We start from the raw sequence: 144,179 nt of genomic DNA on the forward strand, positions 1-144,179 counted from the left end.
TTATACCGGAGTCAGGATCTCAGTGTACTTTCCACACAGCACCAAACGTCTGATGGCTGCAACCACGTTTTCTGTATCGGCCTCGGATAGTTATTCCACCTCGTGTAAGGTTTCGTGCGGGAAGTAAGTTGTTTACACTTGGCGCTTGGCCAAGATCATTGCGACGAGTCTCTCATGTCAGCCCGCCGACTATGGAAATCTAGCTTGCTACTGTGTGCCTTTGTATCTCCATATTAAAGCCTTTTAATTACTGGATAGCGATAATCGTTTTGCTAACTTAGCATACTAACTGCAATAGGCGGCAAGCTGAGCGAACAGTTATGTCTGTCCTGTCAGGCGCTAGTCGCACGTGGCTATTGTGACCCTGCGTGGCATTGCGTATGGCCCTCATTATCCCATTGGTCCCATGTTTACATGACAGTCGTGAGACACTGACGAACGAGAAGAGCAATGCCGCAGAATGATACCACATAGCTGATAGGCCACGACCTAACCAGTGTCTGTAACTTGGTAGAAGTTTATCTTTCTTGCGTGAGACATAACATGATCTTCTCAGAGACAAACGACATTGAAATGCGATTTCTGAACGAGAAACCCACTGCTTAATCTTTCCTTACATACACGATGTAGGCATAGATGGTGTACTCATATCTGTACTTTGTATGATTGTGCTGAAATGCTAGGCGTTTGCATATCCAAGCACGTAGCTACTCCTCATGTTAAGTTGACTTATTTTGCATTCCCTCTTCATGGTACTGCAATTTTAGTGGACACTGGTGAATTAACGTCATATTGGTTAACATCAGCAATTATTTTCATTTGAAACACACTAATGACCTAATTGTTGGTGGCATGTATGTAGCGATAAAGTGACATTATTGGTAATATTAATGCCGTTTAGTTTTTGCCAATATACTGCTGCTTATTCAAATAAGGACATAACTGTGTGTGATAGCCTTAGCGGTAGTGTCTTATTGGGCCTGTTGGGGAAAGGAGTAACTCTAGGATGGTGAGGTGTGCAATATCCATGCCGGCCGGAGTGGCCGAGCGGTTAAAGGCGCTACAGTCTGGAACCTCACGACCGCTACGGTAGCAGGTTCGAATCCTGCCTCGGGCATGGATGTGTGTGATGTCCTTAGGTTAGTTAGGTTTAAGTAGTTATAAGTTCTAGGGGACTTATGACCACAGCAGTTGAGTCCCATAGTCCTCAGAGCCATTTGAACCATTTTTTTGCAATATCCAGGTGGACTTATGACCACAGCAGTTGAGGCTGATGTCGAGTACCATTGGGAACAAGTCTGACAACGATAATGTAGTAATGAGTACTTTCAGTAATACTTAAGAACTGTAATTTTAAAGGAAACGTCGCATTATTGGACATTTTCTTGATATCCTTGATTAAAAAGAACATTATAAAAACATGGCCTTGTATGCCAGCTTTTTAGGGCCATTCGCTGCCTAGATTCCACACAATGTTTTCATCTGTGAAAAGTGCCTGTCGTTTCGTTGCATATAATTTGACTGAATTTATCGTTTTTGCAATATATTTGCTGCTCTGGATCGAGTCTTTCAAAGTAAGTTCTTACACTGGTAAGACTGCACTTAAACCTCTGGGTAGGAGATGGACCAAGCTGGGTGTCGTTTTATTATTAATATGAACGCTGTTTTGATACCCTGTGCTCCTTATTCCACTTATGGTTGTCGCTGCAGGACTGTGTGGGTATTTGAAAATTAGCATAGCATACAGGCAGGGAAGGTAACAGGCCTTAACCGCCGGGAAAGTTAGTTGAAAGTTCTTCAAACCTAACAAATGTTGTCACCCAATACTTCAGAAAGAGAGGCAGTATCTCGAATCAGCGTCATTTTCGACGTGACAGAAGTAGCCAGGGGCTGAGAGAGACAGAAACAAAACTCCAAGCGACAGTCTGAGTGGACATTTCAAAATCAATCGAATCTATCCACTCTGCCATTTGAAAAGGGGAACCGTTCTCTGGTCAGCGTGAGGGTGGCGACGACAGAGAAAGAGATGGAATCAGATAAGAATGAAAAAGTTTCAACTGCAACGAGAGTTTTGGTTGGTCTTTTCAAATTTAACGAATCTCGCTTCTGACAACTGGAACCCTTCCTGTGTTGTGTCTTCGACTCACTTCTGGCTGAACCAAGTAAGTGATCGGGGGTGTTCTTCAGAAACTTCTGCCTACCGCTGCTAGAAGGTATTGGACTATTTTAGTTTTTTCGATTTTCTGGTGCTTCGTTCATATTCATTTTGTAGGTCAAACTAGTGGTTTTTGGCGTTGTTGTTACGTTTTATAGTAATCTGTGGACTTAATAAGAGCCTAGTAGGCTCTCAGCTTCGCATTAATTAACTCCTCTTAAGGAATAAAGATTCGTATCATAAGCTACGGTATCATCCCACCTCTCATGGCACTTCCCTCCTAAAACAGCTTGCATAATTATAATGAACAGTCGAGATCATATAGTGTCACCACGTTTCAATGTTGAGTCACTTCAGACTAAACTACGTGCAACACATTAGAAAGTTACGTGCGCGTCCCAAGCTCACTTTCCGACACCTGGTTGCCAACAAGTCGCTATTCGGTTGCGAGACCTTAGGTTATTGTTTATTGGCCCATAATTTAATCTTTTCATACTAGCCGCTAAAGCAACACGTAAGGAAGCTGGCATGGGGGATAATGCAGATGTACTGAGACAGTTCTCAAATTAACTCCAATGTTTTGTTAGACTCCTCCTGCCTCAACAACAAGATCAATTTAAAACGAATGTTAACAACTACTTTTTATTTAGCGACCTCCTACCAGGATAAAGTTCTGTTAGCTCCAGACAAACAGAAACGTTTCAAAACTTAAACTTATTTAATCTTAATCTGGAATGGTTTATAGAATAAATTTCTTGTCTGTGTATCAGACGTGGCCGCTGAAATGTTTTCGAGGGGGGCTAGATTACATAAATGCCATTTTTGACATGAATGAGTTGTTCAGTTTCGATCATACTAACTCAGTGTTATAGGTGATACTAAAAACTTTCTAAATCCCAGTAAATTGATAGTTTTCCAATCAATATATGAATAAGAACTCTGTACTCCGGATCCCATGGGGAGGGAGTAGGGGGAGGCTGTAAAATAATCCCTCTTGCGGACGGCTATGCTCTGTTTCTTTGCGTGCCATTTTGTTTCCTCTTGCATTCGTATCGCCGTCGTTGCGCAGCATTACAAGATTTCATCACTACCTGTGTGTCACCAGAGTTCAAACTTGTGGAGTTATGCCACCAAGCTGTGGTAGTGTGGTGTTGTCCTGTGGTTCACTAAGAACGCTTACAGTGGTTTCCTAGTCTTCTAATACTGGCGACGATTAAGTTCTGGAATAGGCGTGGCCAGTGTATGTTGTTCAGCCTCTGCAGACACTTGCCAAGTGCATACACTTTCGGGATGGTTGACTGCACTGTCTTCCTGCACAAGAGGCGCACAGTCTGGTGGTACCTCTCGTGAAGGGGACGTACCTCACTGATCCCAAGAAGGTCGTTAGTTGGGAAGCACTGCAGCAGGAAGAGGACCAAGTAAACGACACCATTCTGTGGTATCTGCAGTCGATCGCTATGCGTGTCCACCATGTTGCCCCAGACCATCACCACATTCTTGCAGATCAGGCAGTTGTGAGTGGTGGCGCCCAGCTGAAGTGTAAGTGTGGTCTGCGGGTTCAATAATGAGCAAAGAACCCTCATACTAATGCAACGTGGAAGAGATTTTCGATGTGTTGCTTCCATGTCAGTCGGTGACACATGCTACCACCCACGTATTTAATTGAGCTACCCAATGTCACACTCATTCCCCATTCAGTAATCAGTTGCTGGCATTGGTCGCCTGCCAACCACTATGGCTTGAGACTTCTCACCAATGAATTTTAGACGGCATTTGGTGGCTGTAGAGCATCTAATTATCAGCGTGAGGGGGAGTCCAAGAAGTGTCCGCAGTGTACAAGGACAGACTCCTGGGCCTGCAGGAATGCGGCGTTCTGATGACGTTCCTTCTGCCCACACATGGAAGCTGTGGCCAGATGGGTAGGAATGTGGGAAGGGACAGCTTGTATAGAATTCCCAGCGCCAGATGGAGTCGAATGCTCTTGATATGTCGAGGAGGACAGCTCCAAAGTACTCCCTGCGTTCAGTTACATCAAAAGCCTCCTCCACAAGTTTGAACAGTCGGTTTGGTGTCGCATACTTTTTCTGGAAGCCGCACTGTTCCCTCTGCAGCAGCTGTTCAACTTCAACGTGACATAGGGGTAGGTACCGTTGCTATTCACAATAGATATAAATGACCGTGTGGATAACATCGGAAGTTCACTGAGGTTTTTTGCGGATGATGCTGCAGTTATCGAGAGGTTGTAACAATGGAAAATTGTACTGAAATGCAGGAGGATCTGCAACGAATTGACGCATGGTGTAGGTAATGGCAATTGAATCACAATGTGGACAAGTGTAATGTGCTGCGAATACATAGAAAGAAAGATCCTTTATCATTTAGCTACAGTATAGCAGGTCACCAACTGGAAGCAGTTAATTCCATAAATTATCTGGGAGTAGGCATTAGGAGTGATCTAAATTGGAATGACCATATAAAATTAATCGTCGGTAAGGCAGATGCCAGACTGAGATTCATTGGAAGAATCCGAAGGAAATGCAGTCCGAAAACAAAGGAAGTAGGTTACAGTACACTTGTTCACCCACTGCTTGAATACTGGTCACCAGTGTGGGATCCGTACCAGATAGGGTTGATAGAAGAGAGAAGATCCAACGGAAAGCAGCGCGCTTCGTTACACGATCATTTAGTGAGCGCGAAAGCCTTACGGAGATGATAGATAGACTCCAGTGGAAGACTCTGCAAGAGAGACGCTCAGTAGCTCGGTACGGCCTTTTGTTGAAGTTTCGAGAACATACCTTCACCGAGGAGTCAAGCAGTATATTGCTCCCTCCTACGTATATCTCGCGAAGAGATTATGAGGATAAAATCAGAGAGATTAGAGCCCACACAGAGGCATACCGACAATGTTTCTTTCCACGAACAATACGAGACTGGAATAGAAGGGAGAACCGATAGAGGTACTCAAGGTACCCTCCGCCACACACCGTCAGGTGGCTTGCGGAGTATAGATGTAGATACCGGAGCAGAGGATCTGGTCGAAAAATGCTGTGAAATGACCAGCAGCAACATGCGGCAGGTGACGTAAAAGGGCATTAGCAAACAGGTCGGGGTCTGCTGCTTTTCTAATGTTGAGCTGTTGGAGCGGTTACACTACCTCAGAGTTATCTCGTTGATGGAATCCTCTTCTACATGGAGTTGTGCTGCTAGGAAAACAGTCAACTAGTCTCCGATCGATACAATGTGATCCTGGTCCATGGTATCGTTGAGCGGCGTGAAATTGGCCTCAAAGTCGTTAACCAGGGCATTGGCATTAACAACAGGATCACTGACGGCCAGCCTGGAGAGGTGCCTGCGCCGAAGAAATGTCTTTGCTTGCCACACAGATCCATGAAGGCCATAGGGTAGGCCCATTATCGGTGGCAATGTTCTGCTACTTCAACCTGACATAATCAGTTCAACAGTTGCTTGGTCTGTCATTGTTGTGTTAACTGCCACTGACGTAAAACCTGTTTTCCCTTTTATGGGCTTCAGCAGGTGGTGATCATCTGTCAAGAATGATCTGGGATAACCATCCTGGGAAGCAGAGTGGCAAGATGTGCAGCATCCAGTCATTGTTCAGTGAAGAGTTGGGAGCACACGATAACATTGATGTCTTCTGATGGAGAGACTGCGGACCACATGGCCGCCAATTTTGTCCTGTATCAGTTCCAGTTCGTGCACCTCGAGTCAAAGTGTCTCTGCTGTGGCAGTGTGCCACCAATATCGAAGTCCTAAATGACTGGCATTTGGCTCAAGGAGACCGCATTCTGGGTAGATGCCATGATGAGGAGAAGGAGATCCTGGAAGAGTGTATGTCTAGAACACCAGGATGACATCCTGCAGATGAGTACATCGTTGGCTCATTTGAGGTAATGATGCTCAAACCTCTTTGTTCTACAGAGAAGCTGCACCCTAACGTTGCTGTTGAGATGCAAGTGCCTGTCGGTTTTCTTCATGTTGAAGTCACCTACTATGAAGACTTTTTCATCAGCTTCAGCTGGTTGGAGGACTCCTCTAGACAGATATGATGCGCCCAAATGATGTCTCCAAGGCGACGGCAGTTGCTTCTATGGCCTGAAGACATGGAAGTTGTGCTTGATGATGTGCCAATGACAAGTGTACACAAAATGATGTGACAGAACCAGCAATGGGCCTGTCGGATCAGTAACAGTCGTTGTTGGCAGAGCAGTTCTGTGGTGAAGTGATGATGATGGCCTGTATGGCCTAGTCGATGGCAGTTAATACCTCAGTGATGATCAGACTGGTTGCAATACCTCCGGGAATGAGCATGGGTCACTCAGATGGCTGTGTGGCTCTCCTGCGAGATTTTTTCCAGGGGCAAGAAAACTGTTCACACTGTGAAGAGTCCACCTCAGCGCTGGAGGTGGAATATTCCGTTGTACCTGGTCCAGTGGCATCTTCTGTGGGACGTGGACTGGACTGAGCATCAGCTGGTGACATCTCAGCCTCTTGTGTGGGATGGCTCCCATTCCTTGTCATCCTAGGTGGAGACTGTATGGGCAGAACCCCACTAGGCTGGTCGCCGGTATATTTTGTATATCAGTGTGGCTTTGTCCAGAACCGGATGATGTGGCTGATGACCTGGCAGATGTAGCATTGCAGATCTCTCTTCTTAGAACGCAGTTCCTCCATCTTCAGTGGTATGGCGTGAACCCGCATGATGTTCCATAATCCATAGTTGTGTGGGATGTCGTTGATATTGACAAGCAGCAAGGCGATTCCTGACACGGCCTGGATGACGGTTGCCATGATACAGACTGAAGTCTATAGCCAAAGCAGAGGTCTTCCAGCTCCTTCCTGAGATTGTATAAATTGTATTTTCGCTGCAGGTCGTGAACGACGTTCTAAGGATCTAGTCTGCCAAAGACGGCTATGTGTAAAATGGCATGTCCCGTTCTCCAAATGCTGCTGTCGTTATTCCGTTGTTGGCAGAAAATTGTAGGATGACCTTGTACAACTCAGTTCTATTAGGATGGATGGTAAACTTGTCATGACCCTAATGTAATCGCTCTCGTAGTTGACGATGGATGGAGACTTCAGTTCTTTGCGTGCTTCATTAGCATCCATATCGAGCAATTGAAAAGCGTTAGCAACGTCTACTGGCGACGCGGTGGAAAAGTTCTGCCTGTCACATTGTCCTGGTGGCCTGTACAAAACCCTCAGCGTTGGGTACAGGCGTCCATTTCTGCTTCTTCGACTTCGGTGACGTGCAGTCGGTTGCAGTAGTGGCAGGAGCTCTCCTCTTGTTACTCATACAAGCGTGCGAATTCGGCAGTTATTTGTCATCTGAAACTGGAAGAGGCACAGCATCCTTTAAGACGTCCGCAGTCACGTCCAAGTCGTAGCTTGGCTCGTCATAAGTGGAGGGCAAGATGCGGCCGCCGATGGAGAAAGCTCTGCCGGACGGTAATCTGCCACACCCTACGCAGTACTGATCTCCGTGCGCGACGACATCTCGGCTCGCACTACATCAACGAGCGTTGTGCTGTGTCATTGGTACGCTGTGTATTTCATATTTTGTGTATGTTTCTTGTGACAATGTTCTAGATTCACGGTTCGTTGGAGGCCAGAAGGAGATTAATGCACGAAGTGGCAGAGAGGCAGTCACTGGTCGTAGCAAAAACGACACTACGGAATAGCTGGCCACTGCTTGAACTCGCCGAAGGCTGACGATAATAATGAAATCTTTGTCAAAAGTCCAGGTGGCGATACGTGTTTGTTTGCAGTGGTGGTTCCAAGTGACTTTTACTTGAGAAGGATAGGCAGTGCCAGTATGAACTTCGTGGGAGTCAGTTCGTCAAAAGAGAACAGATCATAGCCTGTCCTGATTGAGATCTGATTTGTGATCTGCTGGGGCCAGACTTTCTGACAAGCAGTGTTACAGGTGCGGTAAGTTGTATGTTGTGCAGACACTACCGCTAGCTGGCTTGGCTGCGAGATTTTTTTCTCCTAAGACCAATTTATGACTGACTTGTTCGAGTAGTATTTGTACTACCAATTGTTTATTACTGGAAAGAGAGATATTCATTGATTATAGTATTTTTTGGGTGGAAGTAATGGTTAATGGTTTACATGTAAGGAACTGAGTAGCGAAGTCTTCATTTGATGGTAATTATTGATGTAATAGATTGTATCGGAAGTTATCAGAATTTTGTCCGTGTCGTCCTGCTAGTTCGCTAAAGCACGGTAATTTCCAAGAATGATTGCCTATCGAAGTCGCTGGGTCCAAACGAAACATATCGAACGTGCGATCGTAAATCGATTATGCGACTCCGGTGGCGGGCGTTGTGATCAATTATTTGTGGTCGTCATTTTTATCCGTTTTCCGTCGTTCCCGTACTTGCTCCAAATTACATACATCCGCGAATTATTTGTGAGTTCCTAGGGTAACCCAGACGATTTATGTCGTTACTGAGTGGGATGTCTGGTGTTCTTGACGTTTCTTCGGTGGATTTTCTTACATGGAAGAATCTAATTCCATGTTAATGCAGCGTAGAAAATTGTTCGACTTTTTTCAGCAAATATGGAGTACTACCAGACAAGGAAAGAAGGGACTGTGTGGATTGTGGTGGTGCGAAGTGTGTAAAACTCCGTAAGAACAGTTTCGATGCTGAAATACCGTTACAATCTCATTGCGAACAGTGCGGAAAACGAACGAATATCAGGAAGAATACATGCTTCGACTCTTCCAAATTATTTATCCATCCAGATCACCGTAATGAACTTTCACATGACGACAACACCGACGTCGAGTAAGGTAAGTCGTCTCCTTTGCAATTAAAGGTATTTTTTGTAACGCTCTTCTTTTGTCGTTGCTGCAGTGACCAACGTAAACATACTCACAACGCCCGCCAGTCGCATGATCGAGTTACGATCGCACGTTCGATATGTTCGTTTGGACCCAGCGACTTCGATAGGCAATCATTCTTGGAAATTACCGAAAGCACTCCCAAAGGTAATTGGGTTGTTGCTCTTATTTTGTAATGACTAGAGTGCGTATTGTTGGACGTGTAGGCGCTAGCAGATTACGACCGGAATTACTTGCCTTTTTTATAATGATTTTGACCCCAATAATTTGAATTGATCTTGCCCCTTGACAGTTGTTTAAAGTAAAACCCTGTAAAGAGGAACCTTCGAACAAATAGCATGTAGCAAAACTGTGAGATGGCTTACTATTAAAGAAGAATGGCCAAATTTCATTTTATGAATTGTAGTGAGTCGCTAATCGGCAACGCCTGACGAGACATAGCTTTGTTGAATTGTATAAGTTTCAGGGATCAAAGAGGCGGTGGCACGTAGGATTTTTGTTTCTTTTCTTTTGTGTTTCCTTACGGTTTGTGGGTAGGGGAAGGGAATTACTAGTTTTGTTGCTGGCACTCGCACACAGGCTACGTTTAACTGTACTGAAATATCTAAAGTTCAAACAAAGAAAGCTACGTGTGTTGCAGAAAAGTAACTAAAATTAATAATTTGTATTACTTGTTCATTTCAGTAGATAGTAACATTTTGGTCTCTAATCGAAATATTTGGTGCTATTTTAATATATTATTATTGGTTTTAGTTAATTAAAAATATTCTTTTTTATTTATTACCATAATTAAATATTCTTTAAGTGCGCTTTTACTTTAATTTTGGTTTAGTTATTGGTTTTAGTTGGTTCACCTTAGTTCCTTATTTCCTTTTATGTTTACGTTCCTGAAGACCTGGAAAATATAATTACTTCGTTTTAAATACCACAAGAGAGCAAGACATGTATTCCGCAGCGCCGATTCCACCTGAAATCTCTTAACACTTTTACTCGCTACACAGATCGTTCGGCACAACTTTGTGCTATGTTGTTTGATGAGTCTGGATGATGGGTCCAACAATTTAGCAAGTTAATTCGGAGATAATCTCTCGACGAATTCTGAGCGTGGAAAATGCAGGTTCGTACTACGTTCCAAACTTCACCTCCGAGCTATATACGTCTTGTAATATCTGTACCGTGGTAATTAACTAATGTCGGTATGGAGATATACACGCCTTGAATACTTGATGTTAGTTATTGGATTTTTTGCGCAAAAAACTATTTGAACATTTACTGTATACCGTAATTGCATCTCACAACGATACAAGCTTTCTCTCCTCTCACATATCCGATCTCTCCATTTCCTTCCCAAAGAGTCCCTAAAACAAAATCTTTGTTTCAGTAAGACACACAGATGCGTTCGTAGCACGGAACGTCCGATTCTTGTAGTCGGTATATGCCTCTCAACACAATATCAATTCGTTGCACCAAAATTAGAGTTTTCATTCATTAATACACCACACTATGTACTAGGTAAACACAAGTTTACTACAGAAAATGACATTTACAAATTTCGCTTTTGCGTAGGAAAGGTGAAGTTACCATTACTGACGAACTAACTTCGTTAACGGTGAAGAAAACCGATAACGAAAGTAAGTAACTGGAACTGGTTAAAGCTAAGTTTATAATGTGCAATATACCGTTTCAAAGTAACGGAGCACTGCAAATCACGAGGGAGTTAGACATCACCTGGTTAAGCGCTGCCCGAACGACCGCTCAGCGTGTTCAGGCAGTGTTAACCGCACTTTGTACTAAAAAACACTAGGGGAATGGATCAATGATGAACTTGAACGAGTGTAATGGGACGTCAGCCCCGAACAAGTGCAACGAACAAAATGGGATAAAAAAGTGCTAGAGTAAGAAATAACGTCTTGGCTTCTGAAGTTGTTGATTCGCATTTTGTTACATGCAATTTTTTTTCATGTTGGTGTTGTTAACATGTTCTGTTACTTTCTTACGAAAGTGTGTACTGGAATACTGAATGTTATTTACATTCAGTTCAAATGGCTCTGAGCACTATGGGACTCAACATCTGAGGTCAGCAGTCCCCTAGAACTTAGAAATACTTAAACCTAACTAACCTAAGGACATCACACACATCCATGCCCGAGGCAGGATTCGAACCTGCGACTGTAGCGGTCGCGCGGTTCCAGGCTGAAGCGTCTAGAACCGCTCGGCCACACCGGCCGGCTTTTACATTCAGTCTGAGCTGAGAACGAAGGATGAAATAAATATTTGGCAATTTCTGGGTGTGTGGTTAGGCAGGAACCCAAGAGGACAGCTTAAATTGTTGTGACTGCAACGAGCAACACTAAAATTCATATTCTTCCTTTCGAGTGGTTAGGGAGGAACCTATGAGGACAGTCTAAGATGCTGGAAGTGAAACGGCGCGATCCGTCTCTGTTTTCTCGCCGGGTGGCACATTGGTCGCTTGTTAATAGTCATTGATTGTAGTATCTTGGAGCGGGCTGTTGACCACATGGGCAGATAGCCTATCGCCGTCAGGAAGAGTGTCACACATATGACGTACGGTGAGCTGTTCAAGGACCTTGCGAGCGCACGATTATCTAAGCGGCCGGTGGTCGATAGGGTTGTGTTAGTCGGCCTTACTAGGGCCTAATGTCGACCACAGCCGGTTTACCCTGGATTAAGGAGGCATAGTTGCTGATGTGGGTGTTGGAGTGCTGTTCATTTTCTGGTGCCGTCTGTTCTGTCCTTTGGGGGTAAGGTACTCGTTACTTGATTGACACATGTGCTTGTGCGTTAAAGTTCCTCCCTCTACGCTGGATTGCATGTGGTTCCACATCGCGGTCTCTGGTGTTAAATTTAATTTTTGTTGCCTCTGTTTAAAATCATTTGAGTGCCATACTTGATGTTTTAAAATTTCTTTTAACTGCAACTTGTTCAGTGTCTGCTTATCTTGTCATTTTGGCCTGAAATTTTGCCGTATGTTGTAGGCCGCCACGTGTATTAGTGACCCGTGAGGTCCAAATTGAGTCTGGTTTGTATTGGAAGTTGTTACTTCCCTGACTGAGGTAACTGCTATGAAATTGCCGTGGTAAGCAAACGCTAGCGGTCCAGTCAATCTTGGCTCATTTGGGTAATTAAATTTCATAACTGTTGAGATATTATTCCTTTCAAAAAAAATTAGTATTTATTCTCCTAAATACAAATACTATTGTGGTTGTTTGAGTGTTATCCCTCAAGATTTGCTCGTTAACTTTTAAGTCACTTAAGTTAATATGTTTGCGTACCCTGTGATTTCTTGGTTATCACATTAATTTGTTTTATTGTAAGATTAACCGGTCAATCCTTTTGGTAATTCTTGTTGTAATACGTAAGGTTTGGTTGGGGTTGGGGTCGTGGCCACATAGTTTCTTGTCTTGGTCTGAGCATTTTTGTATGTTCTAGGATTATTATGTCTCCTTGTTTGCTCTCAGCTTTCCGAGCTGTTTGAAGCGTTTGGAGGCGCTACACCGGGGTATTGCGTGTTAACCACAGGTTCATCGGGCGTGGCCTGTCCGCATCGGCTGTGTATTTGCGCTGCTTCGATTCACCGTAGCCTCTGAGACGTTGGGGCCTCCTGGCTTGCTACGGCATTCCTCATCAGTTTCTACACACATCAAAAAAAGTTTTGCATCACCTCGGTTCCGAGAGTTTCGGAACCTGTACAGAAAATCGGAATAGAGATCAACATAAACATCATTTCCGCTCTTTTTATTGATCGTGAAAACGACACATGGCATGTTGTACCACCATACAGCGAAACCTTAAGAGGTGTCCTAGATTGCTGTAAACACCGGTACCTCTAATACCTGGTGACACGTCCTCTTGCACTGATGCATGCCTGTATTCGTCGTGGCTTACTATCCACAAGTTCATCAAGGCACTGTTGGTCCAGATTGTCCCACTCCTCAACGGCGATTCGGCATAAGTCTCTCAGTGGTTATTGGGTCACGTCGTCCATAAACAGGTCTTTTCAATCTATCCCATGCATGTTCGATAGGCTTCATAGGGCCCATCTGTACCGCGCTGCAGGCTGTCATGGTTGCAAAGATGGTCCTCGCCATGGACGTCGGGAGTGAAGTTGCGCATCATGCAGCCTATTGCGCACAGTTTGAGTCGCAACACGACGTCCTGTGGCTGGACGAAAACTATTATTACTCAACATGATGGCGTTGCTGTCAGGGTTCCTCCGGGCCATTATCCGTAGGTAGTGGTCATCCACTGCTGTAGGGGGTGGCCTGAGCATGTCATCGACGGTTCCTGTCTCTCTGCATCTCCTCTATGCACATGGAACATCGCTTTGGTTCCCTCTGAGACGCCTGGACTTCCCTTGTTGAGAGCCCTTCCTGGCACAAAGTAACAATGCGGACGCAATCGAACCGCGGTATTGACAGTCTAGGCATGGCTGAACTACGGACAACACGAGCCGTGTACCTCCCTCCTGGTGGAATGACTGGCACTGATCGGCAGTCGGACCCCCTCTGTCTAATAGGCGCTGCTCGTGCATGGTTGTTCACATCTTTGGGCAGGTTTAGTGGCACCTCTGAACAAAGGGACTATGTCTATGACACAATCCACAGTCAACGTCTATCTTCAGTTCTTGGAACCGGGGTGGTGCAAACCTTTTTTTGATGTGTGTATCTCATAGCAATCGGGCGTTAATTTAACCAGAAGTGCCTGTTATTGTAAACCATCTTACTCAGACCTGGCCGACCATACGTGCGCGTTCCATGTTTTCCGTTGAAGTTTGGTTTGAAAGCAATAGTTTTAATGTTGGTGTAATGTTCAATTTGTTAAACGATATTTTATTATTTTTCCACGAAAGTATCTTGATTATGCGCAAGGGCCTTCTCTCATTGATCAGATATTCGATGTTTGTTTTAAGAATTGTACCTGTGCTCGTTGCATAAAATATTTGTACTTAACGGGCCGCAGCTCGTCAGAAACCACACTTGTGTAATTTCACGTAGCTACACTTCTTGTAAGTTATATTCATTAATGTCGAGCACCTACTTTCGCCAACCAAATGTTACAATTGTAATCTTTAGCATCATTGCCGTCATTGTTTGCCCAGCGCGAATCGTGTGTATGAGTTACTACTACTTGCTTGTTAGTCCTTTCTAAATTGGTACATTCTATTCGTTTAAATTAACTAATCATTAATTGGTTTAATTGAAGAAATATTGGAGTAAATGCCTGATTCATTTGTATTTTTAGTGTTTTGGGTGTCTGTAGAGTAATAATTGACTTGTGACAAATAGACTGCGCTTTTACGGTGCTCATTTTGTTGTTTTCTCATCCTGGGGCGCCCATTGATATTTCATTTGGGGAGGTACCTATGCGAACAGTCTCAATTGCTGCGAGTAAAACGAGGAGCATTAACATTTATTGTTTTCCTTGTTACAAACATTTCGCAGTTTATTTATGAATTTGTTGCGTTTCCCGAGGATGTGGTTAGGCAGGCACTTAAGTGTACAGCCTTAATTGCTGTGATTGAAACGAGCAGCAATAAAATTCATATTCTGCCTCTTCACTAATGTTTGGCTCTTTATTTCCAAAATGTGGTGATTTCAGAGCGTGGTCAGACAGGAGCTTTAGAGTATGCGACTATAACGAGCTGCAATGAAATTGGATTTTTTTTTTCTTCTCACAAGTATGTCTCCTTATTTCCAGATGTGTAGCGACTTAGTGTGTGGTTAGGCAGGAACCTAGGACAGCTTAAATTCCTAAGAGTGAATCGAGGAGCAATAATATTCATATTCTTCCTTATCACGAAGTCGATAGCCGAGCACACGGTCGTCGATATTGCGCGTGACGTCAAAATGACGTCAGGTTTGCCTGAATTGTTGTGAAGAGCGTTATCCTCTTTTTCAGTAGTTACAAAAGTGAATGCAGGTATGAGAGGTTGCATTATCACTACAATACATTACGACCAGCTAAGAAATTCAGATATTCTGAATTAAGGAGACATTTTCATAATAAAAGAAAATATTTCCATGCGATCGTAGTGACATCGTATTATAAGGAAAGAGATCAGTTGTATTTTTACCAGAAAGAGGAAAATATTCTGCACTAAATTAAATTGCTAATACTCAGAAGCAGTTGATTATTATCTCAATGTAGCTCAGCCAACATTTATTTGCAGCGATCGAAGTTAATGCTGGGAATAAGATAGCAATTCTCATATACCTCGTTATGAAGAGTCACGTTTTTGCTCGTAAGTAAACGTTCGCCGGTAGAATTTTTAAGTATCGGTATCGAACTTTCAGGCACTGAAGCACAACAAACTGGAAAAATGACGTTCCTAGGATAAATTTATAATGCGCTGGGGCATTAAACTGTATATTTGCCCTATAAGCAAGTATAAATACGAAATCACCAAATTCGTCACGATCGCTTCAAAAACTATGAAATTGCGATTGTGCTGTACGGTGTGCTTTTGTCACACAATCTGGGCAAAGGATACATGATCTCCACAGCCAATCAGATCACAAAATAAGAGCACATTACACATTATGTAACCAATCGCATTTTCAGTGAGCGAACACAAAAAAGACGAAAAAATGTGAAGCGTGAAACAGGAATGAAGTAGATACTCCAAAGTAAAGTACAGTGCCAAGCAGAGCGATGCTGCAACATCTGTAATTTTGAGGAAACCTAAGGTGCCGGTTTCGTAAAAAGAAGGGAACTGTAGTCGCTAAATGTGCTTGTAACATTTTTCGAAAAAATTATTACATCACAGTTCCGCTGGGCGGGTAAAGTTTGCCCGCTTCAACAAAGTGGTGTAATATTAACAAAAAGTGATGTAACATCAGCTATCTGGCGATATTCTCGACGGAACATACACTCAACTAGGTAAATCGCGAGATGTTTGGTCTTTTTCATATCGTAGGATGGTACCTCTAACGTCCCGACAGATTATCTCCAGGTTCCCTGTATGATGAGAAGGATTTTTCGGATTTACGAAGTTCAAAGTATGGTTCACTCTAAGGTGCTGAAAACCTTCAATACCTAGAATGTTACGTTACCTTCAACAGTCACTAACGATCGACTCCCAGGGACGACCATTTCTTATATTATACTGAGCAACAATTCCTTGGTCCGAAATTCAGCGGGCTCAAGCAAGCATTTTTCGATCCTCGCTGAATTCCATCGAACATCCAGTTTCCTACGATTTCACGGCCTTTGTTGTTTCCATTCCCCAAATTTCGCTTCGCCGTCTCACAACCATACTGTTGTAATCCAGTCGAACCTAAACCTCTGTCTGCGCTACAGATCAGTCATCACAACAGTGTGCTTTCACATTTTTTGGCTTTGCCAACTCGCAACCAAACTGTTGTATTCCAACCTAACATAGACCTCTGGCTACACAACAGATCAGTCTACCACCAAAACTTGGTTTATTCTGCCAATTCAAGCTATTCTCTTATGCCGCAGTCAAACCACACCACAGGCAATCGCGGGATATTCGGAAAATGCAACCAACTATCAAACTCCTGGAATTTTGACCCATCCGTAGAACAGCCGAGTATTTCTAACAACGAAGAATATAAAAGTCACTGCGCACTTCCAGCAATTTAACTCTAGATTTTTAAACCCTTCTAAAATTGACGATTGCAGTAAGTACCAATTCATGGTTCCCGACGACATTTTGGGCAATACACTTCTCAGTATAGTGTAAGACGGGCATTTAGTACTTATTTTGTACCTGATATACCACTGAAGACCTTATAATAGTAATTAACTAGTGCATAAACTAAAAATAATGTCTTCCTTTGACTAAATTATGGTAACAACGTCGCAGTGTCCCTTCCTTTAATGTTGTAGGATTAAGAGGGGAAGAAAACCAATGTGCACTCCGTGTGCATACCGGGGGGAGTTATTCCAGATGTGGAAAGGGTCCTTCCGGACGCCATGAAGGGTACAGGGTGCACCCATTTGCAGGTGGTCGCTCATGTCGGCACCAATGATGCGTGTCGCTATGGATCGGAGGAAATCCTCTCTGGCTTCCGGCGGCTATCTGATTTGGTGAAGACTGCCAGTCTCGCTAGCGGGATGAAAGCAGAGCTCACCATCTGCAGCATCGTCGACAGGACTGACTGCGGACCTCTGGTACAGAGCCGAGTGGAGGGTCTGAATCAGAGGCTGAGACGGTTCTGCGACAGTGTCGTCTGCAGATTCCTCGACTTGCGCCGTAGGGTGGTGGGGTTTCGGGTTCCGCTGGATAGGTCAGGAGTCCACTACACGCAACAAGCGGCTACACGGGTAGCAGGGGTTGTGTGGCGTGGGCTGGGCGGTTTTTTAGGTTAGATGGCCTTGGGCGAGTACAGAAAGGGCAACAGCCTCAACGGGTGCGGAGCAAAGTCAGGACATGCGGGGACCAAGCAGCAATCGGTATTGTAATTATAAACCGTCGAAGCTGCGTTGGTAAAGTACCGGAACTTCAAGCGCTGATAGAAAGCACCGAAGCTGAAATCGTTATAGGTACGGAAAGCTGGCTGAAGCCAGAGATAAATTCTGCCTAAATTTTTACAAAGGTACAGACCGTGTTTAGAAAGGATAGATTGCATGCAACCGGTGGTGGAGTGTTCGTCGCTGTTAGTAGTAGTTTATCCTGTAGTGAAGTAGAAGTGGATAGTTCCTGTGAATTAATATGGGTGGAGGTCACACTCAACAACCGAGCTAGGTTAATAATTGGCTCCTTTTACCGACCTCCCGACTCAGCAGCATTAGTGGCAGAACAACTGAGAGAAAATTTGGAATACATTTCACATAAATTTTCTCAGCATGTTATAGTCTTAGGTGGAGATTTCAATTTACCAGATGTAGACTGGGACACTCAGATGTTTAGGACGGGTGGTAGGGACATTATACTGAGTGCACTATCCGAAAATTACCTCGAGCAATTAAACAGAGAACCGACTCGTGGAGATAAAATCTTGGACCTACTGATAACAAACAGACCCGAACTTTTCGACTCTGTATGTGCAGAACAGGGAATCAGTGATCATACGGCCGTTGCAGCATCCCTGAATATGGAAGTTAACAGGAATATAAAAAAAGGGAGGAAGGTTTATCTGTTTAGCAAGAGTAATAGAAGGCAGATTTCAGACTACCTAACAGATCAAAACGAAAATTTCTGTTCCGACACTGACAATGTTGAGTGTTTATGGAAAAAGTTCAAGGCAATCGTAAAATGCGTTTTAGACAGGTACGTGCCGAGTAAAACTGTGAGGGACGGGAAAAACCCACCGTGGTACAACAACAAAGTTAGGAAACTACTGCGAAAGCAAAGAGAGCTTCACTCCAAGTTTAAACGCAGCCAAAACCTCTCAGACAAACAGAAGCTAAACGATCTCAAAGTTAGCGTAAGGAGGGCTATGCGTGAAGCGTTCAGTGAATTCGAAAGTAAAATTCTATGTACCGACTTGACAGAAAATCCTCGGAAGTTCTGGTCTTACGTTAAATCAGTAAGTGGCTCGCAACAGCATATCCAGACACTCCGGGATGATGATGGCATTGAAACAGAGGATGACACGCGTAAAGCTGAAATACTAAACACCTTTTTCCAAAGCTGTTTCACAGAGGAACACCGCACTGCAGTTCCTTCTCTAAATCCTCGCACAAACGAAAAAATGGCTGAGATCGAAATAAGTGTCTAAGGAATAGAAAAGCAACTGGAATCACTCAACAGATGAAAGTCCATTGGACCTGACGGGATACCAATTCGATTCTACACAGAGTACGCGAAATAACTTGCCCCCTTCTAACAGCCGTGTACCGCAAGTCTCTAGAGGAACGGAAGGTTCCAAATGATTGGAAAAGAGCACAGGTAGTCCCAGTCTTCAAGAAGGGTCGTCGAGCAGATGCGCAAAACTATAGACCTATATCTCTGACGTCGATCTGTTGTAGAATTTTAGAACATGTTTTTTGCTTGAGTATCATGTCGCTTTTGGAAACCCGGAATCTACTATGTAGGAATCAACATGGATTCCGGAAACAGCGATCGTGTGAGATCCAACTCGCTTTATTTGTTCATGAGACCCAGAAAATATTAGATACAGCTCCCAGGCAGATGCTATTTTTCTTGACTTCCGGAAGGCGTTCGATACAGTTCCGCACTGTCGCCTGATAAACAAAGTAAGAGCCTACGGAATATCAGACCAGCTGTGTGGCTGGATTGAAGAGTTTTTAGCAAACAGAACACAGCATGTTGTTATCAATGGAGAGACGTCTACAGACGTTAAAGTAACCTCTGGCGTGCCACAGGGGCAAACACAACACAGCATGTTGTTATCAATGGAGAGACGTGTACAGACGTTGAAGTAACCTCTGGCGTGCCACAGGGGAGTGTTATGGGACCATTGCTTTTCACAATATATATAAATGACCTAGTAGATAGTGTCGGAAGTTCCATGCGGCTTTTCGCGGATGATGCTGTAGTATACAGAGAAGTTGTAGCTTTAGAAAATTGTAGCGAAATGCAGCAAGATCTGCAGCGGATAGGCACTTGGTGCAGGGAGTGGCAACTGACCCTTAACATAGACAAATGTAATGTATTGCGAATACATAGAAAGAAGGATCCTTTATTGTATGATTATATGATATCGGAACAAACACTGGTAGCAGTTACTTCTGTGAAATATCTGGGAGTATGCGTGCGGAACGATTTGAAGTGGAATGATCATATAAAATTAATTGTTGGTAAGGCAGGTACCAGGTTGAGATTCATTGGGAGAGTCCTTAGAAAATGTAGTCCATCAACAAAGGAAGTGGCTTACAAAACACTCGTTCGACCTATACTTGAGTATTGCTCATCAGTGTGGGATCCGTACCAGATCGGGTTGACGGAGGAGATAGAGAAGATCCAAAGAAGAGCGGCGCGTTTCGTCACAGGGTTCTTTGGTAACCGTGATAGCGTTACGGAGATGTTTAGCAAACTCAAGTGGCAGACTCTGCAAGAGAGGCGCTCTGCATCGCGATGTAGCTTGCTGTCCAGGTTTCGAGAAGGTGCGTTTCTGGATGAGGTATCGAATATAATGCTTCCCCCTACTTATCCCTCCCGAGGAGATCACGAATGTAAAATTAGAGAGATTCGAGCGCGCACGGAGGCTTTCAGACAGTCGTTCTTCCCGCGAACCATACGCGACTGGAACAGGAAAGGGAGGTAATGACAGTGTCACGTAAAGTGCCCTCCGCCACACACCGTTAGGTGGCTTGCGGAGTATAAATGTAGATATAGAAGTTCTTTTGTTACGCCCAAGCCGTACCACACCCTCGGAAATCGCGATATGGAAATCTTGATATAGTCGGAATAAGAGAGCCATACATTTCTCGGAAACAAGAGTAGAAATGTCATTGCTTCATTCCCATCAGTCTAAGATGTCTTACATCCCAACCTGTCCACATCTCTGACGAAAAAAGTAGAACCAAAATTATATCTGAAGCCATACTCTACTTATTTCTTTACCATAAGTATATTAATTTGTGAGTGCGCGAGATGAAATAGTCACATTGCCATTGGCTAAATACACTCCTGGAAATTGAAATAAGAACACCGTGAATTCAATGTCCCAGGAAGGGGAAACTTTATTGACACATTCCTGGGGTCAGATACATCACATGATTACACTGACAGAACCACAGGCACATAGACACAGGCAACAGAGCATGCACAATGTCGGCACTAGTACAGTGTATATCCACCTTTCGCAGCAATGCAGGCTGCTATACTCCCATGGAGACGATCGTAGAGATGCTGGATGTAGTCCTGTGGAACGGCTTGCCATGCCATTTCCACCTGGCGCTTCAGTTGGACCAGCGTTCGTGCTGGACGTGCAGACCGCGTGAGACGACGCTTCATCCAGTCCCAAACATGCTCAATGGGGGACAGATCCGGAGATCTTGCTGGCCAGGTTAGTTGACTTACACCTTCTAGAGCACGTTGGGTGGCACGGGATACACGCGGACGTGCATTGTCCTGTTGGAACAGCAAGTTCCCTTGCCGGTCTAGGAATGGTAGAACGATGGGTTCGATGACGGTTTGGATGTACCGTGCACTATTCAGTGTCCCCTCGACGATCACCAGTGGTGTACGGCCAGTGTAGGAGATCGCTCCCCACACCATGATGCCGGGTGTTGGCCCTGTGTGCCTCGGTCGTATGCAGTCCTGATTGTGGCGCTCACCTGCACGGCGTCAAACACGCATACGACCATCATTGGCACCAAGGCAGAAGCGACTCTCATCGCTGAAGACGACACGTCTCCATTCGTCCCTCCATTCACGCCTGTCGCGACACCACTGGAGGCGGGCTGCACGATGTTGGGGCGTGAGCGGAAGACGGCCTAACGGTGTGCAGGACCGTAGCCCAGCTTCATGGAGACGGTTGCGAATGGTCCTCGCCGATACCCCAGGAGCAACAGTGTCCCTAATTTGCTGGGAAGTGGCGGTGCGGTCCCCTACGGCACTGCGTAGGATCCTACGGTCTTGGCGTGCATCCGTGCGTCGCTGCGGTCCGGTCCCAGGTCGACGGGCACGTGCACCTTCCGCCGACCACTGGCGACAACATCGATGTACTGTGGAGACCTCACGCCCCACGTGTTGGGTTCAATCCCGCGTCCGGCCATCCTGATTTAGGTTTTCCGTGATTTCCCTATATCACTTCAGGCAAATGCCGGGATGGTTCCTTTGAAAGGGCACGGCCGATTTCCTTCCCCATCCTTCCCTCACCCGAGCTTGTGCTCCGTCTCTAATGACCTCGTTGTCGACGGGACGTTAAACACTGATCTCCTCCTCCTCCACGTGTTGAGCAATTCGGCGGTACGTCCACCCGGCCTCCCGCATGCCCACTATACGCCCTCGCTCAAAGTCCGTCAACTGCACATACGGTTCACGTCCACGCTGTCGCGGCATGCTACCAGTGTTAAAGACTGCGATGGAGCTCCGTATGCCACGGCAAAACTGGCTGACACTGACGGCGGCGGTACACAAATGCTGCGCAGCTAGCGCCATTCGACGGCCAACACCGTGGTTCCTGGTGTGTCCGCTGTGCCGTGCGTGTGATCATTGCTTGTACAGCCCTCTCGCAGTGTCCGGAGCAAGTATGGTGGGTCTGACACACTGGTGTCAATGTGTTCTTTTTTCCATTTCCAGGAGTGTAGATTGTCTGTTACGCTAGCTGCAAGTGACTAACTAGATCCCATGTCCTTGCGCAGATTGAGTAACAAAAGAACATCGTACAGTGAAATCTCGATTTCACAGTTTCCGAAGCTGTCGCGCTGTATTTGGTGGATTTCGTATTAATACTTACTAATTGTGTAAATATGTAGTGTCTGTACTACAGTGCATTAGAGATCTAACCAAGAGACGTTCTATTCTTCTTGGTTTGTTGTGCTACAGTGCCTGAAAGTCTGATACCTATATATAAATTTTACCTGTTCACCCATAATGGAGTTGCCCCTTCATATTAGAGCTGAACCGATTTGTTAATTGTTCATTCGTCTCGAGTAATGATCTGTGATAACTGAGTTGACGTAAGTCTTTAAAGCCAGCGTTGTGTGTTGTAAAGTACAGCGTGTTTATACTTTTTGTTTGGCCTATGTTTTCCTTCCTTGCAAGAAACAGTGTATTGTCATTAAGAGAGTAGGATTCTGTAGCAGGGTTTTACTTTTCCAACTTTCATTAAGAAACTATTAGGACTCCCAACAATCCTGGACTCCAATGTAAAAACTGAGGTGTAACGATTTACGAAACCGACCATTTTAATCACTGTACATACGTCTGGTATGCTAGAGGGTAGATATAGGGAGTAGTAGCGCGAGAGGAGCTAGTCTGTGTGACATCTTGTACAGTCGTTCACTGTGTTGGAACATCTTAAACGTAGATATGACTCTGGTTTACATGCAGACACAGTACACCATCTGCAATCGCATCACACGCGGCTTGTCGCTTATCTGATGAGCGTTCCTTACCTGGCATGTAAGTGAAACATTAAAATGTTATTCCTAGTGAACTTTTTGATATGGTCTTATGATTACCTGACTTGATCTCAGGTGATGTGGAGAAACTTCTGCTCTCGATCTGCCGTGAAGAAAAAGCAGCATTATTGGCCTCAGGGGATGTGAATGTGAGCTGCCCTCAGGCTGCTGTGGAGAAAATTATCCTAGCAGCAAATCCGGCTAATATGTTGTCGGCCTGTGGTGTTGTTGATGACCAGTTCCAGGATGGGCCGATTGCGGGATTGAACCGCCTTCCCATCTAATGGAATCTGTCCCTTAACAGTGGGATGTGTGTCCCTTCGTGAAGCAGCCGAACTGAATATAGCTCGAGGAGGCGCAGAACGAACTTAAGGTCCGATTCTTCACACTCGGTAGCGGCACGATGTGAGTTTCGGCAGCTTTTTTGTTTTATACCCTGCATTAAGTAACGCAGCGGTGAATGTTTCTCTGGCAATCATTTGATAGACTTAGCTGACACTGTCCTAATTACAAGTGTTTAATACTGAAATTCATGTTTCTTGGCTGCATATTTGTAGCCTCTGGTTAGCTGTTTTCCATGCTTTGAAAATACAGGGTGTGCATTTTGAAGAGAAACTCTGAAAGTTTTTTTTTCTTTTTTTTTTTTACGAACATTTGATATGCGAACCATGAGTGACCTGGTAGACGTCAATACGGTAATCGAATTCTTGCCATACCCGTCCCAGCATGGCATCGTCAACTGTGGCAGTCGCTTCCCATATTCTCTCCCGGAGCTGTGCTACATCACGTGGTAGAGGCGTTACATACACCAGATCTTTAATGTGTCCCCACAGAAAAAGTCACAAGGAGTGAGATCTGGTGATCGGGGAGGCCAGTGTTGAACTCCAACATACAGAAAGTGCGTTCCGCATCTGAACTCGCTATGTTTGCGACTAGCGCTGGCTGTAGGCAAGTTACCAAACTAGACTGTAGCAGTATACAAGAAAAAAAAACTTTCAGGATTTCTATTCAAAATGACATGTATGATATCTGTGCAGTGTTTGGTTTTTGTGCAATAAATAATAGAGTGTTCCCAGACTTTATGTACACCCTGTATATTGCCACAACTTTATCTGTGCATTGAAAGATTGCCACTTCAGTATAATTCTATGAAAATCTAGAACGCATGTGACTGCATGTTATCATATAAAAAACAATTTCCATCACTATAGCTTGTGAATATGACTGTATTTGTGTTCTACGTGCATGAATAGACAGCTCGCAGCTCCCCATCATTGCACATGAAGTAATCTTCGATATTTCAGATACAAACTTGTGGCTTTTGTGACAAATCGTTTCTTATTCCTTTCTTTAAGTTAAGTGTTTCATCATTTTATTATTTAGTAGCATTATTATTGTAAGGTACCACATAAAGCACTCCTGAAATGTATGTTCATCTTGTAGTTATTAAACTACAGTGTTTATCTATCTCCCAGTTTCTCAATATGGGTCAGAGATAAGTCTCATCTTAGCTTCGCACATTATGAAATCATTTGCAGAAAGTTGTCGGTCATGGAAAGTGCTGCCTCCAGAGGAAGTTCCATATCTTTCCATTATCATACGTATTTCACATTTAATAATATTCATTAGGAAAAATCTAGGAACACGCCGATGATCTTGTATCTACAAACCATAATATTCATTCTTATGAAACATGTAGAATATAGGAAGTACATCATTAGTATGCACACACAGTACTAAAACAAAAGAACCATTGCATACAGTAAAACTGTAAAGTAAACTGATAACATCAAAATTATCAAAGATCCTTCAGCATATGAAACAGCTGTCCATGATTACTTGCTACAAAATCTTTGTAGTATATTATCATGTAACATAAAAAAATGAAAACTACTTTGTAATAATGAGAATGAAATGCAGAATTGTTTTCGGTATAAGGACTGATTAAATATATTGTTAAGTTGTGACACTGGCATTTTATGTCGTTTATATTTTTCAATTATTTATACATATTTCCTGTATTTTGTGGATATTTTGTTACTATTTGCATTTATTTCTGATTTTGTACTGACTATACATGAAATGTAATTGTGAAAATACTGCAGAGTTTACTGATCCATGTTATGGTCAATAGAATTGTTACAATTAGATAAGAACAGCTGAAGGGAAGGCCATCTATGTTAAGGAGGCAAAAATGCACCAATCAAATAGTCGGAAGGACAAATGGAACCACACCAATTGAAGACAGTCTGTAGTCAGACATGTAACGAATATATTTCGGATCAGGTGGAAGGCTAAAGTCTATACATGGATTTATCGCCTCAGACAGTCATCAGCTCCATTGATAAAGATATGGAATGTTTAGACAGTATCGAAGAAGAGGCATATGTGAACCATGTACATGTTGAAGCTAAAACCACATAATACTAGATGACACTGACGCAGCACTTCCAATTAGCACCTTCAGGCGGTATACTGTTTTCTGTAGTACTGTAAATCACATGATCCATTGTTTGTGAGTACTATCAAAATAGTTCCATCTGCATACACATACAGACTGTTATTCACACACACTACCTGTGATAGATTCCTGGCACAAAGCCTAAAATTTACTTTAGTGGAGTAATTATAAAGCAAAAACTGTTTTTCTTTTCACAACAGTCTGTCAGAAATTTATATTATGTTCAAAAACAGTTACAACTTGTAATCACAGTTTTGTGTGAACCCTCAAAAGCAATTTGGAATCCACATTGTTTTGCATAGTGATTATGGTATGTTTCAGAGAAGAATAAACTTTTAGTCCAATTGCCAAAACTAACCACTAGTAGAATTATAAGCCAAAAAATTTAATAAATTAACAGCATACAAAATATACTGAATATTTTTAGGGGTGATGCTTTAAATTTTTAGATATTAGGAGCAGATTCTATTAAGACTTTCAGTTTCTATGATTGTGCATTTTATACATACAGTGTGTGGCTCAGATGTATGTATAGAATTTAATATTATTCAGGAAAATTTTATCTTTAAATGTATGTATATTTTATCAAAGTATCCTATAACAAGTCTCTCCATCAGTTTACAATACTCATCTTGTAACTGTATATAATAATGCAGACTGGTTTTCCCAGAATCACACTACACATTTTATACAACATATAATGAATGTGGTGAAAAATACAACACAAGAGATGAACTCTCCCATTAGAGATAACATGTGGCTCCCCACCCTGGCACAAGTTCCCATTTATCTGTACTGCTTGTGTGTATAGTGTGCTTTTTGAACTTTTCTGTATTAACAGAACCTGTCATTGAAATAACATGCATGATATTTTAACACTTCCAGACCCTCTGGCTACGACTGTGTGCATTGACTTTTACTGTGTCTTAGCTGCAACGTAAATATTTTTTCCTGGTGGAAACCTGAGGTACACATTTGTGAATGTTCAGCTTTTCATCAAGCAAAATTGCTGCCAACTGTTGGGCATCACTTTGAAAATATCAGCAAGTCAATGTAGCAGTGTGCAGTAGTTCGTGACAACCAGAATACACAGATGTGGTTGGTTTGCTATATACCACTGTATAATTGAATATTGTTATTATTTTGCATGGTAAATGTTGAATGTTCATTTTACTATTTATTATGATAAAGAATATTTCATGATTAGTTATTTTAATCCACAAAATAAAGTCAAGTGTACAAAGTATATTTTGAAAATGGGTACATATTTTTGTACAAAACTTTTATCTAAAATCATTAGTCACCTAAGAGCATTACCACAGGAAGAAAAAAATTTCCGTCCTGCAAAAAAGATTCAGGTATGAAGGGGTTAATGTGATGCAGAGTGATCGATTTGTTATATTGGTACCAGCCAATATCCTGGTGGTTTCCAGTTACCCAGTCTTCTATCACACAGAAAAATGAACAAATCATCTAGAGCGCAATTCCAAAAAGATGTTATTCATATTTTGGAAAGTATTTGAAAACCACAAAATAATAAAGTAAAATCTTTACTAGATTCAAAATCATAATTTAACACAAATTCAGGAAAATGTTCACTAGTAAGTGTAGTAACACCAAATACGTGATTTGGCCCTATGTGAATCTTTCCAATTATTTTTTGTATAACCCCCTTTCCTACTTCATATTCACCTCTAGGAAGCAAGAATTTTCCTCCACATAGAAAGCAATATGTGGAACAAGTTTTGTTAAAATTGATACAGATGTTAGTTATGCTGTGTTAGTAACTATCTAAACTACGATTGTCCAGACACAGTCAAGCACATTATAAGTTTTCAAAAATATTTGTACATATATCTCCAAAACGTCTAGTGATTAACAAGTAATAAGATTTGTTTTAGCCACGCTTTCTGTGTCAGTTTTAAAATTGTTATTGTTATTTACTCAATTTGCATGCTGCCAGATGAGCATCTCAAAAATTAATAAATCTCAATTTACTTTGAATGATGTATGGATGAAAAGTTACGTGTTGTTTCATAGTAAAACAATGGCCAATCCATTTCATATTACTCTTGCCCTTAATATACATAAATAATCTGATAACAATTGTAAAGGGTAGTGAGAAACTTATGTTTGCTGATGACACAAATGCGCTGATTTTGGAAAGTATTTGAAAACCACAAAATAATAAAATAAAATCTTTACTAGATTCAAAATCATAATTTAACACAAATTCAGGAAAATGTTCACTAGTAACTAGTAACTCAATCTTAGTAGACACAGCTGATACAAGTAAACAAGTCTACAAATGGTTAACAGCTAACAGTTTAAGCCTTAATCTCACAAAGAATTGTATTACACAGTTTTAAACATCAAAAATCATGTTACCACTGGAATCAATGGCCATACACTAAATGAACTCCTTGGGTTATAGTTGGAGAATGAATTAAAATGGAATCAACATATAGAAAAACTAATAAAGATCTTGTTCAGTGTGTTATGCTCTTAGAAGCAACTCCCAAAGAGCTGACATAAGGACAAGATAGGTGACTTGTTTAACATATTTTCATTCCTTGTTGTCTTATGGAATTATATGGGGTAGTGGAACTAAAGCAGATAGGGTTTATTCAGTAGAAATTACATTTAAAACAGGTAACTGACATCTCGCAGAAGCCTTTTTATGAGTCTCAGATTTCTTACGTCCCTATACATTTATTTCTTCATGGTTTTTGTTGCTTATTGTAAAAATCAGTTTCAACTGAACTACGGTTAGTCCTAATATAATGTACAAGAATAATTTTCATCTACATCTACATTGATACTCCGCAAGCCACCCAACGGTGTGTGGCGGAGGGCATTTGGACATCGCCTCCTTCTGGTTGCAGAGGGGAGCTACACATTATAGCGGTAGTATATTCAGTAAGCTCCCTTCTAACATAAAGAATTTGGGAATCCTAACCAGTTCAGATGAAAATTATAAACACTCTTCATTAGACACTCTGTGTACAAATTATTGAAATATATAGATTCTTAAATTGAAAATTTCTGTTAACTATGACAGAAGTAGCAGTGTTCATTGTAAACCTGCATGAAAAAGTAACATGTTGTAAATAAAATACCATTGTAATGAAGTAAATATTAAGGTGTAGTATTAATGGCAGATAAGCACCAACTATATAATGTAACTGAGGCAGGAGCTGTCTTCAAGGTGGCAGATCTCCTAATTTCCTTGATTAAATTTAGCTGACATAAATATGAATAGCATTAAGCAGTATAGTGATGGTTTGTCACCATAGTAAACAAATTAAGTTTCTAATTTCTTTGTCTTTTATGTATACCCTGACTAGTTCCACGTCCAGAAAGTTGGATGGAGTCTATGGAAAGGTGGAGTCCATGGAACATGGTCAATGGATCAATGAATGGATGATTGACTGAGACAAGTCATACCGCTAAGTAGCAAATGGACCATGTAATGAAAACGAAAGAAAACTGGAGTTCATCTTACAAGTGTGTGTTACAGAAGGCAGCACTTCATTAGAGGTCACAACTGTATTCATGTAATTTTAATCTTCCAATTGGAGTTAAACAACTATTTAATTTAATATACCTGAGGAAATAGCCCTTTTTCTCACAGTAGTGGCATTCTGCAAATTTAGTAGGTTAAATTTAGTTGGCATAAACAAAAACGGTAGTAAGTAATGCAGTAACAGTCTTGTTTATGCAGTGTACAGGTAAGTCTAAAACTGGTCGTCTAATATTAAATTATTTGTGGATCAGCAAAGTACTATAACACGACTCATCCCAACCCAGAAATGATCTCCTTTATAGGATCTATTGTACATGGTGAATAACGGATCAACTGAGTTATTGGATCACACAGTACAGAAAACTTGCTGTCTGGCCAGCTGATTCATGGTAGGTGTTGTTTACACTTAATAGCTGTAGTGTCACATAAGACTACAACATTTTTAGCTGTCTGGGCTGTTTTTTAACACTGTAGTGCAGTAGACACTTTCTCATAGGGTTGATGGATCTGTTTATTATTATTTCACACATTTATCGATGATGACTCGAATGAAAATGAACATGGAATAATTTGCACATCTTTAACCCTTTCGCTACGGTGAACTTCTGCAGAAATCGGGAGCGAATGTGCCGCTCAGCCGGTAGACTGCTGCAGCAGTGGAGTGCCGCCCTTGCCGCCCAGCTGGTGGACTGCTGTAGCAGTTCCGCCTCGCAGCATATTTCTGCCCTTCACTACGCTCGACTTGTGTGGAAGTCTGACCTATGCACCATCTAGCGGCTTTGTCCAAAGTCTGTAGTTAACAAAAGTCACTGAAGTGACGTGTTGTCCACCTCAGTTTCTACCTGAAGTGATATACTGTAGAGGAAGCTCTTTCTCTCGTACTGGGTAGTGACTTTGAAGATGAAAGCAACTCATCGTCCCAATTCGACGATGAACATGAAACACCTATTGTAGCTGCTCCTGCATCAGGTAATCGTGCTACTCCAGGTGTTACATTGACATCCCCAGACTTGGATTTCTGCACAGATACGATACACAATATCAAAAACATGTGTGATTTGTATAAATATTTTCCAGAATAAATATATAGTATAAAGTCCAATAATTGCGATAACACTAAGAGTGTGAAAGCAGGACAGTAGCACCACAGGGAGCGCGAAAAAAAAAAATAATTCACTGTACAACGGGCATGCCAGGGTGGGACTGGCGATCGTCCACAGCACAAGACGCAACAGTCACGGCGCCGACGTGAAAGGTTAATCTCTCTGTTATTGTTATTGTTTCCCCCTGGTCAACTGTCTTTCCCTATAGCTGACTTCTATTTCTCTCAGAATTTCGAATATCTTGAACCATTTTACATCATCAATCACTTTTCCACGTTCGACAAGTCCTTAGACAGTGTTACCAAACACAGGGCTATTATCCCCAGAAGGATAAAACGAAAATTTCTGAGGGGGTAAATACAAAGTGCATTCGATGAAAATTTAGTTATCACTCTAAATTAATTTTTTAAAAATAATTATTACTATCAAAATTTCACTAGGCTTTCATACACAGGGTGAATCACCTTAAACTTGCACTGCAAACATTGCAGAAATGGAAAGTGCTATTGATGTCCAGTTTTCACAGAAAGGATTGGTAGTCAGGGGCTCATATTGTTAGCCAATAAACAGAGTGTAATAATACTTAGAAAGTGATTTTTTGTGCAAACAACACTTTTTAAATGGAATGATACATACTGACATTAAAAAAAAACTAAAAGAGGGCAAATTAGAATTTTCGTGGTGGCTGCTGCAGGATCGTCAGCAGACCAATGTGCATGTTATGGTGGTTTATCTGGGCATGATTGGTAGATGTGGCATCATCACTAACACAAGATTCATAATACATCTTGAGTATCCTATCATAATGCCAATATAGAGAAGTTAACATGATTCTCATAACCATTTCCATGAAGCTATTGATGTAGAGAATTGTGGTGGGATGGAATCAATGTCGATGAAGAATGTGTAGGACACTTGCCTGACTCATGCCACTTACTCCTGTGATTGTGGGAAGCTGCGATCAACTGCAACTGCAACAGCAACAAGAACATTAACTTCCTCCTCTTCTGGTGTCACTTGTTTCCTTCGGCTGCATTTTCTATGTGTCACACAACCACTTTCGCATAACTGCTTGAAAAGGTTGATAAATAATTGCCGAGATGGTTGACATCTGATGGGATATCTTGCAATATAGACCATACAAGAATGAACTGCATTCTTCCTACGCTCTGCATACACCTTGAGCATGTCGGCTTTTTCTGCATTGGTAAATCCCATTGTCCACCCACGACCTACCCCTTGGATTGTCATATATTAACTGACTAGAAAGTCGCAATGCACTCAAGAAACACACAAGCACACTGTAAGCAAGTATAACATCTTACCTAGCAATTACACAAGTCGAATGGCACAAACACATGTCGGTGTGCAACTTTTCAAAATAAAATATCTCGTAAATGTCTCGCTCTGGGATCGTGCAACAAACACCACTGATATTCTAATTTACCCTAATTTTAGTTTCTTAATGTCAATAGGTATTGTTCTATTTAAAAAGTGTATATTGGCTGTTTATTGGCTGAAAATACGAGCCCCTGACTATAAATCCATTCTGCGAAAACCGCATGTCATTAGTGCTTTTCATTTATGCAGTATCTGCGATGCAAGTTTTAGGTGAATCACCCTCTATAACACAGCATCATCATCATCATCACCATCACCACTACCACTACCACCACCACCAGCAGCAACAGCAGCAGCCATTCAATATCAACTGCTGGATAAAAGACTCCTCTAGATAATTACATGATATACATTCTTCGGTAATAGAAATCAGTGTTGCTGTCACACATCTTCTGCCTACCCTCTGTAAGTTTGTGTTCCCAGTCTCTTCTTATTTCTTGGAATCCACGAAAGAGATTCCTTTAGCCATCTACCATCCATTTTCCCTGACATGGTTCAGCCCACTTCCAGTTTCATGTCATCAGTCTCATAGTTTTCTCCCATCCTAATATGTTCCCTAACCCATTCATTCGATTTCTTGTCTTTCCTAGTAATTTAAAACACGCATGTCTTTTCTGTGATTGCCTTGTCTCTTGGTGCAAGACTTTTTAGTTGATGCCATTTAGGTGACTAGTGTGTCAATGAAAAAGAAATGCTAGGAATAACACAGTACCCATTCCCCTAGCAGAGAAAATCCCTGACACCACCTGGAATCGAACCCAGGCATTTCAGTTGGCATCTAGCCATGATGACACACAGCTACCGAAGCGAACATTACCCTTGTTACTGTGGTATTCATTACTGCAGTATCTACAGCCTTAGAGAATTTCAGACACATCTCATCATCCCTCACTTTCCACACTGTTTCTTCTGGATGTTTATCTTAAACTTAATTTTATTCTTCCTCACTGCTAAATTGTGGTCTGTGTGTGTTTGTTCCCAGGTACACCTTAAATCCAATACCAGTATCTGATTTCAGAACCTCTCTCACTATGATGTAATCCACCTGGAATCTTCGTGTTTCTCCAGACTGTTCCAAAATATACTTCCTCCTCTTGAGATTCTTAGAAAGTATAGTCGCTATTACCATCTGAAATTTATTGCGCAGTGCAGTTGGTGTCTCTCACCTCTCATTCCTATTACCAAGCCTGTATTATCCCATAACTCTTTCCTCTATTCCTTCCCATATAACTGTGTTCTAGTCGTCCATGATTATTAGATTTACATCTTCATTTACATACTGAACTGCCTGTTCAGTATCCTCATATACTTTCTCTACATTATCTTCTGCTTGTGATGTCAGCACATATCCCTGAAGTATAGTAGTAGCAATGGTTTGCTGTCGATTCTCATGATTATATTGCTATCACTGAATTTTCACAGTAACTCGCTCTCTGCGCTACCTTCCTTTTCATAACGAATCCTACTCCTGTTTCACCATTTTTGCTGCTGTTGATCCCTACATTCGTCTGACCAGAAATCATTATCTTCTCCCCTACATTTGCATCTGCAGCAATACATTGCAAGCCACCAGACAGTGTGTGGCGTAAGGTTCTGATGATACCATTTACACACCCTTGATGTAGACCATGTTCCATTCACAAATGGCATATGGGAAGAATGATTGTTGGTAAGCCACTCTACTTTCTCGTTGTGGTCATTTCCTGAGACATATGTGGAAGAACGTAACGTGTTGTCAGACTCTGCCCAGAAAATACCCTCTCTAAATTTCAATAGTAATTCCTCTGCCACATACGATACCTCTCTTGTAATGGCTGCCTCTGGAGTTAGTTGAGCACCACTGTAATGCTCTCACATCAGCTAAATGATCCCGTGACAAAACGTGCCACTCTTCATTTGATCTTCTTTTCTGTAAGTCCTACTGGTTAAGGGTCCCAGACTGATTAACAATACTCAAGAATTGGTCAAACAAGTGCCTTCTATAATGGATGAATTACATTTTCTTAAGATTCTTCATCTTACTCTCAATCTCACATCTGATTTTCCTACTACTTGTGTTATGTGGTCATTCCATCTAAGATCGCTCTGGATGGTTACTCTATGTATTTTACAGTGGTTACTGTTTCCAGTACTTCGTCATCAATAGGGCAATTGTACAGCGGTGGATTATTTTTCCTACATATGCACAATAGGTTACGTTTATTTACGTTCAGGGTCAATTGCCAGTACCTGCACTATTCGCTTCACTTCACTTCACTGATTTCCACTACATCTAGCCTTTGCATTTCTATTTTCAGATTTTCTAGCTTCCCTTCAAATTCAAACTTCTGAAATTCCACACTCTGACTTGTTAAAAGCTATCTTTTCGTTGGTTACTCAATATTTTTATCATGATTACCTCACCCCTTGGAAGTTGTCTCTTGGATATTCGAAAGGGGGACTAATCCAGAATCTTTTGACAAAGGAGAAAATTTAATGACTTTTTTTAAATTCTAGGCCACATATCCTGAGGATACACATTAGGTGTCTTTAATGTAGTAGTTTAATTGCCTTCTGCATCCCCGTGTCATTGATAATTATAAGGGTAATTCCTCACCCCAAGAGAAAGAGGTTGCCCTGAAATTCTGTCTACTCCTCTGCCCTCTTTGATAAGGCTGTTGGTAGAATGAGGATGACTCCTTGTAGTGAAAGTCTTTGGTTGCCACCGCTGTTTCACTGCTGACATTTTGCTAAATTTTTTGATAAGTTGATGCATTCTAGAATAGTATCTCATCTTAGCAGTAATAATATCCTCAGCAAATCACAGTTCGCACTTCAGAAGCATTGCTCTACTGCGAATATCATTTGCATATTCACTCACCAAATTTTACAACCATTAAATAACAAAATAGTGCTGGTTGGTATTTACACTGATCTTTCTAAAGCATCTGACTGTGGAATTACAGTATCCTCCTAGATAAACCGAAGCTTTATGGGATTGATGGTATAGTCAACAAGTGGGTAATGTCACATCTAACCAAAAGAATGCAGAAATTGTACTTAGTAATTTAACCAATGTAGTCCAGGGACATAAGTTTGACTGGGGAGATAGCATGTATGGGGTTTCCCAAGCTTCAGTCTTAAGTTACTGTTGTTCCTCAGATATGTAAATGATCTTCTGTGTAATGTACAACAAGCATAATTACTGTTTTTTGCAGCTGACACTATTACTGTAATCAATCCAAGTGTACATACAGTCACAGAAGAAAAGGTAAACAGTGCTCTTGAAACTATCATTGACTGGTTTTCTTTAAATGGTCCCACCCTCAGTTTTTTTTTAAAAAAACGTAACATATTCAGCTCTGCATGTCTAGGTACCACACCTAGTGCAACACATGCAGAGGAAACGATAAAGAGGTGCAAACTTCAAATTCTTAGGTGTCTGTAGAAATGAGAATTTAAATTGAAAAAAAGCATATTTTGGAACTGCTGAAACACCTTAGATCAGCCACATTTGCACTTAGAATCATTTCAAACCTTAGGGAGAGACAAATCAGTATTTTGATATATATTTCATATTTTCATTCAATAATGTCATATGGAATAATTTTATTGGGTAACTCATCTTTAAGAAAGAAAGTCTTTGTTGCTCAAAAACGTGCTGCAATAATAATATGTGGTGTTCACCTGCGATCATCTTGCAGATATCTCTTTAAAGAGCTAGGCATTATGACTGCTACTTCACAGCATCTTTATTCCCTCATGAAGTTAATTGCAAATAATCCTCTACAGTTCAAAAGAAACAATGACGTACTTAATTATAATACCAGAAGGAAAAATGGCATTCTCTACTTCACATTAAGGTTGTCTTTAGCACAAAAAGGGGTGCACAATATTGCAGCAAAAAAATTTCGATCACTTTCCCAGTGATATAAAATGTCTGACAAAGACCAAAGTAAAATTTGAAAACAAACTGAAAAAGTTTCTCCTAGGTAATTCCTTCTATTCTATAGAGGAATTTCCATTATTGTGATGTGTTAAAGGTGGTGGGTAGAAATCACTAACTCACTTCTGCATATTTAAAAAAAAAGCTTGAAAATGTTCAGCATGTAGGTATATTTGCACATTTATTAAGAACATTTTCTGTACAACATGAGCTGCACTAGAAATATTTTATTCACTAAATTGGTTTTTAGGTTTATAACCCATCATCAGTGGCATATTATGCACCTTTATCGCAATGAGATGCTTGTCAGTCAACACAACAGAATCTGAAATGTGTCCTATAACACAGTATACAGTTTTTCATGTATGTTATTCCTGTCAAATTCCATAAAATTACAATTTATCATGCAAAATGATCCATGAAACCAACTATTCAAAATTTAAGTTCTGGATGAGATTGAATATGAGACAGAAGACGTTCTGATTACTAGTTAAAGATGATACAGCTAGATCCATGAACCCCTTTTAATGTAATTTATTAATCTAAAAGTAATGTAATGTAAACAATAAGAAACAGTACACTGATGTTTACTGAATAATATACTATTGTATCATACTATGTAGTTTGATGTAAAGCAATCACTGTTGTAAGTTAAATATTATAAAATGGCTTCATGAGATAGCAGAAAACAGTGAAACATTGACATCTTGGGTTGTCGGGTGTTCTGCCGGATATCAGCGTCGTACTTGCACGATATTTCGGTCACGTCGCTCGTAACCTTCATCAGGTGCGACCTGAGACTGCTCCTCGAGTGGACCTGGTCAAGTATTTATGCCTATGGCCTTCCCCCTCCACCAACGGCTGCAGGCGCTTCCTCTGTGGTCCGCGCCCATTCCCTGCGACCTGCTGGAGCGTTGCTGCTCCGTTTTCCGTCCGCTGCGGTTCTAGGTGTTCCCTCTGCGGTCCGCGCCCACCAAACCCGCTCCTGGGGGTTTCATCTACGGTCTGGGGTACCAAGCGTTCCCCCTGCGGTCCGCGCCCGCTCACCACGACCTGTTGGAGCGTTGCCGCTCTGTTTTTCGTCCGCTGCGACTCTGGATGTTCCCTCTGCGGTCCGCGCCCACCAGTTCCACTTATGTGTGTTCCATTTTCGGTCTGGTGCGCCTGGCAGTCCGTCAGGGGCTCGTTTTCCATCTCCATGTCTCTGGTTCTTCTGTTTGTGTAGTGTTGCAGCTGGCCCCATTGCTCCTTTAACAATTCCAGAGCCGGATCCCAGGCTCTGCTTAGCTGATACCCTGTGTCACGGTTCATAAGATCGTCAGCCATTTTAATTTCTATCGATTCTCTTATAACACTGTCCCAAAATCTGGGTGTTTGTGCTAGAATCTTGGTATCCTCATACTTCATGGCATGATCTAGTTCTAGACAGTGTTCAGCAATGGCTGACTTAGTCACCTGTCTTAATCTAGTGTGTCTCTGATGTTCTTTGCACCTGATCTCCACAGTTCTTGTCGTCTGGCCAATGTAGGACATGCCACATTGACAAGGTATATTGTAAATCCCTGGTTTTCGTAGCCCCAGATCGTCTTTGACACTCCCCAACAGTCTCCCCCCCCCCCCCCCCAGAGCCGCAGCGGACGAAAAACGGAGCGGCAACGCTCCAACAGGTCGTGGTGAGCGGGCGCGGACCGCAGGGGGAACGCTTGGTACCCCAGACCGTAGATGAAACCCCCAGGAGCCGGTTTGGTGGGCGTGGACCGCAGAGGGAACACCTAGAACCGCAGCGGACGGAAAACGGAGAAGCAACGCTCCAGCAGGTCGCAGGGAATGGGCGCGGACCACAGAGGAAGCGCCTGCAGCCGTTGGTGGAGGGGGAAGGCCATAGGCATAAATACTGGACCAAGTCCACTGAAGGAGCAGTCTCAGGTCGCACCTGATGCAGGTTACGAGCTACGTGACCGAAATATCGTGCAAGTACGACGCTGATATCTGGTAGAACACCCGATAACCAAGATGTCATTAGATCGCCGGGAAAGCCTGAAGAGTTACAGTGAAACACTGTTATTATAAGTTTCTTTGTTTCAGCACATTGCTGCGTTTTGTTGAGTGGGAAAGTGTGACTATCACGATATCTGTTTCATGCATTCTGTAGTGTGAATGCATTTCTGCTCATAATTCTACATCATATGAATGAAGAGTCAAATTGAAACCTCTTTGTTTAGTAGTTGGTCTAGATTTTTGACGTATCCCATGGATCCCATAGTGATTGGTATCTGAGATTTGGAAACAAGTCAAGGATGCATATTTAATTTAATTTATGTGCAAACAATGAAGTTTCATTAATTAGAGTATTACAGTACTAATTCTAAGTATATATTAACATAAAATACAAAATTTAAGAGTTTATGTGAAGATGTTCTCCAATGAGTAGAAAGAATTGCCAAATTAGAAGTTCTTTAATGTATTCTTACATTCCACTACATTACTTGCATGACTTTTAAGGTACTCTGCTGGGTTACAGTAAAAATCTGTACCCATATAACTTACTCCTTTTTGTACTAATGTTTACCCCTTGAGATGTTTGTAGAGGTTTTTTTGGTTCTAGTGTTATATTCATCTTTTCACAATAAGGAGTGAAGAGATAAATACTGATAATGATAAAGGACATTAATATGTATATAAACTATAGTATTTGTCAAAATACTCATTCTTTTGAAGAGGTCTGCATGGGATGTTCTTGAATTAGCACCAACTAAAATACTTAATCAGCAACCTGTTGCATTATTTATGTATCCAGTCTATGAAAAATGGGGTATTTCCTAATAGATTAAAATATGCTGCAGTGATGCCAATACACAAAGGTGGTGAGAGCCATATAATAGCTATCAACCTATTTCTTTGCTGCTAGTTCTTTCAAAAATATTTGAAAATGTAGTGCATAACCTCACTAACACTAGTTTGGCTTTCATAAAAGAGCCATCCACAGGAAGGACAATATTCAGTCTCATGAAAGAAGTTCTAGATGAACTGTATTACATGAAGTGTAGAAGGAACCCTGTAGGGATTTTCTACGATCTAACTAAAGCTTTTGACTGTGTAAAACATAACATATTAGTACAAAAATACTCAAACTATGGCATCAAAGACCAATCACTAGCTTGGCTAGAATCCTACATGACAGGCGCAGGGGAAACAATAAAATCAGAGTGAGGAACTAGTAACTATGGTGTTCCCCAAGCCTCAATTCTTGGACCACTGATCTTCTTAGTGTATATTAGTGCCCTACAAGCGTTAGTAAATAACAGTGCAAATATGGTAATGTTTGCTAATGATACTAGTATCTTGATGGACATGAAATCTTAAATGTAGAGTACAGCTGAAACAATAACACAACAAGTACACGAATGCCAGAATGAAATTTTCTCTCGACAGTGTAGTGCGCACTGATATGATACTTCCCAATAGTTTAAAACTGTGTGCCGGACCAAGACTCGAACTGAAGACCTGTGCCTTTCATGGGCAAGTGCTCTACTGACTAAGCTACCCAAGCACAACTCACAACCTATCCTCACACCTTTACTTCCGCTCATTTGATAGCACATTTGCCCATGAAAGTCAAATTTCTCGAGTTTTAGTCCCAGTCTGGCACACAGTTTTAATCTGCTAGGAAGTTTTAAGTGTACAAATGGCTTGCAGCAAATAGTCTATCATTAAATCCGGAAAACAAATTTAATGCATTTTCAGGCAGCAAATAACAAGCTTCAAGTCCCTGAAACAGATATCAATGGACAGAAAATAAATGAAAGTTCACATATAAGATTTCTGGTAATACAAATGGATAATAAATTGGGATGGAATGAACGTATTGATTAGCTGCTCAAGAAACTAAGCTCAGCATGTTTTGCATTAAGAACTATTTTGCCCTATGTTGACAGGGAACCAGTAATTTTATCATGTTTCACATATTTCGAACTTCTGATCTCATATGTTATAATATTGTTGGGAGATGCTGCATTAGTACGAAAAGTTTTCAACATACAGAAACAAGTTGTGCTCTCAGTGGCCCTTTTAACAATATTCCAGATTATTTTAATATTATTATCAGAGATGTTAATCTCAGACATAATGCACATACTTCTGGACTTCTTAACAACTTTTCTTAATACAGTATGTGGTATTTCCAATCGGACATCCTGGGGACACCTATTCAACACATCTGAGATATTGACACCCACAAGTCAATACATCTACTTTTTGATGATATTTGTATTCAACAAAAAACATCTTTTCCAAACCAACTATGATATTCACAATCATAACACAAGACAGAGGAAAAGCCTTCACAAAGATGCAGCTAATCTCAATATAGCACGAAAAGAAGTTATCCAGGCTGGAATAAGAATTTACAATAAGCTTCCAAACAAGGACATTGACAACCTTCTTGTATTCAAGAGGAAACCGAAACAGCTCCTCATAAAACAGACTACATATGTTTTGAATGAATTTCTAGAGCTATAAGATTTGTATAAGATGTATTTATGTTATAAATGATGTAATGTGTATGGCAATGTATGTAATATTACACAAGACATTATAAAAGCTACGACACTGTATTAAGAAAAGTTATTAAAAAGTCCATAAGCATATGCATTATGTCTGAGTTTAGCACCTTTGATAATACCGGGTGATCAAAAAGTCAGTATAAATTTGAAAACTGAATAAATCACGGAATAATGTAGATAGAGAGGTGTAAATTGACACACATGCTTGGAATGACATGGGGTTTTATTAGAACCAAAATAATACAAAAGTTCAAAAAATGTCCGACAGATGGCGCTTCATGTCATCAGAATAGCAATAATTAGCATAACAAACTAAGACAAATCAAAGATGATTTTCTTTGCAGGAAATGCTCAATATGTTCACCATCATTAGTCAACAATGGCTGTAGTCAAGGAATAAGGTTGTGAACAGCACTGTAAAGCATGTCTGGAGTTATGGTGAGGCATTGGCGTCGGATATTGTCTTGTCCCTGGAGATGACGGTCGATCACGATACACTTGCGACTTCAGGTAACCCCATAGCCAATAATCGAACGGACTGAGGACAGGGCACCTGGGAGGCCAAGCATGACGAAAGTGGCGGCTGAGCACACAATCACCACCAAACGATGCGCACAAGAGATCTTTCACGCGTCTAGCAATGTGGGGTGAAGCGCCACCCTGCATAAACATTGTACGTTACAACAGGTGTTTATCAGCCAGGCTGGGGATGATGCGATTCTGTAACATATCGGCGTACCTCTCACCCACGGTAGCAGTTACAAAACCAGAATCACGCATTTCCTCGAAGAAAAAAGGCCCGATAATGGTAGATGTGGTAAATCCAACCCATACCGTGACTTTCTCGTCGTGCAATGGAGTTTCCACAACAGTTCTAGGATTTTCGGTAGCCCAAATTCTGCAGTTGTGAGCGTTGACAGACACTCTGAGCGTGAAATGAGCTTCGTCGATCCGCAACACGTTACTCAACCAATCGTCATCTTCCGCCATCTTTTGAAACGCCCACACCACAAATGCCCTCCACTTCACTAAATCGCCAGGTAACAGTTCATGATGCCGATGGATTTTGTACGGATAGCATCGGAGGGTATGACTCAGTGCCAACCAAACAGTAGTGTGTGGAATGCTGAAACGACGTGCGACTGCATGAGCGCTGACTTCCCCGTGCATAGACGAACCCGCTACAGTCTCCATTTCTTCCTGAACTGTCTCAGCAGCATTGCGCCTTGTGCTAGGTCAGCCACTACAGGGTCTATCGTCTAAACAAACTGTGGCTTCGAACTTTGAAATCATTCTCGCCACAGCTGCATTTGTCAACGGACCTTTACCTGTTCGACCCCCCTTCCTATGGCGATAGGATCGTAACGCTGAACTAGCACATTCCCCATTCTGATAATACAGCTTCACTAAAAGGGCCTTTTCAGGTAACGTCAACCTGCTGCGACTGCTGGCGCATCTGATTCTCTCTCTCATTAGAGCTCCTTTTATACACAATTGTCATGTGCAGTCACCGACGTTTTGCTGTCCTGTGCCATCTGTCGGACGTTTTGTGACCTCTGTTTTTTTTCTAATAAAACCCCATGTCATTCCAAGCATGTGTGTCAATTTGTACCTCTCTGTCTACATTATTCCGCGATTTATTCAGTTTTCAAATTTATGCTGACTTTTTGATCACCCAGTAATATTAAAATAATTTGAAATATTGTTGAAACAGCAACTGAGAGCACAGGAAGACTGTATTTCCATCAAATTCTATGTAAGGTTCGTTAACAAAAATTTAGAAGTAGAAAACATTTTTAATAATCATGTTTAAGTGTTGTAGAGGAAATATAATACAGCTGTTCATTATAATATGCAAGGTAGTATATGGAAAGGCAATACCTATCCAAATTGATAAAATTGAAATCCAACCCACCTTCTCTACCGAAATTAGGAAAATAATAAATTCACTCAAAAGTATAAGCTCACATGGAATTGATGGCACTTCCAACAGAGTACTAATAGCTTGTTCCTAACAGATAAGTAGAATTCTGCTATTGTTAAACCATTACATAAAAAAAAGGATAGGTCTGATGCTAACAATTACTGCTCAATCTCACTTTTGACAACTTTATCCAAAATTCTTGAAAAAGTAATATATTCAAGAGTGGCATCGCATTATTTTGTAAAAATGAAGTACTAACAAAACGTCAAGTTGGTTTTCAGAATGGCTTTTCAACAGAAAATGCTATATATGCTTTCACTGTTCAAATATTAAACGCTATGAACAATTAGAGATCATCCATTGGAATATTTTGTGATCTCTCAAAGGCTTTTGACTGTGTGAATCATGAAATTCTTCTAGATGAGCTTAAGTGTTATGGTGTGAGTGGAACAGTGTACAAATTGTTTGACTCATATTTGACTCACAGAATGCAAAAGGTTGAAATAAACAGTAAAGACAGCGTACATAAATCAGCAGAGTCCTCTAACTGGGGAGGCATAAAGAATGGTGTTCCACAGGGTTCAGTCTTGGGTCCCTTATAATTCTTAATATATACTAATGACTTGCCACTTTATATTCATGAAGAGGCAAACCTAATTCTCCTTTCTGACGATACAAGTATAGGAATCACACCTAACAAACACGAATCAGTTGAGGAAATTGCAAATAATGACTTTCAGAAAATTATGAAGCGGTTCTCTGCAATTGGAGTGTTGAGATATCGACAGTCACAAGTCAGTATATCTACTCATTGATGATATTTGTAATCTAAAAATTCACTAAATTTTGAGAAAACACAGTACATACAATTCTGTACAGTAAATGGTATAACACCATTGATAACTATAGATCTTGAACAGAAGTCTGTTGCTAAGGCAGTATCTTCAGAGTTTTTGGGCATGTGCATTGAAGAGAAATTGAAATGGAAGAAACATTTGATGATATGCTGAAGTGGTCAGATTCAGCTACTTATGCTATTTTTGCAAATTTTGATGATAAATGTATCAGTAAATTAGACTACTATGCCTGTTTTCATTCGCTGTTTTCTTATGGCATTATATTTTGGGGTAATTCATTACTGAGAGAAAAAGTATTTATTGTACAAAAGCATGTATTCAGAATAATTGCTAGAGCCCACCCAAGATGGCCTTGCAGACATTTATTTAAGGAACTCAGAACATTCACAGTACCTTCGAAATATGTATACTCACTTAACGAAATTTGTTATTAATAACCCATCCCAATTAACAAATAATAACAAAGTGCATAGTTACAATTCTAGAAGAAGGAGTGACCTTCGCTACTGACAACGCCCGAGATTTAAAAACAAATTAAAAGAATTTCTGAATGACATTTCTACTCAATAGATGAATTTTTAGATATGAAGAGGTAACTGTAAAAAAAATTATATGTGTAAAGAAAACATGTTAAATTGACATGTACCACATCTTTACAAAATGTCGTATCCTGATGTGTGAACAAGTGTTAAGGTAATGTACTGTATTGTTAACTCTTTTCTTTTTTTAAACCTTGAATGTAATAACATATACCTTGCATTTTCATTGTTTGTGCTATTGTTTGTTTTTCTTCTATTTTTACCCACTTAATACTGTTTTCACTGATTTGTCCTATATTACAGTACAATCTTTGTACAAAATGTAATATTATGGGACCAAATACAAATCAGTCAATTAGACTTATGACATGCTTCTAGATTCTGAAAATACTATCCTTGTAACTTGAATTTTCCCAGGAAATGGTTCCATAACCATTAATGACTGGAAATATTCAGAATAAATTAGTTTCATTTTAAAATCTCCTACAGAAGGAATCATGGACACTGAAGGCAAAGTTGAATCAGGATACTTCATAATTCTAGGTAGTGATTTTTTCCAATTTTTCAGTCTATAGTTCAAAAAACTTAACTCTTTCTACTTCTTGTATTTCAGTGCTCAAGAAACTAATTTTGAAGGTAATGTAGTTCTGTTAGAAGTACTAAACCGTTTACCCAGAGTCTTCTCAAAATTAAATGATTATCAATTAACCTTCAACCATCTGTTGATGGTCTCAAATACTTCAGTAGCTGCCATTTCAGGGAGGGTAATGGTACTATTTTTCATTCCTACTATTGCACCATCTACAAAATGAACAGAATTTGTGTCATCTGAAGCTGTAACTGGGAGATCATTTATGTATATCAGAAAAAACACAGTACCCAAAATTAGATCTTGTGGTACTTATTTCTGATTGCTTCAAATCCTAAGTACCGTACCTATAGTTATGTGATTGACATGGAACTGAAGCACATTGCTTTCTGTCTTTATGGTAAGATAAAAACAATGAATCTTCTGTCCCTGACATGGAACCAAAATACATTGCTTTCTGTCAATATGATAAGATAAAAGCAATGAGTCCTCTGTGACTAATATTCTGTATAATATTTTTGTTAATATTTGCACTAAATGAAATTTGTAATATAATACATCTTATGCAAATCCTATAGCTCTATAAGCTCTTTTAAATTACATGCAATATGATTTATGAGGAACTGCTTTAGTTTCCTCTTAAATACATAATGGTTTCCCTTGTTTTGCATTTGGATATCGTGCTTCACATAGTCAAATTCTTTACCCAAGTCACAAAATATTCCCAGTGGTAGTAATTTCTGATTTATTGATTAGAGTATATCATCTGCCAAGGTAAATGTAGCCTGTCCAATTGAGAATCATTTTTTAAATCCAAACAGTTTGCTACTGAGAATATTTTTCTGTGCTAAGTGTGTTTAAAGACAAGATTACATTATCTGCTCCAAAAGTTTTGAAAATACCTGTAGTAATGAAGCTGGTAAGTAATCCTTTACTAAAATTTTAAATCAATTTTTGTTAAGTTGCTTGATAACAGCATGTTTTAGCATCTGTTAAGCGCTGTTGTGAAAAGTTTCATTGCACAAGTAATTCAACAATTTATTAGGTTCATTATTTTACTGGTAGTCACTTGATAGTCACTTGAACATTTATTTTCAAGAGAGTTGATAACGTCAAAAATTTCTTTTATAGTTGTACAATGAAGCTGAAATTTGTCAGACTAGCATTGAAAGATTTTATTAGGAAGTGTAAACTCTCTGCTAAGGAAGGTTTCAAACCTGAATTATCTCCTACTGATAGAAGAAAGGTTCTGCCATTTTAGGGCCATCTCTGATCAGTTCATTATCTACCTCTACGAAACTTTCTTAATTTTCATTAATAAAGGATCTGTCGAGAAGTAGCATTAGTCTAATATTGTCAGACATGAAGTAAATATGCATTACATGTTCATCATAGCATCCAATGAAGGTGACAAAGGCCTTTGTAAATGGCTTATTCGGTCGCGCACCTAGCCGAGTTTTTCGATGCTACGATAAATCTCCTCCTCATAGAGATGTCTGCTGTTTCTAGTTTCTCCTGTTTGGAGTCAATAAATGCATGACCGAAGTGATGGGGTATTGGATCATGCTAAGCATTGTAGTTCCACATGGAAAAAAAAATTGTCTCTGTGAAATATCTATCCAGACTTCTGTATCGAACTGGCAACTGCACCATTCCTGAGCATTAGTGGCTTTGTCATTCGTTTTTTGATGCGGAATTTGAAATCAAATGAGACCTGCCTATCAAGTGATTTTGTAGGCTGTCTAAGGCAAGATGAAAGTAGTTAACATTTGCACTAAATCAAGTATCCTGTTGTTTCATGCATGGCGTTCCGTAAATACAGCTTATGAAATACACAATATTTCCGTTTTCTGTCCACCACGACTGACTACCGGCGATTGAATAGTCGCTAGTATAATGTATTTTGTACACGTCACAGTACAGTTGCTTTAAAATCACTTATTGCCGACCAAAACACTTACCAACTTAATGCAGGTTCATTTTAAGTAATGCAGCTGGCCTTTTCATGGTCTTATTTGCGTGTGGTTTGTGTTTGCGCATTTGGTCAGAAGACAGGCAGTCACCCGCAAGACGAGAAAAGGTTGGTGTCACTGCTTACTCTTAGCGTGGGTCAGCTAGAGGCGGGTGCAAGGCGGGCGTGGGTACTGGGTAGTGAGTGTAGAATGTGAATAGTGCTTTGGCGCAGGTGACGTTTTAAGGACTGTTGTGCGTGTGTTTGTGTTTATAGTAAATTCCAGTTAGAACCATGGCGAATATTCGCTATACAAGAAATCTTTTTCTGCGTGGAATGAGTGTCGTGTATTTATTCGCATTCGCTTCATTGTATGTTCAGATTCCAGGTAAGAATCAGCATATTATGTTTCATGTTTTGGCAGTATTTGATATCAACAGTGTATTAGCTTTTAACTTATATAACATGGATATTACATTCGTGTCTGATACAGTTGGAAGTTGTCACGTCTACCTTAGGCAAAATATTTTGAGTGAATAAATTATGTTATTCGTGTTAATTTCCGTTGCATTTATTACCCTAAAAAGTTTAAAGCCGCTTGAGTTGATAGAGGTTCGTTGTAGCATATTTATGAAAAATCTGAATCGTTGTTATTGCGGAGCGGTGTTTGTAGTGGGGGGTTACATTTTTTTTTTTTTTTTTTTTTTTTTTTTGTCTGGGCAGACTGTAAACTGTACCGAAGTCTATGAAAACTTCACGGATTCCGATACGTCTTCCTCGCTAACTACTTAACCAAGAAACATCTTCGTTGTGCAGATTAACATCGTGTAATTGCAGTGACATGTTTCTTCGACGCTTATTTAATTTGGAAGATAGACACGCTAAAATGAGTGAGCAAAGGCAGCGTTTGTTTAGAAATGGGTATGCTTATTACGTATAGCCTAGTCATGGGTGGGTTTTTAAGGAAAATTGAGCTGCAGCTTGCCCATTTACCTTCATAAGGCACTTGTGCCATTGAACGACAGCCGACTTGGATTGAATATGTTATATTCCATTGCAACCGCTTCAGTCGGAATATCTGTTTAGTACTGTGACGGAGTATCGACATTAGGTAATGATATGGGCCTTTTGTACTATATTCCTATCGATGCCTCTTGTAGGCACTTGTTAAATCTACAGGCTCACACTTTTCTGCTAAACTGTCAAGAAACTGGAAGATGTGAGGGAAATAAAATTGGAAACGTTTGTCTACTAATGAGGTCTTGACAACTTTACGTCCCCCCCCCCCCCCCCCCCCCCCCCCGTCCTCTCGCTCTGTCATTAAAAACCAAAAAACTGGTGATGTAATTCATTAGTGTGACTTGGTATTTTGTCTTGATAATAGCAGCCCCATTTGGTTTATAAAGTGCTGAATACTGAAATAATTAAAATATGCGTTTCGGGGGGTGGGGGGGGGGGTGGTAATAGTGCCAAACTTATAGCGATAGCTGTTAACTAAGAATTTAGAGATCATATTTCAACACTCTCTTAGTTGTCTTTCCATGTGAAGTCTTCATTGCACAGTATGTCAGTCTATAGCGTACTCTCATTGTCATATTTTCTATTTACAGCTGTTTAGATACATAACATTAAGGTGTGAAAGCTGTTGTGTGTTTAAAATATTCTTCTGCCTGATAGCTGGTAGCGGGGATGAGTTATTTTGACACTCAGTATGTTGACATTCTCTCTTGTTGCTTTTCCTTGTCAATAAAAAAGAAAGTTCAGTGAGTAGCTGAAAAGTTCTTGTAATTGAACAATATATGGCAACAGTATTGTGATTCTTCCTTATGTTTTGGTTTTCAGCTTGGTTTAAACTGACACGTTTAATCTGTTAAATATGAATTTACTCAAGTTAGATTGAAGCTGGTACTCCCTGATTACGAAAGCAATATATAATAGTTGATTGATCTGAAGGCATAAAATGTGGTTTCATTTGCCCATATCGTTGCCAGCCACTTGTCTGAAAAGTCCAGCTCTACTTAAGTTAGGTCATTTGCTCACAGAGAATGAAGTGTAGTTCCATGGCAGAGTAACTCTTTCTTTTATACATGTTTTATTATGTTTTTTAGTTTTTATGCAACAATTAGATGACATAACATTTACAATTTTAGAGACTTGCAGCATTGTGATTTTATATTGATCCAGAGTCTCTTATTTGTAAACAAGTTTTTCATGTGACAGGATAAAGGCATCTGGTTAATGGCTGTTTAGTAAGTTTAGGATTAAATAAATTGTTGAATACTTTGCAAATACAAGGGTTGGAACTGAAATAGTGGCAACTGTTCATTCACAACTGTTACAAAAGAATTACATGTTTGCACCTGTTACTGTAAGCTAATTCAAAGTAGTCACCAGCGTTGTATAGAACCTGTTGCCAGCTATGTGGAAGGTGTAGTATACCGTTAGCAGAGCCTGTTCTGTTGATGGCGCGAATGGAGTGGTCTACTGCGTGTCGAATCTCCGGAACAGTTCTGAAGCGAATACCACGGAGTGGCTCCTTTTTCTTCAGAATCAAATCAAAGTCACAAGGACTTAAGACTGGGGAGTATGGTGAATGGTACAGTACTTCCCAGTCCCATTGACCGAACAGAACCCCAGCTTGCTCTGTATGCGCCCGTGCATTGTCATGCAAAATATGGGTGGGTTGCGCAGAAACTGTCGCTGCTTCTTTCGCAAAGCTAGTAGCAGGTGATGCTCCAAAAATGAGCAGTAATGCTGTGCATTGACGGTCTGCTGTGCCCAACGTGCCACTGTTCAGTATGGCAATGCCAATTCCCCAAATGCCTCTTGAAGACCTTGAGGACACTGTCGTGCTGTACAACCTCTGGCACATTCAATCTCGATCCAACTCCATTGTTCCTGTTTCGAAAACAGTGACACCGTTACATTAGACCGCTCGCTCACAAGTGACTCTGTTTCCCTCGATTGTGATCACGCTGGTGACATGGGACGGGGGAGTCCATTTGCTCTGAGCTATAAGGTAGGTATGTCAGCAACGTGTGCTATCAGTGACAGTAGTTGATTCAAATGCATAGTGTCTCCACAGCAGTGTTGCTACTATTTAAGTTCCAACCTACATAGGCCTATCTGATTTCTGAAAGAAGCTTGAATTTAACCAGTAGTTGGCCTAGGAATAGTGCTGTGCAGAAATTTAGTGCCAAAATCATCCGAGCAGCCTGCCAACACTCACCTGTTGAAAAAGATATTGTGTATCCTTAATGTACCTATTAAGCAGAAATACTGATTGCATGTTTCAAAACAGTTTCCCTTTTGGGGAAAAAATACATATAATCAGTGTATGACAACTATGGAAATAGAAATTGACAATCGAAACATGAAATTGTAAAAAAATTACTTTGTGCTGTAGAAGTTTCTATTCTTACTGTGTGTGTGTTGAATATCTATTGTGTCCTCTGCAATAACATAGCTATTCTTGGTAATCATTTAATAGCAAAGTCTTTTCAGCTGTTTTATTTTAGAATTTTATTGCCTGTATACTCAGATCATCTTGCTGTCTTTTCCTGAAGTATGGCCTTCAGTAATACAACAACTATTTGGTATAATGTTTTCTGTGTCTAAGCCTTGATGTTAGCATTGGAAACAAAATAATAAATTTTCAGAACCCAGTAGGAATAATGCTAGAGTAATTGGATCATAGAACTTGTCCTGTACCAGCTGAAAGCAGCGCATACACAGTGGACCAATTCCAATGTAGTTATCCATTTGTTATTAAGGCATTGACGTTAATACATTTTTTTTTTTTTTTGGTCCACATTCAGAACACCGCACATGCCTCTCCCCGACCCACCCCCATCTCCCGCTACCCCAGATGCCCCCACCACCACCACCCCCAATCTAAGTAGGGGCTGTAATGTTGATAATTTAAGGCGTGCTTCATGACCCTAAGTGACTTTTCCCCCATCACTACAGTGTATCTGGCAAATCCATGGAACATATAACTAAGTAATCGTGAATAATGTATGAGGAATACTAAAGGGTCCCAATTCTGAGTTTCATAATACATAGGCCTAGTCTTTTTTTTATTATCTTTAATTGGTTAGCTATCACTTGTCCCTTGGCTGTCCAGAAGAAATGCTGTACCAACCAATGTTTTGTACAGATAAAGTGCCCAGCATGACAGTGCACCCCTTATAGACTCTAACCCTTTTGCAGTGCACATGCTTAAGAAGAGCTCTGCAAGAGACTTATTTCAGTTACACAGTCAGATGTAAGAAATGCCTATCAAGAGAGAGACTCCAGAACATTCTAATCTTATGTAAAATTACCTGATTAATTGAAAACTTCCATTTGATCACCTATTGGTCAGTATCATGATAAAAATGAGAAACAAAAGCTGGTCCAGAATTCTGAATTACGCTTTTAAAAATACATTTACACTGGATGATTATGCTGTGCTTTGATGTTTCACTGCTGAACTTTCAGGATGTGATTTTGAATTAACAGCAGGGAGGTAACAACAATAATAATAGTAATAACAACAATGTTCACCCTAATATGGAATGACTTGTAAAATTAACCCCTTTCCTAATAAGTGCGAGTCAAGGATTTCTAATTAATCTACTAGTTCAGTGTAAAGGTGCCTTACCAGAGCCCAAGAGGTCGGACAACCAGCTAGCCGACCCATTTGACAGTTTGTGGACGCTGGTGACTGCTTGATGAACCCTAACTGCCTGCACTGAAGGAGTGTAGGCAGGTATCAGTCGTGGCAAGCAGGTAGAAGTTCCCTGGTTGAACTGAAAGGTCTGGACCATGGACCTGAAAGTGAGTAAACTGCCCATACACAAGCAAGCAGGTCAGGGCGGATGCACTCCGTGAGCAGCCCAGCAGATCAGTCTGGCTGTGTTTGGGACTCGTAGGTCAATGACCACAAGTACTTTCCCTTGCAGGCAAGGTCAAAGGGCAGTCATACAAAATAATAGATAAATGTGCCAAATGTATGCCTGTAGGCTAATGAATATATTCTGAACTTGCGTGTGATATTTGCAAAAAAAAAAAGAGAGAGGGGGGGGGGGAGCGAGAGCGCATTTCCTCAAAACTTAGTATTTGAGGATGAACTGTTGATGGTACAGATATTACTGCAAGATTAATTCTCATAACCGCTATCTTTATTGTAATGGGTGTGGGTATTGATCTGTATTAGGACCTGATTTTGTGTAACACCATTTGAGTATTAGTAAAGATATTCTTGATTCAAAAAAGTTAGGTAGTTTCATGTTTCACAGATCATATGTATGATAAATTGTAATGATGTGGAATGAGTCATTTTATATTTAATTTTAAAAATACTTTTTAAATATGGCCACATGCTGATCACTTACTAGTGTGTTGATTATTTACAACAATCCTCTTGAGGGAATAAATACACGATGAAGCAGTAGTCGGAATGCCCAACGTCTTAAACAAGTTTCTACAAGGTGATCTTGGGTGAGCACACACACACTTTTTTATTTTTTTTTATTTTTTTATATATAAAGCAATGAAGACTTTATTTCTTGGAGATGAGTTACCACAGAACAGTATGCCGTATGATAGTACTTTACGGATACCTGAGAATTGTGAAGTTTCCACCCTGTTTACTCTTCGTCACTATGTGTTAACCATATCATTAGTGTAGTGTGTAGATGTACAGAACTGAATATGTTGTGTGGTTTTTATTATTATTTTAACTTGATGAGACCATCCATAGAAAGCCAGTCAATGGCACTCTAAGAACATTGTTTGCCATTGCTTTATTTATGCTTGGATTGATTACAATACTAGGTTCACTTGCAAAAAGCTTGTTGTATGCGGACCATAAATTGAGACGTTGGGTAATGCGTATGTGATTTTTTTCCCATGGCAGAAAAATCTCCTCTGATTATGCTTGTTGAATTACTAAGTATAATTTTATAAATACTTTTGGTTAGATATGATATTATAATTTTGTTGGCTATGACATCAGTTCCACGAAACCTCAGTTTATCTAGGTGAATATTGTGATTCGCTAAGTACAGTGCCTTAGTTAGGTGACAGAAAACACCAACCAGTGCTACTCAGTTTGTTTCTACACCATGAGTAACTTAAAGTGCATATTCTGCTATGTGTCTTAAACCGAAGCATGTGGTGATACTATAATGAATCTAGGTCTGTTAATTGCCTTTGTAATATCCTCTTTTAGTCAGTCCCAAATATCTTAATCCCAATTCCCCCCCCCCCCCCCCCAAAATCAGAATCCAGAAACTATCATGTTACTTTATGTCAGCAGTGAATTACAAACTTTCAAGCATCAGCCATCCATGCTAGTGACAAAGTATCATCAAATTGGGTACAGACATCGCAACAGCTCAATAGCTGTACCAACTCACTCGCTTTTGGTTTCCCTGGAAAAATGCGTTTCATACTCGCTAACATTACAAATGTCAGCAATGCAAACTTTCTCACAAATAAGCATAACCAACTTGGTTGTAGATGTACATGGTCTCTCTACATTTAGTCTGTCAGAAAGTGCACAGAAACCAGCATGCAGAGCATCATCTGGGTTAAAACTACTAGCCCCAGACAGCATTCATTTGTAACTCTGCTCGATTATTCAAACACGTGTTATGAAAACATCATGGAACCTCTGACTTCTTGTAGGTGAAGCAGTATCCATTATGACGTACTGTTTTTTTTAAATGGAAATATACTGTCAGATCTTGTTAAGATTTCAAAGTGGTACATAAATTAGCAACTTTTCTAATTGTTTAGAAGTGTAAATTTGTGCCCTTCTCAGAATAAAAAATGGTGGTATTATGTGACTACAATTGATGACTGTCAGTGATTACATTTACTCAATCACTATACATAGGTAAAGCAGGTTGCAGACCTAGGTTCATTGTAAGAAAATGGGAAAAGGCAACCAGTGGAGGCAGTTCACAAAACACTTGCGTGACACATCTTAGAATATAGCTCGGGCGTGTGGGAGAGACATACCTAATAACTCTTAGCAGAGGATTTTGAACTTACACAGCAATATGTTCACAAGGTGTTTCACCCCCCCCCGCCCCCCCCCCCCCATGGAGGAGAGTCATTGAGATCCTGAAAAATAAGAACTGGCACATGCTTGATGAATATCTAAAACTATTCCTGAAAAGCCAAGTTTCAAGAATCAGTATAAAGTGAGAAACTGAAGGATATATGACAATTCCCTAAGTATCGCTCCTGTGGGTACTGCAAGACAATGTACTCTGCAATTCACAATTAAGTGCCTGGGGGGGGGGAGGGGTCATCAAACTGCCTTTAATCTGCTTCTCGACCATTCCTCTCTCAAACTGTATGGGGGGGGGGGGGGGGGGCGACTTAAATATTTCCATTTGAGCTCTGATTTGTCTTATTTTATTATGATGATTATTTCTTCTTGTGTTCCAGAAGAGGACAGACAAGTGTAATGTAGGCGGTCTATTATATTTTCTTGTAAGTGTTCTGTCAATAAATCAGTCTTTGGTTTGCTTTCCCCACAACAATATCTAAATGATCGTTGGAATTTAAGTTATTCGTAGTTGTAATCCCTAAGTATGTGGGTGAGTTTACAGCCTTTAGATTAGTGTGATTTATCGTGTAACTGAAATTTAGCAGATTCGTCTTGGTGCTCATGTGGATGACTTGACACTTTTCATAATTTAGAGTCAGTTGCCACTTTTTGTACCATACGGATATCTTGTCTACATCATTTTACAATTTTTTTTGATCATCTGATGACTTTACATGATGGTAAATGACAGCGTTACCTGCAAACAATCGAAGGCGACTACTCATATTGTCTCCTAAATGTGCTTGTTGAACAGGAACAACAGGGGGCCTATACCCCTTCCTTGGGGAACAGCAGGCATTACTTCCATTTTACTTGATGAATTTCCATCAATTATTACAGACAGTGACGTTTCCGACAGGAAATCGTGAATCCAGTCTGACAACCAGAGGCATGCAATTTAATTAGAAGTCACTTGTGAGGATTAATGTCAAAAGCCGGCTGGAAATCCAAAAACATGGAATCAGTTTGATGTCCCCTGTCAATAGGACTCATTGCGTCATGAGATTAAAGAGCTAGTTGTGTTTCACAAGAACAATATTTTCTGAATGCGCATTGGCTGTTTATCAGTAAATCATTTTCTCCAAGGTGATTCATAACCTTTATTGTGAGTATGTTCAATCTCTATTGTGAGTATTCTGAGTTCTGAACACAGGGTAACAGAGCCTTTGCAGTGCTACTTCCATTTCTGTGCTGAGAGTCTAACTTTTGACTGTCGTAGTCCTCCCCTCAGGGACTCGGCCTTTAATGGTTGGGTACAGGTTTGGTGAAACAGGTATGCCCATACTGTAGGCCAGAGAGCACCACTACCCTCCATTACTGTAAATTCTGGGCATGCTTCAGTGACCATCCTTGGGAATGATAATGGAGTGTTGTATCTTGGAGATGGGATCTTAGCTCAATTGTGTGGCTTATAAAGATGGTTTAACTCTCTGCAAAAGAAATCCCCTCAGTCTCAAGGTATGCTACACGCTGACAGGGTAGGTGACTGTAGAGACAAAAATGTTGCAAGCTGAATTTGAGGAAACTGCCACACTCTTGTTTAAGGAACTTACTAAGACAAGTAAGGCTCTGCCTGGGTAAATATTTATTTCTCTCATGCATTGTGGGAACAAAATAATTCTTACATTTCAAACTCAGACTCCCTATGGAAAATATGGACTGTTGTGGACTAGTAACAGCCAACCAAGGCCAGGCCTGAGAAAACACACTATTAGATTTATGGTGAAGTAACAGGGTACAAGTGTGCTAATATTCATTTATAATAGTTTAGGGAGAGTAGGGATTCTTTGAAAAAAATCTCTCCTTTCTATATTCATAAAGCTTTGGAAACAGGGAGTCAACAACTTTGAAATACCACTCTAATGGTCAAAACAGCTACGACGCAACGAGATCCAATAATTTTTAGGATCCAAAAAATTAGGTGAATATCCAAATGTAGTCCAAACACACAATGCCTTTAATATAGCAAGGGATTAGTCCCCTGCCATGATATATTGGAAATTAATCTGAAACAATTAGAGAAAAGAATGTTATTATGTTGGCATCGCAGAGATAAAGAACATTATGAGTAAAGTAAGTCGGTAACAAGAAGAAAAAAACTGGCATTCATTTAAATGCAGAGTATCTTCATGTACCAGAATATATCCAAAGTTGCAGTTATTTTCCTCAAGTTAGAACCTATCTACCAGACTGTATGACATGTTGTAAGTCCCAAACGTTTGGACATTCAACTCCTGATTGTAATAGTGACTTCATGTGTGGGAGGTGTATATCAAAGGCACAAGAGATGCAGAACCCTGTACATCTCCTCCAAAGTGCGGTAATTGTTCAGTGAATCATCCCGTGTGAAACAGACTGTTGCAATTTCCAGAATTTGTTGTTAAAAAACCATTCATAAAAAGTAACACCTCAATCCAAACTCAAACATCAGAGTTGTACACAAATAGATGTTCTTGCAGCTGCACTTGCAAAAGGGCAGTTTCCTCTGAACCCCCAAATGCTCTGAAACAAACAGGTCTTCCAAACACAGACATTCACCATCAGGAAGCTGACAAGTCAATATGTATATCACAGAATTCAAGTCCCCCTGCGGGTCTGGGGTCTAGAATAGGCCCAAGGCCTGCCTGTCATAAGAGGCGACTAAAAGGAGTTTCCGCCTTTGTGTGATGGTCACTTGTAGGGTTTGACTTCCATTTTTCAAAATTTTCCCGAAGAGCGAGCCAATTGGGGAAGGGCGCCTTACATGGTGCATCGTGTCCATTGTGCATTGAGATTTTTAGCCCACTTTCTCATCATCGCATTGCAGTCCCATTCATTCTCCATCTCTTTGGCGAGGACACCTTCCTCGGTGCATTTTCCACTATGCAGTGTGATTTTCTGTGCCGACGATGACCATGGACTTCTTTGCACCTCATATCCAGGACAGTAGCCAGTCCGTTGTGGGGTGCCGCCATGTACCCTGTTGGTTGTAACCCCCTGACAACACAGGGATCACTCTGCTGATTCCTGCACCATTAACTCACCACGTATGCCAAGGAGTAGATGCCTGTCACCCTGGGGCATCGAGACTCCCGTCAATGGCCATCCTGCCAGGTGGCCTTTGCTGCAGCTAGGTGACACCCATGGGGTAGGCCCCTGGTCTGAGTGGGTGCCATGAGGGCGGATGACACGCTATGAAGTGTAGTACGTCATCTCCTGCTGGTGATCTGCCGCCAGCAGTCTCTAAGCGGGAAAAGTCTAACTTTAATGCTAAGAAATATGACCCCAAGTCGTTCCCATCCCTGACCACATCATGGGAGAAATGCCAGGCTAAGGATGGCACTAAAGCTTATTTGCCCCAGTACCTATTATGTACGAGAGTTGATGGGGGATCTTTCATGTCCAGGATGCCTCAGTTTTTTGTGGAGCATTTGGAGGACAAGTTTGGGGAGGTGGAGGTCTTGTCCAAAATGTACTCTGGGTCAGTTTTGATATAAAAAGCATCCTCTGCCTAGTCAAGGGCATTACTCACTTGCGGCAATTTGGGCGATGTTTCTGTTACCATCACACCTCATAAAAGCTTAAATATGGTCCAGGGTATTGCCTTTCACAGGGACCTTCTTTTGCAGTCTGACGACGAGCTGCACGCCAACTTAGAGCGACGAAGAGTTCATTTCATCCGGCGTGTCCATCGTGGTCCAAGGGATCACCAGGTTGCCACCAGTGCATTCATCTTGCCTTCGAGGGTGACACATTGCCCGAGACAGTCAAGGTGATGGCCTACTGCTGTGGCGTCAAGCCATATATCCCTTCCCCGATGTGGTGCTTTAAGTGCTAGAAGTTCGGCCATATGTCTTCCAGCTGTACTTCCAGCCCCACCTGTCGAGATTGTGGACGTCCATCACATCCCAATACTCCATGTGCCCCGCCTCCCATCTGTGTCAGTTGCGGAGAGCATCATTCACTTTGCTCGCCAGACTGCAGTATTTTACAGAAAGAGAGGAAAATTGTGGAATATAAGACCCTGGACCAACTGACCTACACTGAGGCTAAGAGGACATTTGAGCGCCTACATCCTGTGGCTATGACCTCCTCATATGCCGCCACTATGAGAACAATTGTCGCCTCATCAGTTCCTCGAATTCCTGTCGCCTCTCAGAACCGGGAGACTACATCTGCCCCCTTGATGGTAGGGGGCACTTCCCTCCCTGCTGCTCCCGCACCACCTACTTCGGGAGCAACACCCTCCAACCATTAGGGATTTCAGCCCCCACTTCTGAGCAAAAGGAGCATAAGGCTTCTTCGGCTCCTTTCTAGGAAGGGGTCCCTTGGGTCACTCCCTTCCCAGGTTTCTGCTAATGGGAAAGATGACACCCGCCAGTGGCTGAAGAGCCCAAAAGCTGCTGGTTGTAGGGCTTCACGCACAACTTCAGTCCTGGAGACTGATTCAGTGAAGTCCCCCCAGCCAGGAAAACCCAAGGAACAGCGCGAGAAATCAAAAAAGAAGGCCCCTAAGAACAAGGAAATTGCGGTGGCACCCACTCCGCTGCTACCTACAAGATCTGCGTCTGAGGATGAGGTGGAGATTTTGGCGTCCGCTGAGGTCCTGGATCTTGCCGGACCCTCAGACACCATGGATATAGACTGCTCAGGCAAAAAGTCGGTGGCAGCAGGTGACCTGGCACTGCGGACCCATGCCCTCCATGCCTATAAGGGATATTACAGGAACCATAGCGACTATAATCGAGTGTTTATGTCCTAATGTCCTAAACTCAGTATGTAGTGAAACTGTGTCTCCTCTTGAAGCTGTGGATGTCAGAATAAGGACGACATAGGAAATAGCTGTCTGCAATGTTTATCTTCCTCCGGATGGTGCAGTACCCCTAAATATATTAGCTGCACTGGTTGATCAACTCCCTAAACCTTTCCTACTTATAGGAGATTTTAACACCCATAACCCCTTGTGGGGTGGCAGAGATGTCGAAACTTTACTGTCTCAGTTCGACCTCTGCCTCTTAAATACTGGGACCGCCACACATTTCATTGTGACTCATGGTAGACACTTGGCCATTGATTTATCAATTTGCAGCCCAGGACTTCTCCCATCTATCCACTGGAGAGCACATGATGACCTGTGTGGTAGTGACCACTTCCCCATCTTCCTGTCACTACCCATGCGTCAGGCTCGCGTACACCTGCCCAGATGGGTTTTAAACAAGGCGGACTGGGGAACTTTCACCTCTGATGTCATTGTTGACTCTCCCTCACGTACCATCGAAGTGATGGTTGAGCAGATGACTACCACAATCGTTTCTGTGGCAGAAAACGCGGTCCATCGCTCTTTAGGGTATGCCCAGTGAAAGACAGTCCCTTGGTGGTCACCAGAAGTCGCTGAAGCAATTACAGAGCATCGGCAAGCTTTAAGGTGTCATAAGCGACACCCTTCCCTAGAACATCTGATAGCCTTTATGCGGCTCCGTGCCCATGTACGTCAGCTTATAAAATGATGGAAACAGGGAGTGTTGGGAGATGTTACGTGTCGACCATTGAGTGCCATACATCACCTTCCCAAGTCTGGATGAAGATCAGACGTCTTTTAGGGTACCAGACCCCAACAGGTGTCCCTGGTGTTACCATCAGTGGCGTGCTATGTACCGATGCAAAGGCAATTGCCGAGCACTTTGCTGAACACTGTGCTTGAGCCTCTGTATCAGAGAACTACCCCCCCAGCCTTTTTCACCCTCAAATGGCAGATGGAAAGAAAAGTCCTCTTGTCCACTACACACCACAGTGAACCCTATAAGCCCCATTTACGGAGTGGGAGCTCCTCAGCGCACTTGCACATTGCCCCGACACAGTTCCTGGGCCGGATCGGATCCACAGTCAGATGATTAAGCATCTCTCGTCTGACTACAAGCGCCATCTCCACGTCATCTTCAACCGGAACTGGTGCGATGGCATTTTTACATCACAATGGCGGGAGAGTACCATTGATCTGATGCTCAAACCTGGTAGAAACCCACTTGATGAGGATAGCTATCGACCCATCAGCCTCACCAACGTTGTTTGTAAGCTGCTGGAAAGTATGGTGTCAGCGGTTTGATTGGGTCCTTGAGTCATGTGGCCTACTGGCTCCATGTCAGAGTGGCTTTCCCCAGGGGCGCTCTGCCACTGGTAATCTTGTGTCCCTAGAGTCTGCCACCTGAATAGCCTTTTCCAGACACCAACACCTTGTTGCCATCTAGATTGAGCTACACAAATCGTATGACACCACCTGGCGACATTGTATCCTTGCCACATTACACAGGTGGGCTCTCAGAGGCCCGCTCCTGATTTTTATCCAGAATTTCCTGCCACTCCATACTTTCTGTGTCCAAGTTGGTGCCTTCCATAGCAACCCCCCCCCCCTCACCCCACCCCCCTGTATCCAGGAGAATGGTGTCCTGCATTGCTCTGTATTGAGTGTCTCACTGTCTTTAGTAGCCATTAATGGTCTAGCAGCAGCTGTAGGGCCATCTGTCTTACCCTCTCTTTATGCAGACGACTTCTGCATTTCATACTGCTCCAACAGTACTGGTGTTGCTGAGTGGTGCCTACATGGAGCCATCCACAAGATTGGTCCTTGACAGTGAAACGTGTCTTCAAAGATAAGATGATCAGAGGATCTCTAGTGTCCACTATTATTACTCACCTTCCAGTGGAGCGACTATTCTTGAACCCCTGCAAGCCATAAAGTAGTTAGGAATCAGGCAAACAAGCTTTTAGTAAAGAACAATATAGGAAATACCAGAGTTATCCCAGAGTATTCGAGTAAGCATCCAGCTTGGTTGATAAAATAAGACAAAATAAATTTTAAGTTACTTGCTCCTCATAGCATCCTAAAGATTCACCTTCAACAGGATTCATTATCTTCAGGATGGAGTTGTGTACAGTCTTGATGGCTCTCAAGCAGACACAATGTGCCTATATGAAAATGTTCCTGACAGACTCTTGACTCCCAAAACAGCCTAAAAAGCATTCAGAGAATGTATCCAGGAGAGAACCTTCTCCAGAACATCCAGAATATCCTGTTCTCTCTACAGGATCAAGGTAAAGGGTTGTCATTCTGTTGGGTTCCAGGACACATCAGAATTGGCAGTAATGAGAATTCATACAAGGCATGATGGGAATTCAGCAACATCATGTGAAGTCCCCATATGCTAGTTATGACACTGGTGAGGGCCGTGTAGGGTATGTGGAAACCAAACTGGCTGGAAATTGGACGATTTAAAACAGACTACCTGACTCTGTCTTACTTCTGTCTAATCACATGGTTGAAACAATATCATATTAATTCTTCTTCATTTAGGGCATTACCATTTGACTCACAGCTTCATCCTTCATCACAAAGAGCCGCCAATTTGTCACACACATGGTGCCACTAGAAAATGTGCTATTTTTTAACTGAATGCTGTTTGTATGCTAACCTTAGGCCATTAAATCATTTGGCTCCAGAAATGCTCTTGGGTTTAAGTGATGATTGTAAGAGTGTAGCACTGGTTTTAAAATTTTGTGATAAATTGGGACTCATCCCCAACTTGTTGAGGAGCAGTGTTTAATGATTGAGTGGCTACATAACTGTTTTTCATATTAGTGATCTGCCAGCCACTTGTACCTGAACAAAGGTTTCGTGTTTTTATCTTAATAATCCTCATTTTGTTGAATGATTCACCTGGAAACCCTTATTCTGCCTTCAGTGTCTCATTGAAGAAAGTTTGGTTGGCTTGCTGTAAAGCTGGTGTTATCGGAAGTATTTCGATGATGTGCACCACAAAATAATTACTGTGGCTTCCTACGATTGTTCGTCGTTGTAGACAATACAATGACCAGTTTCAGTTGTCACATAGTACATTGTACAGAGGCAGGAACTTTCAAAATCCTACAAAACATTGACTGTGGCAGTGTAATCACAGTAGACTTTCATACATAAAGTCTAACGGAACAGCATCACCACAATAGTTTTAGTTTATACAGTTTTTTAACAAATAAAGTTTCCACATAAACATCACACAAATGCACAGATGTACATGGTATCAGCAAAATTATGTGACTATAATAAATGTTACCCACTGAGTGACTCAGAGAAGTGAAATATAGTACATGTTACTACAAAGATGCTAATCATAGGAATATGTGCTGTATATTTGCATGGGGATGTTAGTCATTTATGAGCTCACCCAGCACTGAAGATTTTAGGGTAGCAATGGCCTCATAAAAACTAGCATATGAACATTTTAGTGTTTTGTAAACTACATAATGGTTTGAAAAACTGCTAGGTTAGGTTTTAGTAGTTGGACTGAGCTATATGTTTACACAAAAATTTGTTTTACAAAATGTTATCAGTTGATAAAAGTTATAAAAAAAAAAACCCAGAATGATTTAGTGTGTCTACACTGCAAATAAGTACGGCAGCCGTATTTAGATTTGTCATCATTTCCGACAATTGATGCATATTTTTAATTAGTGAAGGGTGTCATTCGGTCCAGAAAAATTAGAAGCACAAAAGTGTAGTGTCAAACATAATGTAACAGGCATAAAAGGCAATAGAAATTTTCTGTGTTTCCTGAATTTTGATTAGATTTATATCTACATTTAATTACGTTTAGGAAAACTGAAATAGTTCTCTTTAAAGAGTTGATTGAAGGTTGTCAGATACGTGGTGTCATTTTGACCAGAATTAATGGTTAAATCATTTAAATATCTCCTTTACGTACAACAGTTTCAATTATTCCTTCTTATAGGGTATCCAGAAAGATTAAGTGTAAAATTTCAATCAGTGGGTCAAAAATTTCATAGGATTAATAAATTGGTATGAAACATAGTATGAATAGTGTTTTGGCAGATTTAGGTCCACAGTGCTCATACCTGATATATGTAACTAACTTAAAAAAAAAAATTATCAACAAGATTGCACCAAGAGTAGATGGAAAGATTCCATCTTGTTCTTTTTCAGTTTCATGAAGCAATAGTTTATAAGATACGTAGTGCTTGATTTGTGACATTACGTGCGAGTACACCATACCAATACCTCTCTCTCTCTCTCTCTCTCTCTCTCTCTCTCTCTCTCTCTCTTTTTTCCCCACAGATAAGGCACTGAAGGCACCCATGATTTTATTTAAGTGTGAAGACGTGATAGTGTGTGGGGTTTCATGCACACAGTCATTCATGTTTTTTAATTCTTTGTCTTAATATACTCATGAAAATAATTATTGTAATGTTATAAAAGGTATCCGTGTATGCATTTTAGGCTCAGCACACACTGTCAAAACCACATCACAGTTACATTACCTGTTTGGTGCCTACATATAATACATTAATACTCAACAAGGGCACATTTAACCAAGTCATTGAATGCCCGAAAACGCCACCACCCAATTTTCTCATAAATGGTAACACTGATGCAGTATGAAGTGGAATGATTTCATGAAATCTGTCATTGACATCACTGCTGAAGGACACCAGTTTATGGTCTGTATTCTGGGAAAATGTGACACACCTGCTACGCAACAACATACAAGACTTTTTATGAGCACCCAACGAGGTGGTGCAGTAGTAAGAGATGTCAAAACAAAAGAATGAAGGCAATTTCCTTTTTACTACTTGGAGAAACTGCAATCTGAAGCAATTGTATGGAAGCATTTTTATTGTCAATTTGAACTACAAAAATATGTATTATTAATACGTCTTCTTGTTATGAGTTACTTATAATGTTCTTGAATCTCATATGCTTATAACTGTATTGAATGAATTTTCTTTGTCACATCCTACACAATGCAATTGCCTTTCCTATGAATGCTACTGAGAAAAATCATTAACTGTTAGTTCTAGATAATCATCTTCCTGTTTGACAAATCCAAGCATCTTAAATTGACCATCAGGCACTTCCTTTCAACAAATTATGTAACTGTTATTGTTGAGATTCATTCAGGTTTTTCTAAATATTATGAGGTGGTCTGGACCAGAAGTTTGGTTCAGTAATGATTAAAATTACTCTTCAGAACTAACAAAAAGTGTTACATAGATGAACAAAGTGAAACAGGTTAAGATCGAACATTTTTCGAGAGTTGTGCAGCTTCCATTTAACAGACGAAGTGTTTTTTGCTATTACATAAAGAAGTGCCTGGGTTTGGTCTATTACTTCCCAATTTCCATTATTTGGTTGGCAAGCAAGCTGTGGTGTGGTCAGGTCAGCTGAAGATAGTGGAACTTCAAGGATGCAAGAACTGTTCCTTGCTTTAAAAAGTAACCATTATTACCAGTCTGCTAACTTTTCCATCACATCTGATTATCTGCTAATATCAATTTAAACATAATGCACAGAGAAAACTAAACATGTTCAAAACTGCTTCCGTATTGCATGACTTGTCTGATAGGAAAGATGCTCATGGCTGTTTACTTTTTCTTCAGTCTCACTTTTATATGTTATCCACTTGAGGGGAAAAAATTTCATTAATGAATAGAGATGTGTAACTAGTCTAATGTTGCAGTATGTAGTGCATTGAAGTATGAGTTGGAAATTTCAAAATTTGAGTTGGAAATTTCAGTAAGCACAATGTGGCAGCTACTGCTTTTTTAGCTATCAGTCTTTGAAATCTGTAACCGAAGTCTCCTATAAATAACATTAAGCCATTAATTCCTCTTGCACACGTTACTTTCACTGTAACAGCTCGAACATTTCAGTTGTGAAATGTTCTAACATGGTTTATTGTGCGGATGGTACTTGCATTTCCGTTATATACTTCACTGAAATGTCAAAGAAACCGGTGTAGGCATGCGTATTCAAATACAGAGATATGTAAACAGGCAGAATACGGTGCTGTGGTCAGCAACACCTATCTAAGACAACAAGTGTCTGACACATTTGTTTGTTGGGTTACTACTGCTACAATGGCAGGTTATCAAGATTTAAGTGAGTTTGAACATGGTGTTATAGTCGGTGCATGAGCAATGGGACACAGCATCTCCGAGGTAGCAATGAAGTGGGGATTTTTCCATACAACCAGTTCAGGAGTGTACCATGAATATCAGTAATCCAGTAAAGCATCAAATCTCTGGCACTGCTGCAGCAGGAAAAAGATCCTGCAAGAATGGGACCAACAACGACTGAAGAGAATCGTTCTGTGTGACAGAAGTGCAACCCTTTAGCAGATTGCTGCAGATTTCAATGCTGGGCTATCAACAAGTGTCAGCATGCCAACCATTCAACAAAACATCATTGATATGAGCTTTTGGAGCCGAAGGTCCACTCGTGTGCGCTTGATGATTGCACATCACAAAGCTTTACGCCTCACCTGAGCCCATCAGCACCGACAAGGAACTGTTGATGACTGGAAAAATGTTGCCTGGTCGGACGAGTCTCATTTCAAATTGTATCAAGTGGATGGATGTGTACTGGTATGGAGACATCTTCATGAATCCATGGACCCTGCATGTCAGCAGGGGACTGTTCAAGCTTGTGGAGGCTCTGTAATGGGGTGAGGGTGGGATATGTCTAGATAAAACTCTTAACAGTTGACACATACGTAAGCATCCTGTCTGATCGTCTGCATCAATTATGTCCATTGTGCATTCTGATGGACTTGGGCAATTCCAGATGGGCAATGGGACACCCCATATGTCCAGAATTGCTACAGTGTGGCTCCAGGAACACTCTCCCGAGTTCAAAACCTTCTCTTGGCCACCAAACTCCCCAGACATGAACATTATCGAGCTTATCTGGGATGCCTTGCAACATGCTGCTCACAAGAAATCTCCACCCCCTTGTACTCTTACAGATTTATGGACAGCCCTGCAGGATTAATGTCGTCAATTCCCTCCAGCACTGCTTCAGACATTGCTAGAGTCCATGCCACGTCTGTTGCGACACTTCTGCGTGCTCGCAAGGGCCCTACATAATATTAAGCAGGCGTACCAGTTTATTTGGCACTTCATTGTAGTTTAATTTGTTCTAGCAATTGCTTTTTGAAATTTGCTTGAATTGAGACATAAGTACCACATAACTAATACACAGTATAAATTTGTAATGCTCCTTGGACACTATAAATTTCTCTTATTATTATGTAGTTCCAAACAGATCTTTGATTTGTAAGTGCAGGTAGTAGGAGTGTTAACATTTGTTGAGCCATTAAACACATGAAAATGTTTTTATATTTGCTTAAAGCTGTTTCTCTTTTTATTTTTAGGTCTTTATGGAAAGAATGGGTTGCTACCTGCAGAAAACCAGTTGGACAGCAAGGCATCAGCATTGGCTGCACGCATACATACAAAACCGACTTTACTGTGGCTTGCACCTTATGTTGGACTAGATACGGAGTACATGATGGATGTACTTACAATTTTTGGGATATTCCTGGCGTTTACTGGGTAATGTCCGTTTCACTGAAAACAATTGAAGGAAATGATAGTGTGGTTCCTTCGAAAATGCCACTGCTTATTTCTATCCAGCCTTGACCTATCTGAGTTTGTACTTCCCCCCTAATGACCTCATCATCAAGTAATCAGTAAACTCGAATCTTCCCTTCGTTTTGTACTTTAGTGCTGTGTCCAGAGCTACTACCCTGATAATTGTGTCAGCTATATAACAGAAATTGATATTAATATACTTCCAAAAATTTGGCATATCTTGAATTGAAATCTACTTTTGTTTCCAGGTTTGTTTCCCAGAAATTCTGTACAGCTCCAACATTCGCTGCATTATGGTCACTATATTATTCCTTGTACCAAGTGGGACAGACTTTTATGTGGTTTCAGTGGTATGTACTAACAAATCTTACAGTATTATAGAGAATTTTCATTTTATGAATTGTGTTTCTCTTGTTCTTCTGAATTATTGTGTAAAATAATCAGTCTAATAGAACAGAACACAAGGAACTGATGAAATTTTTAGGATATTGACTTAGCTGTAAGAAATGTCTGAAAACATCCTTGAGTGTGAGTAGGTGAGCATGGGTGAGAGTAGATAAGCAAGCAAGTAAGTGAAATCTGCTTTTAATCAATGTCTTGACTTATGTACATTACCAGCTATGAAATCAGAAATGAAGAATTATTACCATGTTATTTCTTTGAAAGGAAATACACACAGTCAGAAAGAACAAATAATTTTTAATGAATAATTATATTTTTTCAGTAAATTAAATTAAATCTCGAGAATGATGTCACTGAATTATAATTTAAATTTTAACTGTGTGTGACATTCCAGACTTATTTCATGTAAATTCTCTTCCAGCTAAGCAAATATTTGAGTCATGCACGACTCTAGTGGTAGACATTTTGCAGGGACATCTTGTTACTGGAAGCTGGTTTCCTCAGCATTCTAGTTGCGCCATTGAGGTACCGTCCCATCTCACGTCGCCGATCAACTCCAATCCAGGCACCCAGTGATACCATAGCATTCTGGTTGGTTAAATGGCTGCTCTTCCGCCTTATGTTTCAATCTGGTGTTGTGAAGCTCACAAGTGGTTGCCCTACATGGTGGGGACTCACAGGTAAAATTGATAACCAGGTTGTACTTGCTAATTTAGAAATAGTTGCAACATAATAGTGATATTGCCCATAATTTGTGATGAAGCAGAGAACAGGGACACAGTATGGATGAGTTAATACTCACATTTTATGTTATTTGAATAACTGAGGAACAGTGTAAGTTGTTCATACAACCAAAGGAATAAGGAGGAGGTGTAGAAGAGTCATAAAGCTGTATCCCACTTTCCATGTGTGAGCATTTCCTTTTCTCCTTTAATGTCAGAAATGAAGTCGTAGATTTTGTGTGAAATGGTTGGAGAAATAGTATGTATCAATTTGCACTACAGAGATGTTGTTTGTAGTTGTTCAGTCTCCTATAGCAGTGATTTAGAGTTAGTGCTGCCTCAAGTGAAGTTCATGCATTAACACTATTTTTGCGTTACCAAAACTGCTTCAACTGCTGTCATTCATTTTGAACTTAGTACTGAATATGTACAAAATGTGATAAGTGGAGGCAGTGGTGGCTAGTGCTCATGTGCTAATGTGCTACAGCACACTGTCAATATCACACTTAAATAATGCCATTTCTCTTCAAATGCAAGCCAGGAAACACATTAAAAGTACACCATTTTTCCTTTAGTGCAAGCTGGTATGCAAATAAAATGGACAAAAACATTTTGTAGTGCTTTCTACACGATGACTAAAAATCAGTGTTGAGTACTGAGATGGTGGTCAGTTGCAGTATGATCAACTCGCAGAAGGGCCATAGCTGTCTGTTTTCAACTCCACATGCTCTGATGTGATGTTGTCGCTTCTGGCACCGAGTTCTAGATTCCTCATGGGACCAGGGCAGTATTTTTCTTTAAAGTGCTTGTAAAATATTGTGCGCGAGAAAAGTTTGAGGGATTTTTGAAGAACAGTTGACGTGTAGGTCCAGTGGTGCAGTGGTCAAGCACACCAACTGGCAGTTCACCTTCTCGAGTTTGATTCCCACTGCTACCATTTTATTATTATTATTATTATTATTATTATTATTATTATTATTATTCCTTGCAATGTTAAACATTTAAGTAGTTCAGTTTACATATGTAAAATTAATATATTGAGTTTATTTGCAATTACTACCCTTGTAAGTCAAAAGGCTATTGGTGGTAATAAAAAAAGTGAATATACAAGGAAATTTAGTACGAAAATGTATGAAAAGAGTTGCATCTGTGGGTGTAATGTTCACAGTGCACTTTTTTGTTTTCTGCATTTGTTATTTGGGAACAGTATGCTTGGGGGGGGGGGGGGGTGAAATGTCTAAGACATATATATTCATAAAAAAAAACTCTTGAGGGAAATCACAAACATGTGAACATTGTACTTAATCTTAGTGCATTAGGAAAAGCTAATATTGCAACAATGTTAACTCGTGCCTACCGTGATGACATAGTGAAACACTAGAAGTTTACTTTTGTAATATTGTCGCAGATTGGTAAAACTTTGCGCTAACTGCCATTGTGTGGAGGAGTTATGATTCTGCTCAGTGGTGCTTGTCCTCGCTCTTCTTTTTGGGCACAAACTATTACTGGGAAGGATGGAACTTTTTTAACTAGTCATATAGTAGCTCAGAATTGTCCACTAGTAGTTCTTATTTTTTATGTACCTGTATGCTTTACAGTACAAAAGCAATGGCAGATGAAAATGACAGGCAGAGTCAGTCCGGTACAGCAGTGACACAAATTTTCTCTGCATTATGTTGAGAACGTACAGAACGGGAATTATTACAATAAGCAAAAATGGTTCCATCTCTAATTCAGATCTATTCCAAGAAAACACAAAAGGCTTTTCGGCACACAAAAAAACAGACTTACATAGGCCTGTACCTCCTCCGGCTAATGTCACCCTCTTACTTCTAAAATTTTCTGCTAGCAATAGATTTGTGTTCATGGCAATGTCACAGTCTACAAAAGACATTTGTTCACTATTGCTATATCCTTATCTTTCATGTGTTGGTTTTCTACTTTTTATTGTTTAGTTTAAGCCTTTATCTTATATTGTAATTGATAAAGGACATCTGGAAGGGACAGACACTTCACATGGTTAGTTTAGATTTCCTAGTTTGTCAACCAGTTTTTTAATTATTTGAAAAAAATAGTACAGTTAATTTAATGGGCAGTATGCGTATTGTTTCTGCTTGGATAGTGTGTAGCTCACGTGTAGAACCAATATTGGTTTGTGGGTCTAATTTATCACTCACACATTGTTATAAGCTGATGAGCTCACTTTTTGCATCATCAAACCATTATCACAACCCCATCACAAGATGAGCACATGCATTGGGAGCATGGGTTCCTGAGCCTTTCTTCATACTCATGCTAAAATTCTTCTGCCCCTCTTCTCTGAGTATCCTTCTCCTCTGACTCCTAAACCATTGTGGAAAGATTCCTATTTTGGCTACTCTTCCATCTATTTAGCATGCATCTTATCTCCGTTATTGGCTAATCTAGGTACAGTCCTCACATGGTAACCAACCTGTCATGTGGTGAGGTGGGGGGGGGGGGGGGGGAGGAGGTTGGAGGAGGTCATCAAACACATACACAGCTGTAGTTAACTGACCACACATGGATCACATTTTTGGCCACTTTCCATGTATGCCTAAGACATTGTTGATGAAAGTCCGAGCATACGGCTTAGATTTCCAGATATTTGACTGGCTTGAAGACTCTTTTAAGGAATAGAAGTATGTGGTCCTTGATGCCAAGTGTTCATCAGAGACAAGGGTATCATCAGGAGTGCCCCAGAGGAGTGTGATACGACCACTTTTATTCTCTTTGCACATAAATGACCTGATGGATAGGGTGAGCAGCAATTTGTAGCTGTTAGCTGATGATACTGTGGTGTATATTTGATCTAAGTGTAGAAAAATGTAAGTTAATGCTGATGAGTAGGAGAAACAGCCTTGTAACATATTCAAATACAGTATTAGTAGGGTGCAGGCTTGACACAGTCACTTGGATTAAATATCTAGGTGCAGTGTTGCAGAGAGAGAGAGAGAGAGAGAGAGAGGAAATGGAATGAGCATGTCAGGTTGGAAGTTGGGAGGCGAATGCTCAACTTCATTTTGTTCGGAGAATTTTGAAAAAGTGTGCTCATCCAAGGAGGAGATGGTATATAGAATGCTAGTACAGCCCATTGTTGAGTACTGTTAGTGTTTGCAATCCCCATCAGGTGTGATTAAAGGAACACACAGAAGCAGTTCAGAGGCTGGCTGCTAGATTTGTTACTAGTAGATTTGATCAGCACAAAAGTATTATGAGGATGCTTCATGAACTCAAATGAGTCCCTGTAGGGAAGATGATGCTCTTTCTGCAAGGCACTTTTGTGCAAATGTAGAGGACCAGTGTTTGAGACTTACTGCAGAATAATTGTACTGCTGCCAATGTACATTTTACAGAAGGACCATGAAGAGAATATGTGAAAATTAGGGCTCATGCGGACACTTTTAGATGGCCGTTTTTCCGTCACTGTTTGCTAGTGGAACAGGAGAGGAAATTACTACTAGTGTTACTAGGTATCCTCTGCCATGCACCGTATGGTGGTTGGAAGAGTATATGTGTAGTTGTAGAAGTATTCATTAGCTGTATCTGGAACATGGGCACTGTGAAAAGGCTATCTGTGCGACATAGCTGTAGTGGGATGGCGCCCGTAGGAAGAGTGCTTGGTTGTAGTGGATTACAGCAGGCAGACAACATGCAATGGAGAAACTCAAACTGCCCCAAGCTGGTAATCATATACCTCCAACAGTCTGACTTGAACTATCAGATAGTTGCAATGCTTAGAGATACAATCCTAGGACATTTCCTCCCTTAGATTCACCACGGGAGGAATATGGATTTACGAAGCTAGGAAAGAAATACGCCCCTCCAATATTTTGTATGTTTCTGAATGAATGGCAAATTCTCCTCGGATAAAAAAATCGTTGCTCTTTGTAGAATGAATTGAAGATAAGGCACAATGAAGTTGCTTCAGCAAATAAAATAAGCAGCAGTTCAATATTAATCAAAAATCAGTCTCTCCCAAACATGGACCCTGCTCTCATGTAAAAAGCTTGGTGCTTTACACATTATAATTACACCCTATAAGGACCCCTACATAGTGCAGGACAGAACTTTTCATCATGATCTTAAATTTAGAAACGAGCGAAGAATTGTAGGTTAACTTAGACATGGAGTCTACTTCCTCCATTGTGTCCTGTGAGGTGCAGAGAATGACAGGACAGACACTGGAGCATTCATTCAGGCATTTGCAGGCAATGCACTCCCAGAGAAAGTAAAAAATGAAAAGAAAGAGCTATATCTATCACTGTAATGTCAAACTATATACACACCCTCCTCTACACTGGTTTAAATTTGCAGGCTTAAGACAAGTCATTGCACTGCATGAGTGATCTAAACTGTGGAGACTGTGCTCAGCCATTAGTCGAGAACACTCCATGAGGATAATCTCTTTGTGTTAATTGTTGGGAAGGGAATTCTCCCTGCTCGCCATCTTGCCATGTTTTTCCAAAAATATTGCATAATGCAAGATATAAAACCTTTTACTGACATACTTTGAGGGTCATAAGATATAAGTAAAAGTAAAGCATTCATCAATCTGAAGATTGTTTTGAACATCATTGTACTTTTCTGGGCATGGTCCTGTTGAAGGTAGTATGCTGTCGCCTTTCTGCAACCTCTGAAATGACTTACTCAGCCAGTTGTAGGGGGACCTTCATAGCAACTTGAACATTTTTCGTATCAGTGAGCATTGCCATAGGTGAAAGAAGTGAAAGATAAAAATAGTAGGATTGACCACTGAACAAATCTGAGAACTTTGGATCTGTAGTCTGGCACTTTATCACTCCACTGAGCCACTCTCGGAAGATATGTGAACACTTAAATTCTGTACAGATGATGACAATTTTCATGTATGTAGGTACCAGGATGCCTAACATCAACAGTTAAGGGGTCATTAGTTCACCTCCAGGAACCCATCCAAGCATTTCCCAACTGCAACTGCAATTTCAGAAGGAAAAAAAAAGAAAGCAAGAAAAGAAGAAACAGAAAGGAAGACCATTCCAATACAATATCCCTAATGACCCTGGATCCCCAATCACCACCTACAGAAATTATGGAAGTTGACAGTAATCCCCTACAATAGAAGATACTGGTCACATTGAATCGTGAACTAAATTCTCACTTCTTTCACACCCTCTCCCCTTCCTCTTAAAACACTGGCTGTGATTAACCAATGGAACTTCTATGGCTGCTTCAGCCACCTCATTGAACTTGCACAGTCCATTCAGATTGGTATACCCCTACATGAAACCTGGTCCCCAACAGGCTAATATCTTACTCACTTAAAAAGCTTATTATAGTCCCTTTTTGACTGTTGATCAAAGAACCTGTATCCCAAGCTCTCTCATCCATTTACTGTGAGTTATAGCCCTCATGACATATGACAGCGCTTCCACACATAGGCACATAGAGGCGGAGCAATAGGGAAATGTGGAGGGGACGAGGTTTGCATAAGTGTGGCTGCAGTGAGTGGACAAACAAAGGACGTGTTGCAAAACTGTGTGGGTAACAAGAACAATCAGATTCATTTGTGTGCTGTACATCCTACTGTCCAGGACATGTGCATAGTTTTTCTATGACGAGGTTGCAAAATTGCTACAATGTGTCGATCAAAGTATGTGTACGAAAGAGCTTTTTTCGATTATTAACCATAAAAAAGTCACTATTACACGGCAGCCTGAGTGCGAAAATCTGTGAAATTGACTGCATCTGTCTATATGCAGAGAGTCTGTACCAGATAAAAATTGTTATGCCTTCAATGTACCAAAAATTAATAAATAATACTGAAAGTTTCCTTTATTTGTGATCTACATTGTTGATAAATATAAAACTAAGTCGTATGCAGTGTGACCAGCAACTGCTGTGCCATCTAAATACTGCGTGTTCACAGCCTTCCCTCATTCCCCTTGTACCGCTCGGACAGTATGGTGTGATGGTAGGGGAAGAATGCAGCAAGACCGTGCACTATGGCATGCGAGCCAGGGCACAGTTCATGATCTGAATTCTTGATCATCCCTGGGCTACACCCTCTTACTTAAAGGTGACAGTGAACAAAGCTCACTGCCACAGGAATGTAGTGTCTTTACTGCAGGACTAGCAGTCATTATGCGAGCTCTTAGGTGCATCCACAACTGCTCACATGAGTCTTTTTTCTAATTTTCCTTGATTCTGGGCCGCTCATAAGTCCTAATTCACTATTGATCCCGACATCCACTGGTACTACCTGTAAAAGACATTCTCTCTGAGCTCCAAAACACCAGAAGGCCAATTGTGTTTCGTTGGACCACTAGCCACTTCAGAATCCCAGAAAATGAACTCAGATCAGCTACCGAAAAAAGTGTTTTCCATTTTCTCTCTTATTTATTAGTCACAGTTTACTTTTGTATTTTTCAGTCATCATTGTCTTTTACCATCCTTGTTTAATCTGTAAAAATCTTTATGTAACATAGCAAAAAACAAAAGTAAGTTCACATGGCCTGACTATTTGAAGCTTACCCACTGCATGCTTCTTATGTCCTTGGAGCTCATCAGCAGCTTGGCAAATCAACTGCCAGCCTGGTGATAATCTGAGTTCTAAGAGAATGAAATTGTTCACTGGCTGTGGTTGAAGCTTTTGAGAGTACGCACATTTGTTTTACAGATGGTAGATTTTGCTTGGTAATCATGCCATAAAACTAGAAAAAAATGGTGATACCAAAGATAAAGCCATTCATCTTGTAGTCAATGTGCAGGATAAACTGACCATTGACTTTGTTAGTCAGTGAACTAACATGAATTAGAAGTTGATGTTATTTGATTGCTGGTATGTAAAGAGGTATATTTTTAACTAAATGTGTGGGAGGGCAGTTACGAATTGTGCAGGAGTACTGCCACGTGGTTGAAACAAAGGTTTTTTTTATTTTAATAAGGTGGTGTCCTTTTAAACCCGCAGACATGCGTCTGCAGATATGCAGGGAACCAGAGATGTCGATTGGCAGCAGAGTTGTAAGATACATGCATGAAATTAGATCTATGGCTGCATGGTCGATATCAGTGTATCACTGAAAGCTGCACCATTGCGACGTCTTTGTGAGTTCATTACAGAAAATGCCAGATTTCATGATTTGTTCTGTTATCTCTCTTAATTAAATTCCTTGCCAATGAATTTTAGTTGCTTCTTTCCCCACTGAGTCCAAGAAAGATAAAATTGAGGCTTAAATTTGAATATTATTGTACACCATAGTGCCGAGTGTCAATACGGTGCTCTGCTACCACCAATTCATTATATTGTAAGGGCCAGGTGTACCTGCGGTACTCTGTGTATCTCACATGGACTGAACGTGTTGTCTGTCTGATCTATGAAAAGCCACACTCAAGGGGGTCTTGTAAACTGCAGGCTTCCGAAGCACCAAATCATCCTAAGAGACCCCAGGAGTGCTGCTGTCTTTGGTGGAGGGCAAAAAATCACTTTCACTTTGTGTTTGCTGAGGATCCGTCCTATTTTTGATGATAGGCTTCCCATGTGCAGCCATAATTTCGTGCATATGTTGTACCTTTTTGCCACCGCTCAACGTCCCTGGCACCTTGTGTATCTGTGGCCGCATGCGCAGAGGCGCAGTTTGCGGGTTTAAAAGGACGGAGCAAGTGCTAGAGTGTCGGTCACACGGCTCATTCTGAAGATGACTGGATGGTATACTGCCGAAATACCAGAAGAAGTAGTGAAATTCATGTGGCTGTACATCCAAAATTTTATGGAACAGTCATTGCGCTGCAAAACTATGAAGATGCACAGCATATTAAAGATCCTGACGTGTGGGATATGAGCATTGGTGTGAGCGTGGGTTTAAACGTCACTTTTTTAGGTTTCTCACGAGTAACTTGAAACCTGCAGCATCTAGTGAAAATGTTTCACAGTACAAAATTATACTACATTAAGTAGCCTAAAGAAAAGGTCTTTTCATTTTTTTTATGTAGGACTAATACCCTCCACCTTCAAGGGATGGAAAAATAACAAATTATTAAAAAAAATTATTCTAATGGTATGATTATTATCTTTAAACAAAGTGGGTTAAAAACAAAAAAAGTGTGTACCATATAGAAGTGCAGCATAGCTGTCCATAAAAAGGGATAAATGTGTTTTGACGGTGTAACAGTGTGAAGAGAAGAGATGTGTGGGGTAGATGCACGAGGGAATGTGGGTCGCTGGATTGTGTTCGTAGGTCTGCAAACTGAAGAGTGAGCAGGGGATTCTGAACTGTCTTCCCGTGCCCCAGCCCCGCTCCCTGCTGTGGCTCCTCCCAGCCCTGGCCCCCTCGCTACCTGTCAGCCCCGGCTCCTCTTTTCTCTGCCTCTCTCCGCCCCTGCCACCCCTATGCCCCCGCCTCCTCCTCTCTCTCTCACTTCTCTCTCTTCCTCCTCCCCATTGTACTCCCTTCTCTCACTCCTCTTCTTCCTCCTCCCCATATTAATCCCTTCTCCGACCACCCCTCCCCTTGTCCTTTCTCTGCCCTAATCTTCCGCCCTGGGCCTCCATGCCTACGTGAAATTTGTCCTTTTGTAGGCATAATCATTTCAGTTTTGCATTTTTTTTAGTTTTCATCAACCTTTTTGCACTGACCTCAGTTTCTCTTTCCTTCTGTTTAATGTATAATACGGCACTCTGTTGTTTCTAAATTCTATACTCATTGTTTCTCAGTTTTATACTATTCTTATTTCTCCTGTGCCTATTCATTTTTTACGCACTCATTTCTTTGATTTGCTCTAATTCTTGGGCCTTGTGGAATAATTACTTTTGTCTTGCTACGCTTTGATACCCAGATAAAAATATGTGGCATGGTGGTAATCACTCTTATAATGCATTAGTGGAGTTCTTCTGTTCCCTTCCTGACAGTCCTTTCCTTCACTCTAGAATTCAATATATCCTTGTTTTCGTGCAGATTAACCCACTTTATCTTGTTTTGTAGGATTTGATTGTTCCCATAATCGAAGTGCAATTAATACTCTGAGTAGTCTCCCACTCAGGAGTTTGTTAACTTAACAGATGGATGGTCTGACCATTACTTACTTTCAGGAGGCACAGTTCTGTTTAGGGTTGGGTTTCCTGAAGGTATATACTGATTGGTGTCTTGTTAACTTAACAAATGTAGTTAACTTTTTTTTCCTTTTTCCTTGTATTGCATGATAATTGGTATGTAGTTGCATAATGTTGTTTCAGCACTCACTGTGCATTTTGAATCACAGTGCATACCCACTCCCTTGGCTTGGTATGCACACCACCTTCCAAGATGGTTCCTGAAACTGACTTGTGTTGGAGCTAATATTGCTGAGATACCTTTACCACTCTTGTTCTTCGTTCCTGTTCGATCAGTAAGGGTTGTAGCATTCTATATACAGGTGTGTACCATTAATTATTTTATAATTTTGTAAGTTGTATTTTGTTTGTTTGTTTGTTTGTTTGTGTGTGTGTGTGTGTGTGTGTGTGTGTGTGTGTGTGTGTGTGTGGGCGCGCGCGCGCGCGTGCAGGAAGTTGTTTTGAGATACTGTGATTTGTTCTGTCGGGTTTATAGTGCCATAAGCTGTTACTGACTGTAAGACAGCGCAGATTAGATACTTTCAATTTGTTCTGAGTCTTCTGAAGTTAATTGAGCAATTGAACACACAGCAATGTTTGAGTTGTTTGCTGCTATAATAATTAAGATAAAAGTGATTATAAACATAACGTCCTTTTATGATGTGGGTTATATCTCATGGTAACAAAATAAAACTTGCTGTTCTTATTAAGGAAAATTCTCGACAGTTGCATTTACACTGATCAACCAGAATATTGTGACTATCCATCTATTAGCTGCTATGGCCACCTTTGGCACAAATAACAGTGGTGACCTGTCATGGCGTGGCAGCAGTAACACTTTGGTAAGTTGCTATAGGAGTTGGCACTACATCTGCACACGAAAGTCACTTAATTCCCATAAATTCTGGGGAGAGGGAGCGACAAGCTCTGAAGCCAGATTCAGTCACATCCCAGATGTGTTCGATCAGGTTCAGATCCGGTGGGCTGGGAGACCAGCACATCAATTGGAACTCACCACTGTGTTCCTCGAACCACTCCATCATATTCCTACCATTGTCACGTGATGCATTATCTTGTTGAAAAATTCTGCTGCTGTCAGAAAACATGATCGCCATGAAGGGGTGTGCATGGTCTTAAACCTTGGCTGTCGTGGTGCCTTGTATGAGCTCCATTGGACCAAAGGTTGCTCACGTGAATGTTTCCCAGAGCATAATGAAGCTGCCGCCAGCTAGTCTCTGTTCCCCTCTACAGATGTCAAGGACCTGTTCCCCTGGAAGACGAGGGATTCGCGCTCTCCTATCAGCATGATGAAGGTATTGGGATTCATCATATCATGCAGCGCTCTGCTACTGCACCAATGTCCAGTGCCAATGGTAATGTGGCCATTTCAGTCATAATTAACATACATGGCTCGTTAGTTGCAGAGGCCCATTGTTAGGAGTGTTCGGTGCACTGTGAGATCACACACACTTTTACTCTGCCTAGCATTCTAGTCTAATGTTAGTTCTGTCCTGTTTTACCAGTCTGCCCAGCCTACAATGTCTAACATCTGTAATTTGTGGGTGGCTGCCCTACCCCACGATGTCTTGGTGTAGTTTCACCTTGGTTTTGCCACGTGTTGAAGACATTCACCAGAGCACTCCTTGAACATCCAAGAAGTTGTGCAGTTTTCGAAGTGCTTATGCCGAGCCTCTGGGCGTCACAATCTGCCCTCGTCAAACTCAAGATACATTGCATGCCTTCCCTGTTCTACACAAGGACACCCTCCTGCGGGCCTGGGGGTTAGAATAGGCCCGAGGTATTCCTGCCTGTTGTAAGAGGCGACTAAAAGGAGTCTCACACCTTTCGACCTTTGCGATGGTCCCCTATAGGATTTTACCGCCATTTCTCAAAATTTTCCCGAAGATCGAGCCAGTTGGGGAAGGATGCCTTAGGTGGTGCATCGTGTCCATTGTGCATTGAGATCTTTAGCCCACTTTCTCGTCGTCACACTGCAGTTCAGCTCATTCTCTGTCTCTTGGGTGAGCTCATCTGGGTGCATTTTTCACCATGCACTATGCAGTGTCACTTTTTCACCGACAGTGACCATTGACTACTTTGCACCTCATATCCAGCATGGTAGCCCGTGCGTTGTGGTGGGGCTGCCATATCCCCTGTTGGTTGTAGCACCCTGACAACACAGGGATTGCTTTGCTGATGCCTGTGCCATCAACTCCCCACGTATGCCAAGGAGTAGATGCCCATCATCCTGGGGCATTGGGACTCCCAGCAATGGCCATCCTGCCCGGTGGCCTTTCCTGCAGCTGGGTGGCGCCCCTGGTCAGAGTGGCTGGCATCAGGGCGGATGACACATGAAGTAGTGTACCACATCATCACTTACTGGTGATCAAACACCAGCAGTCTCTAAGCGTTCCAAGTGTCAGTACAATGCAAGGAAGTGTGACCCTAAATCATTCCCCTCCCTGGCCACACAATGGGAGGAACACCAGGCTAAGGATGGCAGCGAACCTTATTCACTCTGGTACCTCGTATGTACGAGAACTGATGGGGACTCCTTTGTTTTGATGAAGCCACTTTTTTTTTTGTAGAGCATTTAGAGGACAAGTTTGGGGAGGTGGAGGGCTTGTTCAAAATGTGACCTGGGTCAGTCTTGATAAGAACAGCATCCTCTGCCCAGTCACGGACTTTAATTGCTTATAACAAGTTGGGAGATGATTCTGTTACCATCCTGCAACAGAAGAGCTTAAATATTGTCCAAGGTATTACCTTCCACAGAGACCTTCTTTTGCAATCTGACGACGAGCTGCACACCAGTTTAGAGCGGCGAGGTGTACATTTCATGCAGGGCATCCATTGGGGTCTGAGGGATAATCAGGTTGCCATCGATGCCTTCATCTTAGCCTTTGAGGGCGATGCCTTACCTGAGAAGGTCAAGGTGATGGTCTACCACTGTGATGTCAAGCCCTATATTCCTCCCATGATGCAGTGCTTTAAGTGCTAAAAGTTCGGCCGTATGTCTTCCCACCGTACTTCCAGCCCGATCTGTCGAGATTGTGGATGTCCATCACATCCCAATACTCTATGTGCCCCGCCTCCCATCTGTGTCAGCTGCGGAGAGCATCATTCACCTTGCTCACCAGACTGCAGGATTTTACAGAAAGAGAGGACAATCATGGAATACAAGACCCTGGCCAACTGACCTACACTGAGTCTAAGAGAAAATATGTTCGCCTACATCCTGTGGTTATGACTTCCTCATACGCCGCCGCTACGAGAACAGTTGTAGCCCCATCAGTTCCGTGAATTTCAGTCTGCTCTCAGTGCCAGAAGGATAAACCTGCCCCCTTGGTGGTGGTGGTGGTGGTGGTGGTGGTGGTGGTGGTGGTGGTCACTCCCCCCCCCCCCCCCTTACCCTGTTGCTCCCGCACCACCTACCTTGGGTGCACTCCCCCCCACCCCCAACCATCGGGGACACCAGTCCCCATTTCTGAGCTGGAAAAGCGAAAGTCTTCTTCGGCTCTCCTCGTCAGGTAGGGGTCCATTGGGTCACTCCCTTCCCAGGTTTCTGCTAATGGGAAATATGACGTCCACCAGTGGCTGAAGTGCCCAAAAGCAGCTGGTTGTAGGGCTTCACGATCATCCTCAAAGACTGAATCAGTGAAGCCGTCCTTGCCCGAGAAACCCAAGGAGCAGTGAGAAAAGTCCAAAAAGAAGACCCCTAAGACTGAGGAAATTGCGGTGGCACCCACACCACTGCTACCTACAAGCTCTGCATCTTGGGATAAGGTGGGGATTCTGGCATCCGCTGAGGACCTAGATCTCGCCAGACCTTCAGGCACAATGGATATAGACTGCTCAGGGAATAAGTCGGTGGCAGCAGTTGAACCCAAGGTGTAAACTGCCTCATTGAATGTTCCATGCCTTCCCAGTCTCACAATGACGTCATCCTTCAGTGGGATTGTGGCCGTTTTGTCCACTGCCTGACTGAGCTACGGCAACTGTTAAACTTTATACCTGCTTTCTGCATTGCCCTCCAGGAAACCTGGTACCTGGCATTGGGGACCTGTGCCCTCCATGGCTATAAGGGATATTACAGGAACAATAGCAACTATAATCAAGTGTCAGATGGAGTTTGCATTTATGTCCTAAACTCAGTATGTAGTGAAACTGTGCCCCTTCAAACCCCTCTTGAAGCTGTGGCTGTCAGAATGACGACACAGGAAATAACTGTCTGCAATGTATATCGTCCTTCTGATGGTGCATTACCCTTGAATGTATTAGATGCACTTACTGATAAACTCCCAAAACCTTTCCTACTTTTGGGAGATTTTAACACCCATAGCCCCTTGTGGGGTGGCACCGTGCTTACTGGCTGAGGCAGAGATGTCGAAACTTTACTGTATCAGTTCGACCTCTGCCTCTTAAATACTGGGACCGCCACACTTCATTGTGGCTCATTGTAGTTACTCGGCCACTGATTTATCAATTTGCAGCCCAGGTCTTCTCCCATCTATCCACTGGAGAACACATGACGACCTGTGTGGTAGTGACCACTTCCCCATCTTCCTGTCACTGCTCCAGCGTCGGGCCCACGTACGCCTGCCCAGATGGACTTTAAACAAGGTGGACTAGGAACCTTTCACCTCTGCTGTCACCATTGACTCTTCCTCATGTGGTAACATTGATGTGATGGTTGAGCAGGTGACCACCACAGTTGTTTCTGTGGCGGAAAACGCGATCCGTCACTCTGTAGGTTGCCCCCAGCGAAAGGCGGAAGTTGCTGAGACAATTAAGGAGCGTCGGTGAGCTCTACAGCAGCATAAGTGGCACCTTTCCCTGGAGCATCTCATAGCCTTTAAATGACCCCTTGCCCGCATTCGCCAACTTATCAAAAGATGGAAGCACAAGTGTTGGGAGAGATACGTCTCGACCATTGGGTGCCATACATCAACTTCTCACCAACAGGTGTCCCTGGCATTAACATAAATGGCGTGTTATCTACCAACGCAAACACGATTGCTGTCTACTCTGCTGTGGTGCGATGGCATCTTTTCATCATTTCAGTGCTTAAACCTGGTAAAAACCCACTTGATGTGGATAGCTATCGACCCATCAGCCTCGCCAACGTTGTTTGTAAGCTGCTGGAACGTATGGTGTGTGGGCGGTTGGGTTGGGTCCTCAAGTCACGTCGCCTACTGGCTCCAAGTCACGGCGGCTTCCGGCAGGGGCACTCTACCACTGATAATCTTGTGTCCCTCGAGTCTGCCATCCGAACAGCCTTTTTCAATCGCCAACACCTTGTTGCCATCTAGTTTGATCTACACAAATCCTGTGACACCACCTGGCGACATTGTTTTCTTGCCACATAACACAGGTGGGGTCTCAGAGGCCCGCTCTCAATTTATATTCAATATTTCCTGTCACTTTGTACTTTCTGTGTCCAAGTTGGTGCCTCCCGTAGTTCCCCCAATATCCAGGAGTGTGGGGTCCCGCAGGGCTCCGTATTGAGTGTATCTCTATTTTTAGTGACCATTAATGGTCTAGCAGCAGCTGTAGGGCCCATCGGTCTCAACCTCTCTGTATGCAGATGGCTTCTGCATTTCATACTGTTCCACCAGTACTGGTGTTTCTGAGCGGCATCTACAGTGAGCCCTCCACAAGGCGCAGTCAAGGGCTCTAGCCCACGGTTTCCAGTTTTCGGCTACAAAGCCGTGTATTATGCACTTCTGTCAGCGTCGTACCATTCATCCGAAACCAGAACTTTACCTCAAGGACGATCTACTCACTGTAGTGGAGACATCGATTCTTAGGACTTGTTTTCGACACCGCGTGACTTGGCTTCCTTACCTTCGTCAATTTAAGGGGAAGTGTTGGCAGCACCTCTGTGCCCTCTGCTGCATGAGCAACACTAACTGGGGTGCAGATCGCTCTACTCTACTGCAGCTCTACAGAGCCCTTGTTCAATCCTGCCTTGACTATGGGAGTGTGGTTTATGGTTCGATGGCACCCTTAGCATTGCATTTAGTCAACCCAGTGCATCACTGTGGCGTTTGCCTAGCGACAGGAGTTTTTAGGATGAGCCCACTGACCAACATCTTGGTTGGGGTCGGAGTCCCTCCATTGCAGGCTAGGCGTGCGCAATTGCTCTACAGTTACATTCCACACATTCGTAGTTCTGCGCATCTGAATTACAGTCTCCTTTTCCCGCCCAAGGCAGTTCATCTCCTTCATCGGCAACCCTTCTCTCTGAACTGGAGTCCTTGCCTTTACCACCTATACTTGAGGTTCATTCATGGACACCTCCATGGTGTACACCTAGGCCGCAGCTTTGCGTGGAACTTTCACATGGTGCTAAGGACTTGGTTAACCCTGCGACTCTCTACTGTCGCTTCCTCTCGATTCTTGACATGTACCGGGGCAATGAAGTGGTTTACACTGAGGGCTCGATGGCTGATGGTCACGTTGGCTTTGCCTGTGTCCATGGAGGACACACAGAACAGCACTCCTTACCAGATGGCTGCAGTGTTTTCAGTGCCAAGCTGGCGGCCATATCTCGTGCTCTTGAGCCCATCCGCTCATGCCCAGTTGACTCATTTCTCCTGTGTACTGACTCCTCATACAGTGTACAAGCTGTGGACCAGTGCTACCCTCGTCATTCTTTGGTAGCGACCATCCAGGCGCCTCTCGCAGGGACTCTGTGGTTTTCTGTCGGCTCCCCATTGACCATACGTAGCTGATGCATGGTTGCCTTCTGCTCCGTCGCAAGGACCCACCTCGGTGTCACTGTGGCTCACGAATGACGGTCGTCCATCTCTTGCTGGACTGTCCACTTTTAGCCGCTCTGTGACAGACCTTTAACTTTCCCAGCAACCAAACTTGGGTGTTGGGCGACAATGCCTAAATAGCAGCTTTAGTTTTACGTTTTATTCGTTGTGTGTCCTCCACCCTAGTGCTTTCAGGGTGGAGGCTTTAATGTATTGCAGAGTGGCTGGTTTTTCCTTTGTATCCTCATGGTCAGCAAGCCATGGTAATCTGCTTTCTTTTTTTAACCTATTCTACCTGTTTTTTGCGTCTTTGTGGTTTTCTTGTCCCCTTTTGTCCATTCAAGTGTTTGTTGCCCTTTAGTCATTGTTGTGGTTTTTCCTTTCATTTTAGTGTTGTCTCATTCTCACACTTGTGGCACTGTTTCCTTCGGAAAAAGGGACTGATGACCTCGTAGTTTGGTCCCTTCCCCCCTCTTTTAAACCAACCAACACACAGACAGCATGCTCACTGAAAGTACATGCACTGTGTGTGTCTGGCGAGCACTCATGTCTCACGAGACAATGCTGCTGTCACCTGAACAGGTTTATATCGATAGTACGTCTATGGTCAGTGTTCTAGCTTATCAGTGTATGGTCTTGGAAGGGGATTTAGTGAAGCTGTTGAAATCTGTGAAATCATACATCCCATCTTTATGAGAACATTAGTGTTTCAGTAGAGCTAATGACTGGTGCATTTAATTAGATAATACTCAGTGAAAGTAATTACAATTAAGTTGAGACTTAATAAAGTAATCACAAAAGTGGCAAAAATTACACCTAATAGAAAGATGGAGAGTGACTCTTTTGTAATGGAAATTAAAATTAATTGCAGTGACAGATTCAGTCAGTCAGCATCTATACACATAAACTGAAACTACTTATGTTCTTTGTGGATACAGTGTGTTTCAGGCAGAATATTAAATATTTTAGGTGGGGATAGTACAGACTACCTCGAATAAAACATTACATATATCATGTCCAACTTTCGTTGCTTACAGAGATGCAAATGACTACAGAGAAATTTCATGTGTCTTGTTGATATGTCAATTGCTGTGGGTGTTTATTTATTGATAGTAATTTTTGTATGCAATTAAAGTTGTGAAATTATGCTTGAGTGGTGTAATTGAATTTTTCAACTGTGATTGTGATTTTGATTTGTTAGCCAATTATACTGCATCGTTAAAGCATGCTGCACATATTTACAAATGCTGAGTATGCTGATATGACATTTGTGTCCGTGTTTTGTAATGAAACACTGCTGCATCTTTAGGTAATAGGATAGATGATTTCCTAACCACAGAGTACCAGATTCAAGAGCGCTTACTAAAGTTTAGTGAAAACTTCAAGAATCCAGTGCAGCACTCAGTGGTCAGATTGCGGTCTGAGTATGCAAATGAACAGTGAGGATGGAGCAAAAGTATTATTCAGTTGCTGGAATGTACTCCTTGGAAAGGCACATACAGAATTTTTACACATACTGGTGTTCCAAAAACATAAAAATTCAGACATTATGTACGTATTGTCCTTCCTTATTGTTTGCAATGAGTTCAACTCCTTCACGAAGAAGAAAAAAGGTAGATGATTGGAGTTTTGTCATCAGCTAATAGCAAATAGCCGAGTAATCCCATTGATACTGTTTATTGGTGGGGCCTCATCATTCGTGATTGCATTAGTCACACTCTTTAACTCACATACATGGTGTGACATTGTGGGTACTATACTCCACAATCGATTAAAATAAAATCCTAATAACTCTGAGAAACAAACATTAAAACTTCAAGGAAATTACATAAAATTACTAGGTTACAAAACAACAGACATTCTCTTTTTCATCCATCATCTAGCTCCAGAGATATTTTACCATACTACTTGTGCTGTATATTTAGTCACACAGAACTCCTGTTTTATAGAGCTACTGAAGTCAAGTAGTTCTGCCTGCCTTTGTGTGAAATGGTCCTGGTGCCATTTCATGCTGGTCTTTGTCAGACATAAGAGTTCTTGAAGGCATGTGTGTGTATGTGGCAGTTGACATCACCAATGCTGTTTGTGAAGTAGTAATTGAGGCCTCTAGTGTAAAAGTTGATGTAGTCTGGTCTGACTGCAGTTTTCAACTGACAGGGTAGTTGTCAATGTACCGCCTCTTTTGATGGCGATAGGTATACCAGTTTAACCCTTTTGATGGACTATTTGTTCGGCTTGGCTTTATCAAGAGCGTCATTGCATGTGCATCTCTTTCTGAAACCAGATAGGGTCCTTTGTAGAGCAGTTGTTAGGGTGCTCCAACATCACCCGAGCAGAGCATTGGCTATTGCGTATGACCTGGCACTGTTGAAGGCTGAAAGCTCGAGTTGCAGTTCCTCACTGAAGCACCAAGGAGCCAGGGTCCTCTGTATGGTAGCCCTGTTGTGTGGAGGAAAAAAAATCCGAAGGCAGCGGTAAGGTTTCATCATACACTGTTTCTGCACTTGATGTACGAAGGTCAGATTTGAATGCTGTGCATGGCCCCAGTAACTCCAGCAGTAAAGCAGTCAGCCAGGAAGACCTGTGGCACATAAACGCTGACTTAAATGTCCTGTGCCAGTATTCCACCGTGCTGTTGCTGGTTGGATGATAGCTGGTGGAATGATACTGAACAAACTGGCATAGTGTGCTTCGCTCATTGAACAAAGCTGACTCACACTAACAGTCCTGGTCTTTTCTCACATACTTTGGGCACCTGGACCATGATATCCTGTGTTTCTGGTTTCTGCCGCAATGTCCGTGACAGGAGAAGCCTTGACCCATTGGGTAGACCTGTTGATAGCTGTGAGAATATATTTTAATCCTTGCGCTGGTGATAGTGGCCCCATGAGTTCTATGTACATATGAGAAAAACGACCTGTCTGCTCCTCAAAAGAACCAAGCAGTTTATGAACAGGACGTCCTACTTTGGCCCCTTGACAAGGTGAGCACGTTTTTTAACCCATAAGCGGCAATCTCGTGAAAACAGTGAATTGACAGGCTTCAACTTGCATTTATAAATCCTTGATTACTTCATAGACTGCAGAAGTTCCCAAAAGTAGGCACTCTAGTTTTTCTGTGCCTCAGACAACTTCCAAGAAGAAAAATCGAGCAACTTTCGTGATCCGTTTATCTTTTGTTGTAGCATCGCCTTATTGCAGTCTACTAGTGTCAACGACCACTGCTAGTGCTGCTGAAGGTATGGGACGAAGCAGAAGTACTGCTTCTCCCACAAATGATTTAACTTTATAAATGCTACTAACATCTCCAGGGTTCTTACAACAGCTCGCTGTCCCCTCGAATGTCTGCCTGAAAGCACTGCTGAGAGTGGTGCCTATCCCTCAGCTGCCTGTGTTAGATGATGTCTGTGAAAAATGACGATTCCCAAGAACCAGCATAACTGTTTATATGTTTCTGGGGTTATTCAATGTCCCAGAAAATTCTCTACTTCTTTGCGAAGGGCACAATTGTCTCTGTTAATCTGCAAACCACATCCAGCAAGTCTTCCAAAAATAGACTGTAAGTGGTTTTTGTGGTTATAAGTGAAAGTAAAAAAAATTAACACATCATCCAGATGTGCAAAATAGAAGTTAAAAGCTGGGTAAGCAGATGGCTGATTACTTTTGCTTGCCAGTTACATGAAGTGTGCATGGTACCTGCACAGTTTCCCCTGTTAGCTACTGTCAACTCATGCCCTGCGTCATCTTTCTGGTTGTGTGCCAATGGACCTGTTTGGAACTGCGTGAATTTGCTGCTTGAGAGCATTGAAGTTGCATCGTAGCACACTCAGCTAGTGGGGTTTGTTGATCTTTACCCTCGTTGTTTGTGTCTGTACTCCCCATGTTGTGATGTCCAATTTGTGAAACTTCTCTCATGTCCAAGAGTACTAGCACGTGGTAAAGTTGATCTGCAACTAAGTAGCTGCAAGTCAAGAGAAGAGTTGGTGACAGAAATTGCTGCACTCTTGACCATGGAAGGTAACTGGCTCATCCAAACTTGCCTTAGCATAGTGTCAGAAACCTCAGGTGCAAGAACCAGTGATCGTAGGTGTTGCCAAAAGACCAAAGGAATTTTGTCTTCTATTGTTTCTCTTTACAGCACTTGCTGAATGTGAATGACTGTTGGTTTGCGCACTCATTGATTTTGATGTGTGTATATTTCCTTTCCAAGAGTATTGTGCACTAGGTCTGCTAGTGACAGTAATTTTTGCGAGTCCAATGTTCTCACAGTGATGAATTGAATGGTATTGTCCGTGGTTCTGTAGGCTTCAAACGAGAGATCAGGAAGTTGGGACCAAAGGTGTGGCATCGGCAGCATATACAGTGGCGCAACAAATTTACTGTGCAATGTGGAAGGCACAATGCAGCCCATTGGCGAAATGTCTGTAACTTGCTCAGTCGTTAACCTTGGTTGTGGAACATGCTCCTGATATGCGTTCTGAGAGTATAGAGTCTGCCCCTTCAGGCGAACTTATTTCACTCATAATTGATTTATCTTCTGTCATAGTCGGGGTCACCACTTGTGGGTACCATCCTATCTAGTTTATTAAAGGATTTCATAACTTAATTTTATTTACTACTATCACTTCCAAAGTCTCAATAATTGTGAGAAACACACATTAAAACTTCAAGGAAATTACATAAAATTACTAGGTTACTAAACAACAGTGAAGATCCTCTTTTTCATGTGTCATGTAGGTTCAGAGATAGTCTACCATACTACTTGTTCTCCTGCTCACCTTGCCACAACGTACACACACATGCCTTTGTGGAGAAATATTTTCAAGAACCCTTCTCTGTAAATCTAAATCTACATCTAGACTTTGCAAACCAGAACGAAGTGTATGGTATGGGGTATGTGCCATTGTACTAGTTGTTAGGGTTTCTTCTTGTTCCTTTCTCGTATGGAGCACTGAAAGAATGATTGTTTGAATGTGTCTGTGCTTACTGTAATTATTCTAATCTTATTCTCACAATCTCTATGTGAGTGATATGTTGGGGGTTGTCGTACATTTCTAGAGTCATCATTTAAAGCTTGTTCTTGAAACTCTATGTACACTTTCTCAGGGTAGTTATGCTTATCTTCAAGAAACTGCCAGTTAAGTTCCTTCAGCATCTTCGTGACACTCTCTCACGGATCAAACAGACCTGTGACTATTCGTGCTCTGTATACATTAAAAATCCCCCGTGAGTCCTATTTGATAAAAGTCCCACACACATTAGTAGTATTCTAGTACAGGTCACACAAGTAATTTGTAAGCAGTCTCCTTCATAGACTGATTGCACTTCCCTAGTGTTCTGCCAATAAACCGAAGTTTACAACCTGCTTTATTCATGACTGAACCTATGTGATCATTCTACTTCATATTGTTAGTGTTACAGTCTGATTTTGTATGAGTTGGCCGATTGCCATAGTGACTCATTGATATTATAGTCGTAGGGTACTTTGTTTTCTCATTTTGTGAAGTGTGAAATTTGTGGTGTGTCAAGTTAGGCAATCAGTTAATTGTTCATAGTGTCCCACTATCTAGACTTTCTTGAAAATCTGCTTCCAGCATTATGGGAAGAGGTTCCTTTAGCCGCAGGGATGGTTATGTGCTTCTAGAATGCTCATTTTAGTTATTGGGCAACCTAACGTTCCCTGGAAGATAAATCTGAATTATTTCTTTATATTGCCTGTTGTTAGGAATATTAGATTTCCTTTGTAATCCTGTCTACAAAGCTCCACAGAATCTCCAGGTGCATCAGCAGAACTTATAAACAGAGTTAATTTATGGTCGGAGGGAATCCACAATGTGCAATTCGGGCCCAATTGGTGAAGCTGGGCAACTTTCGTAGTGGAGGTGTGAAATAGCATTGACCGTGCTGCACGCTCGTCCACAGCATCAAACTTCATATAGAATCCGTACCATCTGAAAATTGACTTTGTGTATAATAAAATGAGTAGATGATGTAATTGAAATGAGTCTCACCAGTGATCTCATGAGGACTACTTCAAATTTTATCACTCTTTATCTCCACAATTCAATGTTGAACGCATTCCATACGTGTACACAATCCAATTAAACATTCATGGAGTAACCCACATGCACAGAGCATCTAGTATATTTACAATAGATACACAATAATAGGTCGACTACTGTCAGCCAATACACATAACTACCACAGTTAACAAATCCTCACACACGTGCTGTATGGTCATTTCCTATAAGAAAAGGGGATACTAAAAATCAACAGATATGGTCCGGTTTCTTTGTCACCAAGGATGTAAGACCTCCCCATTTGGATTTTCGTTGTTGAGGATAGTTGAAAGGCCAAGTCGAAAAAGAAAAATGCAAACCTACAACAAATTGATTGTTCAGATTACGAATAGCACTACACTCATAAAAGAAAACCAAAGCACCCTCAGAAAAGCTGCAAGAGGCCTATCAAGAGAATTTGAAACGGCATTGAAGTCGGATGTGGAGTGTAGGAAAATCTACTTTACACTTATTCATTTGTCTTTCTTTAAGAACTTCTGAGAGTATTTGCTTGGTTTACATTCCAACTGCTGTGTGTCTGTAACCAATAAAAATTGAAAAATTATATCAGATGTTTTATTCAAATCAGTCTGTACTACCTCTTCCTAATATATTTACTGTTCTTCCCAAAACATCTAGTGCTATTCAGTTTTACTAGTACTTATGAAACTAAATTATAGCTGTATATTTTGGTCATGTTGTATCTTTTACAGCATTATAAAATACTAAGTTTTATATGTACCTTGAAATAACACCCCTCGTGACTGACGTTAACAAGATGCCATTACATTTGCTTATGCAAGTAAACAGATCATAATTACTTTCTCCATGATCATGTAATTAATTCTGCATCTATATTTCAGCTCTTCCTGCAAGTCTGCATAATACTTACCGGAAATTACAACTTCTTCAATTTGTTGACCATTGTACTATGCTTATCACTATTAGATGATGACTACTTCCTCAAGAAAAAACCACAGAAGGGTATAGTAAATATGCTAAATATTAGCAAGATACTGTAAATTCTGTTACCTTTTTTGCGTTGTTCAATTAAGAGTGACTACTTAATCAGTTATTGTACTTAATGATCTTTCTTACATGTGATCTTTAACAAAATTTTCTTAAATTCCTGTTTTATAAAACAAATGCTACAGGTGCCTCCAATTTCTGGCCCGGGTTATTCAGTAAAGCAGTAACACTTGTAGTGTATGCAGCATTGTTGTATGGCACTGTTGTTTGGTACTCCTTAAGAATCACACCAAAGAATACTATTGAATCTGACATTGGTGAGTACTTCATTTACTGTTCTTTTTGTCACTTGTGTAATTCAGATTCAGTGCTAAACCTTCTTTTCTCCACAATTTACAGCATTCACCAGACAGCAGTTTGATCAAGCATTATCCAAAGCAGTTCCCTTAACTATATATGTGGGACTGGCATCACTTGGACTAGTCATTGTTGAAGCCGTGTCTACAGCACTAGTTGAATCACAAACATTTGCTCGACGTGCTGTAACTGTACTTACAACTCTCCTATATGCTGCTGCTGCACTTTTCATTTTTGCCATCAGCACTGTAAGTACACAAATTGCTATTTTTAAACTGTGTTTGTTAAGGTATTCATCGGAAGATCATTCTTCCAGTGTTATTTGTAACATGTAGAAACATAAATTGGATTAACATCTTAGCTCTTGAATAATTTTTATTAACATTTGAGAGGCATTTTGTTGCTGAAAGTTGAGAAAGACATGATTGATAGTATAAGTACTTCTGTCTTCTTACTGTTACTTGACCAGTTGTGAGATTTCAAGATAAAGCCAGGTCTAGCTAACTGTGGTATAACTGAGTTGGTGTCATTTCATTCATCTGTTACTAATACTTGGAATAGCGTTCTCATTAATTCAGGTTTGTGATATGCAGATATTCTGCCATCATCTGATGAAATTTGAATTGTAAAAGTGAGTGAAAAGTGTTCAAAATGCCAGAATTATGCTTTTGTGAATGCTGTGAGACCAATGGACGTCGCAGGCGTTTCAGTAACTTCATAAAAACTCAGTGTGTTGCTGTTGCCACATCTAATTAAAATATTAATAAAACACGTATTACTGAGCTTGAAAGTAACGTGTACACACAACACAATGCTCCATAGCCAGTTAAGTAAAGAATAGTACATACGTCATGTGTTTCTGAAGTCTAGAATAAAACATGGAAACATGGTGGGGACAAAGCGTGTCAATTTGCCGATGCCCAAATGTTTGCGTGCAGTGGAGTTGATTTAGAAGTGTGATGCACAAAAAAAAAAGGAAATATTATACCTAGCAGTGTCAATAAAAGTTGCCAATTGGTGGTTGTCCATACATCTATACTAATAATAAAACTCTAAAACTGTCTTCTCTATCTGCTTGCCTTTCTGAATATGCTAATCTCCAAAATGACTAGAAGATTTTTTTGTGGAGTTTCCACAGGTAACTTTACGATAACTTGGCTTAATTTCATCAAAATAGGAACATGGCAGAAAGGTATCATAATTTAAAGTTTTATCTAAAATTGCCTGCTCAGCTTAGTAGTTCAGATCATGGTGAAGAACCAATAAATGGCGCTGTTACTTTTGTAGCTCACCAAGAAAGGAATAGATGGCACTCTTAGTTTTTTAGCTCAGTGAGAGATGTATTATGAGGAGTTTACGTCAGTGACAGAATTACGTACCACAAACTTGCTTTTATGAATACAGACTAACAGTAAATTTGCGTAACTAGTATATGAGGATTTATTGATTTTTCTTTGTGTATAAAAACTTAATGACATTTCTTTGCGGCTTTCAATAAGTTTAATTTATGTCATTTGCTAGGGAAAATGAATTCATAAAGTTTACTGTTTGGTTTGGCTGTCTACTCATTACATTTGGATTTCAATAATTTATAAATAAAAATGCCTAGAAATGTGTTCCTGACTACACCACAATGAGTAAAAGACTGAGGACTGCATGGTTTCAAGAATCAGTTGAAGATCGTGAGCTGAGACTTGCTATGGCTCAAGAACATCAGGCTTGTAATTACTTTTTGGAAACTCCTTCCAAACGCACATTGTCACATTGGTCGAAATTGTCAAGTGTTAAAAAGAAAAAATTCTGAAAGTTATAAGCAGCTGATTCATTGGTGGCCAGTAATTTCAGAAATAAAAATTATATGAGGCAGCTTGTGTGACAACTGAAGTTCATCAGGATATGAGTCGACATCAGTGATAGAGCTAATAGACAACTGTACACCACCACACTGATTGTGATCAAAATTGGAAGAGGCACTCTTTTGTAGGACAGGAGTAAAAGTATTATAAGTGTGATTCATAAAAACATGCCTTTCATGGTGCTAAGTGGGAGAAAATTTCTGTTTCAGCATTAATGAGCCTGTTGTCGTAATACTGCCAATGAGTTTCTCTAATATTGCTGTGCTATTTAGAGAAAGCACAACTTATAAGGGAAGAACGTGGTTAATGTTTTCTGCTGTAAAAATGCATTCACCCTGGAACCATTAGAAGTTACCCCTAACATTGAGGATGGGGTTTAGGAAAGAAGGTTGGAATGTTGTATTCAATTAAGTTTCAAAAGTGGAGGCTTTTCGGTATTGTTGTGCCTATTTTGAAATGTTTTTGTCAAATAGAAAGACGAATTGCGAAAACACAGTGACAGTGGGAGCACGGGAACACAAATATGTCAGGCTCTATAATCGTGAATGGATATGCCTCCAGTTTATATACTGAATAAAACTAGTAAATATTTTCTCTTTGTTATCTTATTGAATGATGGCAAAATTTTGAAAAAGGGTGAGAAAAAAATTGAGTATCTGTTAACACAATGTAAGAGAGAGATATACAGGGTGCCTAGAAAGTAGCTTGGTATTGAGAAACGCGAATAAATACTGTGATTATAACACTATTTTTTAAAAATTAATATCGTGCATACATTGTTATACAAGAATGAGAATGTATACTTTGAACCAAAGTCAGTACCTGTGTCATCAACCAGTCATCTCAAATGACTGTGTATGGAACCCACATTCCTCTGGAGGAAGACACACGGGATATTGCTGATAACATCCCGAACCCATGCTTCCAGTTCTTCCAATGTGTGAGGTTTCGTCAGGTATATACTACATTATTCCCAGCCCCATGAAAGAAGCCATAAAGTGTCAGGCCTGGACTTCTTGCAGGCCACTCATGAAGTCAGTCTCTCTTCCCATCCATTGTCCAGGAAACTTCTCATCCAACCACGAATGCGCTACATTTGCAAAGTGAGGCAATGTGCCACACTTTACATTATTTAGGGTCAATTGCCAATTTTTGCACCATACAGGTTGTTATTGTCTTCAGTCCTGAGACTGGTTTGATGCAGCTCTCCATGCTACTCTATCCTGCGCAAGCTTCATCATCTCCCAGTACTTACTGCAACCTACATCCTACTGAATCTGCTTAGTGTATTCATCTCTTCTTGTCAAGTTGTGCCACAAACTCCTCTTCTCCCCAATTCTATTCAATACCTCCTCATTATTTATGTGATCTGCCCATCTAATCTTCAGCATTCTTCTGTAGCACCACATTTCAAAAGCTTCTATTCTCTTCTTGTCCAAACTATTATCGTCCATGTTTCCCTTCCATACATGGCTACACTCCATACGTATACTTTCAGAAACGACTTCCTGACACTTAAATATATACTCGATGTTAACAAATTTCTCTTCAGAAACGCTTTCCTTGCCATTGCCAGTCTACATTTTATATCCTCTCTACTTCGACCATCATCAGTTATTTTGCTTCCCAAATACCATACAGGTATCTTATCTAAATCACTTTGCAATTGGTTTTGATCTTCTGATGACTTTACTAGATGATAAATGACAGTATCATCTACAAACAACCTAAGACGGCTGCCTCAGATTGTCCCCTAAATCAACAAATATAACGAACAGCAGGGGGCATATAACACTACCTTGGGGAATGCCAGAAATCACTTCTGTTTTACTCAGTGACTTTTCATCAACTCATTGACTTTCCATCAGTTAGCATGACTTTTCATCAACTCAGTGACTTTCCATCAGTTAGCACAAACTGTGACCTGTGTGACTGGAAATCACAAATCCAGTCATATAACTCAGATGATATTTTTATTTTATTTATTTATTTATTGTTCCGTGGGACCACAGTAAGGAGAAGTCTCCATGGTCATGGAATGAGTCAATACATGAAATTATAACACGATTGTACAAACAGATAAAATGAAATATAAGAAACATATTCAGGCGACAAGTCGTAAGTTTAAATGAAGAAAATCAACAATGTAACACTGGAATTTGCTTAATTTTTTAGCTCTTCCAGGAGCTCCTCGACAGAATAGGAGGAGTGAGCCATGAGGAAACTCTTCAGTTTCGACTTAAGTGTTTGGGCTACTGCTAAGATTTTTGAGTTCTTGTGGTAGCTTACTGAAAATGGATGCAGCAGAATACTGCACTCCTTTCTGCACAAGAGTCAAGGAAGTGCATTCCACATGCAGATTTGATTTCTGCCTAGTTTTAACTGAGTGAAAGCTGCTAACTCTTGGGAATAAGCTTATATTGCTAACAACAAACGACATTAAAGAAAATATGTACTGTGAGGGCAATTCAGTTACCAGCCGCTTGTGAGGTATGGCATTAAAAGCCTTCTGGAAATCTGGAAATACAGAATCAATTTTAAATCCTTTGTCGATAGCACTCAACACTTCGCGATTAAAGAGCAACTTGTGTTTCGCAAGAACAATGTTTTCTAAATCTGTGTTGGCTATGTATTAACAGACCATTCTCTTCGAGGTAATTCATAATGTTCGAACACAATATATATTCCAAAATGATGCTGCATATTAATGTTAATGATGTGGGCTTGTAATTTAGTGGACCACTTCTATTGCCTTTCTTGAATATTGCTTTGACCTGTGCAACTTTCCAGTCTGTGGATACAGATCTTTCATCGAGCAAGTGTTTGTATATGATTGTTAAGTACAGAGCAACTGCATCAGCATACTCTGAAAGGGATTTAAGCGGTGTACAGTCTGGACCAGAAGACTTGCTTTTATTAAGTGATTTAAGTTTCCCTTTTATTAGGTGATTTAAGTTGCTTCACTATTGTGAGGGCATCTATGTCATAAAAATAACATCTTCGTTGCTATCCCAAGCAGTTACTATTGACCAAACATAATTTTCAAGTATCTGCGTGTAGCCTTCTGCGTTAATTGTGCTGCACAGGATAAATTGCTTAAAAGCATTTGTGGCACTTTTGTACGATGCTGCATCTTCTCCACCATAACGCTAAGTTTCTGTTCTGGCCAATAATGGCAATTGTGTCTACTGATAAAACCTTCAACATAGAATATGGCCTCATCACTGCAGAGGACGTTACTGACAAGGCAACCTCCCCACCGCACCCCCCTCAGATTTAGTTATAAGTTGGCACAATGGATAGGCCTTGAAAAACTGAACACAGATCAAGCGAGAAAACAGGAAGAAGTTGTGTGGAACTATGAAAAAAATAAGTAAAATATACAAACTGAGTAGTCCATGCGCAAGATAGGCAACATCAAGGATAGTATAAGCTCAGGAGTGCCGTGGTCTTGTGGTTAGCGTGAGCAGCTGCAGAATGAGAGGTCCTTGGTTCAAGTCTTCCCTCGAGTGAGAAGTTTACTTTCTTTATTTTCGCAAAGTTATGATCTGTCCCTTCATTCATTGACATCTCTGTTCACTGTAATAAGTTTAGTGTCTGTGTTTTGCGACCGCACTGCAAAACCGTGCAATTAGTAGTGGAAACGACGTGCCTCTCCAATGGGAACCGAAAACATTTGATCGCAAGGTCATAGGTCAACCGATTCCTCCACAGGAAAACACGTCTGATATGTTCTATACGACACTGGTGACGGCATGTGCGTCACATGACAGGAATATGTTGTCGACCCACCTAACTTGTACACTTGGCGAATGGGTAAAAAGATTCTTCTACCTTGCCCGATTTAGGTTGTCTTGTGGATGTCACAATCACTCCCAAAAAAGTGATGAAAACATAAGGGTTTGTCACATAAACTGCAACAAATGAATGCAACAGTTTCACAGTCGTACAGTTTTCCCTGTGCTCTGTCAAAACATATGTTTTTAACGTTTTCAAATTTTTCCGTGTGTAGACCGTCAAATCTTACTTATGTCCAAGCAAATCTGAACATGTCCTGGAATTTTGGAGAGCGAAGTTGATTATGTGTGAGTGCCTGAACTTTGATAATTGTCTGAAAATAAAAAATTAAACTTTTCACTCGAGGGAAGACTTGAACCAAGGACCTCTCATTCCGCAGCTGCTCACGCTAACCACGGGACCAAGGCGCTCCTGAGCTCAGATTATCCTTGATGTGGCTTATGTTGCGCATGGACTACTCAGTTTGTATATTTTGCTCATTTTTTTCATAGTTCCACACAACTTCTTCCTGTTTTCTCGATTGATCTGTGTTCAGTTTTTCAAGGCCTATCCACTGTTCCAACTTATAACTAAATCTGAGGGAGGTGCGATGGGGAGATTCCCTTGCGAGGCCAATCTTCATGCCAACTCGATATATATTCCCCAAACTCCATTCTGCAATCAGTCTTCCTGTATCAGCTGTTGCACTTGATGACGTGCAACATTCAATAATTCATTCTTTATGCAAGATGTGACATACCACATGTCATGCTTGGCCGAGGGGGAAGGAGGAGGAAGGAGAGGGAATGATGTAGCTAGAACAAAGCCAAGAATGGAACACAAGTCTGGCCTGGCAATCGGATGTTTGCGGCTGTGTTTGTACCAACCAGTATGGCAATACGACCTCCAAACCAGCTGACGCATGCCTGCATTGTGACTGCAGAAATCTTAACATTATTTAATGACCTTTGTGTGTGCACTATTTCCAATATGATTCTGTCAATGGCAAAACTTTTACAGCCATTTTATAACACCTTGTTACTTTCCAGACAGCCTTCAGTAAACAACACAGTTATGCTATGAAACACAGTTGCAAAATTACTTGTCATTCATGTTATCCAGTTTATGAGTTACAAGATTGAAATGATGACTACTTTTTACTCCACAGGATAAAATGTAGTTAAAATTCTATGCTGGTGTATTCTTCAAAATAATTGGGCCAGTGTCTCACATTCTTAAGTTTTCATTCAAACAATTCTATAATCTCATCATCACTGTCTGATTATCTGTCAAACTTACTATACAGATAATCTCTATAACCCAGCCTGAAATTGCTGGATAGACAATACTGAGATTAGGTGTTATTCTGCACTCATAAAGCGTGTTTCCTGCATTATTCAGAGACCTAGGTTAACTGGCAGTTATGCAGAGTTTTTACAATTGGCCCTGCAATAGGTACATCTCAGTGGATACAATTTCTAGGGACACTTGAAATCTTCCTGTGGATAACTACACATGACCATTGGTTGCTTGTAGTATTTTCTTTCGAGGCCATTTCAGATAAGTATGTATCAGTTCTGGTAGTTGCTGCCTGCACATCTCTGGTAGAAGCTAGATAATAGAAATACTTGTTGTGTTATGCGCTAAAATTTTACAGTTTAATTAAGCATATTATACTAAGTGAGGTAGCACAGTGGTTGGGACACTGGACTCTTTCAGCCAAAGTGCGGCTGAAATTCCTCTCCAGTCATCCAGAATTACATTTCTCACAGTTTCTATTAATCAATAAAGGCAGACATTGGGATTGTGTCTTTCAGAAAGGAAAAAGGCCTACGTCTTTCCCCAGCGGTGATCTATCTGAGCTTGTGTTCCATTTATAATGACCTCATTGTCAATGAGATACTAAATCCCAATCTTTCTTCCTTATGTATTGTTATTTTATTTGTTTATTTTTCAGGTTCCTTATTCAACTCTGCATCCCTCTGGCAACAGCACCGTTCTGCCAGCAGTCCGCACATGGGAGTCTCGCATTAACCATCTGCATGTGACAAATGCATATGGTCTCTTCCGTCGAATGACCGGTGTTGGAGGTCGACCTGAAGTGATTATTGAGGGCAGCAATCATATTGATGGTCCTTGGCAGGAATATAATTTCCTTTATAAAGCCGGAAATGTGAATGCAACACCACCCTTTGTGGGTATGTATTTTTGTATGAGATTTCTTTGCAGTGTCTCAATATTACTTTAATAGCTTTTATAATTATTTGTGAGTGGATAGTACTTTCAGGTAACAAATATGTTCCAAGAATGATGGGTGCGCAAAGGGTAACAACTGTTAAATGATGGACACGTAATTATGTGGTGTGGAAATTAAAGTTGTCCAGTCATGTATCGAGATGGCTACAAAAGCAATGTCACTGCTGATATGTTTCTTCACTCTTATCAAACATAATCAATTTCTCTCTGTGATTGCCTCATTGATAATGGCAAGTACTTTTAACTTGCATTATTGTTTTCTGTTTGGTAAGAATCGGATATTTTGTATCATAAAGGCCATGTGTAGAAACTTCTCAAGGTTTTTTTATGGTCTTCCACTTTTCAACACCAAAAAATGCAATTGACACTGCTTTTTTTAGAGTCCAGTAATAGTAATTATTTGAGGAATAAATGATTTGATTTGATTTTGACAGGAAGCTAAAACAGCTTAGGTCTAACCCACCACTGCCCGCACCGAAACAGAGTTTAATGTGCGGTATCACTCCCTGTGTATCTAGTGAAGCTGAAATAGTGCAAGGAGTCCCTTTACCAGTGGGGTGTTTTTTTTTTTTTTTTTTTTTTTTTTTTTTTTTTTATTAGACACAATTTCTTTAGGTCTAGTTGTTCCGAAGATTCTATATCTTTTGCTCTCCAATGCCATGGATTCAAATATTAGGTGTGGTGCAGTTTCTTCACGCTCATCACAGATCCTACATTCAAGGTCTTCTTCTGTTATACCCATTGTGTGTAGGTGTTTTTTGAAGTTCCCATGGCTGGTCATCAGTCCAGTCGTGAGTTTGATCTCTTTCCTGTTCAATCTCAAGATTACAGAGATTCTTTTAAAACATGGCTTGGGATTGTTACCTTACCATGTTTTTGTTTACGGACCTTGGTCCAATATTCTACATGCTGTTTCGTGAGCCAGTTCCGTAGTTCTAGTTTGATCATAGCCTTGGTGATTGTCAGGACAGGTTCCAGTCCAGTAAATGGAGCCGTTGCCCCCATCCTGGCCAATCTGTCGGCTTGTTCATTGCCACTGATCCCTGAGTGGCCAGGGACCCACACTAGGTTTGCCCTATTGCTTCCCCCTAGCTCCGTCAGAGCCCTGTGGGATTCTGCAACAATCTTTGATCTTGTTGCAGGAGCTGCCAATGATTTCAGGGCTGCCTGAATAGATGTAGATGCTAAGTTCATTGTTGCACCTATGCATATTCTCCTCCACACATGCCCCTGATTGCAGTAATTTCATCTTGGAATACAGAGGCCAATTTTCCTAGAGACATGATGCCCTCCAGTCTTGGCTGAACCCTGTGCACCTCTGCCCCAACGCCTTGGTCTGATTTCTGTCCATCAGTGAACCAAACGATGTCCTCCGTATGATGCCAAACTGTTTTTTCCCACTGCTCCCTGCTTCCAATTATTATATTGTAAGGCTTGTTGAAGCAGTTGGGAGTAATTATATAGTCAGCAGGCATTTCCCCAGCCATTCCTATGTTTACCTCACTCACTATGTTTGTGTGTAAGTCTGGATGTCCCGATGAGATCCAGTTTTTGCCAGTTTTAAGTCTGTATGACCCATCTGCTGCCTCCATCTTGATCCAAAGGTGTAGTGGATTCATGTCCAGCATGGCTTCTATCCCAGCAGTTGGTATGCTGCTAATTCCGCCTGTTATGGCTAAGCAGGTCAGTCTCTGCACCTTAGCAAGCTCCTTAGCTGCAACCCGCTGTTCTACCTTCTTCCACCACACTACAGCCCCGTAGGAAATCCCAGGCCTAACCACTGTTGTGTATATCCTGTGCATACCTCTTGGGGCTTAGGCCCCAGTTTTTACCACAAGCCCTTCACTAGAATACTTTTTACCTTGGGGCAGATTCTCTTAATGTGAAGGGTGCACATTAGTTTCTCATATAAGTTTGTTGAAAATGTGAGGAATTAGATTTTTTTTTTCAGCAAATGTTAATAGTGTCCATAAAGAAAAGTGTGACAAAAATGATGATGCGAAATTAAAGAGTATGAAAGATGTCTCGAATGAAAGTGAGAAAAATACTGTGCCAAATTCAGACTTCTTTCTTCCAAGCTGCATTATGACTACTAGGGCCTGCCATGTTATTACTTTATGCAGGCCATAGTGTTCAACATATACCTCTTAGCCAGTATCCATGGCCGCCACCACCACACAGCAAACTGTGCTACACAGTTGAGGCCGTGGGCATTGTTGCCCATGCAGGCTGTCCATGGAGGTGGGGCTGCATGGGCTCTTTTGTTTGTACTTTGATGTTATCTTTTATTTACTTACAGCAATTACATATACTTTAAAAGAAAAATGCAGCAATTTGAAAGTAGGAAATCGTAAATTTATGGTATAATTTAAGAAGAGAATAAAAGAAGACAGGAAAAGAATATATATGCATGTATCTTCACCAAAACCACGTGGGGAAGGGGACGTGGTATTCAACTTGAAGTCCAGCGTCCACATGTTGTGCTACCTATTTTAGTAATTATCCACACTGAACATCGCTCATCAGGAAAACTCAATTTGTTCATTCCATGCGGATGCAAACTATGTCGGTGTCATTTGTTAGCGCTGTGCGAGTTGATGTTTGTTAGGTTACATAACAACTACTACTATTGGACTAGTTAGTAAACAATATCGTGCCTCAATGTAATCTAATTAAATTATATACTTTTCCTACATAGCTGTAGAAGAAGTAACAAGCCACCACTAACCTAATATTAATCTTGTTAAAACATTTTTGTAGAATAAAACTAGAAATTTTTTTAAGTAGTGGACCCATTCATTTTGTTTAATTGCATAATGTTCTGTTGTGTTCTGTTTTATTTTGCTTGCTTACTTTATATAACATTTAGATTACATTCATATTATTACATTTACAATGATGTGGTCACTTACGTAACTACTTAACAATATTAGTTTTGAGTTTAACGAAGATTCTAGGACAGTGTCTATCCACAGTCTATTACTTCTACTTTTAATTAGATTCATTCATAGCAAGATATAAATTGCAGTGTTTAGTAAATGTTCATATGAATAGTTGTGCATGTTTTACATGTTTATGTTATGTATTTTTTGTGTGCCTATGTTATGTACGTGTTGTCACTATCACTCATATTGTCATCAGTACTGGAGCTGCTCGAGCTATCTGTGTTGGCCTGTCTTTGTCTTCTGCACCTTCTGTATTGTTGAGTCTGTCTGTGTACATCAAGTTCTGCTTTTGAGATTATGTTGTGGCCGTGTTCAACTGTGTCCATGTATCTGGGTTCCTCAATGAATTGTATAGTGTTGTTTCCATTGTGTGTTCTATGTCATTATGTCTATGCCTGTATCGAATGCATTTCAAAAGGAAGTGTTCTGGGGAACCAATTTCCCCACACGTTCTATGATTGCTTTCTGAAAGCAACTTATGTTGCAAGTGCATGGGATATAGGCCATGTCCAGTTGGCTATCACTCTCGTCTCACTCTTTTTTTTCCCAGTGTTCGTACATCAGTTTTTTAGTTGGCGGCTATCTTCTATGTGCTGTCCAACAAAGTGTTATTACACTGGATGGTGATGTAGCAAAAAAATGTAAAACTGTACAGAAATTTTGGAAACAGTCTCGTAAAGAATGGCCATGTTTGGTAAAATCAGACCAACATGTGTCTTGTGTGGTGTGTTCACGAAACATTTCTATAAAGCATGCTGTTCATGATGATTGCCATCCTCATGTTCTGTCTAAAGTACATGTGGACCTAACAAACCTTAAGTCTTCAAATGCATCATTGTCATTATTTGGAATAAAACCTGATGAGGAATACTCTTCGTCACCAATGCTGAAATGCTTTTTAGTTCATTCGTTGTTGAACATGGCATGCACAATTTCTTGTGCAGATCACACTTCACAGTTGTTCAGAAAAAGTTTCGTGATTCACAGATTACTAAAAAACATAGTTGTGGAAGAACTAAAACAACTGCAGCTATAAATTCTTTGCCATCTAGTACACATAACAATGTAGGAGAATACTTACAAGAAAACCCCTTTGCTCTTGCAACTGATGATAGCACAGACAGTAAAGATGTGAAACTGTATCCAATTGCTGTTACATACTCTTTATGTTAAACTGGGAAAGATATGCACCACAATACTATTCTTACTAGAATAGAGTTTAAATACTGGCGAAGGAATTTTTAATTTCTCGAGTGATGAACTGCTAAGAAAAGGAATTCCCTAGAAAAATTGCAATTTATTTGTGTCTGGTAATGCAAATACAATGGTGGGATATATAAAAGGAGTTGCTGCTGTTTTGAAGAAAGTTCAGCCACACATAAGAATTCAGTCTTCTTCCTGTCACCTGCTTCATTTAGCTGCACAAAAAGGTGCTGCAGAAAACCTACAATATTTTGATGCTGAAGAATTTGTAATAGATATTTTCTACTTTCTCTAAGAGAGTTACGAAAAAAGTCTACTTTTAAACTTTGTCAAAATATATAAGGCACTAAACCCCATAAAATACTGAAGTATGTTTGTACAAACTGGCTCTGTCTGCTCCAGTCAACAGAAAGAATAACAGAACAGCATGAGCCTATTGTAATCTTTTCGATGAGGAAGCTTCAAAAAGTTGAAACAACTTTCACACATCTAAAGTGCGCCCTATTCTAAATAATCCTGTAACCATGCTATATCTTCTTTTCTTTAGTAATATACTTTTGTTATTTACCAAAGCAAATGTATTCGTTCAGAAAGAAAAGCCAGTAATTCAGACTTTGTAGCATCGTAAATAACTTATTTATAGATTTAATTGTGAGATTTATCAATCCTTCTGCAGTACCTACTTCTGGTAGTATAGTGGAATTGAAATTTCAAAAATAAATAAATAAATAAATATCACAAAAGGCATGAAGGTATTGTCATTGGTGTGGACACTAGAAGCTGCATTAGTCATTCCTAGCGTGAAAAATTTGTAATTAGAAAATTTTATGAAGATGTCAGAAGATTTTTCATCAACTCATGTAGTTACGTCAAAGAAAAACTCCACTACATGATGACTTCTTAAAAAAACTTTGAAGTTATATACATTGGATCTAGGAAAAGAAAATCTTTACCATCACTTGTAAAGCTGAGTTAATTCTTGATGTTCAGAGAGAGAGAGAGAGAGAGAGAGAGAGAGACAGTTGGCATTTTTAAGATACCAGTTCGATGACTTTGGAATGGTGGAAGAAGAGAGAGCTGATACTGCTCAATACAAAAATCTGCTATGTATGATGCATTGGGCATTAAAAAGTATCTGTTTCTGAGCAAGCTTATGCTTGCATTGTTGCTTATTCATCATAGTAATGCTGCCTATGAGAGAGTTTTTAGTACTGTTAGGAAAAACAGTACTGAATTTCAATCTAGTAGGAATACAGGAACCTTGAGTGCTTTGGTCATCAGTAAAATGAATCATTATCTTCAGTAAGAGCATCTTACCAAAATAATTTTCAAAGGATCTTATTTGGGCTGCAAAGAGTGCAACAAGATTATCACTCCAAAGAAAGGCAGATTCAGGAAGAAGTAGTAGTGGATGAGAAAGACTCATAAATATTTTTGTGTAAAACACTGAAGACAGGCCTCTCATTTCATGATGTAAATGGATTTTGTTTACATGTTTTACTTTCCTTTCAATTAATAATTTGAGAGATATATATGTATTGATCCTGCAGTATTTGAAAATTACAGAAAAGTTTCTAAACTACCTTCATGTTTACTAAACTAATTTTTAGCTTTTCCCATTTAACCTAATTTTTTCATTTACAGTTGTTTTAGTTGCTAGAAAAGTTCTTTATTTAGGGCCAGAAAGTGTCTGAAATAAAGTGTTTAAAGAACTAAATCACAATTCTAGTTTTTAAAATTTTCGCCTAAATCGGTCAAGGCAAATGCTTGGATGGTTCCTTTGAAGGGGCATGGCCGATTTCCTTCCCACAATCTGAGTGTTGACACTGTCTCTTAATGCCCTCGATGTTAATGGGATGTTAAACTCTTAAGCACCACCATCCACCCCACACCCCCAAAATTTCCGAGGTAGAACCCATGAACCCGCTTGGGAGCTATGTGAGTGCTATTTCCAGGTTGTTTATTTACCAATTACTTACTTTTGCAACCCCATTTGCTTTTGCAAGTAAGTTGCTGTCTCAGTTTAAGCTCTGGAAAGTCAAATAAATGTGGATACTTCGACATTCGAGCAAACTTAGAAATAATCACAAACAAACAAGTTTTTTAACTGTCTTCAAACTGGCTTCGGTGAATAGGAACCTGTAGGAAAGCTAATATTAATGAAATTGAGCTACTGTGTTCATTCATAGTAGAGAGGATGACCCATCATGAAGTTCTGATATTTACTGTATTAACTACTACAAAACATTCCTGGTAATCCACTTTTTTATTATTTTTAAGGTGCAACATTTGAATTAGTTATTTTGTAGTTTAAAAATTTACAAAGAAGCATCTTATTATTTGCCAAAAAACTGTCAGTTTTGTTATTATACTTTACAGCTCCTATTGATTTATTAGTATGTACGTTACATTTGTGTCAATATATAGATAACGAGACTTTCCTAGATACAGTCAAAGATGAGGAAGAATAGAGGAAATGGATTGCTTGAAGAGATCTATAGCATTCAAAAATACATTGAGGAGAAGGGAATTCAGTGGGCTGGCAATATGGCAATTAGCGCATAGACCTGTGATGGACGGACTGTGATAAAAAAACATGCCTACTTGGCTGACTGAAAATACAGTTTTGGAATGAGGTTGGGAAAGAAGTTGAACACGTGAGGTGTATAGAGTGGGAAAGAAAGACTGAACCAATTACAGAGGCAACTTGTACAGCCAGCTTACGGATTTTTAGGGCTGGTAGTTGCTTGGTGGTGGTGGTGGTGGTGACAATTATTATATTGATAATTCAGAAATGAAAAACATTATTAGAGTAAATGTTGGAGGATCATTTTGAAAAGAAAATTATCCTTTCTAATATTTCTGGTATTTTCATTTCTGGACACACATTCACATGCTTTACTCTGGTGGATATAAAGAAATTGTGAAAATGCCATGGCTGCCTCCTACATTTCACATGCTTTACTCTGGTGGATATAAAGAAATGGCGAAAATGCCATGACTACAATGGATTTTTTCCTTAATAATTACTGCATATTAAACCAATCATTTGAGCACAAATTTTCCCCATCTTCTTACTTGTTCAGCAATAGCAGTGATCAAAATGTAATATTAATGAACTGAAATTGTTATATTCTAAAACAGCTGATGGATGATTGCTTTTTTATACTAGGCACTGTTCATGGTGTTGGGGGAAAAAGACATAACCAGTGTTTGTATGACCTTTCGTTCTTGCTATGGTCTTCTTTCTCTCTTTCATTTCTTGATTTTTTTTTTTTCTCTTCTTCTCTCCATAGCTCCTCATCAACCACGTGTGGACTGGCAGATGTGGTTTGCTGCTCTTGGTACATATCACCAGAATCCCTGGCTTATGAGCCTGGCGTATCGACTGCTCAATGGACAACCCGAAGTTCTGCAGCTCTTGGATACCTCAAGAAATCCTTTCCCCAACAAACCGCCCAAGTACATTAGGGCCACCTTGTACCACTACCACTACACACCATGGACACAAAGGTCAGTGTAATGGTTCAGCATTGAAAGACAGTTGTAACTGTAATTACAACACTGACAGTAAAAGTGACACAGACAAGCAATCTTTGCAATGAAACATGTCGGAAATAAATTCTTCAGATCTTTTGAATGAGAAATTGTCGTTGGAAGCTACTTCTGTGGTAACTGTGCAGTGGTGCTATTTTCATACCAGTTATTTAATTAAAATCTAATGGTATTGTCTTTTCCTTCATATTAGAATTTGCTATGATTACCAGGTCTGGCTTTTATTTGTACACTCTTCATGAAAGTAAAGAAATAAGTTATATTGTCAATAGTTAATAATGAATTTCACCATATTGCAAGGAAATGTGGTGTAGTGAAAACAGTTATTTTCTTCGGTTATTTTTGAATGTCGTATGAACAATTCGAAACATTACAGAAACTCATTGAACCAAAAATCTTGCCTAAATTCAGTTATGCATAGTTACGATCTAGTCTAAAGATAGAAAGGGCAAATATAATTGGACATCTGAGGATTTTATTGAATACTGCTCCTGAATAATATTGCATTATTACTATGTACAGGCCTAGTTTTTGCATAGAAGTAACTATGATATTGAATTGTTCGCTCTAAGCTCTTGAAACATAGTGTTATATAAGTTGAACTGTGTTGTTCGTGGTGGTGTGTATTTTACAAGTATGCATTCTTTTATAAATACATGGGCTATTATTTAGACTTACACCTGTTTCCTGTTCAGTATGGCATGTATCATGCAAAAAATACATTTGCATGTGCAAGATCATTTAATCTTTTGGTTTCTTCCATCATGTCTTATGCTTGTTCACCACAGCCTCCTTAGAAAATCACCCTGCCAGCAGCTTGTTACAGACAAGAACAGCTTAGCAGAGGTGCCCTCTTGCTGTTTAACTACGATGATGCCATAGCATGTAACATAGAGACCGCTCCCTGTTTGAGTGGTCCTTAGTGATAGTGCATTTCCCACGGCTTCAGTCAAACTAAAGGTGCGTTGAAGTACTATACACAACTTTTGTAAAGTGGAAGAACAAATTAAAGTAAATAATTAAAAAGAAAGCACTAAAATTCTAAAACAAAATGAGGCATTATTAAAGAGGACCATTTTGAGGAAGGCAAAGTTGCTGAAAGAAATATGTATACAGTTATATTGGGAAGCCCCATTTCAAACACAATATTGTGTTCAAACAAATGCTCAAGATGGTGACTGATACGCCTGAGAGACTATGGTTCGTAGTTCTGAAATTAGATCATTTCAAATTGAGCCTTCAAGCCGGTGCCCAAGATTAGTCTATTTGGCAGTGTTTTATGTGATAGCAGGTCAGAAAATAAAAGATCAAGAAAAATAAAGGGAATTCTGAGATGGAAGAAATGAACATAAATTAAGGCCAGGTGGAGGCAGGTGGCAAAAACTGAGTACCAATTCCCACCTGTGGATGCTAGTGTCCTATAATAAGCTGTTGTTGATGAAGCCATTTATCTGGCCTTGGTGTTCCTCGTAGCAATCTCTCCAGTGGCATGAAGTGGCCCTGAACTGCCTCCAAATTGAGCACTGTTCCCTAATGCATAGCTTTTTACTCTGGCAAGAGCCCCCACCCCACCTCAATCAGTGATGGCGTGGCCTGCAAACTACTGCAACCAAATGCATTTTATATGGTGATAAGAAGGAAGATGTGGACCTTGCCGTTGGTGGGGAGGCTTGCGTGCCTTAACGACACAGATAGCCGTACCGTAGGTGCAACCACAATGGAGGGGTATCTGTTGAGAGGCCAGACAAACGTGTGGTTCCTGAAGAGGGGCAGCAGCCTTTTCAGTAGTTGCAGGGGCAACAGTCTGGATGTTTGACTGATCTGGCCTTGTAACACTAACCGAAACGGCCTTGCTGTGCTGGTACTGCGAACGGCTGAAAGCAAGGGGAAACTACATTCGTAATTTTTCCCGAGGGCATGCAGCTTTAATGTATGGTTAAATGATGATGGCGTCCTCTTGGGTAAAATATTCTGGAGGTAAAATAGTCCTCTATTCGGATCTCCGGGTGGGGACTACTCAGGACGACGACGTTATCAGGAGAAAGAAAACTGGCGTTCTATGGATCGGAGCGTGGAATGTCAGATCCCTTAATCGGGCAGGTAGGTTAGAAAATTTTAAAAGGGAAATGGATAGGTTAAAGTTAGATATAGTGGGAATTAGCGAAGTTCGGTGGCAGGAGGACCAAGACTTTTTGTCAGGGGAATACAGGGTTATAAATACAAAATCAAGTAGCGGTAATGCAGGAGTAGGTTTAATAATGAATAAAAAAATAGGAGTGCGGGTAAGCTACTACAAACAGCATAGTGAACGCATTATTGTGGCCAAGATAGACACAAAGCCCATGCCTACTACAGTAGTACAAGTTTATATGCCAACTAGCTGTGCAGATGATGAAGAAATTGATGAAATGTATGATGAGATAAAAGAAATTATTCAGGTAGTGAAGGGAGACGAAAATTTAATAGTCATGGGTGACTGGAATTCGGTAGTAGAAAAAGGGAGAGAAGGAAACGTAGTAGATGAATATGGATTGGGGGTAAGAAATGAAAGAGGAAGCCGCCTGGTAGAATTTTGCACAGAGCATAACTTCATCATAGCTAACACTTGGTTCAAGAATCATAAAAGAAGGTTGTATACATGGAAGAACCCTGGAGATACTAGAAGGTTTCAGATAGATTATATAATGGTAAGACAGAGATTTAGGAACCAGGTTTTAAATTGTAAGACATTTCCAGGGGCAGATGTGGACTCTGACCACAATCTATTGGTTATGAACTGTAGATTAAAACTGAAGAAACTGCAAAACGGTGAGAATTTAAGGAGATGGGACCTGGATAAACTGAAAGAACCAGAGGTTGTACAGAGTTTCAGGGAGAGCATAAGGGAACAATTGACAGGAATGGGGGAAAGAAATACAGTAGAAGAGGAATGGGTAGCTTTGAGGAATGAAATAGTGAAGGCAGCAGAGGATTGAGTAGGTAAAAAGACGAGGGCTAGTAGAAATCCTTGGGTAACAGAAGAGATACTGAATTTAATTGATGAAAGGAGAAAATACAAAAATGCAGTAAGTGAAGCAGGCAAAAAGAAATACAAACGTCTCAAAAATGAGATCAACAGGAAGTGCAAAATGGCTAAGCAGGGATGGCTAGAGGACAAATGAAAGGATGTAGAGGCTTATCTCACGAGGGGTACGATAGATACTGCCTACAGGAAAATTAAAGAGACCTTTGGAGAAAAGAGAACCACTTGCATGAATATCAAGAGCTCAGATGGAAACCCAGTTCTAAGCAAAGAAGGGAAAGCAGAAAGGTGGAAGGCGTATATAGAGGGTCTATACAGGGGTGATGTTCTTGAGGACAATATTATGGAAATGGAAGAGGATGTAGATGGAGATGAAATCGGAGATATGGTACTGCATGAAGAGTTTGACAGAGCACTGAAAGACCTAAGTCGAAACAAGGCCCCGGGAGTAGACAACATTCCATTAGAGCTACTGGCAGCCTTGGGAGAGCCAGTCATGACAAAACTCTACCATCTGGTGAGCAAGATGTATGAGACAGGCGAAATACCCTCAGACTTCAAGAAGAATGTAATAATTCCAATCCCAAAGAAAGCAGGTGCTGACAGATGTGAAAATTATCGAACTATCAGTTTAATAAATCACAGCTGCAAAATACTAACACGAATTCTTTACAGACGAATGGAAAAACTCGTAGAAACTGACCTCGGGGAAGATCAGTTTGGATTCCGTAGAAATGTTGGAACACGTGAGGCAATACTGACCCTACGACTTATCTTAGAAGAAAGATTAAGGAAAGACAAACCTAAGTTTCTAGCATTTGTAGACTTAGAGAAAGCTTTTGGCAATGTTGACTGGAAATCTCTCTTTCAAATTCTGAAGGTGGCAGGGGTAAAATACAGGGAGCAAAAGGCTATTTACAATTTGTACAGAAACCAGAGGGCAGTTATAACAGTCGAGGGTCACGAAAGGGAAGCAGAGGTTGGGAATGGAGTGAGACAGGGTTGTAGCCTCTCCCCGATGTTATTCAAACTGTATATTGAGCAAGCAGTAAAGAAAACAAAAGAAAAGTTCAGAATAGGTATTAAAATCCATGGAGAAGAAATAAAAACTTTGAGGTTCGCCGATGACGTTCTAATTCTGTCAGAAACAGCAAAGGACTTGGAAGAGCAGTTGAACGGAATGGACACTGTCTTGAAAGGAGGGTATAAGATGAACATCAACAAAAGCAAGACAAGGGTAATGGAATGTAGTTGAATTAAGTTGGGTGATGCTGAGGGAATTAGATTAGGAAATGAGACACTTAAAGTAGTAAAGGAGTTTTGCTATTTGGGGAGCAAAATAACTGATGATGGTCGAAGTAGAGAGGATATAAAATATAGACGCAATGGCAAAGAAAGCGTTTCTGAAGAAGAGAAATTTGTTAACATCAAGTATAGATTTAAGTGTCAGGAAGTCGTTTCTGAAAGTATTTGTATGGAGTGTAGCCATGTATGGAAGAGAAACATGGACAATAAATATTTTGGACAAGAAGAGAAAAGAATCTTTCGAAATGTGGTGCTACAGAAGAATGCTGAAGATTAGATGGGTAGATCACATAACTAATGAGGAGGTACTGAATAGAATTCGGGAGAAGAAGGGACCGGTTGGTATGACATGTTCTGAGGCATCAAGGGATCACAAATTTAGCATTGGAGGGCAGCGTGGAGGGTAAAAATCGAAGAGGGAGACCAAGAGATGAATACACTAAGCAGATTCAGAAGGATGTAGGCTGCAGTAGGTACTGGGAGATGAAGCAGCTTCCACAGGATAGAGTAGCATGGAGAGCTGCATCAAGCCAGTCCCAGGATTGAAGACCATAACAACAAGAGGGCAGAAGCAAGTTTCGGTTGCGATCTACCCCCTGCACTTCGACCTTAACTTTTAGGCAGGAGATTTTAGTATGATTCAGAGTGGTTGGCTTATCCTTTCCCCCCCCCCCCCCCCCCCCCCCCCTCTAGTGATCTTTCAGTAATTAACTTTTAATTTTTCCGACACACCTTCCTTTTTTAGTCCTTAAGTTTTATGCCCGAAACAATACACAATTTTTGTGTTTCTCTGTGTGTGCACAATTTTTTTAAATTATTACATTTAATTGTAGTTGAAGTTTTGTAGTTATGTTACTCTATTTTACCACCACTCATTTCATAACCTTTTCATTCTGGTGCTAAAGACTTTGCTGTCATGTACCCACATCACCCTGTCGTCAACCTGCTGAGGAATCACTTGACTAAAATCACATGTATTTGAGACGCTTACCTAAATACTAACTTAAAAGTGCCAGCAAACTTTTTAGATTGTTTCTATTGAAAATTAAAATAGTTCTACCTGAAACGCTAAGTATGTGTTCCAGGAAGGAGTAAAAAAAGTTAGTGCAAATTCGAAACATCTGCCAATAATGTTTGATATTTCGAATTCGCACAAAAAATTAATGACTGGAGGTGTTTGAAAAAAATTTGTGGCTTTAACAGAATTGAATTTTGGCTGTCTTGAAGCAATTCTGCTGAAGTATACCATAATCATATGTCTCGTTTTTAACATCAGAAATTATTGTACTGTTTCCATTAACACCTTGAATTAATTGATGTTAAATATAAAGTGACTTGATTATTATGTTTAAAATAGGAAATATGACAGTATCCAGGCACTAAAATACTTAATATTCCTCCTTCAGGTCAGCCTCAGCTTGGTGGACACGAGAACGGGTTGGTGAATATTTTCCCATTTTCTCCCGGGATCATCCTCCTCTTCTTGAATATCTGCGAAATGTGAAAATCTTGACAGACTCTCGCAAAGACCCTACTGTGATACCTTGGCTCAAAATGCTGTTGGACCGCTTAAGGAAATTGGCAACAGCAGTTGATCCTGCAATTCTTATGTGGTCACTCTTCACAGCTGGCTGTGCTATTGTTGCTGGATCTGCTAGTTCTGGTTCAAGAAAGTAAAAAGGTAAACAATATTTTTGGAATGTGTGTGAAATTGGAAAGGTTGTCACGCTACATGCCTGAAGACAAGGCACTGAAATTGACTGTTAAAAGAATGATGATTGGGAGGCTTTTTGACTGGAATGTTTGCTTTTGCGAAACCTTAAAACAGTTTTTTCCCCTGATATGGTTTTTATTTATTTATTTATTTTTTTCTTTTCTTTTTGGGCTCTGTTTGACCTTCCAACAAATGATTATTTGTTGAGAACCAGTAGCATTTTTGAGTGCTTCTTTGATTTAAGGAGCTCTCAACATTATTTTTCTTTTGCTACCAATTCAGTAATTACGAAATACGGAGAATTTTTTTTTTACCTTTGGTGGCTCTTCATAGCCGTCGGACCCACGCTTCACATTGCTACAGATAGAACCAACAAGGTACTGTGCCTAGAAATAGGACTGAAAAGCACTATTCACATGTTAGGAGATTTCGGTGTGGTTGAAATAAGTTTACGGACTTTTTTATTTTTTATTTTTTTGTCACCTATAGTCAAAGCGTGGACACTATAAATGGGCAGTCATTCTTAAGCATAAACAAACTAGAATTATGACTGCCAGGGGGGATGGAGCCAATCGCTTCTGGTGTTATGGGGGCTCTAATTGAACTCTATAGTGGACCAGGATTAGACTTTTCACTCATTTCAAAATAGGAAAGGAAAACAATGAACAATACACAACACAAAATAGTTTAGTAACAGCTACCATGTTTTTGATTGCACAGTTTGGCAGAGTTGTAAAGGAAGTGGTTAAGACCAGACATTTGTGTGTGTGTGTGTGTGTGTGTGTGTGTGTGTGTGTGTGTGTGTGTGTGTGTGTGTCACACACACATTCTAAAACATCCACCACTTAGTTTGCCATGTTACTGTCTGCATCCACTATGTTTACATGGGGCTTCTGAAACCAGATTTTGTAAACAAGTTTTCCAATTCCACTTCTGGTTGGTCATATAAACACTACAGTACTGACTCTGGAAATATTGTTCTAGTTGCCAGATAGATTTCAACTTCCTCAATTGATTTTCACTCACATGTAAATGTGTAAAAGTCTTTTGAAATGTGCTAGGGTTATCAGGTTATGTCTTTTTGCTAAAACTTTTTGGCAAATATGGATGGATTGACTTTTTGTGATGTGAAAGAGAAATAGGAGTATTAGACTGAGTATGAAGTTATCAACCTCTAATATTTAATTGAAGAGAATCAGCCATTGTGCTAACTAAAAAAAGAAACCAGAGCAGCTTATTTGCAGATGCAATATTTGACCAGTCTAGCAAAACCCTATCAACCCTTAACATGTAAACACAACACTCAAAAAAGATTTTTGAAATTCGATTTTTGTCTTCCAGAAGTTATCATTTGTAAATATAGTGAATACATCAACTTTTGTGGGCTTAAGGTAGCAGACAAGTATAAGTGTTTCTTTCTTCTAAGATGCTAGGTTCTGTGGCTTAATCCTACCTTGCATTACATGGTGCTTTATAGAGACCAGTCAGCCACCCATAATTGATGTGGCAGCAGAGTATTGAGCACACTGATACGACATTGTGTTCATGCACTGTCTGTTTTGCAAACAAGTTCTTACACATATTATCTTTTGAAATTGGGGTTTGCCATATGATATGCAATACTGGTAATTGAAAATTCGGTACATTTTCAATATTTATGTGCAGAAAATAAAGCTGTTTCAAACTATCTCTGATAAAATGTTCATCTGGATACATTTATCTCTGAAGTAGCATTTATTAGTGGATTTCTCATCTCCATATTTTGAGAGAGAATAACGTGTACACGCAGTATGTATTGTGGGAAACAAGTGAATAGTAGATACTGTATCAAGATTAGCAACGTAAAACCATCAGAACTCTTGAAATTCCAGAGCGGAAAGTCCCACTGGTTCATGGTTAAAAATAATTTTCTTCACTCAAATTCATTTTTAAAATAAAAAAAAAAGTTACAGATTGGAAAGAGAGAATTTAATTTTTATATGAAGTTTGAAGCTGCTACTTGCTTACTCATTTTGAGAAGTTAATACATGGAATAGCATATTATTTTTTAGAGTCTTGTAACTTTTTGTTGGTGTGTGTAACTGAAATGACATTTATGATAATGTAAGGAAAGTCACTACATTTTGTCATTGACTTTTCCGTACTGATGCCAGGGGAGAAAAAAATACTTTAAAGTCTCAGAGATTTGAGGATCAGTTAGATATTAAATAGGTGCTTGAGTGGGCTGTGCTTTGTGGGATGGGGGTCTGTGTGAAGGGGGAGATACATTTGGAAGATGATCAAGGAAATTAATAATATATTAGTACAGAGTATTTTGGATTCTGCCAACACTGTTGTGTTAGTCCAAGGCTTCTTAATAAATTCCAGCAGTTTGAGAGACAATTATGGCATCAAACAATGGTGAGGTGTAGCTCCATTTCCACAGTCATAAGGGAAAGAAAATTGGTGAGTTGGAGCAATGAACACCTGAAAAGTCTGTACTGTGAAAATCAAAGTATGTTAATCAGTTAGAAGTAAGTGTTTCTCTTTCTGATTTACTGGGCGGTTATAATTACACTTTCCCTATTTAACACGTAACATGGAAAGTAATTACCATATGAGTACCAAAGTTGGTATCAATTAATGGCAAGGACATGGGGAAGAGAAATAATGGAGAATCAATTCAACTGGAACTCTTTTAATGTGCTACTATTGTACATAATACCGTTACACACCGGTACCATTACTGCTACCAAAGGGGCTCATTATGGCACCCATCAGTGTCCAGAAGAGTCTGAAAGCACAGAACTGCATTCAGCACAGCAGAATGAAGCATGTCTGTAGGTATGCTGGCTACCTCTCTTGATATGCTGCGCTGCAGATCAGCACTTGTGTGAATGTTACCCTGGTAAACCCTGTCCTTCAGGTAGCCCCACAACCAGAAATTACAAGGAGTGAGATCAGGTTATCGTTCTGGCCAAGCATTTGGAAATGATTGGCTGATAATTTGATTGTTTCCAAATGTGTCATGGACAAGCAGGTGAATGTCATGAACAATGTAAGGTCGGGCCCCATCTTGCATGAAAAGTGTTGAGTTCAAAGTGCCTCTCTCCTGTAGGGCGAATATGACATGCTGGCGAAATATATCGTAGTAACGCTGACCAGTCACACTGCACATCTTTGGTCCTTGAGCACCAACCTGTTCAGAAAAGAATGGGCCTATGATAAACGTAGCCATGAAGCTACACCATACTGTGACACGTTCACCATACAGAGGAACTTTATGCACAATGACTGGAGGTGAAGGGGCCAGACAGCAACTACTTCAATCCTTTTGAGAAAGTGGTGAGTGAAGTCAACATGTCATTGTGCGTCCTGTGATGAAACGTGCTTACGATATGGATCTCGTATGGATATCATTTGAGAATGGTTCGAAGTGGACCACAGGTCGTGCAACTGTCGTGATACAGCACATGCAGTGCCTGACAATCGAGATTGCACGCAGCGTTGTCTGCTATAGCAACAGCAATTTCATCAACCACCTGTGGTGCAACTGCTCATCGGCCTCTTCCCTTAGCGATGCCCAGTTCTCCAGTCGATTCGAACTTCACCAGCTCCGCACAACAGGTGGAGAAAGAGGACCCTTCCGTAATCCTTTAAGCCGGCAATATTCTTGAGGTGCAGATGCAGCATTACTGTTGTTTTGATAACAGAGCTTCACCACTAATGCTGCCCTGCTCCTTTTGTTCAAGCTCATGTTGACACGTCAACAAGTGCACTGTGACTGGTCAGGTGTGTAAGACTATGAATCACAATGACTGATCACGACACCTGGTGTTCATGGTTGGAACTGGAATGTAGCACTGTGACACATGGAAATGATGCACCCCATACTCTGGACATTAATGCTGCCAAATTTGGTACTTGCACGGTAATTGTTTACCGTATTATTATAAGTTAAAAAGGAAAAGTTTACAAACAATCCTGTTGGATGAACATCCGCAACCGAGCATTATACCAGAGATTGAAAATATCACTTCAGTTGTAAATTTCTTTCATTATTACACAATCAGTTTCGGGCTCTTTTAAGATGGGCTTATAAGTGCCCAACACTGGTCCTGTAATAATAAAAGAAATTTACAACTGAAGCGGTATTTTCAACCTCTGAGGAAAAGTTTAATTATAACCACCCAGTACAGTAGAGCTTTCCTTTTAAAAAAATCCAATTGAAATACATCAGTATCTCACACTTAATCTCATGACTTGTGTTGTGGTCTACTGCTTCAATTCAGGTCTCCATCTTGAGATAACAATGTCATGCAAAAGGACAGGCATTTGTATTTGGCAGTGCCTCTTAATTCTATAACATGTCTGTTCCAAACTCAAATTTTTCTTCGGGCTCCAACACATTTTAAGTCCATCACTGATTAATTATTAGTGCTGCTACCAATGTAAACTGCAATTTGTAATGATTATGTGTGGAACACATGCAGAGTCTAAGTTATATATTTGCTAAATAAGTGACAGGGCTTAGGAAACACTGTGTTTGTGCCAAGTTTTGGTCTCTAGGGTACTTAACCTGCAATTCTGCCTTTGTGACCAGATGACTGTGAGCAACTGGCGGAATACTGAAAATGAAACTATTATTTGGAGTATTAGGTGTTCTCAGAAACACTCTAGGTGAAGAGTAATAGTCTTCTTGGGCTTCCAGTTGTCAAGTGGCTCAAATAACCTAACCTTTCAACAAAGTTTGCTCTTCCCACCATTAAATGGTAACTTAACTAGCCACTGTGAGTTTAGAGGCACAAGTGCTGTATGTTCTACTGATTGTGGTGTCAAGCCATTGCCATATGAAATGGTTTTCACTTGGTGTCAAACGTTCACTTCCACCTTTCACTGAGGCATCTAAATCACCTGAATTTCATGACTGCACAACATTTACAATTTTTCTTCACCCCATAGTGATAATCCTTGGGTTATTGACATCCAGACTTGTGCTGCGTGTCCTGACTTGTTTAAGGAATAAGAAGAGATGCCACATTTTACACATCAAGAACTGTGTTGATTTAGACATCTATACCCTGCTTACCAGTTCAGCATGCATGTTGCATTCCTGTTGTCCAATGGCTCAGTGATGGAGAAGACTCTTGAAATAGATATGTATTTGACTCCGGTTTCAGGTCCCAAAAAAATTTAGGCATCACTGACGTCTGTGAAGCACTACGTGGTCAGAGAATTTAAGAATGTAACATTGTGTTAGCATTGAAAACAATTAGATCTGACTGACAGTATACACTGTTGAGCAGAGGCTATTGAACAGTATGATGTAGAACCTAGTGGCAGGTAGTGTTGTAGTGCAGAAAAAGTAGCAGTTTTAAGTCTACATTAATTGGTCATAATCAAAATTACACATTTCATCAATAAAGAGAAGTTTTAGAACAAATGTCAACTTCACATCAGCTTTATGATCTCCGTTATGAAGGATATCCTGTTACCACAAGGGTCACATAGGTAGCAGAATGAGCACAGGAACAAACAGTGGAAAATCTGGGATGGAATACAACAAATGAAAAAAGAGAATACAAAGTGTGATTGGAAAGTTTTAAGAATGGGCTTGTGATAGTACAATGGTGGTACTTACTTGCTACTGTGATGAATATCCTTCAAAATAGTTACCTTCTGACTGAACACACAGACTCCAATGGTGTTTCCACTGTTGGAAACATTCCTCGGAATTTTTTTCCTGACGTGTGTGGGACGCTCTCTGTATTTGCCTGGCTGTCTTCAATAGAGTCAAATCGCTTCCCTTTCAGTGAAAATTTCAGTTTAGGAAACAGGTAAAGTCCACAGGGGCCAAATCAGGGGAAAATGGCAGTTGTGGAAGCACAGGAATTTTTAATTTGGTCAAAAATTCAACGATGGAGAAGGCACGATGAGTCAGAGCATTGTCAAGGTGTAGCACCCAACTCCTGTCTTTCCACAATGCAGGCCTTTTCTTACGCACCTTTCACACAAACTCTGAAGGACACATTTATAGTATTCCTGGTTAATTGCCTGTCCTCCAGGGGTAAATTCATGATGCACAATACCAGTAGAATCAAGGGAGAAAAAATCACCAACATTGTCTTCACGTTCAACCGACTTAGCCGTGCTTTTTTTGGTCGTGGTGAACCCGGAGTCTTCCACTGTGAAGACTGCACTTTGGTTTCAGGATCATATCCATATACCCACAATTCATCACCTTTAATTACCCTATTTAACAAATTGGGTCATTTTTAGTCTGATTAATCATTTCTTGGCACACTTCAAGTCGGTATTGTCTCTGGTCTCTTGACAACACTATTGGAATGAGTTTTGTGGACACTCAGCGCATGTTCAGATCTTCAGTTAAAATTGAATGAACTGCATAGAATCTTAAATGAAGTTCATCAGCCATCTCCCTGATTGTAAGTCTATGATCAGAGCACACTAAGTAGCGAACTTTCACAACATTTTCATTCGTTTTTGAGGTGGAAGGACGGCAGGACCGTGGTTCATCTCCAAATGATTCGCGACCATTTTTAAATCTGTTGAACCAGACAAAAACATTTGACTGGCTCATACAATTATCTCCAAAAGCTGTTTTTAATAGTTCATAAGTCTCCAGAGCTGATTTCCCAGTTTTAAAAAGAAATTCACACAACTTGTTGCTCTGTTTTTACATCCATTATCATGCTGACAGATTCCGGCAACAAGCCCTAACAGATCCGCACTCAACCAGCTGCCACAATGAACTGAATAAAGGAAACACAGTTTCCTGTCAGAGGGTGTTAAAGGACAAGGTAATGACCTACCCCCACCCTCCGTATACCTGCCCTCCAAACCAATAAGCAGTAGCAGATCCATTCTTAAAACTTTCCAATCTCACCTCGTAGATTGCTACTTTTGACATAGATGTGGTATTGAGGAGCAGACACACATTGAAAGAAGATTGCTGAATTAACAGCTAATAATCAGGGATAATATCAAGCAATCTTGTTCCAGTGTGCTTGTCTTATCACTCAACACGTCCTCTATGTGGCGAGTAACAGTGTATCCTATTTCATAACGTAGAATGAACACACAAGATCTTTGTACCTGTGTTGTAGCCAAGGTATCAGCTATTGCAGAAAATACTATAGAAGATCTACAAATAACTATCCAAGGTAATTTCATGATTGTCAGATGGATGAATCTGAACTAGTTGTTGTTGAAGAACATCTTATTAACACCATGAGTTCCATGTCAAATATTTAATTGTGAAACTGGTATTTGGACATAGAACCCATTGTCAGTAACTTTTGGTACAGAGGACAAACATAGTCATATCATATCTACAACATAATAACGTCTGTATCAGATGCTACTCTGTGCCTAAATACTGGTCAGGCAATTAAATGATTTTATCTGCAGCTCATGATGTTAACAAGATATTCTTTTCATAGAGGCAATAATGTGGCATAATTAATGAAATTATTCATGTTTGTTCCCTGAAATGTTGTTTCTCATTATGATTTAAACAGTATGTGTAGCAGCTTTTATTCTCACTGTGACATTGTTGGAACTATACAAATTATCTTGACATTTTTAACAAAATAATAATTATTCAGAACCTGCTTAGTGAAATTTTAGTGTACATGTGCTTCTGGAGAATAAAAGAGAGAACTCTATATGATTCACTAGGTCTTAAAAGTAACTGGACCAGAACAGATAGTGCGAAAAAGGTGCACTGAACCTATTTCAAACAAATGATATTAACAGGTGTTGTGGGAAGGTTATCTTTAAGGTATTTTGTAGAATTCTGTATTTGTTTGTTTAGAAATTAATATCCATATTTAACATAGTAGTTATCAATCAGTATGCCATGATGCTATCTTCACTCTCCAGTATCAATTGTTCCTGCATTGATAACCTCTCTGTGTTCTAGGGTTTTGTGCTGCCGCTGCTGTTAGCCCTTTTGCAGTGAATACTGTTACTCTTCGTGGACTTTTTAGATCTGATTGTGGATTGCATTTATACTCTGTGTGACAAGTTGTTTTATTCTGTCTTTTGGACTTATGCTGCACTGTTTTGATTGTGTTTAAATTATGTCAGTTATTTCCACTGCAAGAAGAAAACTTTAATATTAAAAGAAATGTTTGGTTCCCTTTGAGCTTAAGGATTTAATTTTATATAATGCCCAAATTTGCAGGTTAGTTTTAATCTTATTAAACAACAGAAATCTGTAATGAGTTGCAGATTTCATAGTGATATCAATATTAATGTAATAGAAAAGTCAGTCCTCCATTTAAAAGCCAAAAGAAGAAACAAGAAAATAGAAATAAATGTGTATTCAACAAATGATATTTGTGACGGTTTGTCAGAAGTAAGTAATAAAAGTATGTTTTCTTCTCACTTGAAGAATTTCCACCTCTTATGTCAGTTTCTCCTAGCTATCATATTGTTTTGTGCTTTCATTTATACGCTGAGTAGGCAGTAACCTATCTTAGTGCAGTTTCATGTTCTTACTGCACTTTTCTAAATGCCTCAATTCTGCTTTACTAGCAAATTAACCCCTATCTTTGTTGTATTGCCTCAGCTTGTATTACATTCTTCCTTAGTCATAGAAAAAGTTTCATATTGAGTTACTTTGTGCATTTTCAAGTCTTACATTCTGTTCTTTCTTCATCCTCACAATAGATTTACCTTATCTGCCATATTCATATGAGGTTTCTTGATATTTACAGTTGGGTACACTGTCTGAGATATCTATGTATCAAATTTACATGGACTTTTTCATTTACCAGGAACAATAGGAATTATGTATCAGTAGAATGAGTAATCATATCAACAACAAAAAATATAAACTGTTCTTAGGCTTTTCAGAAAGTGAGATGTAGAGAATTTCGTATGTATTAAATGTTTGTTTTTTATTGTTGGAATTAGTTGTTCAGATTCATAATTTCAGAATATTTTATATTTTGTTTGTATTGTCATATATCGTGGTTTGATGTATAACAGACTGAATCACTGACGTCCTTAAAAGACAATTTATTATTTTCTAATGTTTTTACACCAATTTAATAGAATTGATAGGTTTTATGTATTTTTTTTGATCACTTTTTCTTTTGTGTTGTGTGAGAGTTGCTGTATTATTTAGTTGTTGATCTGTAAGAAGTGCAGTCTAATCCATGACATATTTTTGCTAAACTCTCCAGAACAAGTAAAATTGTCTCCACTTTCCACTGAAAGCTGTAATAACTCAAGGATACTCAGGAATGTAAGTCGTATGAGAACAAGTTTTAGATTGTTACCTTGCATTGTGTATCACAATACAATACTGGGATCATTTTTGAAGATTGTGAAATGCAATTGTGTAGCATAAAGTTAGTGAAAAATATGTAACTGAAACAAGACTTCTTTCTATGTTGTGACTTAATATTTTAGTGGAACTAAGTATTTTCTCTTTAGTTGATAGCAGCAGTTAAGTGCAAAGTTTTAAGTAATAAAATAAAAATGCAGTGAACATTTGTAAGAAGTACTTTAAAATAAGAAATTCAAGAATGGCAGATGTATATGTTCAAATGAGTGAATAAGTATAATAAATTTAAAGGCTCCTATCTCACTGCTTATGTATATATTTTTTTATGAAGATTTAATGATGATGCAATTTTTATTTTGATTTACTCTTTGTAATCTTTTATTCAGTGGTTCATTACACTTACAAAAAGTTACTCCCTTACTCTGTTACATGTGCCAACTGCAGAACTGGCAGTGTTGACATTAATAGAGTATCAGTGGGGCAACTCTGCCTGACAGAACTGCCTTTCTCATAAAATATTACTAAAAGATACTAATATGACAGACTGTTTCATATCACAACACTGTAAAACTCACAAAAAAGACAAAACATAATGAGGTTAGAAGTAGATTTCAATGGAAGTCATTCTCTACCGATGTCTCACTTTTTCATGCCTCTATAGATGATAAGCAAGTGCCACACATCAGTTATACAGCACACTGACAAAACAAAATCTTAGCCTCTTACCTGTCGGGTAAGACTTTATCATGAAGGTCTGACCTTCTATTCCTTCTGAATTATCTATAAACAAGATTGTAGGTTTGGAGCAACATACAGTGAATTTCATTTGGGTACATTCATTCACCTGACATACAAAGCAAAAGTCTGTATTCAATGAAACATCAGCTACCAAAAGGCAAATGTGGGCCAGGGAATGGATATTGTAGCAAATATTGTTCATGCTACCGGTAATTTTGAAGGCCAAAATGCAAATTGGCACAATTTTGAAATTTGAAGAGCTGTGACATGCAGTCAGGCATGGCTCTTTTACATCATGGACGGTTAGTGCAAGCAGCACTAGTTTTATTGCATTAAACATTTTCGAGTGATACATGTGTCTAAATTTTAACTATGACCATAGTTACTAAAATACGTATTCAGTTTTCTTTTTGTAACTGTCTAAATACTTAACTCTGTTCTGTAGACGTATACTGGTTACTGAGCGTGCAAAATACACAGCCAAATAAGTCCTCCTCCCCCCCCACCCCCTTAACATTTTATGTTAAGGTTGCCTGCTTATCTTGCTCAGAAGGTAGTTTGATACATTGCTGTTAATCGTTTCCTCCAGAAATTCAGCAAAAATTAGAGATGGATCTGGTACTAGCCTGTGACCTGATCTGCAGCCAATTTAAATAGTAGGTGCTGGCTTTAAGATACTTATTTTGATTGTTTGACCTTGTTTGTGAGTGAATAAATAAATAATGCAGGTATACCAAATTGTCAAGGCTACCAACAGTAAACAAAAACGAGAAATTTTGTTACAACTGCCATACTTTTATGTATCGCTGACAACAGGTAAATGGGTCTTATGAAATTACAAGGCTTGTAATTAATGTGACTGCAGCTGGAGTACGCCAGGACTTTTCACTTAAAACTTGCTGCAAGGAAAGATACACAGTTTTAAATATCAGCGAGGGTTTCTGCTGTGGCTCCGAACAGCAATCAACATGTTAAAACTTAAAATTCCATAATCTTTCATGGCTCACTGATTTTTAAATAGCTCCCAAACAAAACAAAAAATTCTAAAAGATAATCTTCTGCATTGGATTTCCAGATTGAACTGTTAGTCTGTTACTGAACACAACTGATTTATTGCCGATAGACATTATATACAGAAACGTGCAGGGGAAAACTATGAAGAGTGCATGATATCGAGCGTTACCGTTAGCCAAATAGTGCACAAGATTGTTCGATCTGTCTGTTGACAAGTTTCGTGAGGTGGAGAAATGTTTCTTCATGTGTGTTTGAACATACTCTCAACTTTGATTGTAACGTTCCTGTAATCTCAGCCAATGGAGATAGTGGCACATTTCGTGACTACTCCATTAATAAACTTGTGAGGTTGCAGTTTTTACTTCAATCCCCCCTCCTATTAACACAACTTGGTAACAGTGCAGACTGATGAACCATGCTCATCCTCCTATAGAGTGGTTCCCATGATTACAGACCTGCATTGATGGTATCACTTCCCTGTACACCTGTATCACCAGTGTACAGGCACAGGCACTCAGAAATACAATGTCATTTACATATTCCGACCATGTTTGGGTCCATGTACGAGGGTGGTTTGAAAAGTTCTCAGAATCACCATGAGAGGTCAGCACTAGCGCAACAAGTTGTTCACGTGATATTCAATGGACTATTGCCTGTAAACATGTGCCATGTCAAGTGCTTTGGTGGTGACGTGCCTCTGTTGTTCCCACGTAGTGACATGCAAAGACAAAAAAAAAAGAGAGATTCGAGCAGTGATTAAGTACTTCGTAAAGAAAGGTATGAAAGCAAAGGACATTCATGCTGAATTCGCAGTGGTCGTCCAAGATGCGTCACTCCAGAAATCATTGCAAAAGTGCACAAAATGGTCATGGAGGATCACTAATCTGAAGTACATGAAATTGCTCACACTTGCCAGATGTAATCTGAAAGGGTATATAACAGTAACTGAGGAATTAGAAATGAAAAAATTATCTGCAAGATGGGTGCTGCAACATCACTGGATCAGAAACATGCCATTGCCATGGAAAAATTACGTGAACTAAGGCATGAATTGCCACATCCACCTTATTCACCTGATATTGCTCTGTCAGACTTCCATCTCTTCCCAAAACTGAAAATTTTTCTTAGTGGATGAAGATTCACTTCAAACGAAGAATTGATAGCTGGAGTTGACAACTATTTTGCAGGCCTGAAGAACACTCATTTTCGAGATGGGATCAAGGCACTGGAACTTCATTGACTAAGTGCATTAATCTATGAGCAGTCTACATTGAAAAATAATAAAAATTTCTGTGATGTAAATACTTTTATTCTTTTCCATTCCAAGAACTTAATTTATTTGTGTATCAGTGTGCGTAATATTTGTAACAGTAATCGTATAACATTGTACTCTTTATTTACTGCAACACTATTGGAAAATGAAAGTTTGGGGGAAAACAGTTTCTAGATAATAGGCTGAAATTGAGTTTCAAATTCTCCTGCATATCACATACATACTTTTGTTTTTTCAAGTGTTTTACCAGGATCGTCAATAAACACCTTGTCACTTTATAGGACTGACATTGATTTGTTGAACTTCTAATTGAACAACATAATGTCTATAAGGCATTTGCTGCCCTTGCTGACGAACTATTAAACAGTACATCAATAATCCTTCAAAATTCCCTTCTGTTTGTCTACTGAAGAAATGAACTGAACAAGAGAAATGACACCTTGAAGAGTGCAAAGAATGGAGTGAGTGCTTCAGCATTTTGGATCAGTGAAAGCTAGGCACACTTTAAATTCCTATCCAAGTCTGATTACATTAAACAAATTTTCTATGATGGTTACTAGGTAAATGTTAAAATATTAAGCTGTATTGCAGAAACTGCACTGCAGTAAGGCAGTCAACATGTGATACTCTGTTAAGGTGCAATATTAATAATAATGAAACCTAAAGGCAACATGTTTTAATTTTTGCTGATTTACAGAGAGCATGAATGAACTTTTATTCTAACAGAAACATCAACTCAGTAAGTGTACACTAAGACACTGGTGAAACAGAAATCAGAAATGAAATTTTAAATGTTTTTACTCAGGTCACATTTTATAGGAAACGCTCTAAATCCCTGACTTGAACTTCACTACAAACTTAACACCGTGGAAGCACTGACAGCAGCAACTTAATCATAAGACTGTACAGTAAACAAACAGAACTTCAGAAAACTCGTCATCAATTGGCTGTCGTTTTGTCACAGCTCCACAACAGTACATTTCTGACATGGTTATTTGGAAAATTTTGTTTGGTTCAGCATTCCTTACCCTGCTCTGATCTTATCAGGTTGTTTTTTCTGATCATAATTTTATAAAAACTATATTGCAACATCTACTTTGTGATTTACTGTAATGTGAAGAGTGTGGTAAAACTAGTGTGGACCACAATGACATGCACACATACTTAGGCTTTCTTTTGTGGCATAGCATAGGTGTGAGAAACATATGATAAAGAAGGAAGACCTTCGACAGTATGGGACTCTTAAACAGAAAGCTGAATATGATATCAATGTTTGCACTGTAAATAAAAACTGACACTAGGTATACAAATGTGAAATAAAAATGAAATCTTCTGAAGACCTTCTGAGGGAATTGGGACAGAGAAAAGCAAACGGATGAAGAAAACTTGCAATAAAGCCCTAAAGATCACACATTGCTGATTGACCAGTGGTGTCATTTGTATGCTCTCCTCACTGTGTCCAACTTTCCAAATCTTAGAGCTCTGTTTATCATTTAAGTAGCTCTGCAACCGGCTTTCACCCCAGTCCATTCTTCCACAGATGAATTCAGGTGGTACCAGTAACTGAATCTGGGTCCTCCACATGACAAACATGCTGACCACTGGATTACAACACTGGAAAAATGAAGCAATATAAGCAGAGGAATGGCTTTGTTACTTGAGACTCCTCTTCACATTTTGTACTTTTTGCATTTTTCTACTTACTTTTAGTTTTCAAAAGACAAATGTGCATTTTGCAATTGTGTATTCTTCAGCCCTGCTTAAGATTTTGTTTTAACTGTGTGCATTTGCTATTCATCTATTTTATCTTTTTTGTATTCATTTCTCCATCACTCTCCTCCCCCTGCCCTCCCTCCCCCATCAAAGTTTCATATCATTAGGTTAGGGTCCTTTAAGCAATGCTTAGCATTTTCTTTATTAAGACTAGGCTTTCTGCTTGCTGTTTCATTCATAATACCTACATATTTTTCCCCCGTCTCTCATCAAAAGTGAGTCCAGTCATAGAAAATGCTCTAGTTAGGTAATTTAATTTTTTCACATTCCACATGTTTGTAAGTTATATATTTCATATGGCACTTTTAACATTTTGGTAACATGATTTACAGTAACAATGGGGTGGATCTTTTATTGCCATATCCAATCTAACACACAAAATCTTTAATATATATTAAACACTAATCACTTGGTGTATTTCTTGAAATTTGTACCTATCCTAATGCCTAACTGTGAATTTCCTATTCACTTAATCTCATTAACTAATACTTATTCCATCTTTAAGGATCAGGCACAGATCAGGGGTTAAGCAATATAATTTCCCCTGCTGCAAATATTTTATATTTTTCAGATTCTTACATATTTTCTTTGCATTCTGTTTATCTGTGCTTTTTAATTTCATTCTTAGCTCAGCTGGTTTGTAAGTGTTTTAATGCAGATTTCCCTGTCAGTCTGTCCTGTTGGGGCCCCCCTTAGCTGGATTTTTTAAATGATTTCCCCAGTTAGTATCCCATTAACTTTATTTCTTCCAGTACTGTGGTTCTGAAAGCTATGGCTTTGACTTCCCTCTTGTGCCTTTTCTCCTGCCATTTGGCAAGCAAAATATTTTCTACTTATACAGGGTTATTACAAATGATTGAAGCGATTTCACAGCTCTACAATAACTTTATTATTTGAGATATTTTCACAATGCTTTGCACACACATACAAAAACTCAGTTTTTTTAGGCATTCACAAATGTTCGATATGTGCCCCTTTAGTGATTCGGCAGACATCAAGCCAATAATCAAGTTCCTCCACACTCGGCGCAGCATGTCCCCATCAATGAGTTCAAAAGCATCGTTGATGCGAGCTCGCAGTTCTGGCACGTTTCTTGGTAGAGGAGGTTTAAACACTGAATCTTTCACATAACCCCACAGAAAGAAATCGCATGGGGTTAGAGAGCGTGGAGGCCATGACATGAATTAACTGATCATGATCTCCACCACGACCGATCCATCGGTTTTCCAATCTCCTGTTTAAGGAATGCCGAACATCATGATGGAAGTGCGGTGGAGCACCATCCTGTTGAAAGATGAAGTCGGCGCTGTCGGTCTCCAGTTGTGGCAGGAGCCAATTTTCCAGCATGTCCAGATACACGTGTCCTGTAACATTTTTTTAGCAGAAGAAAAAGGGGCCGTAAACTTTAAACCTTGAGATTGCACAAAACACGTTAACTTTTGGTGAATTGCGAATTTGCTGCACGAATGCGTGAGGATTCTCTACCGCACAGATTCGCACATTGTGTCTGTTCACTTCACCATTGAGAAAAAATGTTGCTTCATCACTGAAAACAAGTTTCGCACTGAACGCATCCTCTTCCATGAGCTGTTGCAACCGTGCCGAAAATTCAAAGTGTTTGACTTTGTCATCGGGTGTTGGGGCTTGTAGCAATTGTAAACGGTAAGGCTTCTGCTTTAGCCTTTTCCGTAAGATTTTCCAAACCGTCGGCTGTGGTACGTTTAGCTCCCTGCTTGCTTTATTCGTCAACTTCTGCGGGCTACGCGTGAAACTTGCCCGCACGCGTTCAACCGTTTCTTCGCTCACTGCTGGCCGACCCGTTGATTTCCCCTTACAGAGGCATACAGAAGCTTTAAACTGCGCATACCATCGCCGAATGGCGTTATCAGTTGTTGGATCTTTGTTGAACTTCGTCCTGAAGTGTCGTTGCACTGTTATGACTGACTGATGCGAGTGCATTTCAAGCACGACATACGCTTTCTCGGCTCCTGTCGCCATTTTGTCTCACTGCGCTCTCGAGCGCTCTGGCGGCAGAAACCTGAGGTGCAGCTTCAGCCGAACAAAACTTTATGAGTTTTTCTAGGTATCTGTAGTGTGTCGTGACCACATGTCAATGAATGGAGCTACAGTGAATTTATGAAATCGCTTCAATCATTTGTAATAGCCCTGTATTTGACAGCTTCATTAGAAGACCAGTTTCCTTATAAAAGTATTCATGATATATGAGAGAGGTTGGGGGGTGGGGTGGGGTGGGGGGGGGGAGGAGCTAGAAGCAAATTCAGCAACTGGCTGGAAGTTGCCTACAGTGATGCCTTCTTTAACTGTAGGATAGAACCAAATACTCATACATGTTTGTGAACACTATATATCAAAGTTAAATTACTACATCATTTTTGAAAGGCATTTTATTGTAAAAATAGATTTGTGCAAAAAGCATTACATCAGTGTACAAGCATTCATATTTTTCTTCTCACAAAGTGCACAAAATTATTCCTCTTCACTTTGAATTAAATTTTGGATATCAGCTTGATGACATTCTTGCTGTGATTTTGTTACCCATCCTTCTGAGGCCTCCCTGTCACTGATGAAAATAACATAAGTTTACAATATTATAAATTTTATCAATGAGAAAATTTTAATTGATCATCCTATTAAAATGACAGCACCAGTTCCACTTCTATTTTTATGTTACATACCACGACTGATTTCATACCCTAATGCTGTTCTCTCATGATGTCTGACTTAGCCACTGGATAATGGCCGTTGGGGACCAAGAATGGTCCTTATCTTTAAAAGTACAACTGATACTGTCCCGTTATTCCAAATCAGTACTTCTCTTGTGGACCATGATCCATATGCTGGAAAATAAACCTATAGGAGACCGACTGGCTGGCAGGTATTGAAGCAGCTGCCTGATGCCTTCTTGCATCATTGATGACTCAGTAACTAGGCTCACTAGCATAACAATGAACAGCTCTGCATCAGCACTGCCCCTGTGCTAGCCAAGCGCTTGTGCCAGATCAGCAACAGGCAATGGCCGCCACTACAACCACAGACCATTCTGCCTAGATGAACTTATCCTGTGATGCTGCAATCAGTGCTGCCACCCACTTTCTTTAGCACTACCAAGTGCCCAACTGCAACCTGGCAGAGACCCTAAATCCACCACCTTGTCATAATAAATGTACCAACCATCTTGAGCTGATGTCATCCTGGTCTTCGGCAATGACTATCCTTACATGTAATTGCACCTTGAGGTATGGCTCTGATAAAAACGTGAGTGTGCCACTATGTACTTTTAGGAATCACCTCCTGAAAGTACATTATGGGCAGTCACTGAGCCTCCTTGTAATAGATAATATTTTTCACTTGTGTGAAATGATGAAAAATGATAGAATCCAATTTAAGAGACTGTTGCCACGAAAGCAACTTCCACAATGAAATATACCACCTTTTGCTCTACAACCCAAACAACAATGGGGAAAAGTCCATACAACACTGAGAATTCTGTGTTGTGGTAGAGATGAGATGCAGAAAACATTAACTGTCTAGTCATTCTGCCATTTCATCAACGTACTTTTTCTTTTTTTTTTTTAAAAAAAAATCACTTATTTCAGACATTTCCTCCTCCTCTACTGCATATTTACAAAATATCAGTCTCCCCATAAAAGGCCACACTAGTCCATTTAGTGTACTGTAAATGGGTTACAACTGGTACCAGGCAGCCGTTTGACCCTTCATTGCTGATTTACGTTATGGCAGTGATGTGACATGTATGTGACAGTTGTATGAAACGGCACAATGGAGCTATTGTGTTTGGACATTTCCATGATCACACTACGAATGAAGTTGCCCGGTTTGTTGATGTATCAACACAGGCTGTCCAATATGTGTATGATGAATGGTGTATGACTTGACATCACGTAACACTGTGTAATATCAGTGATCGTGTCAAGATCGTAACTGGCACTGACCGTAGACCAGTGTTTCAAACCCATCAGCAATTGCTGCCATCAGTGAACCTCAAACAGTTCCCGAGTGAACTTTGTGAAGGGAATTGCATGCAATGGACACTTACAGTTGCATACCATGCAAGGTCCAAACACAGAAACCAGCCAGTAACTGACTGAATGTGTTTAGTGTGGCATGCCTTTTTTTTTTTTTTTTCTCTCCAAATGATGGAAGGCATCAACAGCTCAATGAGACATTCCAACAGCAATTTGTGGAGGGTGTAGTTCAGGCCAGGTGTAGCACTGTCAACACTTGTTTGGCACTACTAAGTAACACAGAAGCACTGCCGCAGATGTCACAAACAGGCTGTGGACACCAGTAGGTGCAGAACTAAAGCAGCATCGCATCAGATGCAGCAATACTATCACAGTCTGTTTCCTCACTGTGAGCTGAGACGGGCCAACACTCTTGGTACCATTGATGCAGCAGTAAAGTGGGCTGATCATGGCAAAGGCAGGCCAACTGCCACACATTCTTGCCACCACCTTGTTTTGATGTAAGTGGTTGAAGCAATGCTTCAGCACAACAAGCAAACAAATAACCACCATTAGCCAAAAGGATTGCAGACTAGCACCACCACCCACAAAGAGACCCACACCAGGTGACATGGTTTTGCAAGATGCCACCAGGACATTTGGGGTCCACCACCAACAAGGAGACTTCTGCTTCAAAGCCCATTCCTGTTGACTTGCCACCTTTGCTAGTGGGCCATCTTTGGGCTCACTTCAGCCGCACTTGGATTTCTGCCTTGGAGGGCAGCCATTTGTGACCAGGGCAGTGCAGCAATCCATCTGTCTTACTTGTGGAGACAAACTGATGCTGCTATCACACCTCAACTGGCCCACTAAATCACAAGATCTTAATCTTGTAGAAAATGTGTTAGTAACTCAATGCGATCTAATCATCAATATGTGGATACGACACAACAGAAGAAGAAACTTGTTGATTCTTTCCCACTGAGGATTTTTTAAAGGTTAGAGACAGTGTTACGTGATATAAACGTGACATCTCCTGATGGGGGAGTCTAATTTTTTGTCCGGTGTGCTTACACTTCGTAAAAGCGAATGTACTTCCAAGAGCCTGGAAATTTTCAAATAAACATTCCACTGAATGCAACTATTTTGTTTTTCACTGTCATTTCATAATGATATTACAACATTTTACCTTAATAATGTATAGTCACTGTTACTCTCCTCTAATCTGCGTGCTTTTCGCATCAAATGAACAGCAAATATAAAAAGGCACAGGAGCAATATAACAGAACCTGCAAAAGAAGAAAACTACAAATAAATAGCAACGCCTCGAAATATTCAGCTAATTACAGATACATTAAATGTCCTCAAAGTGAGTCGTCATGCAGATAAAAGTCTTTATTTCATAACTCACTACAATGGCTATCTTTTAGAGATAGCAACTTTGCATTTAGGAAATTTAAAACACTTAAACCTCTAAAAGTAATGTACACAAATAGGTGATAAAAGGCAATAAGATTCACAAAAAGAATAACATCCCCACAATGAACAGTGAGAACAAAGGAACGAAAACATTTACAACAGAGGTGGAGCAATAGGCCAGTTAGACAAAGATAGGGGAAATATTTTAGGAAGCATCTGCCTACAATGAGCTTCCTGGAAAATGTTAATCAGGAAATCCATAGAACAAATTAAACCCAATTCTTTCTGAATGTCTAAGGAACTGCACCAGTTTACTTGAGGAAGAAAAAGAAGAACATTTACAGCTTAACCTGCAAAAAGACTTACAGAAATGTGCACACCAAAGTTCATGAATCAAGTAGTATGTGGCTTCAGTGAGTGCACTGAAAGAACAGAAGGAAATCTTGCGTCTTCTGCATCCATTAGATTAGATCTGGGGTGCAAATATGTGCCATAAATAAGTTATGAAAATTCATGCAGGAGGTATACTTAACCATTAATAGAAAGGAACAAACATTGTATTTCTAAGCTGATAATACATCTCCAGGAACTGAGTGTAAACTGATAATCTTTGCTTGCAATGAGAGCTGTCACCTATAAATAATAATAAAAAATATATTACTGTGGGTAGCAGGTCTTGAGGATAGATAAGTGTTAAGAAGGGGGATGGCAGATGTGACTGAATGAGGTGGAATTAGTGGGTGTGAAATGGGATAGAACGGAGAAAGGGTGAGGTTTGGGGAGGTGTTTTTTTTTTTTTTTTTTTTTTTTTTTTGGGCGCACAACTTCAATGGTCATTAGCGCCCTGACTACTCTAAGAATGCACCGCGAGGCACAAGTTGACCACAACAACTAAAAGGGAAAACACGATAAAAGACAGACTGACAGGCATAGGATTAAAAAACAGCATCATCAAATGTCCTTAGCGAGGTTTGTCAAATTGATAAAACGAAGAACACGAGCAGCTGCTCGTGGGTCATCCGCTAAAATGGCATCGAAAGTATTTGGCAGGTTAAGATCGAGGCGCAGTGTGTTAAGATCTGGACAGGACATTAAAATGTGTCTAACCGTCAGCAAGTGCCCACATGGGCAGAACGGCGCCGGCGCAGCCGTCAGCAGATGGCGATGGCTGAACCGGCAGTGTCCAATTCTTAACCGGGCTAAAACGACCTCCTCCCGCCGAGAAGGGCGTGAGGAGGACGTCCAAGCCACGGGAAGAGGTTTTAAGGCCCGAAGCTTGTTGTCGGTAAGTGCAGCCAATCGGCATGCCACAGAGATAAGATGCGCCGACAAATCACCCTGCTAAAATCGGACGAAGGGACGCAACAAGAAGCTGTCCGAGGCTGGAGGACCGCAGCCTTGGCCGCGGCATCTGCAGCTTCGTTCCCAGGGATACCGACATGGCCAGGAACCCATATAAAGCTAACTGGAGAACCGACGTCCACCAGCTGCTGAAGAGAGCGTTGGATCCGGTGTACGAAGGGGTGAACCGGGTACGGATCACTGAGGCTCTGGATGGCGCTCAGGGAATCTGAGCAGATGACATAAGCAGAATGTCGGTGGCGGCAGATGTAAAGAACAGCCTGGTAGAGGGCAAAGAGCTCAGCTGTGAAGACCGAACAATGGCCATGGAGCCGGTATTTGAAACTTTGTGCCTCGACAATAAAGGAACACCCGACCCCGTCATTGGTCTTAGAGCCATCTGTATAAATGAAAGTCATGTCGATGAACTTCGAACGAAGTTCCAAAAAACGGGAGTGGTAGACCGAACTGGGAGTGACCTCTTTTGGGAGCAAGCTGAGGTCAAGGTGAACGCGGACCTGAGCCTGGAGCCAAGGTGGCGTGCGGCTCTCGCCCACTGGAAAGGTTGCAGGGAGGGAAAAAGTAAGGTGTTGAAGGAGGCGACGAAAGCGAACGCCAGGGGGTAGCAGGGCAGACACATACAACCCGTATTGACGGTCAAGAGAATCGTCAAAAAAGGAACGATAAGACGGATGGTCGGGCATTGACAGTAGCCGACAGGCATACCGACAAAGCAGTATATCGCGCCGGTAGGTGAGTGGCAATTCGCCAGCGTCAGCATGAAGACTCTCTACGGGACTGGTATAAAATGCTCCGATCACAAGTCGTAAACCCCGATGTTGTATGGAGTTGAGGCGGCGTAAGATGGATGGCCATGCAGAGGAGTATACGAAGCTCCCATAATCCAGCTTGGAGCGGACGATCGACCGATATAGACGAAGTAGGACGGTTCGATCCGCTCCCCACGACAGACCACTGAGAACACGGAGGACATTTAAAGAACGGGTACAACGGGCGGCCAAATATGACACATGTGGAGACCAGCTAAGTTTCCTGTCAAATGTAAGGCCTAAAAATTTGGTTGTCTCCACGATTGGGAGAGCAACGGGACCGAGTCTTAAGGACGGTGGGAGAAACTCTTTGTATCGCCAGAAGTTAATACAGACCGTCTTCTCGGCAGAAAAACGGAAGCCATTGGCGACACTCCAGGAGTAAAGACGGTCAAGAGAACGCTGAAGACAGCGCTCCAGGACACGTGTACACTGCGCGCTGCAATAGATGGTAAAATCGTCCACGAAAAGGGAGCCTGATACATCAGCTGGGAGGCAATCCATTATTGGATTGATCGCGATGGCGAAGAGAGCGACGCTCAAAACTGAGCCCTGTGGCACCCCATTCTCCTGGCGAAAGGTGTCGGACAGGACAGAACCCACACGTACCCTGAACTGTCGATCCATTAAAAAGGAACGAATAAAAAGAGGGAGGCGACCGCGAAGGCCCCATGTATGCATGGTGCGGAGGATGCCCGCCTTCCAACAGGTGTCGTAAGCCTTCTCCAAATCAAAGAACACAGCCGCGGTCGGGCGCTTCCGCAAGAAGTTATTCATAATGAAGGTCGACAAGGTAACCAGATGGTCAACAGCAGAGCGGCGCCTACGAAATCCACATTGTACATTGGTAAGTAGGCGTCGAGACTCGAGCAGCCAAACCAATCGAGAGTTAACCATTCGCTCCATCACTTTACAGACACAGCTGGTAAGCGAGATAGGTCGATAACTGGAAGGCAAGTGCTTGTCCTTCCCCGGCTTAGGAATCGGGACAACAATAGACTCGCGCCAGCATGCGGGAACATGTCCCTCAATCCAGATGCGATTGTATGTACGAAGAAGAAAACCTTTACCCGCAGGAGAAAGGTTCTTCAGCATCTGAATATGAATAGAATCTGGCCCTGGAGCAGAGGACCGTGATCGGCCAAGTGCGTTTTCGAGTTCCCGCATGGTGAATGGGGCATTATAACTTTCACAATTCGAGGAGCGGAAGTTAAGTGGCCTAGCCTCCTCTGCCTGTTTGCGGGGGAGGAAGGCAGGGTGGTAATGAGCGGAGCTCGAAACCTCTGCGAAAAAGCGGCCGAAGGCATTGGAGACAGCCTCAGGGGCCACAAGGACGTCATTCGCGACCTTCAAGCCAGAAACTGGTGAGTGGACCTTAGTGCCAGATAGCCGGCGCAGGCTACCCCAGACAACAGAAGAAGGAGTAAAACTGTTGAAGGTGCTTGTGAAAGCAGCCCAGCTGGCTTTCTTGCTTTCTTTGATAATACGACGACACTGAGCACGTAATCGTTTATAATTGATACAATTCGCCACTGTAGGGTGGTGTTTAAAAGTGCGTAAAGCACGTCGACGGGCACGTAAAGCGTCTCTACATGCTGCGGTCCACCAGGGGACCGGTACGCGACGTGGAGAAGAAGGAGGGTGAGGGATGGAATATTCAGCAGCAGCGAGAATGACTTCCGTGAGGTGTGCGACCTGACGATCGCAGCTTGTAAAGGTTTGATCCTGAAAGGTCGCCCTGGAAGAGAAGAGCCCCCAGTCTGCCTTGGAGATGGTCCAATTAGAGAAGCACGGAGAGGGGGTATGCTGCAGGAGATGGATAACACACGGGAAGTGGTCGCTCGAATATGTATCAGAAAGTGCATACCACTCAAACCGGCGTGCAAGTTGGGGAGTACATATAGAGAGGTCTAAATGGGAATAGGTGTGAGATGTGTCCGAAAGAAAAGTAGGGGCGCCAGTATTGAGGCAGACAAGATCGAGCTGGTTGAAAAGGTCTGCTAACAAGGAGCCCCTCGGGCAGGATGCTGGAGAGCCCCAAAGGGGATGGTGGGCATTGAAGTCTCCAGTTAACAAAAATGGTGCAGGTAGCTGAGCAATAAGTTGCATCACGTCTGCCCTGGTAACGGCAGATGACGATGGAGTGTAAACGGTACAAAAGGAAAACGTAAAAGTGGGGAGAGTAATGCGGATGGCAACTGCCTGCAGGCCGGTGTGCAACGTAATGGGATCGTAGTAAATATCATCCCGGACCAGCAACATAACCCCTCCATGAGCTGGGATACCTACCACAGGGGGTAGGTCAAAACGCACAGAGGTGTAGTGTGCCAAGGCAATTTGATCGCATGGGCGTAGCTTCGTTTCCTGGAGGGCTACGACAAGCGGACGGTGCAAGCGGAGCAGCAACTTCAAGTCCTCTCGGTTGGAGCGAATGCTGCGAATATTCCAGTGAATAAGTGCCATCGTAAGAAAAGAAAGATGAGAGAAGTGGTCACCTCGAAGGCCGCTTAGGGCCTGGCTTCGAGCGAGCACTGCCGCCGCTATCAGTAGGCGGACAGTCATCGTCCATTGGGTCTATAGGGTCATCGGCCATCTCGGGAGGATGGCCGGGAGGGGGAGCTTCCTCCGCCAGTGAACGGCCAGATGTACGGCGACCAGCGGTGCGGCCAGGCGAAACGGATGACGGCCTGGGGCGGCAGCCGCTGGGTGGCGCAAGAGAAGAAATGCGCCGTGGCGGGGAAGGAGAACTGTGCTTCCTATGCGCCTTTTTGGAAGGACGTGTAGTGGAAGTACCGGTCGAAGGCTGTGAGGTCGAGGTACGGAGGAAGTCTGCACGGGATGGTTCCTTCTTGAAGGCCCGTGCATCTGACTTCGGTGTCTTCGTCTTAGCAGAAGCTGAAGAAGGTGCTCGTGTCTGTGGGGTGATGGGAGGAAGAGGAGACGTCGACCGCGCGATCTTAGCACTGGCCGAACGGACGACCGTGGTGCTGAAGGTCAGATCGCATGTCTGGGTTGCTACCTCCCGGGTAGTCCGAGGAGAGGCGAGGACAGTACTGTATTTCCCCGCTGGGAGCAGCGTGGGCTTCCTACTAGCCAATAGCTTGCGAGCAGCCGAGGTGGACACTTTCTCTTTGACCCGAATTTCCTGGATACAGCGTTCTTCCTTATAGACAGGACAGTCGCGGGAGGATGCTGCATGGTCACCCTGACAGTTCACACAACGAGGAGACGGAGGTGGACAGTCACCCTCATGGGCATCCCTGCCACAGGTGACACATTTAGCCGCATTGGAACAAGACTGTCGAGTGTGATTGAAACGCTGACACTGGTAGCAGCGCGTAGGTGTCGGGATATAGGGGCGAACAGAAATAACCTCGTAGCCCGCCTTGATGTGCGATGGCAGCTTAACACTATCGAAGGTCAAGAAAATTGTCCGGGTCGGTACAAGGTCATTGTTGACCTTTTTCATGACCCTATGGACAGCCGTCACGCCCTGCTCAGCGAGGAATGATTGAAGCTCCTCGTCAGTCAATCCGTCGAGGGAGCCAGTATAGACCACACCACGAGACGAATTCAAAGTTCGGTGGGCCTCCACCCGGACAGGGAACGTGTACAGGAGGGTGGCCCGAAGCAGTTTTTGTGCCTGAAAGGCATTCTCAGTTTCTAGTAATAAGGTGCCGTTACGCAACCTGGTACAGGATTTGACAGATCCGGCTATGGCATCTACGCCCTTCTGAATAACGAAAGGGTTGACAGAGGAAAAATCCTTTCCGTCCTCAGTTCGAGAAACTACGAGGAACTGTGGGGCAGGCGGTAGTACTTTTGTCACTGTTGGCTGGTCACGTTTCCGTTTTTGGGTCGAAGTCGAAAGAGATGGAGTAGAATCCATTGCGGAGGAATCCCCCATGATTGCCAGCGTCTCCGATGGCGCGCTCCTTCCTTGTGGGGACCCTCTCAGAGGGCACTCCCGCCTTAGGTGAATGTTTACACCTCAGGTCACACCTCCCGAGAAACAGACGGAGGGACCAATCGGCATGGTCAGAAGGTATCAGCTCAGGCAATCACCCCTCCCCGGGCCTGGCCTTTACCAGGGGGTACGCGCGTGCCTTACATGTCTACCCAGGGTGGGGACTTACGCGTTACCCCGTCACCGGCTACGCGTGCGAACGCGTGGGTCGGCCTTCAGGCACGCACAGGGAGGAAGGAAGAAGAGGAAAAAGAAGAGAGAGAGGGAGAAAGAGGACAGACTGTCTCAAACGCCGAGGCGGAGACCAGAGAAGGCAAGGAGAAGAAGGCAATGAGAAAGCAAGGGGAAGAAGGCAATGAGAAGGCAAGGAGAAAAAGGCAATGAGAAGGCAAGGAGAAAAAGGCAATGAGAAGGCAAGGAGAAAAAGGCAATGAGAAGGCAAGGAGAAAAAGGCAATGAGAAGGCAAGGAGAAGGCAAGGGAAAGAGTAAGGAAGACAGTGAGGTGGAGAAGAGCAAAGAAAGGAACCAACAAAAGGAAGGAAGAAACGAGAAGTGATAAAACCAAAAGGACCACGATGATAGGTCGTGGAACCGTCCGTCTCCGGACGCAGGCGCGAGCTACCCCCGTGAGGGGGATGGACTCCTTTTAGTCGCCTCTTACGACAGGCAGGAATACCGCGGGCCTATTCTAATCCCCGGACCCGCAGGGGGGGGTTTGGGGAGGAGTTCGTAGGACGAGATACAAGATCGTGTGGCACCAGAAAAGTGTGGGAAAGAGCATGCAAAAATACAGGAGAGTGACACAGGAAGTGTGATCAGTTTGAAGGTATAGGATTAATGATATCGGCAAGAGTAAATGACACGAGATGCTGCGCCAACAGACAGTGATCTTGTAGCCTTCTGTTGTATGGCCAAAATGGTCGATACAGTGTAGCTCATAATTATAGCATGCAGTGTGGTTTGTAGGGCGACAATAGAAACACAGAAAAGAAGAGAAAGAAGGTAGGACGCTGACTATAGTAATGCACTGGAAAATAGTAACAAAGGAAAACAGCATTGGGTTAGGATTGAAGAAAAGCCATCAGAAAAAATAAAACAATGGAAAATCCAGGATGGAATGTAAGAATATTATGAAAAGGAAAGTTCCTACTTACCATATAGCGGAGATGCTGAGTCGCAGACAGGCACAACAAAAAGCCTGTCACAAATAAGCTTTCAGCCAACGAGGCCTTTGTCAAAAACAGACGACATGCTGGCGTACGTGCACGCACATGACTGCAGTCTCTGACAGCTGAAGCCACACAGAGGAGCAGCAGCAGTGCATGATGGGAGTAGCATCTGGATGGGGTAAGGAGGAGGCTGGGGTGGAGAAGGGGAGGGATATTAGGGCAGGGGTGGGGGGACAGTGAATTGGTGGTAGGAAGTGTGTAGGGACAATGTGGGAGGGGGGGGAGAGAGAGAGAGAGAGAGAGAGAGAGAGAGAGAGAGAGAGAGAGAAGGGCAGCTAGGTGCAGTTGGGAGGTTAGACAGAGTGCAGGGAAGAGGTGGGAGGGGGGGGGGGGAGGCAACTGAAAAGGAGGGAAGTAATAATGGAATGAGGGCTACGTAGTGCTGGAACGGGAACAGTCAAAGGGTTGGATGGGTGAGGACAATGACTAATGAAGGTTGAGGCCAGGAGGGTTACAGGAACGCAAGATATATTTATATATTTCAGGGAGAGTTGTCCCCCCCCCCCTCCCCCCCCCCCCCCCCCCCGCCACCAACCTGTGCAGTTCAGAAATAATGGTGTTGGTGGGAAGGATCCTTAGGGGGCAGGCTGTGAAGCAGTCATTGAAATGAAGGATGTTGGGTTGGACAACGTGTTCAGCAACAGGGTGGACCACTTTGTTCTTGGCCACAGTTTGTCGGTGCCCATTCATGCAGATAGACAGCTTGTTGGTTGTCATGCCCACATAGAATGCAGCACAATGGTTGCAGCGTAGCTTGTAGATGATATGACTGGTTTCACAGGCAGCCCTGCCTTTGATGGGAGAGGTGATGTTCGTGATGGGACTGCAGTAGGTGGTGGTGGTGGAGGATGTATGTGACAGATCTTGCATCTAGGTCTATTATAGGGATATGAGCCATCAGGTGAATGGTTGGGAGCATGGGTTGGGTAGGGATGGACAAGTATATTGTGTAGGTTTGGTGGACGGCGGAACACCACTGTGGGAGGGGTGGGAAGGATAGGGGGCAGGATAATTCTCATTTCAGGGCAAAATGAGAGGTAGTGGAAACCTGGCGGAGAATGTAATTCAGTGCTCCAGTCCTGGGTGGTACTGAGTTATGAGGGGAATGGCAGGGCTACCTGTGAAACCAGTCATGTGACTGACAAGCTAAGGTGCAACTACTGTGCTTCATTCTACGTGGGCATGACAACTGACAAGTTGTTTGTCAGCATGAATGGCCATTGACGAACGGTGGCCAAGAAGCAACTGGACCATCCTTTTGCTGAACACACTGCGGAACACGACATCCTTCATTTCAAAGGGTGCTTCACAGACTGTGCCATATGAATCCTTCCTACGAACACCAGCTTTTCTGAACTGTGCAGGTGGGAACTCTACCTGCAATATACCCTACGTTCCTGTAACCCTCCTGGCCTCACCCTTCGTTAGTCATGGTCCTCACCCATCCAACCCCTTCCCTGTTCCCATTCCAGCACTACACAGTCCCTTATTCCACCAACACACCCAGTTCTACTTCTCTCCTTTTCTGCTCGCCCCCCCCCCCCCCCCCCCTCCCCCCCCCCCCCCATCGCCCACCTCTGCCCCGCCACACTCCGTCTAACCTCCTGACTGCATCTAGCTGCCCTAACCTCTCTCCACCTTGTCCTTGCATGATGCCCAGCAGCACTTCACTGTCCCCCACCTCTATCCTACTATCCCTCCCCCTCCCTGCCCCAGCGTCCTTACCCCACCCAGTTGCCACTCCCATCATGCACTGTTCCTGCTGCTTGCAGTGTGTCTTCACCTGCCCAGAGACTGCAGTCGTGTGTGTGTGTGTGTGTGTGTGTGTGTGTGTGTGTGTGTGTGTGTGTGTGTGTGTGCGCGCCCGCGCGCACACCGCCTGCGTGCATGCCATCTATTTTCAACAAAGGCCTCGTTACCCAAAAGGTTATTTGTGACAGTCTTTTTGTTGTAGCTATCTGCTATGGTGAGTAGCAACTTTCCTTCTCATAATATTGTTAAAAGTCACAAAAAAAATAACAACTACTTCTATTCTAACTGCACCCCAGTACATGCCTAGGGAAGCATTGTATATCTTGGCATGGCTTGTATGCGCAACATCTGACACCAGAAAAATATAAATGCTTGCAAAACTGAAATGACAAAAAATACTGATTTCTCAGTAAGAGCATTAATACTGATGTCGATCCAAACTAGTCTATTTATATCCTTACATATCACTTGCCATCTGAACTTTTGGTGGCCATTAGTCATGGACAACAATGCCCAAGCACTGCCAAACATAAACAGGAGTCCTAGTGTGAGCAGTGGCCAGGATGGGGAGTGTTTTAAGAAAGCTGTCAGTATGCTATTTAATTTATTGAATTATGTCACAGACAAGCATGTCATCATATGCAAGATAAAATGAGAGTATCTGGACCCATAGGCATGTAATTGAAGTATAATAATCAAGTCATTGGAACTAGTGTTTTCAGTAGCAGCCATTATCACTCAGAGTTAAAGAACCGTGATAAAATACCACACTTTTTTAAAATGATTGTATTTTCATGAAATAGTTAACTAATGAAAATCTTAACAGTGGATGCAAAATTAAGCTGGTGATTAACAAATGACATGCAGAACTGGGCTTTGCTAGACTGATCACTACTGCTGGCACAATAAACAAGTAATTAATTTCATGAAATGTTCTCATCCCAAATTTAACCTTTCATTTAAACTAACGAACTCAAATGTATATGAAACCAACACAAAAATGTCTCTATAGGCAACATAACTGAAATGGATAAGAAAAGAAGAGTGAAATGTCCGTACAGGCAATGAAGTCAGAAATTTTATCATACATAGCCTCCCCAATTATGCTGACAGCCTTTCTTTTTTTCAAAATTTACGGAAGTGTGCCATATTGGAACACCAGCAATTAGGTTGGTGCACAGGTTCGTACCATTTTTATTTTGCACATTGGTATTTTGGTTGATATGAGTTAATTGATCGACTGTCATTTTTTATTTGTCGTTCACTGTTGTTACTTGGTTTACATACTGCCATTTTGTCATTTGGAGTTCCCTGTTTAAAGAGGATCATTTTGAATATTAATGACTCTCCACATTCAGGAAGACCTTCGGGGTTTGAAGAAGATCGTTTAAAACACATTAATCCACTATTATCCACGTCAGTGCACTTGAGGACTGGCAAATGTGATGAGCTGTGATCATTCCATCATGTGACATTTGCATGCAATGGTAGGTTCAAAAATTGGATTTACGGGTACCACATGTTCTAAGTCAAAATCACAAAAATGAGCAGCTGAACATATATGTAGCTCTGCTTGCTAATCATCAATTGGTTCATGAGCAACACCAACCATTCCTATTCTGTATCATTACTGGTCACGAGAAATAGTGTCTTTATGCTAACATAAGGAAAAGAAAAGAATAGTTGAGCCAAACAAAACAGCAACTCCCCATACACAGACCTGGTGCGCATCCACAAAGATAATTTTATGCATGTGCTGGAAGAGCAACAGTGTGGTGTATTATGAATTTCTTGCCCTAGGTGTAACCATCACTGCTGCCATTATTGTCAACAACTGAGATGTCTTGCAGACACAATCTAAGAACAATGATCAGGAAGACAGCTGAAGTGACGCTATTCCACAATACTGCCCCCCCCCCCCCCCCTACTATTGCTGACAAAAAACACTATACAGTAACTGGATTGGTGAAATCATTCCAAACCCACCTTGTCCGCCTAATCTAGTGCCCTCAGATTTTCAACTATTCCACTAGCTATCTAACAACCTTCAAGGCACTTTCTTTCCAGATAAAAATGTGCTCCAAACATCGTCAATGAGTTCTTCACCTCAAAACAAGAGATTTCTACAGTCAGTCATGGAATCAAAATGTCACCCAGTATTGGCAGACTGTTGTAAATAGTGAAGGAGACTATATTAGTTATATTATGTTATATTTTATGTTGAACTTATGGAAAAATGCTATGAACTCATGCACCAACCCAATATTTTCGCTATGACCAATTCTGTACATTAACTGTAATTTATTTTACAGAAAAGTCTAGAGATGCGTCGTTCGCAAACTAATGGGTCCAAAGGAACAGTTCATCAAGATGAACATGGAACAACTGAGGAACGAATCCTAAGGAACGATCTTTCATAGTTCACTTCAGTTGCGACTTTCTACTTATAGTTCCAAGGAACGGGAAACGGTCGGTCTCCTTCCTGCAACGGCATGTCGGCCGGTCTCGTTCCAGCCTTGGTCCCGTTCCCGTCTGTCTCAGTCTGGTCCCATTCCATTCTGTCTCAGTCTCGCCTTAGCGTCGCCACTCATTGCAGTTCCACTGCCGACTGCTCATAGTTTAGTTCAGTATCGAGTTGTTGTTCATTTGTTCACTGCGCATGCCCATTCTAGGTCTGTTCAAACATTTTTTGAACTCTGAACTTATGGTTCTTTTCGTATTGTATTCAGCGTCCATGACGTAATTATAAAATACATTTTAATTACGTAAATTATGTGGTGTGTAATTCATACATCTTTTTAGGTAACAAAACGGCATATCAGCTTACTTCACTATTTTGATAAACTGCAGAAGGAATACTTGTGAAAAGGCAAGATTTTGTTTATTATTACAAATGCCAAGGAAGTCGGCACGGCACACACGAGTGGCCATTTTCCGCCTTTTTTTTTACCCAAGGTAAAAGAGCATGTTCATTGTTATGGAAGGCAGACTGACGTAACAACCGATTGAAGCCCGCGCTCTATAATCTAGTGTCAGGTGTCACATTTTGTAAAGAGAATGTGATAACTTCTACAATATTATTTCAATGGCACAGGGTGGCGCACAAAAAAAAAATCGGCCACAAGTACTGGACTGCTCATTGCCGCCCACCAATCATCATATATTGTTTCAATGTTGTTGTTTGCATTAGCTCATTTGTTATTTCTTCACTGCCTAATTATTACATGTTTATCTATTCTGCTCGTAGTGGTCAACAAATCGTGTGTAACTGGTGAGGTACTTAGGGCCGGATTTTCATGCGCCACCCTATATTGTTTCACTACGATCAGCCAGATAATGCTACAGTTGGCTAAACGAGAAGTTTTGCAGATTCACGAACATTACAAGTTTGTGAGAATTCTGTTATGAATAAAAACTCTGTACTTCGTGCGGGGGGGGGGAGGCGCGGGGCGGCAAATGCCCCCTCTTGGCGCCCTCCATCTTCAGCCACTTATGCTACTAATTTTCAATTTCTCGTAAGAACCAAATACCAAGCACAAATAAACAGTGAATGAGTAAAAATGAATGGTTCCCAAATTGAGCGATCACCAGTGAGCTAGTTCCCAAGGATGAAAGAGTTTGCCCATCTCTGGAAAAGTCTACATGTGGCTGTGTTACCAATAAGCATTATAGTTTCTGTAGGTACCTGCTACATTTTATCTAATATCATTGTTAAATGTGATGGAAGGCACAATAAGAACATAATAATAAATTTACTTCTGTACTTCCAGTGTCATGAGATGCACAGATTTCTCATAAGGCTTCAGCAAATATTACTTTTTCATTTCTGTCACTGTATACATTTGTTACTGCAAACTACATTCTGTACAAAATCGTAAGGCATGATCATCTTTGTTGCTACTGCCCACAATAAAATATAACAATCTGAAATTTTTTAAAAAAAAAAAAAAAAAAAAAAAAAAAAAAAAAAAAAAAAAAAAAAAAAAAAAAAAAAAAAAAAAAATGATATACCTGAAATGGTTATCCATTTCCAATGAATTTTAATTTCGGTGTCATCTTTCAACATAGATATAACATTTGAAAGTGAACCATTGTTGGAGGGCTGTAGAACCCTAAAATCTTGCAGAATAATGAATACAAGTCAACAGAATCAAATG

General features: G+C 41.0%; 2 protein-coding genes across 2 annotated transcripts in view; one reads left to right on the forward strand and one right to left on the reverse strand.

Annotated features, from left to right (window-relative positions):
• The first annotated feature begins 46,032 nt into the window (after positions 1-46,032).
• LOC124787990 (lipase maturation factor 2-like) lies at positions 46,033-121,005 on the forward strand. The gene is made up of 12 exons (XM_047255022.1): positions 46,033-46,271; positions 65,192-65,372; positions 65,660-65,761; positions 66,285-66,493; positions 75,765-75,943; positions 89,306-89,426; positions 89,597-89,728; positions 89,811-90,016; positions 97,359-97,599; positions 105,102-105,318; positions 111,094-111,368; positions 119,326-121,005. Exons 1-11 carry the CDS (start codon positions 46,178-46,180, stop codon positions 111,362-111,364), a joined length of 1,953 nt encoding a protein of 650 aa, XP_047110978.1. The 5' UTR covers positions 46,033-46,177; the 3' UTR covers positions 111,365-111,368; positions 119,326-121,005.
• Positions 121,006-127,884: 6,879 nt separating this feature from the next.
• Positions 127,885-144,179, reverse strand: part of LOC124789452 (ectonucleotide pyrophosphatase/phosphodiesterase family member 5-like) — a 38,252-nt gene continuing 21,957 nt past the window's right edge. Inside the window, exons 4-6 of the mRNA XM_047256814.1 lie at positions 144,034-144,179; positions 130,673-130,772; positions 127,885-128,078 (exon numbers count right to left, since the gene is read on the reverse strand). The exon at positions 144,034-144,179 is cut by the window's right edge and continues 105 nt beyond it. Coding sequence (XP_047112770.1) covers positions 144,082-144,179 — 98 coding nt within the window. The 3' untranslated portion in view covers positions 127,885-128,078; positions 130,673-130,772; positions 144,034-144,081. The remainder of the gene's footprint in view (positions 128,079-130,672; positions 130,773-144,033) is intronic.

The sequence above is a fragment of the Schistocerca piceifrons genome, chromosome 3 (genome assembly GCF_021461385.2).
Source record: "Schistocerca piceifrons isolate TAMUIC-IGC-003096 chromosome 3, iqSchPice1.1, whole genome shotgun sequence".
Classification (NCBI taxonomy): Eukaryota; Metazoa; Arthropoda; class Insecta; order Orthoptera; family Acrididae; genus Schistocerca; species Schistocerca piceifrons.

Coding starts and splice junctions, on each gene's coding strand:
- LOC124787990 (XM_047255022.1), top strand. CDS start 46,178: ATGGCGAATATTCGCTATACAAGAAATCTTTTTCTGCGTGGAATGAGT. Junction 65,373..65,659: donor ATATTCCTGGCGTTTACTGG/GTAATGTCCGTT, acceptor TTTTGTTTCCAG/GTTTGTTTCCCAGAAATTCT. Junction 89,729..89,810: donor TACTATTGAATCTGACATTG/GTGAGTACTTCA, acceptor CACAATTTACAG/CATTCACCAGACAGCAGTTT.